Source organism: Pantherophis guttatus, chromosome 7 (assembly GCF_059756535.1).
Source record: "Pantherophis guttatus breed Tessera chromosome 7, ASM5975653v1, whole genome shotgun sequence".
In the NCBI taxonomy this organism is placed as follows: domain Eukaryota; kingdom Metazoa; phylum Chordata; class Lepidosauria; order Squamata; family Colubridae; genus Pantherophis; species Pantherophis guttatus.
Window position 1 is genome coordinate 24,124,495 of NC_142069.1, and position 144,179 is coordinate 24,268,673.

Sequence of the window (144,179 nt, forward strand, 5' to 3'; positions counted from 1 at the left end):
TGCTGCATCCATAGAAAGAAATTAAACTAGGAAATGAAAAGGTATTACATAAAAATATATTAATCGAGTTGAATTGGTATATGTTCTATAGAGTTGCAAAACAACAATCCTCAGATTTTTTTATATTTTATATTTTATTTTTTGCTATTTCTTATTCCCAAATCATGTTAGGAAATGATAAGTAGCATTGTCATGTAGCATTCTATCAAATTAAAATTATTCAATTTTCAAAATATTTCAATTCAGCTGTTGAAGAAATGTCTCATGTGTGATATCCATGTATCCATAAAAATGTACAAAAACTTTCCTAGTTTGTTTTAAATAAAAAAGAACATGCAGTCAATAACAAGCTATTTGAAATCTTTTGCATACTTTTAATTCACATCTCATATTTTCTTGTTGCTGATGTTTGCCTTCCCTTTCACCTTTCCGTAAAACATCTAATCTTGAATATAAGGAATGAGTTACATTTGAAACATGGCCTTTCAGTACCATAGACAGCACACTTGTTTCAATTTGAGAAAGAAAAAAAAAACTGTAAAAAAGGTGAACATTTCCAAGAAGGGTTTTCTGAAAAGCCAGAAACAGAAATAACACTCAAGTAGCTCCATTATATCTCATTACATTTACTGAATAAATCTCAAATCACTCAGGAAAAGTACATTGGAGAACCAGTATGCTGATAAGGTGGCCTCAGGAGATCCAAGCTCAATTCCATGCAGGTGATTTTGGAAAGTTTGCAAATGTGAGCCAACCCAGATTTTTCAACACAATATTGAATCTTCTGACATGGAAGAAGCAGCTCCATAGTGGTTCTGTAAGAAGGCAAAGCAAAAGATCAACTCCACCTTCAACTAGCGAAGCTCCCTGAGTGACTTGGGACCAGTTGGTCTCTCTCTTAGCCCAACCTACCTCATGAGGCTGATGTGAGAACAATGGAAGGAAAGAATACTAAGAATCCACATTGACCACCTAAAAAAGGTAGGAAATAATTATTACATATGTAAGCACAAGTATTTCAGCTTTTGACTTCTCCTTGCTATTTGTCTTATTCAAAAATGGCCAATTCCAAATATCCCCAGCTCAGTTTAAGAATTATGTCTTGTTTTTTTGAAGCTTGATTTGCTGTTGAATATTAAAATGTTAGGAAAAAACAGATTCTTCATGAGCACAACATCATATGTCATGGTAGTGATGTATCGATAAAGTAAAGAATCCAAGATAATGTTTTTGCACAGAAACTCAGAAAGAGTTGAATTGGCAGAGCAAGGTGACCATATGTTTGAATAAACCAGATTCAGGCAGAGAGAGAATGCAGAAGAATCTGGTGTGCCTGTAGAGAAATAAAATCAGGAGTTCAGCAGCTCCTTGCAACCAGTCGGGACCAGAATTTCTGTTGCAAAGTGAAACAGTTGTTAATTGAGTCACACCCAATTTTACAATCTTTTTACCATGGTTACATGAATTGCTCCAGTTGTTAACTGATGGTGCAACTGTTGTAAATACATGTCAGCTGCCAAGCACCCAGATTTTGATCCCGTGACTGTAGGGACGCAGCAACAGTTGTAAGTGTGAGGGCCAGTTGTAAGTTATCTTTTTCAGTGTTATTGCAACTTCAAACTGTCACTTAATGAATGAATGACAAAGACTGCCTGTACTTCCAACATTTTAAGTCTGTTATGCTGCAATGGAGCATTTGACTGTATTTCCGCTGTTTTAGGTTTGGGTTTTGTTTGTTTGTTTTGCAAAAACCCCTCCCCCCCTTTTTAAAAGTTGCTATTTCTAAGATAGATCATGGTTTTAAAATGTTTTACATGCTACTTGGGGGGGGAGGGGATGGAGGGAGAGACAATATACAGTATACTTTTGTTTTAAATGCATTGTTTGCTAGAAGTTGAAGATTTTTCATTACAGTCACTGACCAGTTTGCCAGTTTCCTTCTGGATTGGTTCAAGCTGCTAAGAGTGATCTATAAAGTCTTATCTAGGTTATCTGAGGGAATCACTTCTCTCTGGTTACATCTGCCCATCCCAACAGGCCTGGCTGAAGAGGCATCTATTAAGGAGTATCATTTGATGGAACCAGTGGTGGGTTCCTCCTGGTTCGGCCCGGTTCTCCCGAGCCGGTAGTGGTGACGATATGATGTCACCGAACCAGTTCTGCCCCCCACCGTCCCCTGCCCCCTCCCACCTCCATGCCCCCCCACCCCAGCGTTATTCTTACCTTTTATTTGGCCCCACCCCCAATCTATTGCTGCCTCCTGAGTCCCAGCTGATGGCTAGAGGGAAAAAAACTGTTTAAACTCTTGCCGTGGGGCTTCAAAGGGCCGCCCTACAGCTGATCAGTGTTAAAAGAAAACAAATGAGTAGACCAGTGCCTGCAAAAATACATGAATAGATCAGTGCCTGCAAAAATAAATGGGTAGACCAGTGCCTGCAAAAATACATGAGTAGATCAGTGCCTTCAAAAATACATGAATAGATCAGTGTCTGCAAAAATAAATGGGTAGATCGGTACAGCTCTGCAAGCAGTTAAAAGCCTGATAGACCTTTGCTAAATCCTAAATAATTGTCACATGACCATCAAGCCACGCCCACAAAATAAGCCACGCCCACAGAACCGGTAGTAAAAAATTTTAGAACCCACCCCTGGATGGAACCCAGAAGGCATTTTTTCCTGCCATATCACCCACCCAGAGGTTAGGTAGACCCTGATCCTGCTTGCCTTTCCAAAGGCTATGAAGACATGGCCTTTCATTGTGCCACTGAAGGTCTGGAGCCTGGCAGGTGGTTATATTGATTGACGCATGATTTGCACTTGCCTGCTTATTATGTTGTTTTGTTTATAGAGTTTGTTGGGTGTTTGTTTTAATCATGTGAGATGCTCAGAGTCACAAGTATGGGATTGGACAGCTATACAAATGGAACAAACAAATAAATATCAGTCACAATATATCATGAGGAACTTCTTTCTTCATGCCATGAGCCTCGATAGTGCAGTGGTTAGAGTGCAGTACTGCAGGCCACTTCTGCTGACTACTCGCTGCCTGAAATTTGGCACTTCAAATCCCACCAGGGTCAAGGTTGAATCAGCCTTCTGTCCTCCTGAGGTGGGTAAAATGAGGACCCAGATTGTTGGGGGCAATATGCTGACTCTGTAAAACTGCTTAGAGAGGGCTGTAAAGCACAATAAAGTGGTATATAAGTCTAAGTGCTATTGCTATTCTATCCACACTCTAAGTAAGGAGGAGGCCATTTTTTGGACTAGTGGACACATTTGGCATTTTGAAAGTAAGCAAAAATGGCTGCCATTGTTACGGTGAATTTGGCCAGTCACAAAATATCTATTCATCAGAAGACAAGCCATTTAGATTGCACCCCATCTCCTCTAATACTCTACTGCCTCTTCTTTCTTCCCTTACTGAAGTCTCATTCAATATAATTAATATGAAACACATATTTTTACATGGATGTGAAGTTTCTTTTCTGGAATTGTTCACTGAGGATAAGCCACATTTGGAATCACATCATGCTACTTTACACTGGACTATAGGATGTGTTGATATAACTAAAAGCTGGAAAATTATGGTTCTGCAAATGTTGCTGAGCTACAGCTTTAAGCAATTCTGGTCTTGTATGATGAAGTTTCTAGTATAAATACCTGTATTTTTTTTCAGTATTTTAGGCAGAGGTTAATACACAATATAAAACCAACTGAATTCTGGTTTTAAATGATATATTAGACAGTGTAGAATTCTGTCCCTTAAAACAAACCAACTGAAAATGCCAGGGACAGAGGTTTTGGCATGCAAAGAATAGACTTCAGCACTTCTCTTTCCCAAAGACTAAAACCAAGATCAGAAGCTTTTAGAAGAGAGAATGGCATTCTTCACTTGTAAATAACATTTCATATAACAGCTGAAGGCAAATTCAAAATGTCTGTCTCTCCAAGTGATTTTTTAAAAATGACACCTCCCCACATACAAATTACCCAGGGATATAACTTTTTATTGTAAGCCACTGTGACTCACATATATGAGATGAGCAGCGACATCAATCAATCAAATAAATAAATAAACATACATTTTCTGTGTGCTAAATTGTGTAAAAGAGTTAAACTGGCAATTAAAATTACAGCACCAACTGAAGAGGGTGTGCTGGGAACACAAATAGGCCTGTGGAAAGGTATGGCTTCCATCATTATAGTCTTCCAGTTCACATCCAACAGCATCTGTATTTATCAACCTGCTTCCCAGTCTCAAGTTGGTAAAAACCATGCAGGTAGAGTGGGAGAAAATCTCTTCCAAAACAGCTGGATGGATCACAATTTTTATTAATCCTGAGACCTACAATTCTAGCCACACTACTGAATGCTGAAATATTCTGAAATATTTTTGTGTTTGCTACTTTACTGTATTCTCCTTCCTGTTATATGAGTATCTGTATACAATTAATCCATATCCACTGAGCATTTTTAAAATACTGGACAGATGAATTAATATCACTTTTGAAAGTGTAAAGCAATGCCACTATTTAATTCACACATTTGGGTCTAGGGGAAACTGTATGCTTCAGCATTTCAGAAATTCAACCTGGTAATATGTTTATAGAGAGTAAAAATGCCTACAACACCTGTATGGAAATTGATCTCTAATCTTTCCTATTCACTTACAGGATGGCATAGAGCTCAAACTGCTCTCTATTTAAAGTAGTGGCAATTCTTATTTTATATTTTTGTTCAACAGATCAGGTTGAGTATTTGTTTTCGAAAGAATGGTGGCTGTGCCAAGAAGGGCACTGAAGAGGTGGGTTTGTTTTTTTTAATCTACATGCTTGATAGGACAAAGCAGGTGTACTGTGAAGGTTTCTCTGACCCTGTCTGCAGAAGCTGTAATCCCCACTTTACCACAGACAAGGCACCTGCCTGTGAGAAAAGAGATAATTCAAGTTCCAGGTGAGTTCAGCATTGCTGAGTAAAGACTGATAAATGAGCCACAGTACAACCCGATCAGTAGTTGTTTCAGCAGATCAATATTTAATCAGTGGAGTCAGCTCTTTTTGGGATTCCCCTTAATAAGTAGCAATTGAACTTCATATCTGAACTTTAGATAGCCTCAATAGATCTCAGGCACCTGTAATTTGGTTCCTAGCTGGGCTGCCTGGTTTTCCTTTAGATCAATAGGAACATTCCTGTTCATTTTGCTTTGGTTTCCCTGATTGGTGTGAAAGTGAGATATGATCATCACAGAAATGTGCAAAATAATCTTGTCATGGATGGTTCTCACTGTCCATTAGTATAATCAATTGTATCTGATGTCTTCTTATACACAGGTCAATTTCAAGGAGTAATAGTGTGGCAGCTATGGTCTGGTTACTGCCATTCAATGAATATTAGACAGCTGCCACATAGATTTATAGTCTTATCTTCATCCAGACTTGAGAGGTCTCTCAGATATCCAGGCCCTATGTCAACTTTGGCAATTTGAAGGTATGTGGACTTCAACTCCCAGATTTCCCCAGCCAGCCAGCAAGCTTAGCAAGCCAGCAAGCAAGCTGACTAGGGAATTTTTGAGAGTTGAAGTCCACATACCTTCAAGTTGTCAAGGTTCCCCTCTGTGACAAAGTGCTTTGTAGGCAATAACCACCGCTTCAAATTGTACTCTGAAGCCAACCAGAAAACAGTACACTTTGTATAACAGTGATAACACATGGGCAAAATGAAAGGTTCCTTTACTGCTTGTGCTGCAAGCACAAGTTATAGAAACAAAAGCTTATTTTGTTTCAAATATGTCCTGTAGGAGAAGGACTGGCAGAACCTAGGAATGGAGTTAAAAGAGGCACCGGTCTAGAATCCCTAAGTAGTCACAAACAAACTAAGTTCAATCTCTCTTGAATTTTGTTGACCTTTATCTAACCCCAAGTAGGTGCCAAGAATTAGTTGAGAAGATTTCTCTGCATAGACATGATTAGCAGTAAGTCGGTTTAATTAGACCTTCACATATGAACCTGATCTTTTGCACCTGATATTTCCTGTTCTATCACATATTATTTGGTTTCATATATGACAAAGAACTTTTACTCCATTTATATTTCAGGTTTTGGCAAACTATATAGAATAAATAATGTATTTTTAAGCTTTTCAACTAAGACAATAATTTAATTTAATTTATATCAATAGGAAATAAAATAACATTCTATTCTATAACTGAAGTAGCATTGGGTTCTCCATAGGTACAGATAGTATACTAAGAAGGTTGGCAGTTCAGTGGTTCGAATCCCTAGTGCCACGTAACAGAGTGAGCTCCCGTTATTTGTCCCAGCTTCTGCCAACCTAGCAGTTCGAAAGCACGTAAAAAATGCAAGTAGAAAAATGGAGACCACTTTGGTGGGAAGGTAACAGTGCTCCATGCACCTTCAGCGTTGAGTCAAGCTGGCCACATGACCACAGAGATGTCTTCAGACAATGCTGGCTCTTCAGTTTAGAAATGGAGATAAGCACCGTCCCCTAGAGTCGGGAATGACTAGCACATATGTGCTGGGGAACCTTTACCTTTACCTTTACCTTTAGGAGAAAGGGGGCTTACTTAGTTAAGCTTTTTGTAAAACACTTTTAAAGAACTCTCTGGTGAGTTACTATCATTTTAATATCATGAAGCTCTGGTATATAACAACTGTCATAATAATTAGAAACAAATCAGCTCATTTGACAGCAATCAGCTGTTCCTACATTGTGCAAATATCATTTCATTACATGCCTCTAAATGTCCACGTTAACTCTCAGCCATGAGATATTTCACAGCAAGGGCTTATAATAATGCAATAAAATATTGATTTAGTTTCTTTCACTCTGTCATGATCAACACATAATATTCATAATAATGGATAGTCTGCAGCATATTTCTTTGTACTGCTTACATTGTATTACTGATAGCTATGGAGATTGTAAATATGCTTAAAAACTTAAACTGCAGACTGTGCCCTGTAAAAGGGCTCAGTTTTCAATAGTAACTGACCAGTTGACCAGTCATTGCATTTTTGCATTTAAATCACTGCATGAATTTATCTGATGGATAGAATTGTCAGCTTTGATGTTACCTTGGTTGCTTATTTTCTAGTGTTAATGTCAGAGGTGGGTTTCAGCAGGTTCTGCCCACTTCTGGAGAACCGGTAGCGGAAACTTTGAGTACTTCAGAGAACCAGTAGTAAAAATTCTGATTGGTCCTGCCCCCATCTATTCTCTGCCTCCCAAGTCCCAGCTGATCAGGAGGAAATGGGAATTTTGCAGTAAACTTTCCCTGGAATGGGGTGGGAATGGAGATCTTACAGTATCCTTCCCCTGCCACGCCTTCCAAGCCATGCCATGCCATGCCATACCACGCCCACCAAGCCACGCCCACAGAACCGATAGTAAAAAAATTTGAAACCCACCACTGGTTAATGTCCTATTATTGCATCACGGGGGGGGGGGATTTGAACATTTGCAGCAGTTTTCAAAATATGTTCTAACATACAGGTTTTGGCCTTCAGCATTGCTTCCAATTTTGCGAGCATTTTTCTTTAGTTTCTTTCCTGAGTTTTATGTAAATATTTTTACTAGCAGGTATATTTAGGGTGCATATTTCCTTAATACAAACATTTTTGTACATTTCTTTAGATTAGAGAACCGTACTATAAAATTAGCGGATTTTTGGATTCCAAAGGGTAAAATGTTTTGAGTTTTTTCTTTCCTTAGAAGTACTTTGTTTAGTAGTAATATTAACTGAATACCAACTTTTATTACTGGGCAGTATATACCAAAATAAACACAGAAATAACAACAACTGTAATTTAATACAGCAATTGTATTAAATATGACATTTCCTCCCATTCCTTGCTGAAATCCCAGTAATGTCACTACTATTTTTACCTTGCAGAATGGAAGGCAGTTTTAAAAAAAATCACTGCCAAGCAGTAATCATAAGATTACTTATTCCTTTCTTAGGCTAACAGATTTACCCCTGCTGTCTAAGAAAAGCTACTCCAACCTGGAAATTTCTAAGTTGGACTTTTAGTGGACATCTTTTCATCTATTATCCTTTTATCATTATTTTATTGAATCTATGAATGCTATCCACTGGAGGCATATACATTTTATAAATAAATAAATATGTGATTCTACTTTAGGAGTTGAAAGGAACTAAAAATGAGGCTTCCCTCCAGAACGGTAGTTGCACAATTGTTTAACTTGGCTGTGTCCAGATTCCAGCAGAAGACGAAATGTTTAGATGTATTTTTCTCTATTTTGCAGCTCCACCACCAGTTGACAGGGTGGCTGAAATGGCTGAGGCTGTTCCACTGAAGAGACTGCCAGATCTCATGTCTTAAAAAGGTCAAGCATAGTCAGGGCTTCAGCTGACCTTTCACCCATGCAGAAGCTGATCATTTCAGGTTAGGTCTGAGGTCAGCAGTGTGCCTCTATGAGGAAACAGCACTGCAGGGAACACAAAGTTTGGCGGATGATAGGATTAGACGTATACCTCCAAGCAAGCTCTGGAAGATTATGAACTAAGCTTATACAGCTCTCTAAACTGTTCAGTCAACACTGGAAACATATTGTGAATATGTCATATCCAATGTATGGGTTGGATAGATTCATTTTTTTAAACTTGATGCTTGAAACTTTTACACCTAAGTCTCAGCTTCTCTTTTTCCTTAAATATAAAATTCCATTGCTATGAGTAAGCCAAATTCTTGCAAGGGTGGAACATTCTAGGACAGGGATGTCAAACTGGATTTCCTCGAGGGCCAGATCAGCATCGTAGTTCTCCTCTGTGGGCTGGCTGGGGGGGTGGGGAGATGGGATGGATGCTTCCTGCAGCACCCTGCCAGCCAAAACAGTGCCTCTGGCAGCCAAAATGGGACACAGGATGGCTGTGTGCGCCCCCCCGCCATGTCTTGTTTTGGCCAGCAAAGTACTGCAGGAGGCTGTTAAGGCTGAAAACGGGGCATGGGAGGGCATGCACAGCCCCCCTGTGCCATGTTTTGGCTGCCAGAGGCACTACGGGCCAGTCCTTTGCTTTCGCTAGGCCAGCCCTGCGGGCCAAATTTAAGCACACTGCAGGCCTAATTTGACACCCCTGTTCTAGGATATCGGAATAGTGATTGTACTCTTTGGAGCACTGCTGATATTTCTAGGCTTTTCTTCCTGATGGTTGATAGAATCCTTGATTGCTTCAGGGAATAGTGAAACATCCTTGCTCTCACCTTTACAGTTATGATGTCACCACTACCTATATATTAGGGATTCATTCTCTGAGTTATTTGAGGTCCTAAAGCCACTTAATCAATCCCTACATCAGTTCATGGCATCCTACATAGTTAATACCCATCTTACACTTTCATGTAAGATGGGTAGCTACACAAATATGATAAATAGATAAATCTGGAAGCTATTATTTACATTTCCTAGACAACTGAGATATATCAACCTTCACATAATATTTTTTGGCCTGGTGAGCAAATTTGTATTTTTTCAAAGCATACTGTATTTGAGAGTTGTCTGCTCACTAAACAGTTGCCCTGAAGGATATGACACCTCACAAAATATCAGTTTACCAAAAGAGCAAATTATGAGGGTATCTCCCAGCAGTTCTTCTTGCTCCCTCTGATGTTCTCTAGCTCTTCAATGTTCCTTTGTTGTAATTACAACAAGTGGACTGCCATAAAACTGTTGGATGCTGCCTGCTAGAGTTGTTTTTTTCTTAAAATGCCAGGCGCTCACATGATGTTCGAGGTCTAGAGACCCCCAAATAGAGGGAGTAGTAAATAATTTCAAGAAAGTGGTACCTCAAGACATCCTCTCGTAAAACTATTAAATCTAGGAGGAAAATAACTAAGAACATTCCATCTTGAATTTAAAATTATCTGATTAAACCACTAACGATATGAATAAACATAATCCACAAATCCAAACCACACAAGAAAAAAGTAGCCCTTTTTATTCAATAGAACACACATAATAATAAGGAACTAAAAAGTAAAACTTTTTTTCTGAAAAAGTAAAACTTCATGTTACACTGAATATTGTCTGTGTATGGATTCATATTTTTATGGCAAAAGCTCTTGACTTAGAAATGTCTTCAAAAACTTAAGAAGAAAAGCTTATATACCAGGCTGCCTCAGAGCGTACATTTGATTCTTTTTTCTCCAAAAAATTGTCAATCCCACTCCTCAAATCAAGTTATTACAAATCCCCACTGCCCTGATTCCTCTTTCTCTCAAAGCACGTGGTTTGTTCAAAGAGAAATCCCAGCAAGCAGGATACAGTTTGAAAAGGGAACAAACCAATTGAAGAAAGCACCATTCTTTGTAGGAGTCACTTTGCCTGCTGCAAAATTATTCCAATGAAAAGATTTTGAAGGTAAAGAGCAATTACGGTTGGCCTCTTTTGCTTAAATTAAAATAGGAGTGTAATGAAGAATCTGACTCCTTCCTCTAATTTTACAAGTTCAATGGTAATCTAACCGTGCCATTCATTTACAGAAACCATTAATTTTACTCTGTGGTTGAAAGTGGAAGGTTTTCTTTCTCTCAATCTTCTCCCCCCTCCCTTTTTTTGGGGGGTTCTTTGTCTGTGCACCTGTTTGTACCACTTTAGCATCCCATTTAAAAAACTTTGGGTAATCCTCTGGCACTGACCCTGGTGGGATAATACTTCTCTTTTTCAGCAGCATAATTACAAAGGACAACACAGAGAAAACACATCGTTCGGTTCTACTTTTTCTTTTTTTGCGCCGATACAACCGTTTTGCCAATCTTCAAGGTGAATTGGTTCCCCCAAACCTTCTGTTTATAGGCTAAATCCACAATGCAGACGACTTGTGTACGGAGTACTGCAAACAATACAGAATTGTTAGCTTTGGTTTGCTTTCTATCTCCTGCAGTTGTCAAAAATGTCTCGCATTACTACTTGTTTTCAGGCAAAACAATCTGGCTTGTTTTTGTGTGCTTCCACTGAATTCAATAGCAATTATGAGGCCATTGTAGTTAAGTGTGACACATGCATGTGATTTCACCATCATGTTTTATGTGACTACATTTACATGTATGTTCATTTGACCATGAAACTCAGTTCATTGTTGCTTGCCAGAATAAAGTTCCTCATGAAGGCATTTAACATGTGTCTATTTTTAATCTACTTACATTCTTAACCTGTATAGTGTCAAAGTGTCTTAAGTGTAGAGTAGTAACCAAATGTTAGCAACATTAACTAAATACTATTCAGAAATGTGGGTAGCAAAAGTGATTTTAATTTATTAGGAATATTGATAGTTGACTACAAGAAGTAAGCACTTAGAAAGATGTTACACAATTCTTTCATTAACTACAATTTTTTTATTTCAATGTTACCCATCAAAATTTGTTTAAAACAAGAAGGTCACTGGATTTATGTTATCAAATGCATTCACTTCTTAGACTTAATACTTAGAATTTAATCTTGTAGTTCCGTAGTAACATTACAGGAGTCACGGAATACGTTAAAAAGTCTTCCAAAGTTGATGAAAAAACTCCCATCTTCGAAAAGTAGTTTGAATCTCAGCATTATACCCTTACAGAAAGCGGCATGACAATAATCCCACTGCAAAAGAGTTCTGATTTTGGAAAAGCAAAAACAAACAAACAAACAAACAAACAGTGGGGGGGACATAGAAAGATAAAAAAAAATGAGAATTCTTGGTTTTTCTATAATGTATGTGATTTGTTCATAATGGAGACTAAGGGAAGGATTAGGTTTCTCCTATTTAATGTCCAGTGCTCCTGATCCACTCTGAGACACCAAGTGTTTATTCCTGAATGAATAAATATCAGAATGGCAATTGATAGGTAATCAGGGATTCATTAATTGTGGAAATTCCAGGGTTTAAAGTCAGAATCTTATGGAGGTAAAATAACTGCATTGTATTGTGCTATAAATGTACTATTTTTCTGGCAAAGATTTCATCATTCAAGAACTGCTAACTCACCATTTTTCAAGCCATCTAGCCATCTACTTTTAAGTAGCATTCAGTAACATTCACAGTAATAATAAGCCTATTAGTCATTGTTAATGAATGGAGCTGATCAAGCCAAGCTTCTCAGAGAAAGCACAAGTACATGGTACATAAGGCTAGCACACAACACATAACAAACAAACAAACAATAACAGAATTTAATATCCAAAAATATCTGTTTATTAGAATTGACTCCTAAATCATCTTTACTTTACATTTTCTTGCTATTCTAAATCTCACAGATTTTATTAAGGTTATATTACAGTTTTTGGATGACCTTTTGCCAGTTTTCAACATTAAGTTCTTCTATTATTAAAGGGCTAGAGAGAGTCACAAAAATTTCTCTCTACTAGTGTTTCTTGTTCAGTCACACTCTAACATGGCTAAATGGACAGTCTCAAGTAAATTTGAATCCTTGTTCATAGAGTCATTGGGGCAAAAGTACAAAAGGATGCTGTATATACAATGCATTTGAAGGATTTCCTTGTCCTATAAGAAACCATTGATTGGCTCAGGTGTTCATCAGTGGTTGGCCATCCTCCACATCCTCCTCTGCCTTCAAACATTTGGTTTTTTTAAAAAAATATTCTTCACATTTTTGGAGCACCCGTTTCTTTCAAAGAGGGACTCTAAGCAGTATAAAATACTATCAAAATATTAAACAGTGTATATAAAAGTTAAAACATTTAAAGGCGAAGAGAGGACTTTCAATGCGTGCTCCCTTAGGCTTCACACACAAAACAGTAGCGGGTTTCAATTTTGTTCACTACGGGTTTGCTTGTGGGGGTGCTCGCGCGCACGTGCGTGCAACACTTCTGTGCGTGCGCAGAGATGTCCAGGCGGGTGGGCAGAGCCTTCCGCCATGACCACTACCAGTTTGCCCAATCCAGGGCGAACCAGTAGCAATCCACCACTGACGCAAAACCCCATATTTTAACTCCTTTTTTGAAGGCCCAGATCCTGGGGGCCTGTCTCACTTCCAGAATATTCCACAGGGCAGGGGCAAGGGTATTTGGACAATGACAGGGACTTCTTTGGGAGATTACCCCATTAATGGAAAATTCTCTGCAGGAAGACTCATCAACCTGGTTTGGGGAATTATATTACAATGTTAGTATATCATGGTCATGGAGACTCTGAATGATGGGTGCAGAGACAACTGCAGGAGGGCTCACAATGTGGACAAATAATAAAATCCACATACCGTTGTGCTATGAGAGCCAATCCCTTTTGGAAGTTGTGTTGTGACATGGCATGGAGGTACAAAAAGGAGTGGAGATTGCAGTGTTCTGGCACAATGCTGCTTCTGTTGTTTTGATATGGATATTCTCAATAGTAAGGTAATCTAAGACATTTGAAGAGTACCAAACTCAAGAAAGCTGCCTTAAAAATCCATTCAAATGGCACAATCCTTTTCATCATTAACATGGTTTCACATGTTGTAGTGCTTGGTGGAAGGAGAATGACAATTATTTTGTTCCCGTGTTGATTTTTAGGTTGCGGAATGATTTATTTTAATTATTTTATTACATTTTGTGGAAAAGCAGGGCAGAAAAATTTCCCCAAATGTCTACCTACACACAAACATACATACAAATTCACATCATTTATAATATATTAATTCTTTTGATATCATACTCCATCCATCATAGCAGCACCATTTCCTGCTTCCACAATATTGGCAGAAACAATTTCTTTCAGGTTTACCCACTTCATACATATATAGTTCTGTTTATTATTGATATTGGTAAAGGTTTAAAGTATTTATTATGATGCTCTCTGGGTTGCTAGCTTTACTCTATGAATGAAAGCTAAATCAGTGCCGGTGGAACAAAAGCAGCATTTTGGGACATTTGAAGTAGCATTTTAAACAAGAAATGGACTGTTGCACAATTCAACCACTATGGTGCACGTATAGCATTTGCTGGTAAAATGAAAGGGAGCCCCTGGTGCTTTAAGGAAACAGTGACTGTATTATTCATGTGCTAAACTAAGCCAAACCTCTTCAGCTGTAGGACCTTTGCAACACCAACAAGTGTATTAAATGCACACACATCAAGCAACACACTCTCACAATCCCCACTAGCTTCTCTTTTTTATGAGTATTGACATTCTTGTGTAGTATTAGGAGAGCTAAATTAGCTTCCAGTTCTAAGATTTTCTTTTTTTAAAAAAAAATCTATAGCCAGTAATTATTGGCATTCAGGGGTACAAAGGAAGAAAACAAAGAACACAAATTCTACCACATTCATGTGGGATTGGGAGTTGAATTAGGATCTTCACACCCCATTGAATTATCAGCCCCCCATTAGAGCCTTATTAAAATGGTAATGATTATATGCCAGCTATAAGGAAGGCTGCCGCACCTGTCAAAAATACCCTGATTATCCGGTTCATTCAACTGTCTGGCTCTTGAATTTAGGTCTCAGGTTTACTCCAGTGTGAAGTCGTTCCTTTGCCCTGCCTTTCCTATGCAAGCTCTCACCCACTCTTGGATATATATTTTTTTAATGAAAAAAGATATAATATTCCCCGCAGCTCTGTGGAAGAGACAGGAAATCTTCCTTTATTTATTACATTTGTTGCCCATTTCATGTCATGTTATTTAGTATTTTAACAGAAGAAAATATGATTTGAATGAAGTCAGCAAGAACCCTGAAAGGCATTTTTAGCTTTAAAAACCACTCAAATCTGAAGATGCAAACTCACAGTAACTAGCTCTTAAAGAAGCTAATGATTTGGAGTGGGAAGATTTGGAAGCTGATGGAAGTGCAGCTATGACACTAACATCTCCAGAGGGTATGTTAGTACTGTACATATTTCTTCTAGTTGGTGAAATGCAGGGAACAGAATATTGATTTTTAAGGAAGATTAACATAAAGATTCTTGCTTGCAGAGAATAGTATGAGCATTCATTCATGCAAATTGTTATAAGCATGCTTTGCATATAACTAGACTTTGGCTGGATTTATGGCACACTGGTCAAAAGATGCCCACAATATTATCCTTGCTACTAGCAGGAAAGATAGTTGTGATATAATTTTTTTTTCTTTTTACTATCCTTTAATCCTTTTATTCAGCATGGATTTGGGATGACTGAATGGAGCTGAGTTTACTGGCCGGATGCCCTTCCTGATGCCTATGCAGAGTTTGTAACAGGATTAATTAGAATATTGCTATTATTGTATATTGTAGCAATATTATTGTATTCTAGGAAAGTCTTGACCCAAGCATGATGGGTGATGGAGTATCTATGTAATGACTGTATAGGGTAGCAACCATGGTATATGCAAAATTGCAAGATGGAATAAAAGAGGAATAGAAGGAAGGAAGGAAGGAAGGAAGGAAGGAAGGAAGGAAGGAAGGAAGGAAGGAGGAAGGAAGGAAGGAAGGAAGGATTGCTGAGCACATTGTAAGCCACCCTGAGTCTCCGGAGAAGGGCAGCATATAAATCAAATTAAAAAAAAAAAGGAAGGAAAGATAATTAAACAAGGATAAGGAGAAATATTAAAAATATCAAAATAGTTTTTTTCTGATCTTGTAGTTGATGAATACATGTAGGGAAATCAAGGTATAGACTTAATTATAAATGAAAAAGGTACAATATATGTTACAAAATATGAACTGGTGTAATTTAGATTGTAGTGGATACTGTATATATGAAAGCAGGAGTTTATATAATGCATATTATGCTGCAAAGTAATATTAGAAAAACTCAGAATTAATTTTACAAAAACTGCAACATTATGAATATGAGACAAAAAAATATACTATTAGGCCACATAAACTGATGGGTAGAAACAAGATAAGTGAAAAAATGAAATCATTTAGAATTAAAATAGAGATCATTTATGAGCCCAGATTGTGAGCACATTAATAAGTGGAATAAAAATGAAACGATCTGTCTTCCAAAATTCCAACGTATCTGGAAGACACCAGATTCAGTAGATATCTTAGTAGGCTATGCTTGAAGATGTTTCTGGAAAGTCCCCCCACAACCACCCTGACAATGCTCTTCCCAAAAAATGGAAAGTTGAAGGTCAGATGGAAATTGCCTAAGAGTACTTAACTGAGGATGGCTTTTTCAGGAGGGGTACACCATCATCTTCAAAGCAACTGATACAAATATCCCCCTCAAAAAAGTGTACAGTACCATTCATTTGATCCCAAGTGAATTACCAGTAGTCAACAAATAGTGGGATCTGTTCCAGAGTAGCTGAGCTCATGTTACAGAAAGCCCCATCCACTTATTCAAAGCCACACATTCAAAAGAAACCTACACACTTAGCAAGATGTTGTCCCCATCATCTCACTGATTTCTGATGATTAGATGTTTAATTCCAAGCATATAGGAGTAATGTTATCTCCCAAACTTCTACCAAATAAGTCACAGCGAGTTGAAAAAATGTGCAGCCTTAATCTCCAACCTCAAGCATCAATCACTGTAGTAAAGACAAACATATGGGCTTATGCCAGTATTTTTTTCATATTTATGCTCGATCTTCTGCAACTGATGCTCTATCTCTTCAGCCAATTTATCTCCTTGAATCACAGAGCTCCAGTGGATCAGCAAGTAGGCCAAATCTTTGGGGAAATCCTCATGGATTTAGGTGAATATACATGTCCCAGGATAATGTTGTAGGATCCAACCTGGGTCAGTCACCAGGACCAGAGGTTTTGTCTTCTGAGCTTTTGGACTTGTGCTGGATCCCATCTTCAAGGAACTTCTCTCTAGCAGAGTGTGTGCTGTTCTATGTGTGGTATTTATAGTGCCTGTTGTGAATGGCTTTTTAGATGTTGATTGGCTTTTAAGTCATTAGCTGTCATTTGCTTGTGCGGCCCAGCCCTTGGCTTCTAAGTACTTGATAGGCTAGCGGTAAATCAGCACTCCTGTTGACTGATGAGGGGCTTGTTCCCCAGGCTTCAATTACTTCACGGGCTGTTTTTGTGCCTGCTCATCCAACAATCTTAGTAGCTGCAAAGTTGAATGTGCGTCCTTATTCATTGCTGTGTGAGTTCAGATCTCTTTGTCTGACCACTTGCTTATGTTCTGGCAATCTGGTGGTTAGCTTCCTCCCCATCTGTCCTACATAGTCACAGGGGCAATTCATGCAGAGGAGGATATGAGCAGAGGATATGAGGACAAATTATGCATTGTAAAGATCACTTGGAAGTGGAAGATACTTCCAATGCAATCTACCGAATCCCCTGCATCAGTGGTGGGTTCCTCCCAGTTCGGCCCGGTTCTGCCGAGCCAGTAACGGTGACGATAGGATGTCACAGAATCAGTTCTGCACCCCCCCAACCCCCTGACACCACTCCCCACTCCCGCGTTATTCTTACCTTTTATTTGGCTCCACCCCCAATCTATTGCTGCCTCCTGAGTCCCAGCTGATGGCTAGAGGGAAAAAAACTGTTTAAATTCTTGCTGCAGGGCTTCAAAGGGCCGCCCTACAGCTGATCAGTGTTAAAAGAAAATAAATGAGAGTAAGCATGGAATGGGAGAAAGCCTAGGAGAGAATAGGAGCTAAGATATTTGTTGATATACATTCTTATTTTAAATTAGTAAAAGATATGGAGGAGAACGGATCGAAAAATAAATATGGGTAATACATTGTGAATTAATTTAAAGTTAAAAAACTGAATAAGAGATGTAGGAATGGAGAAAAACATAAAGCTGGACAATAACTAAAATAAAATGCTATGAACCAGCTAAACAAATGAAGTTAGGAGTGGAGGGAAGCATGATTCTGGAGAACAGTGAAAGCAAAGCTGTGATCCAGTCTTACAAATAAGGTAGAAGTGGAGGAAAGCATCATACTGGAGAACAGTTAAAGCAAAGCTGGGAACTAGTTAAAAGCCTGCTGGCGCAGCAGACTAATAGCCTGTTATTATCATTCAGCTGCCTGCAAGTACTGCTAGTTCGAATCTCCCCAGGCTCAAGGTTGACTCAGCCTTCCATCCTTTCTAAGGTAGGTAAATTGAGGACCCAGTTTGTGGGGGCAATAAGCTGACTTTGTATAAATATACAAAAGTATGAAGGCTATTGCTTAACGCATTGTAAGCCGCCCTGAGTCTCCGGAGAAGGGCGGCATATAAATCAAATTAAAATAAATAAATAAATAAATAAATAAATAAAAAGAGTTAGGAGTGGAGGAAAGCACGTGCTGGAAAACAGTTAAAGTAAAGCTGTGAACCAGCCAATAAATAGAGTTAGGAGTGGAGGAAAGCACGTGCTGGGTAACAGTTAAAGCAAAACTGTGAACTAGCCAAAAAATAAAAAGTTAGGAGCGGAGGAAAATATATCTGGAGATCAACTGAAATAAAGTTGTGAACCAGTTAAAAATAGAGGTTGGAGCAGAGGAAAGCATTGCTGGAAAGCAACTATTTGAGTTGTGAACCAGTTTCATAATAGATCTAGGAGGAGTGAAGGAGATAACGTTGGTGTGTAGTTAAAATTATATTGTGAACCAGCCTAAATAAGTAAGGTTAGAAGTGGAGAAAAGCATCGCTGGAAAGCAGCTGATTAAGATGTGAACCAGCCAAAAAATAAACTTAGGAGGAAGTGGAGGAGATAATACTGGAGAATAGTTAAACCAAACTGTGAACCAGTTAAACAAATAGAGATAGAAGTGGTAGAAAATACTGCTGGGAAATAGCTACTTAAATTATGAACCAGCTAAATTCAGACTTAATAGTATTAGAGAACAAGCCTGAAGTAAACAAAATAAAGTATTTTGGGAGTAACAAATTATAGATGGAAATGTTGATTGATTTTGAAATGACTTTAAGAGAGGAGGAAAATATTCTTTGTCAAGATCATGGATATTATCTGCCATTTAAGAGAAGTAGAATATAGATTTGATGTAATGGGTTTTAGGAATGAGGAATATATATGAAATATTGATTGTTAAAATGACAAAGATTTGGAATGGTGTCTATTTGGAATGGTGTCTGTTTAGAATTTTGGGTGATATAGTAGAATGATAAATGTTTAGAATAAGATTTTTTTTCTTTCTTTTTTTCTTAAGATGTAAATGGATAAAATTTGGAACAAAATTGGTTGAGGGAATGTGAGTAATTGTACCTATTTTATACTGGATCAAATCCTTGCTCTAAAAAGATGTATTTTATATTGTATGTCTAAAAAAAATTAAAAAAAGAAAAAGAAAAGAAAACAAATAGACCGGTGCCTGCAAAAATACATGAGTAGATCAGTGCCTGCAAAAATACATGAGTAGATCAGTGCCTGCAAAAATACATGAGTAGATCAGTGCCTGCAAAAATAAATGGGTAGACCAGTGCCTGCAAAAATAAATGGGTAGATCGGTACAGCCTGGTAGACCAGTACCTCTGCTAAATCCTAAATAATTGTCATATGACCATCAAGCCACGCCCACAGAACTGGTAGTAAAAAAATTTAGAACCCACCCCTGAACTGTACTCTGGCTCTGTGGCTGCTTGCCTCAACAAGCACCAGCAAACATTCCTTCACTCCTCAGCAAGTATTTATTTGACCAGCTGCCTTTTCCCCCAGTTTCCTGTTTTTCACCTTTTGCACCCAGTGCTTTGCTGTCTTTGTTGTCTCCCTTTCAGACTTAGTTTCTCTGGCAAATGTTACCCACATGTGGCTAAAGCTTCACTTCAGAAAGATTTGCAAACCCAATACAACTAACTAAAGTTACCTGAGCCTGCTCTCTCTCTCTCTCTCTCTCTCTCTCTCTCTCTCTCTCTCTCTGTGTGTGTGTGTGTGTGTGTGTGTGTGTGTGTGTGTGTGTGTGTGAGAGAGAGAGAGAGAGAGAGAGAGAGAGAGAGAGAGAGAGAGAGAGAGAGGCAGGCAGGCAGGCAGGCAGGCAGGCAGAGGCAGAGAGAGAGAAACAGACACACACAGAGAGAATCATAGAACATGTGGGTTCTAGTGGTAGTGAATTCTTCCTCGGGAGATGGAGTTGTTCCTTCACCTTCAAAGGAAGCTTTGGTGTGCTCCATCCTCAAGAAACCATCACTGAATCCCACCACACTGGACACCTTTGGTCTAGTATCTAACCTTCTCTTGGTTTCACAAGGTAAACCAGATAGGAAGCACAACCAGATGAGCTAATTCTACTTTATTGTAAATCTACAGTGACAGAATCTTGCAAGTCTGAAAGTATAACTCTCCCTACCCGCCCAGGTGAGGGCTACCCTGTCTCTGATCTGACCATTCCCTGAATGGGAATGGTACATGTTACACCTCTGCTCCATGAGTTGCATCAGTTGCCAGTTTGCTTCTTGGTTCATTTCACCATGCTGGTTCTGACCTTTAAATCTCTTCAAGGCACGGGGCCTGGTTATTTCAGGGCCCAACTCTTCCTAATTACATCTGCCTGTGCCATCAGATCTGGCAGAGGAAGTGTGCTGCAAGTGCCATCTAATAAGGGGTTAGGCTGCAAGTGCCAAAGGGGTTAGGCTGCAAGTGCCATCTAATAATGTGGCAGGACTCAGGAAATGGGCCTTGTCAGTCATGGCATCCATTCTGTAAAATGTCACTTACTCCTCCCAGTACATCTAGCCCAGTATTGTTGATTGGGTAGCTGTTGGTAGTATTTTGTGCAGGAAATTTTCTACAGGAATTATACCTACATACCTAGATGTGAGAAATGGGAAATATTGATAGGATTGATCATATTTGACTGATGGGTAGACTAATAAAATATAGGCATGAATGCTCAAATATTTTCTATTAAACGAATTGACTTCCAGGATTGCTAGATGGTTTGAAATATACTGAATAATATATTTCAGTGTTCATATTTTTGTAACACAGCTCTTTGTTCAAAGAATATACCAAAGTATATAGATACAAATATGCTTACAATTCTTATTTTAGAATAAAATATATGCAACAACATATGTCTTCTGACAAAAGAGGGAGGGAGGAAGATATAGTAGATTAAGAGTGGAGAAAGCACAACTCTAATCTTAGATTAGATGTGGAATCTAGCAAGATAAATTTGAGCCAGTAACTCTCTTTCAACCCTAGACTGTGAAATCCAAAATTTAAAAAAATGTATCTGCCAATCTGCAGTGATTAGTAAGTAGTGTTATATACTCTTCAATGAGCTTCATCCTGGGCCACTAATAATAACAATGGTCATGATGTAACTCTTCTTTTCTGCTTTCACACCAGCTCAGGCACCAGAGAAGGATTTTATATTATTTAATACACTTTCCTACCAGACTGCACAGTTAATAATAATCCTTCCTTTTGTGCTTGTTTTCATGTGGACTACTTTATGGCCTGCACTGGGTTTTATCAAGGAATTTCGTTTTACTCATAGAACCTGATGTATGTTATATTAAATCACAAGTTTTCATGATATCTTCTACCCATTTAACTTTTATTCAGAGAAAAACAAATTATTTCTGAGAAGATATATATAAAGATTTGGGCCTCAGATTTCCAAAGGACATAGAAATGTCTGCTTTTCAAATAACATGTGGGAACCTGAATCTGCTGCATCTCTTTTGACAGCCAGTGCAGCAATATTAGTGGAATTTACTACATTAAAGGAAATACACGAATGGTAAGAAGAAATATATACAGGGAAATAAATGTCCTGAGTTCTAATGATTGTTGACAGATCCACAAGGAACTGAAAGAATAGCTGATCCTGGCTGGTAAATTACTCATTTAACCAACGGCATATGGTTTTTGTCTTGAGATCAGGCAAGATGACACAAAGGAACAATGACTAAGGAGCCTCTGAATGTGCTTTGGGTGGCCAAGGAAGTTGGCATTTTAATAGATTTCCCTGCAATCTTGATGGAAAGGTAATCTAATTGCTTAAATCTAATTTGGGATCCCTTCCCAAATCTTTACCTTATCTTTTACTCATCCATCTTTCAGTTTTTCAGACAAATGGCATATACACACAGACATCAGTTAATTTGGTTCTTTTCAGTGACTGATATGTATTTAACTTGCTAAGGATGGTTTACAAACTGTATCAGGAATGTGGAAAAAGCCCCCCCCTCACTTCTTTGGAAGAATGTTAAGACCTGCCAATTAGCATCATCTAAGAGTATGATCCAACTCTGGGGATGGCTGGTGGCTTCAGAGCACTCTCGCCACCTTGTTAACCTTTTAGCCTTCCAAATTTTTTAACTCTGATTTTCAGTTTTAACTTGCAAATGTTAAGCTTGTTTTTAATTAAGGTCCAACAGGACCAGAGATCATCAGTACACTAAACAATTGAAAATCATCTCAGAAGAAGATAAAGGCAAGCCACTACTATATTGTGCCAAGCAAACTTCAGGATTCTGTCTGTGTCGAAATTAGGAGTCCAATCTCATTTCAAAACTTCCTTATCTTCAAACAAAAGATATGGCTGAAAGATACTTGAGCAAAACAACAAGAAAAAAAACCTATACAGGAACATACCCTGTTTCCTCCAAAATAAGACATCCCCTGATAATAAGCCCAATCAGGCTTTTGAGCACCTGGCAATAAGGCCAAGCGCTTATTTCAGGGTTCAAAAAAATATAAGGCAAGGTCTTATTTTTGGGGAAACACGATATATTTGAGCTTGCTAAGTCATGGTCCTTTGAGAAAAAGACAAGTTGAAATTTTCAAACAAACGAGACAAAAAAGACATGAAATTTAAAACCTATTCTAAACTATTTATATCATGAACTTCTTTGTCCTAAAATGTTATTGAAAATCAGTATATTCAATAGAAGACAATAGCTGCAGTAAACCATAAGGCTGAGCATCAAAGAATCAAGACCTTTGAACTATGGTGCTGGAGAAGACTCCTGCGAGTCCCTTGGACTGCAAAGCGATCAAACCAGTCAGTTCTAGAGGAGATCAACCCTGACTGCTCTTTAGAAGGCCAGATCCTGAAGATGAAACTCAAATACTTTGACCACCTAATGAGAAAGAAGGACTCTTTGGAGAAGAGCCTAATTCTGGGAAAGATTGAGGGCAAAATAAGAAGGGGATGGCAGAGAATGAGGTGGCTGGATGAAGTCACTGAAGCAGTCGGTGTGAGCTTAAATGGTCTCCGGGGGATGGTAGAGGACAGGAAGGCCTGGAGGAAAGTTGTCCATTGGGTTGCGATAGGTCAGACACAACTTCACAACTAACAACAACAACAAGCTGGACTAAGGTTTGAATATGCATGCTTTATTCATTGTGTATATATCCATGCAGGGCAGGGGTGGGTTTTAAATTTTTTTACTACCGGTTCTGTGGGCATGGCTTATTTTGTGGGCATGGCTTATTTTGTGGGCGTAGCTTGATGGTCATGTGACAATTATTTAGGATTTAGCAGAGGTACTGGTCTACCAGGCTGTACTGATCTACCCATTTATTTTTGCAGGCACTGATCTATTTATGTATTTTTGCAGGCACTGATCTACTCATGTATTTTTGCAGGCACCAGTCTACTCATTTGTTTTCTTTTAACACTGATCAGCTGTAGGGCGGCCCTTTGAAGCCCTGCGGCAAGAGTTTAAACAGTTTTTTTCCCTCTAGCCATCAGCTGGGACTCAGGAGGCAGCAATAGATTGAGGGTGGAGCCAAATAAAAGGTAAGAATAACACGGGGGGGGGTTGTCAGTGGGGGCAGAACCAGTTCGGTGACGTCATATCGTCACTTCTACCGGCTTGGTGGAACTGGGCCGAACCTGGAGGAACCCACCACTGGTACAGTTTTGGGGCTGCTTGTTGTTCTGCAAGGCACCCAAAAAGGCAGAGATGGGGAAGGGGGAGATAGCTGTGCAGGAGTGATTGAATGGCCCCTGATGTTAGGGCACGCTACCAAGTGCCCAAATTTTGATCATGTAACTAGCGCCATCATAATCTTGAATAGATGCTGAACAATTTTTTTTAAAAAAATTGATTTATATGCCGCTCTTCTCCGGAGACTCAGGGCGGCTTACAATGCGTTAAGCAATGCGTTAAGCAATAGCCTTCATACTTTTTTTATTGGATTTTTATTTTTAAATATACATCAATCTCAATATATGAACAGTGTGGCCTCTGGGTATAGTTCACTTTGATACAAACAGCAATAATAGTAATAATAGTAATAATAATAATAATAATAATAATAACAACAACAACAACAACAACAACAACATTAGTCTAATTTATTTAATCCTAGTATTGATATACATGATAGTTTTAGAGTAGTTATTCAATATTTCAGGGTTCCATTTTAATGCCAATTATATTATTAAGCATACCATCTTTCAACCTCTAATCTTTCCATCTAATTATTACTTATATTCTATTATATGAAAATTATATCTGCTAATATCTGCCCTATTTCTTATTTCTACTTCTATTCTAGCTTCTAGTCAGGCCACCATTATTAATTCTAGTGTTAATACACCTTTATATTAAAACATATTCCTTCATTATTTGGTTGTTCAAAGTCATAATATGCCATTCCAGTACCAGTCATCTTATTGTTTAAAAAATAGGTAATAATATCATCTTTCAGCCTCCAATCTTTCCATCTAACTATTGCTTTATATAAAGGTGTGTATTCTTATTTCTAAGAGGTAGAGATTGGGGAGGTAGAATAACTTTAGTTTCCTCAGTTTCATTCTGCTCAAGAGGCAACATGCACTTCATATATATCTGTAATTAAAGTTTAGAATTCAGAGGTCTGGTTAAAGATATTTGCCCCATAATATGTTTTTAAATTTAATTTTGAATGTGGTAGATATAATGTTTGGTACTATGAGATGGGATGGTGTGACTATGTGCCAGGAATCACTATTTTAAAAAGTTTATAACTTACTTTATAGCATATAATAGATCCACGACACTCCATTGATTATTGATTTATATTAACTGAAAAACTCTCCTTTTATCAAAAGAAGTCTTACCCTCAATTAATCAGGCAGTAATAATAAACATTTTAATATAAGTTTCATTTGTAACAAGGCAAGCAGAATCATAAAAGAAAGGATGCTTGCTGTCTCCTGTAACATATGTTACAAATATATTTTTAAATTCAGAAATACTTTTATTTATTACTGTCATACAATAGATTGATTTCCCTATGCTGACCTGCAGACAGCTACCTCCCATTATTACAGAGATTCTTATTTCAAAAGAAATGTTTGCAGATTGCATACTCATTTACAAATGTGGACACAATGAATAAAGCTTTGATTCTATACACATTGATTTGAGTATGAGTCTTGCTGAATTAGGTTTAGTCTACGTAATTTAGTCTTTAGTCCAAGAATATGCTGTTAGATATTTTGGGGAAGGGCAATCATTTTATCAATAGAGTACAATCCAGCACCTCAAATTCTAGCTGCATTCAGTGGGAGATAGTTAACTGCTGCTTCAACCAGTACAACTTAAAAAATTAAGTTGTGGGACATTTTATTTGAGTGTGTGGGTTCTACCACATAATGTTCCTCCACTCCCAACTTCTTTGTATTGCGTGCTTGTGCCTCTGTGTTTGAGAGAGAGTTGTAATCACTCCCTTACCCAATTTAATTTTCACTTCAGTCGTGATTTCCTGATTGTTCTGATTCTGGAGATGAGGCGTGTTGGGGGAGGGGGTTAATCTATGAAATGATTTGTATTTTATGGGCACTCATTCCCTGTGCCAACCTGATGGGCTGAATGTTTGGCAGCCAATATTGCCGGGCGAATGCGTGAGCTGATGATGAATGGCTGTGATGCCTTTGTAATTGCTCATGCTTCATTGTAGGCCAAACAATGCTAGAGGACACAAGTCTGGCTCAGAAGAGCAACGGATAAAACTGCTGGGCCGAATGGCGAGCTCCTGCCGACATGACCACTTGTTGACACTGAAAAGACTCAACAACAAGTGAGCAGAAACAGAAACTATTCTGTTCACTGAGGCTATTAGTGGCAATGTGTAGTACTGGAGCGGTCACTCCTGATGTGTTTTCTCCCTAATGAGCTCTGAATGCCCTATTAAACTGGGCTGCTATAGGCTCAGAGCCACTGGGACAGTGGGGGGCTTGAATGACTTGCCTGGTTCTCATTGGTTGGCCCGATGAAGGAAGCAACTGGCAACACTCAGGTTTAAACAGGACTGACAGTCCAGTTAACAGATCATTAATTAGAGTGGCCAAATGGATAGAGACTGAAGGCAGTGTCTACTGACAAGATAACAGTATTCAGCTCCAAGCAAGTTCAAGCTTGCGTCTTCTCCAGAGCTTGAGCGTCAGCCAATAGTCTGTGGCCTCTTTTGTGCATTCAAAAATACTATATTTGGACAGTGCCACTTTTCCTGGAATCAAGTCTGGAAATTTGGGGTGAGTGGGTTGTAACTGGTTGTTACACTGTGCTTAAAACAGAAATAGTTTGCTATCAGAAACCGCTTCTTCGACTATTTAAGTTCTGCATTTGAATTTTTCCAAGGGTGTTCGTGTATGCAGCTACACTGAAACTCTTATAGTATGTAGAGCTTGCTTTGATTGAATGATTAATCTTTTGAAGCACTGCACAAGTTGCATGGAAACCCAATTAACTTTATTGCCCAAATGTCAATTCTAAAAAGCATATAATCCTCTCCCATGTTAAGAATCACAATGTACAAATAATGAACATGTGAAACTGGAGAAGTCAGTGTTTTGCTCAATTTGTGTTTTTGTGTAGATGTATTGGAATCCAGATCATGAAGGGAGGAGAAATCTATAGATAGCATTTATTAAAAACCTAAGTGATAAATTGGAGAGTGCTGGAGGAACAAATTATGTTGAGGATCCATCAGCAGCAGGTGGCTTCAAATTAGTTGGCCTTTTCCATGGTGGTATCTCATTCTCTCTGCAAAGAGCCAAATCATACCTAAATTTTAAGACTTCAGGGCCCAAGTAAGGTTCCTTTTTTTTTAGTCCCTTGGCAAATTTCAGATATGTGGACTTCAACACTCCGAATTCTGGAAGTTGAAGTCCACATATATGAAAGTTGGCAAGGTTGTAAAACACTGATTTAAAATATCCCCAATGGACTTTATTAGGGAATGTTGAGAATGACTGAGTTGGAGGGAACCAATCAGAATACGTTGTGGTTATCTGGATGAGCATTTACTTGATAAAACCACTCCCATTTGCTTCAAATTGGAAATCAGTTTGGAAAATTCTATTGGCAAACCAATCAGCTGAATCTAAAAACAAAATCATTGTTTAATGTCAATGACATATGATAAAGAGTTCTATTTCTTCAGGTGGTTTCTTCACTAAAAATATTCATATTGTTTCTCATAAAATGTCTAACCTTCCTTTTAATAAAATCAGTAAAGCCTGATGAGGCCAATGAGTTCTATAATTAATTCAAGATTGCAATTTCTTTCATTTTATAGAAGGTATAAAGCAAAAGTTATGTGAATAGTAGTTTTTTACTTAGAGGAAATATTGATGCTCTAGCTTATTTAAAGTATTATGAGCCAGTACTTAGGTTATATAGTTTCACCATTACTCAACTGGAAAACAGAATTAATGCATAAACCATTATGTTTGGGTGGGTTTTTTTTAGCTGATGGATTATTTATGGGAACAATCATTTGAAACTGAATTGAATTTGCAGGAATCAAATACCCCTTTCTTCCTTTTGAGCAACTAAAATAAATAAATAAATAAATAAATAAATAAATAAATAAATAAATAAATAAATAAATAAATAAATAATTTTATTTCTATACCGCCCTTCTCCTGAAGGACTTAGGGCGGTGTACAGCCTATTAAAAGCACAAAGACAGACATCAATTAAAAATAATTAAAATTATTAAATAATTTCGGCTCAGATTTAAAACCCCAAAAATTTAAAACACCCAATTTAAAATAATTACATTGATAGCCCGGCCTGGCAGAACAGCAGGGTCTTGAGGGCACAGCGAAATACACGGCGGTCGGAGATCTTACGCATTTCCGGGGGCAATTCATTCCACAGGGCTGGGGCTCCCACAGAGAAGGCCCTCCCCCTGGGTGTCACCAGCCGACATAACTTGACCGATGGCACCCTGAGGAGACCCTCTCTGTGGGAGTGGACTGGCCGGTGGGAGGCTATTGGTGGCAGAAGTCGGTCTCAAAGGTACCCGGGTTCTATGCCACGGAGCACTTTAAAGGTGGTGACCAGCACCTTGAATCGCACCCGGAAGACCACTGGGAGCCAGTGCAGCTCGCGCAGGAGGGGTGTCACATGGGCACAATGAGTTGCGCCCATAACCACCTGCGCGGCCGCATTCTGGACTAGTTGGAGCCTCCGAGTGCTCTTCAAGGGGAGCCTCATGTAAAGAGCATTACAGTAGTCCAGCTGGGAGGTGACAAGCACATGAGTGACCGTGCGCAAGGCATCCTGGTCCAGAAAGGGCTGCAATTGGCGAATCAGGCAAACCTGATAGAAAGCCCCCCTGGCCACGGCCATCATATGCTCTTCTAAAGACAGCCGTGCATCCAGGAGGACACCCAGATTGTGAGCCCTCTCTGTGGGGGTCAGAGATTCACCCCCAATAATCAGTGATGGCACCAGCTGACTATATCAGGACACCGGAAGCCACAGCCACTCGGTCTTGGAAGGGTTGAGTCTGAGCCTATTTCTCCCCATCCAGACCCGCACGGCCTCCAGGCAGCGAGACATCACATCAAGGGCATCATTGGGGTGGTCTGGGGTGGAGATGTACAGCTGAGTGTCATCAGCGTACTGATGGACTCTTACCCCAAAACCATGGATGATCTCACCCAGCGGCTTCACATAAATGTTGAACAGAAGGGGCGAGAGGACCGACCCTTGCGGCACTCCCCATGCGAGGTGCCTCGAGGTCGACCTCTGCCCCCCTGCCAACACAAACTGCGAACGGTTGGAGAGGAAGGAGGAGAACCACCGCAGGACAGTGTCCCCTATTCCTAACCCCCTCAACCATTGCAGCATGATACCATGGTCGATGGTATCAAAAGCCGCTGAGAGATCTAATAGGACCAGGATAGAGGAGCAACCCCTGTCCCGAGCCCTCCAGAGATCATCCACCAACGCGACCAATGCAGTTTCAGTGCTGTACCCCTGCCTGAAGCCTGACTGGTACAGGTCCAGATAGATAGCTTCATCCAGGTGCCGGGGAAGCTGTCGTGCCACCACACTCTCAACAACCTTCACCACAAAACGAAGGTTGGAGACCAGACGGTAGTTAGCTAATTCAGCCGGGTCCAGGGAAGGCTTCTTGAGGAGGGGCCTCACCATGATAAGGAAGATAAAATACATTTAGCTAAAATACTCCCTATCTACCACTTTTAGTGACTTGTAAGACTATTGATCAGCAATATTTTCCAATATATATATCTGACATTTTAGGTCTTGTACAGAGAATCACAAACTGGTTTTCATTTTTAGCTATTTGCCTGATGCACATTCTCTTCACTTTTTTATATACATCATGCACACTAACACACATATGTACATAAGACACCGAAATATATCTATGAACTGACCTTTATATTATTGCTACTATAAATACATTCATATCCACTTTTTTAAATGCACCAATGAAAAAATTAAAATCGTCTGGTAAAAGTATAGTGCATCATAGGCTTAATATTTCCGAATCTAAGTCCAAAATATTCTATAAAAATATAACGTCTGTTTATATCAGTACTCTGAGGCAAGTCTTAAACTCCAAGTATAAACATCCCTTCTTGAAAGAGGAATTCAGAACAGTAGCATTTCTATGACATTTCTGAGAAACTGAAGTACATTTGATTTGATGTGTAACATTCCAGTGTCTGTGGGGTCTTTGATGGTTGTTTAACATATGGTCAAAGGGAAGCAGATGGACTGGGTCACAGCAGTAGGAAGCCAAGTAGAGTGTCTCCGTTGTTATCCAACCTAGTGGGCCAACTCTGACAGATTCTCCCCAGTGATCAGTCTATTATTGTCCCAGTGATCTGATAAGAATTTGATTCTTGGATTTACTTGCCCTCAGATAATTCTCACGTGCGACAGCTGATAAAAATGACCTGGAAGGTGGGTAACTTTATGTATCTCCTCAAACAAAACTATCAGAACATTTTTTTTAAAGTTTGCCTTTTTAATCTTATTTAGTAGAGCCTTAACATATTTTTAATACTTTTTATCCTATTCATTACTGTAAAAGAGGCAAATAATAAGTAAAATTCTGTACAGATACAGCATTTAAAAGTGCCAAAATGGAGAATGCACCACTCTTTACTTGCCATGCTGTGATATGGGGGGGGAGGGGAGAGCTGTTAATTGATTAATTAGCTTAATTTAATGTAATTGATTAATTAATTAAAAGGCAGAAAAGTATTGGTGCTACTCTAAGGTAGAGGAAGGATTTCATAACTTGATTGGAATCTACCACGAAGAAGGGCCGGTTAGGGAATAATTGAAGACTGGAAATTATTCAGTGAAGGATCACTAAAAAGCTCTCTTCAGTAAATCCCAAGTCTTTGCAAAGATAATATAGTGAGTTGGTTCTCCTTTAGATCTTTTCTAGATCAGTCAGAAAGAGAATTTAGCTCTTAAAAAACTCATGTCATTCTGTGACACAGCATCACTTACTACCTTATTTTTTTTTTTTTTAAATTTGATTTATATGCCACTCTTCTCCGGAGACTCAGGACGGTTTACAATGCGCTAAGCAATAGCCTTCATTCTTTTGTATATTTATACAAAGTCAGCTTATTGCCCCCACAACTGGGTCCTCAATTTACCTACCTTAGAAAGGATGGAAGGCTGAGTCAACCTTGAGCCTTGGCGAGATTCAAACCTGCAGTAATTCCAGGCAGCTGTTCTTAATAACAGGATGCTTTAGACCACTGTACTACCAAGGCTCTTATTAACCATGTAAAAAAGAGTATTGGTTCTCAGCACGCTTTCTGAGCTTGGGTCATCCACGGAATGCAGGGTGGTGAGGAGAAGAGTAAAAAAAAGATGGCAAGACTATATGATCAAAGCAGTGGTGAAATTTTACATTTTTTTTACTACCTGTTCTGTGGGCGTGGCTTGGTGGGCATGGTGTGGCTTGGTGGACATGACAGGGGAAGGATACCGCAAAATCCGCATTCCCTCCCCACTCCTGGGGGAAGGATATTGCAAAATCTCCATTCCCACCCCACTCTGAGGCCAGCCAGAGGTGGCATTTGCCTGTTCTCTGAACTACTCAAAATTTCCACTACCGATTCTCCAGAACCTGTCAGAACCTGCTGGATTTCACCCCTGGATCAAAGCCACACTCCTTTCATACCTGTAGCTTTACATGGTTATGGCTATAATCTAGGGATTAGCATACCCCAACACATTAACAGTTACGCTCACATATCCCACTTAATCCAGAACTTGGGAGAAAAGGCAAGTCTCATTTAAAGAAAAACAAAGTTGGAGTTCCTTGAATCTTCAGGAGGATACTCTTCTAGAAGAAAGTGGCCACAACAGAAATAGCATTTTTTTGGGGGGGGGGTCCCACAAGATGGCATTGCTTTAAAGATGTGGAATGGGACAACTTGATGTGGCCCATTCACTGCAGCTAACTCACCGTGGCCAACTCGGTGCAGCCAACTCGCCATGGGGCAACTCACTGTGGAACAATTCAACAATTCAATTTATGTATTTAAAATAATTTTAAAAATAAGTTTAATTTTTGTCATTCACATTTCATTTTGTCTCTCCTTTTGCATCCTTTCTTTAATGATTCTATTCCACCATTTCTTTGATATTAGTGTAACTCCTATCCTGAAGTGAGTAGGCCATGCCAAGTTGGCTGCAGCAAATTGGCCATGGAGAGTGGCCTGTGCCAGGTTGGCCATGCCAAGTTGTCCTAGACCCTTAAAGATGGGATATTCAGCACACCCATTTTATTGGGTTTTACTGAATGAGCAAAAACAATGTGAAAAAGCAGTCTCTTAAATAACCAGGCCCTATAGAGTTTCAAGATAACTACTAGTCCCTTGAATTATAGCAATAGCAATAACACTTAGACTTATATATTGCTTCACAGTACTTTACAGCCCTCTCTAAGAGGTTTACAGAGTCAACATATTGTGCCCAACAATCTGGTTTAGACCTTAGAAGGATGGAAGGCTGAGTCAACCTTGAGCTGGTCAGGACCAAGAAATTAAACTCCTGGCAATGCAACTAGAGTGAGTTAGTCTGCAATACTGTATTCTAACCATTGCACCACCACAGCTCTTCTGGTACCAAGAAGCTTGATGTTAACTAATGAACAGATTTCCAGAAAAATTGCAAACTACAGGAACCATTTGCACTTCAGTTTGAGATGAAGACTACATAGACCCATCCCCAACAGCCTGCGCCTGTCTTCCACAGTGAAGGGATACAGGTCAGGAAAACATCCAATCCTGCAGCCAAGAAGGCTCCATAGTCATTTGCACTACACAGGTGACCCTGAGGACACATAAACTCCAAGTGGCCTCAACAACTCTCTAAAAGAATGCAATTGACCAGCTGTCTGCAAGGAGTATAAATCCTTCCATTACTCACCAACCGGTCAGAGCTCAAGAAGCTTTTTGGATGAGAAGCAAAACATCTTCAAAGAAAAAAAACAGGAAAGTCCAGTTTCCTCCTGAAAAAGCACCTTGCCCAGCAGAGGTATTAGGTAAGTATACATACTAAAGCAGCCTCATTCTGGTGCAATTGCAGATTTTGAATGTTCTTCAAGGGCAACCCCATATAACACATTGTAATATTCCACATACAAACTGATTAAGGCATGAGTGAGTGTAAGAAGGGACTTCTGGTCCAGAAAGGAACTTTCATTAATTGTGGAGGTTTTAAAGAATTACCCTGTATAGTTGATTCTGGATAGCATATTGTGGATAGAGTTATAGTAGTGTAACTTTATCTTTTCGGCTCCCAGATTTTTCATTCATTTATAGTCTTACATAGCTGAAGAACACCACACTGACTAATAACAGCAATGAAAATTGCCCTATTCCAATTCAAACCTCTTTGTAAAGGACAATAAAAAGTCAAGAAGTTGTCTATTATTTGACTGGAAAAATATTAATAGTCCTGAAAAAAGAGACAATATTAATAAAAGTTTCTAAAGAATATTAGAGAATATTTTTGAATTTCCAAAATTATTCACGGATACTTATTAGTTACATCAACCTTTGCTGGTTTTATTATTTCAGTTAGTAATCCAATAACTTACCTTTCCTTGAGCAACAACATTCAAACTGAAAATGAAAATTGTGAATCCTTTTGTTTTGATATGTTCTATCGTGATATCATGCTATAGTTTTAATCTGAAGATAAAAGAAGAACCCTGATTGATGCTTATTGGAATGTATCAATTTCTGGATTAAGACTAGCTTCTTGTTTTGTTCTAGTATTATTCATATATAAATGAGTGGGACATGAACAAGGCTAATCCAGTATAAACAGCCTGTAACAGTGAAAAGATGCTATGTCCAAGAGAGCCATCTAAGTCTTTTAATTACTTCGGCAACCGATAGATCAGTGCTTGCCCCCTTGAATTCTTTTGTTAGAAGAGAGTTAAAATTCATGAGCGTCTATTTTCTGATTACTTACACCACTGCTACTATTTTCTGCGCCAAACTTGAAGGTCTGTCAGACCATCTGTTACATAATAGTCCACAATCTTTAAAATCTGGGAACAGAAAGAGCAAAGATGATTAAAAAAGAAAGACCAGCTAGCCATCTTATTTGTAAAGAAAGTAGGGCAGATAAATAATAAATTGCACTTGAAGTAGAGACCGGATTTAATTTCTGTGATCAACAATTATAAACATGTTGGGGGGAAAGTCACCTACAAAACAGGAAACAAAACAAGATTAATGGCCACCACAACACAGCAGTAGAAGTCTAAGCCTCCCTTCCTGAATTTCATGTCATATATACCAAAACATTATGGGTTATTGTTATGTTTTTCCTTCGTTTTTTTGAGGATTACTCCAGCCTAGGAATTTCTTATAATATTTACATCAATTTCCCTTCAAACTAATACTTAGAAGTACCAGATTTCAGCTTCAAGCATCTCTAAAATGTATCACAACTGGCTGTACTATCTAGAGATGATGAAAAACTAAATATATAAAGCTAATATAACTGAAGGACACCAGCCTGGGAAAAGTTTTTCTTAATCAGCATCCTTCAGATATGTGGATTTCAGCATCTAGAATTCTCAGCAATAGTTATGTTGATTGGGAATTTTGGCAGCTACAATTTATACATCCTGAAGTGGGGGAAAGTTGAAATATGTTTATTTGAATAAAACTATTTCAGTGGTTAAAAGCATAATAATATATTGCAAGCTTTCTCACTTTGTCCATTTAAAAAATATACTAAAAATAGTGCTGATGTTTTCTCCCATTGCGGTTATGAACCTAAGAATCTACCCTGAATTGAAACCTTCTTGTAGACTAGAAGTAACTTTCCATGGCTTCAGAATGCGGAACTCCTCATGAGGTACCCCTGAAATGCTATGAATTGTGTTTGAAAAACTGCATGGAAATTTTTTTTTCTGCCTCTAGACTACTTTTTAAGATAAAAGACCATGCATGTTATTTAAAAAAATATTTTATTTAATTATACAAGTAAAGGGCCATCTGATTCCTACTAACTCTAGATAACTTTTTCTGAGAAAAGTACAAAAAACACAGAGAAAAAATGATGACACAAATTCCACCATTAACAAATAAACAAAAACCCATCCAACTGAGGCTCAAATGTCATCCTACCCTCAAAGCTTGGGTGAATATCAAGTCTTTAATAGTTTCCTGAACATTCTCAGGGTAAGCCACCTGGATCTCTGGGGGCATTTGGTTCACAATTCCCTGGTCCCATTAGACAACACTGCTTAGTTTATGGAACCCAAAGCATGTGTAATTTGCCTGATCTCACCAGGGAACAGAAACAACAAGAGAGAGGTGATCCCTTAAATAACCATGAAGTGCTTTATAGGAAATAACCAGCATCTTGAAATGTCAGTTGGTAACCAGTGCATCCTGTAGAGTTATGGGATCATATAGGAATACTGAGGAATGCCAGTCACTGTCCAAATCATGCATTGTGCACTTGCTGTTGTTTCTGAAGGGTTTTTGTAGCTATTTGCATGTATCAGCTTTCCATAATCTAAAACTTTCAGTATTCCCACCCAGTATGGCGAATGAAATAGATTGAGGAAGTCTAACATTGGTAGTTCTGATATCACTGAATCAGATTCAATACCTGTTGATAATATGAAAAATGCTCACCATCTAGTCCTGTCTTGTAGCTTTTCCAAGTACACACCACTAACTTCTTCCCATCCATCCATCCATCCATCCATGATTGTATCTACCGTATATGCTCTTCCTTCTATAGTTTACTGTCCATTTTATCTATTCTTGAGTTCAAGAAAACAAATGTCTACCACCTTTACTTTTTCAATGTTAACTTTAAATTCACTAAGCCTGCAAGATATTACCTTTGTATTCCTAATTTTTAACATTAAGGTGGACTTTTTAGTTTTCATTTTTATTTTACAATAAGCTTAAAGTCTATTTTCAGCTAGAAAAGTACTATTGTTTGCATATTTCAAATTGTCAGTATTTTGACCTCCAATTTTAAGTCCAGCTGTCAACTCTTCTAGCCCCATGCCTACCATTCTTACAATATGTTTACTGTATTGGAATAATATACATCCTTGCCTCACTCCTTTCCTTACTATGAAGAACTCTGATTTTTCAAACTCAGTTTAAATAATAACTTATTGTTCATTGTAATTTCTTTCAGAGTAATATTCAGGTGTTCAGACACAACCATGAGGCTTAATATGTTCCTCGATATTCCAGCATGATCTGCATGGTCAAGAGCCATTCTGTATCCATGAAGCAAATTACAAGCATCTTTCTTGTATTCTTTCATTCTCTTTCTTGTTCATCTTCTGTAAGCTGTCCGATTATCTGCCTTTCCTGAAGCCAGTCTGTCTGCGTTTCCCACTCCATGTGTAGTTCTATCATTTATAAATAAGAGCTTTAATTTAAAAAGAAATATAGAATATCTTACTGAAGAAAGGACTTTTTAGCAATAGCAATAGCCCTTAGACTTATATATCGCTTCACAGTACTTTACAGCTATCTCTAAAACAGGTTCAGCATATTGCCACCCAATAATCTTGGGTCTTCATTTTACCAACCTCGGAAGGATGGAAGGCTGAGTCAATCTTGAGCCAGTCAGGATCGAACTCCTAGCAGTTGGCAGAATTTGCCTGCAATACTGCATTCTAACCACTGGGCCACTATGGCTCTTTTAGTTTCTGAAATCAGTCTGGGAAAAAGAGGCTTTTAGATACAAATTCCTTTCAAATACCCTTTGAAAAGAGCGCTCTCTATAAAGTAGACATCATGACCCTATTACTAAGTGTAATATTATAGTGATGAAGATGAATAAATTATTTATTTAAAATCATTCTGAATCATGACTGTTATTCTTGTAGACCAAAACAAACAATACCATTAGGATAAATAAATCAGTGATCTCAGATAATGGGTATAACTGGACAACAATAAAATATATATCTCAAATGGAAGGTGCTCTCCAAGTCCCACAGTGGCCACCACACTGCTGTGATGGATATTGGTTTGATATCTCAGAAGAACTGAATTACTAGTAACTATGACAAATAATAGGGATGTGGTGGCTCAGTGGCTAAGATGCTGAGCTTGTCAATCAAAAGGTCGGCAGTTCAGCGATTTGAAGCCCTAGTGCCATGTAATGGGGTGAGCTCCCGTTACTTGTCCCAGCTTCTGCCAACCTAGCTGTTAAGGATATTGTTGTGTTACCAACCAGCACAGTAAGTGCACAGAGAAACGGTACTGTGAGCAATAAATACAATACATACAAACTGGTTTAACAAAGCTTTTACTTTGTAGTGAAAAACAATTGCATAGTCTTTTAGTCAATCCAAGTCTTTAGCCATTCAAATCAGTCTGAAGTTACAGATATCTTCTTACCAGACAAACAGCAGTTGGTAATAAACAGCAATTCAATGCTGGTAACAAATCACAATGGTAGCATATCCATCCACGTCTTCACACACGACAGTAACAGTTCCAGCCAACAAGTCAAGCAGCAAGTCAGGCAATGATGAGAGCAGGTCCAACAATGACTATAGCTCAGCTTCCTTCTTATATACAGTTTACACTAGTAATTATCCACTTAAGATAAGTGAAGTCAGCAGTGCAATGACTCAACAGTACAGTTATGATAATTGCATTCAGCAGTCAGTCAGCAGTCATTAGTCATTACAATGACTCAGCAGTACAATTACTCAGCATTACATTTAAAGTTATAGAATACATTTAAGGTTATAGAACACATATATTGCCTGGACAACTTGTTAGACTTATACCATATCCTAACACTAGCAGTTCAAAAGCACGTAAAAAATGCAAATAGAAAAATAGGGTTCCGTCCATGCACCTTTGGCGTTTAGTCATACTGGCCACATGACCACGGAGATGTCTTCGGACAGTGCTGGCTCTTCGGCTTTGAAATGGAGATGAGCACCGCCCCCTAGAGTCAAGAACGACTAGCACATATGTGCGTGGGGAACCTTTACCTTTACCTTTAGGACAATCACTGGACAAATATCTTGAAATGCGTTTTTGGTGGCACTGCAATTTTTCCAGTTTAACGTTGTGATATATTAAATCCTGTAGCAGACATTTGAACTTTAGGTAAAGTATTTTGCTCTCTTAGTGAAAACCTTTGCATTTGTTATCCGGCATGAAAACTATCAAAACTGGCTTTCTTTAGAAATGTACAGTACAAGAGCATACTCCCTTGGTTGACATCCCAAAGGGGATGAAATGCATAAAAAGAAATGTGAACTTTGTTTTATCAGATCTTTTTGTGTTTTTCAGGTACATAATACTTAGCAATGTCCACAAAAATTACTTTGGTTTGCTTTTCCGTTTACACAAACAGAAAAGAAAAACTCCGTGCTATGGTCTCCATATGCCTTTTTGTTCAACATTTCATTCAGAGTGGAAAAAGATAAAGGGATATGTTAAGGGATATGTTGTTCTAAAGTACTTTTCTTCTGGTTTCTCTCTCTCGTCTTTTCAACCCATGTTTAGTTTTCATCAAAGAACAAACTCAACAACCAGTGAAAAAAGGAGGTAGAGAGAAAAGAGGATGTTGACTGAAGATACACATGCACAGTTGACTCAAATTGCTTGGTTCATTGTCATTTAAGGTGGTTAAGTGGTTTTTGTTTCTTTCATAGAACAATAAGTGTGTGTGGTGGTTGGGGACAAATATGGCATTATAGAAATTATAAAATTGACCCCTTCGTGTTATGAAAGAAGAGCAGTCACTAAAGAAAGCCTAAATACAATACAAGGCAATACAATTCTTTTCAGTTTATTAATCGATCACACACACTCTTGATTGTGGAAAAATTCATTTTAAAGGCTGAATAAAAATAAATAGAAAACACATTAACTTCACTGGCATGGATTATTGTCCCAGCATATGAGTAAATAGAATTGGTAGGGATGCCCTTTACACCTGGAGCCATTTCATTGGTGCTGAACTTCACTCTGCTGATTCACAGCATAAAAAGTAAAGGTAAAGGTTTCCCTTGCACATATGTGCTAGTCGTTCCCGACTCTAGGGGGCGGTGCTCATCTCCATTTCAAAGCCGAAGAGCCAGCACTGTCCGAAGACGACTCCGTGGTCATGTGGCCGGCATGACTAAATGCCAAAGGTGCACAGAATGCTGTTACCTTCCCACCAAAGGTGGTCCCTATTTTTCTATTTGCATTTTTTACGTGCTTTCAAACTGCTATGTTGGCAGAAGCTGGGACAAGTAACGGGAGCTCACCCTGTTATGCAACACTAGGGATTCGAACCACTGAACTGCTGATCTTTCTATCGACAAGCTCAGTGTCTTAGCCACTGACCCACCGCATCCCTCCATAGCATTCATTCACAGCATACATAGTATTTTAATGTTTAAAGTTCAGTGTTTAACATAGCTTAAAAATAAGAGAAAAATAGCACAGTAAAGAAGGGTTGCACCACTTAAGAAAACTCAACCTATTGAAGAACATCTTGATCAGCCCAATTTAGACACTGGGAGAAATTGAGGACTAGACAGCTTAGATTGTTTATTTTTTGTTACAGCCCAGGTTTGAAGACTGAAAAATAATAAGCACACTAAAATGTGTTCTAGCCTAATACAGGAAAAGAAATTAACTTGCACACTCTTCCCTCCCCACATGAGCCATCACTGGCAGTACCAGGGACAACTCCTCAGTGATCTGGTATAAATGAAATTGTCTTGAGCTGCAGCATTGTCTTTTGTGCTTTGTATCCAAGGGGAATGAGAGGTCAGAAGGAGAGAGGCATAAAGGAGAGGGCTAACCCATCCAGCAGAAGCAGCCAGTTTTCGTGAAGTCTGCCTCACAGACCATTGCTGGCAACCTGCCTTGAGGCAACAGACCATTGCCCTTTCCACCAATAATAGGTGGTTCTATAGATATGACAGATCTGCCTAGGAGAGGGTGGGGTTGTTTTTATTTTTGGAAAAGATCTCAGAAGAAAAAGCTGCAAAAGGTCACTTCAACAGTTTTACTTGTACATTGTACGTTTGACAACTTACATGAACACAAATCTTTGCTACTAGGAAGCCAACACAGACATACAGACATTTCATGCCATGTTTTATGGAGGAACTTTCTGACAGTGAGAACAATCAACCAATGGAACAGAAGTTGCCTTCAGAAGTTGTGGGAGCTTCATCACTTGAGACTTTCAAGAAAAGATTGGACTACCATTTGTCAGAAATGGTGTAGGGTCTCCTGCTTGAGCAGGGGGTTGGACTAGATGACCTATAAGGTCCCTTCCAACTCTGTTAATCTGTTAATTTTGCAGATGATGAAATGCCACCTTGAGTGAATGTGAAGCTTCTGAGAACCGATTGCTACTCTACGCTAAATATTGTTCTTTGTTTTCACCGGTTATCAGCTGAATAGGACTAAACTCCAACCCCATGCTTCTTATCCACTGAATGCAGAACTGTTTTTCATAATTTGCCAGCAGGACAAAATCTAGCTTGACTCAAATAGGAAGCCCAGCTTCTTATTTCTGTTATCACTGCTTTGGATCAGCACCTGAAGCCATTCTGGACCCCTCCTCAAGCAATGCGTGAACAGCATAGACCTGAGTGTCATACATTTTGATACAAATAGAACAATATTGATCACATTTATCACATTTAACAAGCTTATATAGTTCTTGTTAAGGATATTGTTGTTGTGTTACCAACCAGCAGAGTGTAGAGCACAGAGAAACGTTGCTGAGAGCAATGAATAAGAGATGTGCAAACTGGTTTAGCAAAAGCTTACTTTATAGGGAAAAAACAATCTCATAGTCTTTAAATCAATCCAAGTCTTTGCCAGTTAAATCAGTCCAGTGATACAAAAATCTTCTTACCACATAAACAGTAGTTGGTTAGAATAACAAACTCACTCTGGTTCATAAACCACAATGGTAGCAGATCCATCCAACGATGATAGCACAATGATAGCAACTCCACACACTATGGTAGCATATCATCAACTGAATACGTTACAATACCTTTCTTAAATATGTTTACAACTAGTGATTATCTAATTACAGCATGAATCAGCATTACAATGAATCAGCAGGAAAACTTTAAAGTCACACAATACATATTCATATTAAAGTCACAGAACACATATATTGCCTGGATAACTTGGTAGACTCAAACCATATCCTAACAGTTCTGATAATAATACACATTTTTATGTTAAATGATAGTCTTTCATTATTTAGTTATTCAAAATTTCAATGTTATTTTTATGCCAATCACCATATTCTGAATGTCATACCTTTTAATACAAATAAAGTATTGATCATATTTATTACAGTTAGCAAGCTTATATAATTCTATATAATAGTACACATATTTAAGTTACGTTATTGTGTTCCATTATTTATTCAAATTATAATCCTTCATTATTTAGTTATTCAATATTGTAATATGTTACTTTTAGGCAATCACCATATATTGCAAGTCCTACATTTTAATGCTGATAAAGTATTATCAGATACCATAGTATTAATCATATTTGTTTCATTTAACACTCATATAATTCCAATAATAATGCACATATTTATGTTAAATTATAGTCTTTCCTTTCAATGTATTACTTTTATGCCAATCAATTCTAATAATACAAGCATTTATGTTAAATAAATGGAGCCTTGGTGGTGCAGCAGACTAAAGTGCTGTTATGTAGCAGTTAGCTGCCAGCTGCCTGCAATTACTGTGAGTTCAAATCTCACCAGGCTCAAGGTTGACTCAGCCTTCCATCCTTCTGAGGTAGGTAAAATGAGAACCCAGATTGTGGGGGCAATAAGATGACTTTGTATAAAAAAGAACACCGTCAAAAGCCCTACTAAATACAAAAGTGTCATACTTTTGTATATACAAAAGTATGACGGCTATTGCTTAACGCATTGTAAGCCGCCCTGAATCTCCGGAGAAGGGCAGCATATAAATCGAACCAATAAATAAATAAATTATAATCTTCCATTATTTGCTTATTCAATTTATAATCCTTCCTTATTTGATTAATCAATATTTCAATATGTTATTTTCATGTCAATCACCATATTCTACATGTCATACATACAAATAAAATATTATAATCATATTTGTTATATTTGGCAAGCATGCACATATTCACGTTGGATGGAAGGAAGTTTTCATAGTGGAGAACAGTATGCATATTAAATGACTAACCTTGTGAAAATAGCCCTACCTTGGAAAGTTGACACAGGTCTTCCTGACATTAACACAGCTATGAAGGACACATTGTCATAAAGAACAGCTGGGCCTGAACATCTCTGTAATTAGATAAAATTATTTTAAAATCAGCTTCAGGTTAAGACATGTTTTCCACACATTTAGGAATCATGGAAAAACCTGAAAATAACCATTTGGCCTACAGAAGATTTTAAAGATTTAAAGAATGCCGCTTTCTCACGTGCATCTACAATACATATATCTTTCATTTTGGCAAGACAATGGGCAAATCACTTTCCAGAGTTGTTGGCAATCACTGCACTCTTAACACCATTTTGCGCTTTTTGCTTGTACCTTAAATTTCATGACTTTGACACAGGTGACAGGAGAGTTGAGGGAAAAAATGATTGGAAAATAAATGCAAAATACCCCAAGACTTTCAGGTCAAAGTAAAACATTTATGGAAAAAGAAGTCCATTGTTATACCAATTGTGAGTGGAGCCCTCAGAGCAATACGTAAAGGACTCCCTCAATATCTGGAAATATTTAATTTATTGGACCTAAATAGCCTAATTTTACAAACCCATCCTCCACTCTCTTGGAAACTGCTTATATTCTTAGATGCTACCTTAATAATTTTTAGATTGAATCCTGCAGTATTGCAAATATACCAAAACTGATTTTTTTTCCTTTAAAAATAAGAATATATAAACAGAACTCTCTTTTTCCAAAAGTGCAATGTTTTGAGATAGGCAATCAGTCTACAGAACCATGGAAGAAAGCAGTGATTTCATATATGATACCTGCTACTAGGAGTGGAACTTCTACAATTCTTTTCCTTGTTTCTCATAATGTCATTAATCAATGAAAAATATTTCATACAATAATATAATCAATCCAATATTTGAGGGAGTGCATGGACACTCTTCCCATGACTACACTACATGTAATATTTGTCGTACCTAGAATTAAAGGCAAAGAAATGGATGCGATGCTGCTATTTTCAGTTCTATTCTTAACATAACATTCACCAGCAGTTCTAATGTGACCTGACAGTTTATCTACGGATTACCTCTACCTTTGTTAAAGCTTTTCTTATAAAACAGCAGAGATTCATACTTACTGTTGCCAGCTATAATATATGAATTTAATATAATGATCCATCACTGTGTATAATATAAATAGATCAAATCCAAAGCAAGGGATGCATGAAATGGAAAGATAAATAGAAAGGCATCATGTTACTTGTTACAAAGACTAATTTTACACCCATAATTCACCATTCACCCTGATTTGGGGTGTCACAGCTTGGGCTACAATCTCATCACAGTGCTTCTTTGCCATCATAGCTTCATGTTAGCTTAGCTCAAACCAGAGAGCTGCAACCAAAGCAGAACTGAACAATAAAGGGAAAAGCAGGCACAATAAAGAGAAAACATTCATTTTGATATTCTCTCTCCTGTCTCTCCCTCTCCCTCTCTCTCTGTCTCCCTGAACAAATTAATTTGGGAGCAGAGTCTGAAGAAAAGCTTAGCAAGGACTCCTCAAATTTCAAGCGCCAAGGTGCCACTGCTCTATGCACCACATATAACTTGGGATTTATATTTTAAGCTGTTCAAAGCCAGCTGTTCTGAATATACTGCTAATTACTCTTGTGGACAGTTGGATAGGAATCTTTACCCTTATCTCACAAAATTACATTAATGAGCAGAGAAAGAAATTTGTCACATGGATTTAAAGAGCCAACTAGCCTCTTCAAAACATAAACTTCTTCAGCAAACCCAAGTACAGCCTCATTATTTTCCAGTCCCCTTTGTCATTTCCATTATCCTCCTTTATATCTTCCATCCTGTTTTTTTTAATTAGGACTTTTTCTTTGCTTTCGTCTAGCTTAAATATAAAATACAAGGATCTACACAATATCTCATTACTCAATGATGTAAGGAATAGATACCGGTAAGTATATTTCTCTTGTTAAAGGAGAATCTTGAAGGAGAATCTATATTCAAATAAATTAGCTATTTCTGCAATTTTCTCAAATATATCAGTAAGTTGAAGATATTCTCCTAGTTGGCAAATGAACTATTATCATATCCTGAAAGTTCTCTGATCCTGTAGGTTTCTCCACTGGAAAGCTATATAAATAAAGCAGGCTCCACATTACACACATGCATTGACGACGTTGATGTCTGTTCCTAACTAGGAGTGTGCCAAAGGGACAAAATAGTCATTATGATATGTCATAAGTTCTACACCACTCAAATGTATCTTATGGCAGTGGCCCTCAACCTTTGGGGCACCAGAGACCAATGCTGTGGAGAAAGGTTTTTTCACAGACAGGAGGGGTATGGTTTTGTGCGCTGCCTGCATCCCATGGATGGGGCTTCACTTGTTTGCATGGCCTGGTTTCTGGCACGCAACCTGGTGCCAGTCCAGGGACCGGGGGTTGGGGACCCCTGTCTTATGGCATCACATGTAAGAATATGAGGGGTAGAGGCACATGGTCACTTACTCCCCTTTTTCACTTAATGGATACAGTAGTAGCGATGGATAATGAGACCAATCACTGAAATTAAAAGAAGAAAATAGACCTGGTAAGTTTGTCCACATATAATTTTAATCATGTGAGAAGACGGCGACATCATGTCAGTGTCAAAATGGAGGGCTCTTTGGAATTATGAATCCTATTATCTGGGAAGAGTTTGAGCCAGTTGATCCTAAGGAAGTTGATCCTTGTGACTGTGACCTCAATCACTTGTGTTCTGGACCACTCTTGGTTTGTTAAGGCCATCTAGAAAATGGCACATGGCTGAGTCTAGTGGTCAAACCCTAGTCCCCTGTAGTGTGGGATGCCTCAGGGCTTGGTTCTCTCATCTCTCCTCTTTAATATCTGCATAAAACCATTGGATGAGGTCATCCAACTTCATGGGGTACACTGATGGTACTCAGCTATACATCTTTACCCTTTGCCAACAGATGATGATTTTGTGGTACTGTCCAAGGGTCTGGCGACTATAAGGGTCTGCATGGGGTTGAACCAACTTCATCTCAACCCCCAGGGTCTTGTCGTGTTTACACTGGATGGCATTGCAGTTCCCCATATTGAGCTGATGTGCAGTTTGGTGGTCTTCCTGGATGCATGGCTTCTGCTTTTTTTTTTTTTTTTAATTTGATTTATATGCCACCCTTCTCCGAAGACTCAGGGCGGCTTACAATGTGCTCAGGAATAGCCTTCATCCTTTTGTATATTTATACAAAGTCAGCTTATTGCCCCCACAACTGGGTCCTCAATTTACCTACCTTAGAAAGGATGGAAGGCTGAGTCAACCTTGAGCCTTGGCAAGATTCGAACCCTGCAGTAATTGCAGGCAGCTGGTCTTAATAACCAGCTTAATAACAGGGTGCCTTAAACCCCTGTACTACCAAGGCACTTGCTTGATGAACAAGTGGCTGCTCTGTCTAGGGGGCCTCTGCACAGATTCTTCTTGTGTGCCAATTGCACTCATTCCTGGACCAGGAAGTCTTGTTTCCTGTCACTCACACCTTAGTCACTTCCCATCTGAATTATTGCCATATGCTTTATGTGAAGCTGCCCTTAAAGACCAGTCAGTAGTTACAACTAGTCCATAATGCAACAGCATGCATAGTATTGAATGTTCATAGGTTTTCCTATGTTACACCTCTATTACACAAGGTGCACTGGCTCCCAGTTTCCTTCCAGGTGCAATTCAAGATGTTGATATTCACTTTAATATCCTACATGATACAGGACCTGGTTATTTGTGGGACCCTAAGCAGGGGTGGGCTGCTGGGGGTTCATAGGGGTTTGGGAGAACTTCTAGCTAAGATTCTGTGCAGTTCGGAGAACCCCCAAATCCCACTCCTGGCTGGCCTCACCCACCCCTCCCCTCCCAGGAGTCCCCAAGCAGCCCAGTTTGGATGCAGATAAGTGCAGGGTGTGCATGGAGGCTCGGGGTAGGCAAAAAATGGGCCTACTGGAAGTTTGGGAAGAAACAGGCCTGTTTCTGGCCTCCAGAGGGCCTCCGGAGACTGAGGAGGTTGTTTTCACCCAGGAGGCTCCAGGAAAGCCTCTGGTGCCCGGGGAGGGCAAAAACGCCCCCGCTGGCCATGGTGCAGGAAGCCAACTAGGCCACCCCCACCATTTTTGAAGCCCGCCCCTGACCCTAAGGATATTTGTCTGAAAGAGGACAAGAAGGAGAGGGGAAAGGGAAGAAGAAGAGGAAAGAGAAGAAGAAGGCACTGTAAATGTCATCTCCAAGTGGAAAAATGAGATATCCACTTAAGGAATAAGTACGTGAATAAAAGGGGTATAACCAAAAATAAAACATTCCAACCTTTATCAATTAATAATAAAATAAGCTGAATTGGGGAGATGCTGATAGGGGAAAGGGCACGAGAGGAAGGAAAAGGACTGGTTAATTTTTTTGAAAATCATGCAACTATTGAGCTTCACAGTGACTATATTCAAGCAGCTTGGCTCAATACTGACTTTCTTTCATAGTCAATCAGATAATAAGACCTCTTTTAGTATGACAGAATAGTGAAATTCATCACCATAATTTAATTGTAGGAGGTTATTAAAGAGCACTTTGACTGCCCTCCTGCTTCGGCGCTGCTTTTGTATATTAAACTCAGACTAATCAAATTGCAGATTCCAAAAGTACGGTATTAGTCATCCTCATCCCTTTTAATTTGTTTAATGGCCTCCCTGTGTATGTGTGTGTGCATGCGTGCATTTGTGTGTGTGTGTGTGTAATTCTGCAGTGTAGGCTCACACCATGTAAATAGAGAATGGAGTGGAGAGCCAGTTTGCTTAAGAGAATAAAATGTGCCTCCTTTCTAAGGTTACATTTAATGTCCGGGTAATTCATAAGATGTGTGTTCCAGCCAATGGCTTATTCGTGTTCAATAGCCTGCAGACACCGGAGGAGCAAAGGGAGGCAGTGGGGATAAAGCAAAAGAATAAAAAGTCTGACTTTAGACTTACTGCTTCAAAACCCTTTTGTATTTTGCCAGCCATCTCCTGCTTGAAGATGCAGTCTTTTGCCAAGAAGTCAACGGAAGGACAATTATATATATATATAAAATTAAAAGATAAAATAGCCCATAAACAATTATCTTTTTCTGTATTTTTCTCCCCTAAAAAAATAAAAAAATATACCAAGGAAATATATTATTTGATACTACATATATTGACGGCAGCCCGCATAATCTATGCGCAAAATTGGAAGAAGGAAAATCCACCATCAGAAGAAGATTTAATTAGGAAAATTTTAGAATGTGCAGAGATGGACAAACTAACAAAAGAACTCAAGGAGAAAGAGGAAACAGAATATTACAAAGTGTGGTGTAGATGGTATGAATGGTTGGAAAATAAGAAAAATGAGAAAGAGGAATAAAGGGGAGAGGGGAAAAAAGTGTTGAAGATCAAAGTATAGGGTAGACGAAATAAAGAAAGATGGAAATTAAGTGTTGAATAAGATTTAGTTAAAATATGTGAAAATAGATGTATATAGAAAGAAAGAATCACTTCGAAATAGCTGTAAGAAAAAGTGATTTGTATATAAATGTTGTGTGTCTGTGTCTTGTTTTAATGTGTTAAAAATAAAAAAACTTTTTTTTAAAAAAAGGATAAGGGAATACAAGTCCACTGAAACTGTGTGGAGCCTACATTTATTTCAAAGAGGTTTGTGTATGAATAGTGTGCTCCTAGAAATGTTCTGTAAGTCCAAACACAGAATAATCTTCCAAATTGAAAAACTGCTGGTGGTCTTCTACCGCTGCACCATGGAGAGTATTTTAACTTACTGTATCTGTGTATGGTTTGCCAATTGCCCAGTGGCAGATAGGACAGCACTCCAGAGGGTCAACGTCATTGCCCAGAGGATCATTGGTTGCCCTCTCCCCTCTTTGGAAGAGCTTTATAGCTCCCGCTGTCTTAAGAAAGCTCAAAACATTCTTAAAGATCCATCTCATCCTGGGCACCATTTTTTTGAACTATTACCATCTGGCAGACGGTACAGGATAATAAAAACAAGGACAAATAGGCTGAAAAACAGCTTCTATCCTAGGGCAATAACCATATTGAATTCTACGGTATAGTGCAATATCGGGTTTTCAATTTCAATTATATAGAATGTAAAGGATGTATGTTTGTGTTTTTATTTTTATAGTTATAATGTACACTGAAGACAGCATTTAATTTCGTTGTACCATGTGCAATGACACTAAACTAAACTAAACTAAACTAAACTAAACTAAACTAAACTAAACTAAACTAAACTAAGTTGGAAATAGTTCAAATGAAAGTGGTGGAATGGTGTAAGAGTATGAATATGACAAAGAGAGAGAATTGGAAGTGATTAGTTGTTTATTAAAACTTTTTTTCATCCAAATCAGAATACAGACTACCAAAGTTGGAAGTCTTCTAGTCCAACCCCTTGCTCAAGCAGAAGATGCTATACCATTCTGAACAAATCGCTTTCTAATCTCTTCTTAAAAACCTCCAATGATGGAGATCTCCCCCACTTCTGGAAGCAGGTCATTTTACTATTTAATTGTTCTTACTGTCAAGAAATTGCTCCCTAATTCTAGGTTGGATCTCTCTGTTGATTTTCCACCCATTTACCCACACTTCGTATCTTCTTCAAAGCATCTGTGGGCAAGAAAGAAGTAACATTTCTTGTCAAGAAATCAAAGCCACTGAGATCAAGAAGAGCAAGATTAGAAAAATTATTTGATAGGAACATCACAATACACAAGTCCTATAAAAAGAGTCATAGTAGATTTCAAGTATCTTTCCTTATTTATTTGTCATAGGAATGTTCAGATAAGTCTATATTAGACCACATGCATTCAATCATTTATATATATATATATATATATATATATATATATATATATATATATATATATATATATATATTTAAATTTGATTTATATGCAGCCCTTCTCCGGAGACTCAGGGCGGCTTACAATGCGTTAAGCAATAGCCTTCATACTTTTGTATATTTTTACAAAGTCAGCTTATTGCCCCCACAAACTGGGTCCTCATTTAACCTACCTTAGAAAGGATGGAAGGCTGAGTCAACCTTGAGCTTGGCAAGATTCGAACTTACTAATTGCAGACAGCTGGAGTTAAATTACAATGCATTAGTCTGCTGAGCTATCCAGGCTCAATTTTGTGAAAGTCCTGCATTATGCTGCATTTAAACACATATATAGAGAGGGAAAGTTGCATTTCTATTCATATGCAGCTTTCCTTCTGAGACATTTGCCCTGCCCACATTCTTCTGAGGGCTCAGCTGTCTCTTATCTGACTTGTATACAGCTCTTTCTTTTGTCTCCCAAGGACATTCTCACATACCATTACAGGAGAGGAGGGGAAGGGAAGAGATTCAGGTCCATGGAAAATGAGAACTATCAATCCTAAGAAAATTGAAAGCTTCCTTCCTGTACATTTTTTGCCAGCACCCTGGGAAAAGCACCCCATTGCCCCATTGCCCCATTGCTTACCATTTTGCTACTCAATCTTTGATAGGTAAAGACTCCTTATAATTGTGCAGACGTGAAGAAAATGCCTTGGGTAGAATCAACAGGAGCAGTTGAACCTAGACTCAAAGCATGACTTGGCATTTGAAGTGATCGGGAAGACTAATACTTTTCACACAAGACAATAACGTGAATACTAATAGTTAACATTTAATACCAGTAGGGCTGGTATTGAAACTTGTAAAAACTGCCAGAAATCAAACCATGGTCTGCTTACTATCAACGCTTTTGTTTTTGGAAATAAACTGATCCAAGATGCAATGTTTTATCTTTCTGAAACTGGTTTGGAGTAGGACAAAGAGATGACTGTCGCTTCCAAGTTTGCCATCTTGAGCTACCCTTGACAGCTGGTCCAAACTTCATCAAACACGATTAACGCAAAAGGCCCCCACAATTTCCTCTCCACAGAAGCAGAAAGGGTTGGTCTCTGTGGAGACCAATTCTTATCAGTCAGTTCTGTCATTCAGCCTCCCTCCACTTTTAAATCCTGCTGGATTTACTGCAGATGTATCAAGCATGCAAGAAAATAATGGTACAAGCAGAAAGGCTAGTCAGCTATCAACTCCAAGCCCCGGACAATACCAAGGGGAAATTATTCAGACAAAAGGTGCACTGGGGTGACAAATGAAGGGAACGCTTTGGGCCCCCTCAAAATGCAGAGGCCTTGACAAAGCTAACATCCAAATGTCAAACAATGAATCAGCATTATTTGATGATATCTTATTGCTCCATGCACTCTCTCACACACACATGATCCCCTTCCTTAACATTCACTGCTACTAGAAAGAAACAGAATGCTATTTGATGCAAATAATAATTCTTTCATCTACAAAACACAGAAAACAATTCACATAGTGACATTTACTTCATACTTGCACTCCAACTAAACTAGGTTAATACTTTGAAACAAAAACAAAACAACATGTTGATGCTGTTTGCAGTATTTTATACATTTTAATCCACTATGCACCAAATTATGGATCTTCTAGACATGCGCATCACTTTGTTAAGTTTTGCTTTGTTTCTTACCTTCTTGAATCACTGAATGAACTTCACTGTATTAATCTTAATAGAATAAAAAAAAGTAGAAATCATCCTTAATGTGAAATTCAGTGGGAAAATAACGTAAAGTAGAACCATAAATACTTAGTTGGCATCCAAAATAGATGCATTTACAGATATTCAAGAAAGGGAAACTGTAACCAAGGTGCAATTTGCACCTATGGGGGTATGAGCATTTCTGTACCAATGAAAACAGAACATTGGGATACTGAGTGCTTTTATTGCAAGTAGAAAATAAGAGCATCAAAATGTTTCTAACCTGGTTAAAAATTTCTGGAGTCAATTTTCAGATAAAGACATTAACATTGTTAAATCTGTATACCTAACTTAAATGTTAGCAACTCTTTTTCCTGGGATTTATGGACAGTGAATTAGCAAAGGCTCATGGTAGATTGAAGGACTGAAGGACTGAAAAATGTATATGGATTCTAGTTTCAGACTTACACTTTTCTCTTGTTTGTTTCATTTGCTAAGGGACCATGCACCTGAGCTACATAATTTCAGGGTATTTATAGGACCCTGGAATATATTTTCAATATATTCTTCTTTCATGTGAAACACAAGGAGCTGTCCAACAACATCAGCACTCCCTAATGACTTGGAGAGGAGCTGTCCAGGGACATCTAATCAGAAATATGTCTCTGAAGACTGTTGTATTAACACACTGGGAGTTAAGTAGTTGAACCTCCTACAGCATTAGTGCAATCTTCATCATGACTCTACTTACAACCATGATTCTTCTTCCAGAATAATGTAGATAAAGATAGATAGATGTTAAACAATGCCAATTTCATCTGGACCCAAATTCTGTTGATTTACAAATGTTGCTGTAAAAATACAGTGGTGGGTGGATGAATTGGAAAAATAAAAAAATAGGAAGGAAGAAAAGGAGGGAGGCAAGGAAGGAAGGCTGATTTTCAAGGAAATCTTGTGCAAAACATTGAACAATTTTTTAAAAAAAAACACAATTCTTCATGGTTAGTGTAAGATATAAAACTTCTATATCCCATAATCATATCAGTGTTCTGATTATACTTCCAGGAATTATCAGATTACTATATTAAGTCTTGCTGCATATAGACTAAGAATAGAATGGAATTCTTTATTGGCCAAGTGTGATTGGACACACAAGGAATTTGTCGTCGGTGCATAAACTCTCAGTGTACATAAAGCTATAAGTGATAAATCATGATCATAGTCATAAGATTTGTGTGTTTGTGTGTGCGTGTGTGCATGTGTGCATGTGTGTGTGAGAGAGAGAGATTTAGGAAGTTGAACTGGGAAGATCCAAATTCAAACTACCTTTTCCACAGAAGCTCACTGATTTTGGACCAGTCAATCAATCAATCAGTCTTTCACAGTCCAACCCATCTCATAGCACTGTGGTTGCAGGGGGAATCAAAGGAAGAAGCATTATTTACATCACCTTAAAATGATGTCAAATAAGGTGATTGATTGACAGGATGTCAAATCAATCAATCAATAAATAAAATTTGTTGTCATGGAAACAAAGTAAATGTGGGAGTGTTATGTACACCATGTAGAACTGCTGGAGAAATTTGGATTTAAATCTAAAGAGACTCTTCAGCTAATTTACAACAAGGACTATTAATAACAACTTATACAAAATTCAGTTGTAATAAATAAGCTCTCTGTTAGTAAATTTTGTTCATTGTAACTGTTTTTATATAATAGGCTTTTTGTAAATTATTGTATAAAAATATTGTTTTGTATTGTCTTTTGTGATTGCTGTTATGGACTGTTGTGGACTGCTTGCAGACTTTATATATAAGGAGTTTATAATTTACATGAGTAAAATATATTCACATGTGGAAGCAAACCACAATTAATCTTGTGAGAAATCTCAGTGGTTCTTAAAGTAAAAATAATTTCTCCAAGAAATTATGTGAAATGAGGGAAGTAGCCATCTGTTTTCCCAAAGACACAAACACACAAATTGTAGGCAAACTAAAGGCTAACTGTCCTAGTTTCCTTAGAAACTAAGGTTACTCAGTGTGGTAGAATAGTAAAATATTCAGGGCAGAATTTTTTTTGTTTTTTTGTTTTAAATACTTTTAAAATATAGCTATATAGCTATATAGCTAAGGATGTCAATTGATACAGCAAGATTGATAGAGGATAAATTTATTCATAGCTACCAGTCTTAGCAGTAATATATAATCTGCAAGATCAAGTACATATATTGGCATAATAGTGGAAAAAATTACTTATCTAACTTCAGGCTTCCAGTAGGAATCTGAATAGTTAGTAAATGAAACAAAACCAAATAGAGTGCCAATGGTACGATTCATAACGACTTGTCTTTCTTGTCCTCCAAATTTCTCCTCAGTACTGTTTGCTGGGTCTATAAATGAAGGAAGCAAAAATGAAGAATTTAGTTTCCATTTAGTTCCCAGTTAAGGTAGAGAAAAAATAGTGGTTCTCTCCCCTGCCCTCTGTTTCCTGCTTCTGTCAAACTATAAATCACTACTGGCTAGAAAACAGATGATATGATAATAGCAGCCCCTACACCGAATCCTGGAAAACATAAGCAGAGGAGTTTATAAACTAAAGTTTTAGAAATGGGCATTAAACTGAGAAGGACAAGTTGAAAATGATTTAGATTTTTAAAATTAAGCATAGCCAATGCAGTCTCTTAGAATTACGGAAGCAGAAGTGACAGAGATTGGAAACATGGCTTTTTGGTTTGTTTATAGAGCATTTCCAGATTATAAGGCCTAGTCTTGTATTCCAAAAGTTGAACTGAATGATATGGGTGTTATGAAGAAATTTCTTGCAATGGCTTTTGTGTGGTTTGTTTCATCAGCTATTTGCTCTTTTTTAGGTTATCCCAAACTAAATTTGCCTTTATACGACTGCAAGCCAGAAACTGGAGGAAAAAAATCTGCATGCGAGTTCACTCCAAACAGTTTCTCCATGTTAGACTGAAGCTAGTTGGTCTGGTTTGAATGAACATTTCCAAAATCCATTCTGAGCTCCCAACATCTGGCCTAATCACAAATGCATGGAAGGCCTTTTAAACTGGCTTTATTACAAGCAACTAAAATAAAAAGAAAGACAAAAATCCATGATAAAACGGATAGAAATGGTCACCCCAAATATTTGAAGGCCTCCGCAACAAGCTGCCTTGGGATTGTGTATGTATCAGATTATGGAAGATTTCTCTCTCTTTTTTTAGGATGGCAGCCTCCATTCAACAGCTTTAGGGACAATCCTTTAATCTGTGTCAAAATGCCAGTTATCCTTAGATGCCACCCAGATTTGAATAATTTAGAGAGACAAAAACTCCCCACAAAATAGGAACCATCCTTTGACTTGGGCTGCTTTTCACTGGAAAGCCCCTCCTTTCTATTACTGAAGCTCCTGCATCTCTCTATCAGCCTTGGCAAGTGCCAATCAAACCAAGGGTTGCAAAGTTTTTTGGGAGGAAATAAAAGGGGGGGGGAACATTTTATGACAATCACTGAAGGAAGACACATCCACTGTCAGTGTGTGGTCTAGGATAGGAGGCTGAAGAGAGGGAAGATCAGGAATAGAGAGGAAAAGCTCTATTTCCCCCTTTCACTTCTAATCTCTGACCCCCCCCCCAACATTTACCTTTTTATACATTTTAATCTCTCAGTCGCTCCAAATGATCCTAAACAAATTGTAGGTCAACTTGGATTAACTTCTTTATTCTCTGTAGTTAGGACAATTATTCCTACTTTTTAACATCTTCAGCAACAGCAGCTGAATGTCAGAAAAGATCCAGGAAATGCCTGTGGTATTCTGAGTAAAGATTAGAGCCAAAATACAAAGCAGAACTATATTTGGGGGTGAGGTGGGGGGGAAAGGCGGTGAGAGACTAGGACAAGAATGAAAGCTAACCAAGATTCTATAAAGACAATCCCTATCAACTTTGACCTTTGGACAAGTCTGTGTTCAAGAGGATGTTGAAAGTGGTGGGTACACAATAAGTGTCAAATTTGGTGGCAAACTCATCCAACTCCCTATAATGCTGCTTTCAGTTTCATTGTGCAGAGAAATAAACTTTCAGAGAAGAACATTCAGACTGAAGCAGTGTTCCTCAAACTTTGCAAATTTAAGATGTGTGGACTTCAACAGGCTTTATCATTCTGAGAAATGAAGGCCTCACATCTTAAAACAGCAGAGTTTGAGAGACATTGGACTAAAGCTCTGAAGGGGAATAAAATTTTCTAGAGCCACATTTTTCATTCACCTTTAAGGGGTTTTTAATAGCTCAATTCAGGATTTTTAGAGATATGCAGACCAGAATGGATTCCCCTGAAATGTTTAATTCGGTATAACTCATCACCAAATATTCTTTGCTTGTAAATAACTTAGGTCAGTGCTGCCTAAACTTTTTGCTTCTTTATCCAAAACCACTTATCAGAAAGTTCTTTTTACAATGCCCCTGTTGTGATTGAGTTCATGTGTTGTTGCATAAAAAAACCCAAAACAACTTTTACCCAATTTAGGGTAATTCATCCAGGTTTGAGAAGCAGTGACTTGGGTAAATGAATGAAAAGTTTCTAGTTGAAATTGCTATTGTCTTTCAAAGGTTTCTGTAGAATTTTCTCCCACAGGTTAAAATTGATGGGTAGGGATAAAATCCAGTATTAAATTCATCCTTACACTGCCGTAAACCAAGGCCAGGAAAATTTAGTCTCTCATTGTATATTGTATAAGGGGCAGTAAAATCCATTCCTCACTTACTTCTCTTCTGATGCCTTACTTCCAGTTGCATATTGGATTTACTCTGATATGTGGAGGCAGTAGCTTCCAACATTAGAACTATAGGATTCCTTGGCAGCTGCTAACTATAGTTAAGTAGCTCAGGATATAACATATGCTTCACAAACAATGTCTCTGCCCCCAAACCCTAGCAGAGACATCATGGGAGAGACAAATGATGCAGAGGTGGTTTCAGCAGGTTCTGATCAGTTCTGGAGAACCGGTAGCAGAAATTTTGAGTAGTTTGAGTAGAACCGGTAAATACTGGTCCTGCCCCCATCTATTCTCTGCCTCCCGAGTCCCAGTTGATCAGGAGGAAATGGGGATTTTGCAGTAACCTCCCCCAGGAATGGGGTGGGAATGAAGATTTTACAGTATCTTTCCCCTGCTATGCCCATCAAGCCATGCCCACAGAACCGGTAGTAAAAGAAAATTGAATCCCACCACTGAAGTGATGAAATGTGCATTACTAAGAAGAACTTTGTATCGTAATGTTATTGAGTGCATAGTATCACTTTTTTCATAATAATAGTTTATGAAACGATGTAATAGCTGGTTTCAGTTGATATGAAACAGCTTCCTCTTCTGGTTAAAATAGTTAAATGTGTATTCCAGTGTAGATTGCAAATTTTCTGTTGGAGGTAATCCAAAACCAATGATCAATATCATTCAGAAACTGTCTGAATTTTTCCATTCATATTTAATTACTCAGTCTGATGTGAGTTTCTCCCATGTAGAAAGCTCCAACAGAGAATTTTAACCAAAATTGTGTTTATTCAGATATCCCACTACCTCAATATAGGCTATTCAAATGTGCAGAGAACTGTCAGATGGATGGATGGATGGATGGATGGAAGGAAGGAAGGAAGGAAGGAAGGAAGGAAGGAAGGAAGGAAGGATCCATCTTAAAGCCCATGATTAATTTTAGAACAATGTTTCTCAGTCTCAATAGCTTCTAAGGTGGGTGGAGATCAACTCCCAGAATTCTTCAGCCAGGTGAGGTTGAGAAACATTCTTTTAGAATATAAAATTAGAGGAATAGATGTAGAGGCACTAGCAAAGTTCACACAAAACAATAAGGATGTGTTTTATTTAAAGTCTGATGTGATTTGTGAAATTGCTGCTAAGGCTTAGTGTTGTGTATAGTTTAGATTTTATGGCATGTTCAACAACCATTGCTAAAAATCTGGGCTGAGAGATCTTATGAACCAGTATAATTAAATTAGATTTACAGTAATCATTCTTTCAGGCTTTAATGCTTATGTGAATATGGAAGTCCATGCAAATCCTTGTGATTATTGATGAAATGAAATAGTCTGTTTTCTCTGTATGTGGGACTGAGACCTTGCATATCATGTTTTGGGGCATAAAAATCAGAGCTGTTTGACCTCTGGATGTATATACAGACAAACACAAGCAAGCTAGAGAAGTTCTTTTGAAATATACACTCCATCACAAAAATTGGCAACATTCATTAAAAAGAGCCAAGTTAAACATGTCATATTGACAACAACAACAAAAATTCCTAAAGTGAATTAGTTAATTACTTTATATAATCCTTAGAAGATTAATGTTCCATTCAGCACTTTAAACTAAATGCGTTATTGGGAACCCGAGAATCTGAAACAAAATAAACTGAAAAAGCCACTCTAGAACATTAGTAAAATCATAAATCAACATTTATTTTTAAGCAGTTGGCTCAAAATCCTGCAATTACTTTTTTTTCTAAAACAAATGTTTCTTTAAATAAAAGAACATCGGTACTTGTTGAGTCTGTCTGCTTTATGTTATTTAATGAAAGAAATTGGATTTTTTTTAAGCTACTGCTCTGCCTTGTGTTTCAGTAGAATATGGAGCAAAATCAAACTAAAAGCAACATGCAAAATTACATATAGATCCCCTTTATTCACAAGGTCATTACAGAATTCCTTATGTTTGGCTAACCTGGTGTCTTACAAAAATATGGGTTTGATTTGTTATAATTTAACCAAATATCTTTGAGATTATTACAATTATAAAATACCAGATTAGGAAGCCTGCTCATTGTGGCCAAATATAATTTTTCAGGTCATAAGATAATTCACATGTAATTTAGACCTATATATTGTATAGTTTATTACATGTTTAGGTCTTGCCTATTTTGTACCCATCATGTAGCATACGATACAAATCACTTTATGGAGTAGGCACATTTCTGAATGTCCTGTGACTGTGAGGGATCTTGGACTCACAGTGGACAATCATTTAACTATGAGCTAGCTGTGCTGCAGCTGTGAAAAAAGCCAACACAGTCCTAGGCTGCATAAACAGAGGGATAGAATCGAGATCACGTGAAGTGTTAATACCACTTTATAATGCCTTGGTAAGGCCACACTTGGAATACTGCATCCGGTTTTGGTCGCCACAGTGTAAAAAAGATGTTGAGACTCTAGAAAGAGTGCAGAGAAGAGCAACAAAGATGATTAGGAGACTGGAAGCTAAAACATATAAAGAACAGTTTCTGGAACTGGGTATGTCTAGTTTGATGAAAAGAAGAATAGGGGAGACATGATAACAGTGTTCCAATATCTCGGGGCTGCCACAAAGAAGAGGAAGTTAAGCTATTCTCCAAAGCACCTGAGGGTAGGGCAAGAAGCAATGGGTGGAAACTAATGAAGAAGAGAAGCAACTTAGAACTAAGGAGAAATTTCCTGACAGTTAGAACAATTAATCAGTGGAACAACTTGCCTCCAGAAGTTGTAAATGCTCCAACACTGGAAGTTTTTAAGAAGATAACCATTTGTCTGAAGTGGTGTAGGGTTTCCTGCCCAAGCAAGGGGTTGGACTAGAAGACCTCCAAGGTACCTCCCAACTCTGTTATTCTATTCTATTCCTCCAAGTGAGATGTGAGAACACAAAATCACATTATTTCAGCCTAGCTCTTAGTGGCTGAAACGGAAATTGGTTAGAAATTTCATCTATTTCTTCACTATAGACCATCACATGTGGCATTCTGCAAAGAAGAGAGTACAGGTGCACACAATGTCTGCACAGTAGTCCACTTAACTGAGTCAAGGTAGTGTCCTGATACCAGAAAAGAGACAACTGTTTTTACCAGAAAAGTCACCCCCATTAAATTTCCCTTGAAGATACATAGAAATAAATTCACTACACAGTCTGTCATCTCAATAAAACACTAAACCCAATTGGCTAACATATTTTGCCTTGCTAGTCTTCCAAGCTAAAGAGATGGGGAGAAGGTGTACTGAAATAGCAAGATTCTCAATTATATGCTGTTTGGCTGCTATGGCCAAACCAATGGAGATAGCTAGCGCTGTTGTGAAGTTTAGCCAATCCAGGATATCAAAACCAAATATTTTGTGGTAACATTTGTAACATTTTACAAATTTACATATTTATTTATTTATTTCCAAAAATTTATATGCCGCCCTTCTCCCTAAGGACTCAGGGCGGCAAACACAGGTTAAAACATACAATAATAAAAGGTAACGTAATTAAAACCCAGTTAAAACAACGACAATAAAATAATAAAACCCAAGGATCAGGGTCAACCCATTTGTTGAAACAGCCAAGTCTTTAAGTCCCGATGGAAGGAGCGGAGATCAGGCGCCATCCAAAGCTCAGTGGGTAACTCATTCCAGAGGACAGGAGCGCCTACAGAGAATGCTCTACCCCTGGATGTCGCCAGCCGACATTGTCTAGCCAACGGTACCCTGAGGAGGGCAGCCCTGTGTGAGCGGACAGGACGGTGGGAGGCGGGTAGGAGATGGTCCTGCAAATACCTCGGACCTAAGCCATGTAGGGCTTTAAAGGTAAGTACCAGCACCTTGAAGCAGATCCGGAGGACCACTGGTAGCCATATCTCCTATTTCATTATATATCAAGTATTTGCAGTATTTTACTTCCTAAACAACTATGCATGTATTTAATAAACCTATATTACATTCACAGATTCAATATACATTGATATATTGATATACATTAATATATACATTTCCAGACATTCATTATCCCTTGTTTTTGGCATTCTTCCTCTTATCTAACCAATTATAAAATTTATTCCAGACTTGATTCACTTTTGCTTTGATTCACTTTTGCTTTGAGTTCTAAAGTAAATTTGTATATAGATCAAGGAATAGATTACTTATTAACTTGATTTAGACGCAAATGTTAGAAACCACAGACGTTGAGCAATGTCCATTGTTTTACTTTTAAAACTAATAAAATATTTAAAAAAAAACATTTGTAACATTTTAATATGTGGGAATATTATATATCACTATTAATATGTATGAATATAGATTTATTTTGCAGGCAACAAAAGTGTGATTGTACAGTCAATCTTTCATTAGGTTTAAAAAGCATGTCTGATAGTTGCCCTCTACAATGGGTTGCCTCGCTCTTCATTTATAATCCAATTTCATCCAATGTCTAATTTGTACATCAAAACATGTAATCTATTCAACCTTGGCTACAGCTGATTATTTACTTTTATTTATTTTATATTCTGCCTCTGTTACTTTTACAAATCATTAAAGCTAGGAAATATATCTAAACACACATTCCTCCTCCAATTTTCCCCCACAACAATCCTGTGTGGTGGGTTGGGCCGAGAAAGAATGACTGGCTCAGAGTCATCGAGCTAGCTTTCATGGCTAAGGTGGGACTTGAACTCACAGTCTCCTGTTTTCCAGTCTCGTGCCTTAACCACTAGACCACACTGGCTCTATATATTATCTACTATACTATACTGTACTATGTATTATATCATTGAACAAGAAGCACTGGACCAGGGGTGGGCAACCCACAGCTCTGGAGCTGCATGTGGCTCTTTCATCCCTCTGCTGTGGCTCCCTGTCGCCGGTCGGTGCCACAATTTTGAGAGGAGCTTCCGGTTAGGGTGGGGAAGCACGGTGCACCAGGAGGAGACTCTATGGCAAGGGGCAGATTTTCCGGTCAGCTCCACAATTGATAGGGCTTTCAGTTAGGACAGGTAGAGGAAAAAGGACGTCGCACTAGGAGGAGACTCTATGGTGGGGAAACTGGTCGGCTCCAGACTTGAATGGGGGGCTTCCAGTTATGACCTTTGTGGCTCTTTGAGTGTTTAAGGTTGCCGATCCCTGCCCTAGAATGCTGGCAGTATAACACCTGGCAACTTTTCATGGAGTAGTTCAGGGATCAGCAACCTGCGGCTCTGGAGCCGCATATGGCTCTTTCACCCCTCTGCTGCAGCTCCCTGTCACTCAAAATATGCGTCACAACTGCCAACTGCCAATGCGCGTGCCGACACCCACCGGCACGCGATTTATTGAGCTTTTCAACCCCCAGTAGGCCAACCATGGATAAATCCAAGAAAGGAAAAGTTTCAGAAGAAAACAGAACATTTAATTCAACTACATATGCTAGTTTTGTGGCCGCTCAAGAAATAGTCAGGGTTTTCTGGTTTCCAGTGTTTTCTTTTCTGTGGGAAATGGGTCCAAATGGCTCTTTGAATGTTTAAGGTTGCAGACCCCTGGAGTAGTTTTTTTTTTCACAAGTCATAAGTTTATTTTGTCAAGAATATATAAGATAGCAGGTAAAAGTATAAACATAATTTGAATACATGAAAAGAGTAAGTAAAAAGGAATATTAGGACAGGGACGGTAGGCACACTGGTGCACTTATGCACGTCCCTTACAGACCTCTTAGGAATGGGGTGAGGTCAACAGTAGATAGTTTAAGGTTAAAGTTTTGGGGGTTTGGGGAAGAAACTACAGAGTCAGGTAGTGCATTCCAGGCATTGACCACTCTGTTTCTGAAGTCATATTTTCTGCAATCGAGTTTGGAACGGTTTACCTTGAGTTTGTATCTATTATTTGCTCGTGTATTGTGGTTGAAGCTGAAGTAGTCATTGACAGGAAGTACATTGTGGCAGATAATTTTATGTCCTATGCTTAGGTCGGACTGAAGTCGGCGTAGTTCTAAGTTGTCTAAGACCAAAATTTGAAGTCTGGTGGCATAAAGTATTTTATTGCGGTTAGAGAAATGGAGGACTCTTCTCATAAAATATCTCTGGACTCTCTCGGTTGTATTTATGTCCGATATGCAGTGCGGGTTCCAGACAGATGAGCTGTATTCAAGAATTGGTCTAGCAAATGTTTTGTATGCTCTAGTTAGTAGTACAACATTACCAGAGAAGAAGCTACGCAAGATTAGGTTAACAACTCTTAATGCCTTTTTGGCAATGTTGTTACAGTGGGCTCGGGCACTTAGATCATTAGTTGATAACAAAAGATGAAGATGAGGAAAAAAGTAAGAACAATTTTTCACAAGTAGCAACCAAACATACTCAGAACAATGAAAAATCCAGATGCAGAAAATTTCACTGCTATGAAGAAATGTCCTTGCTGCTAGGGCCTCTCTTCTTTGCAGCTAAAGGTTGGTGTGGCCTGTATAGATCAAACAGTACTCCTATTTGAAGTCCCTATATCTCAGGGTCAGGACCAACTGTGGACTTCCAATGCTAAAGCATGTTTTTTGTTGTCGTTAATATAAACACCTCCAATACTTCCTGAAAAAAACCTCCTTTGGAGCAGTCACTTCCTTAGGGATTTAATTCAAGGATGGAAAGCCAGAGATTCTTCTCATGTTGGAGAAGTGATCGCACAACGGAGGACAAAAGATACACTGACACCCCTCACGCAGTGGTGGGATTCAAATAATTTAACAACTGGTTCTCTGTCCTAATGACCGTCTGGGTGGGCTTGGCCATGATGGGCATGTCCAGGGGGTGTGACAGGCAGCACTCGGCCTCCTGCACCCCCCTGGAAGCAAAAATGGGCCACACCCACAGAACTGGTAGTAAAAAATTTTGAAACCCACCACTGCTCCTTGCACTTACCTGGGAGCCAAAATGGGGCGCGTGGGGACTCCCGGAAGGGGTGGGGCAGGAAGGGACGGAGCCAGCCAGCAATTTAACTACTGGTTCCCTCAAACCGGCTGAATCCCACCACTGCCCTTCAGCCACTTTCTAGCCTAGATAAATGCAATATCTGTTCTCTAGATCAACACTAATAAATTCATACCAGATGCTAGTTGGAGGGAGAGACATCAGTGTCATTCTTCTTTCCAGTTGCTGACATGTTGAAGGCACTGGAGAAATTGAGGGCAGTTCCAAGGGGTGGAGAGAGGTTCAAGGAAGTCAGAGGCAGAGAGGATGAATCCATTTCAAATTCAGGCTGACTCAGAATACTTTTTTATGTTTGACTTTCAGCATCGCTCAGACTAGTTTTGAACTAATCCAATTAGTTTCGTTTTAGTTTCGTTTACTTTATTGTCATTGCACATCGTACAACAAAATTAAATGTCATCTTCAGTGTACTATAAAAATAAAAGACAAACACACATCCTTCACATTATATACAATTGAATTGAAAACCCCTGATATTGCATTAATATTGCACTATACAGTAGAATTCAATATTTTTTTAAAAAATTTGATTTATATACCACCCTTCTCCGGAGACTCAGGGCGGCTTACAATGTGCTAAGCAATAGCCTTCATCCTTTTGTATATTTATACAAAGTCAGCTTATTGCCCCCACAAACTGGGTCCTCAATTTACCTACCTTAGAAAGGATGGAAGGCTGAGTCAACCTTGAGCCTGGCGAGATTCGAACCTGCAGTAATTGCAGGCAGCTTAATAACAGGGTGCTTTACTATAATATGGTTACTGCTCTGGGATAGAAGCTGTTTTTCAGCTTATTTGTTTTTATTATCCTGTACCGTCTGCCAGATGGTAACAGTTCCAAAAAAAAAAAATGGTGCCCAGGATGAGATGGATCTTTAAGAATGTTTTGGACTTTCTTACGGCACCAGGAGCTATAAAGCTCTTCCAAAGAGGGGAGAGGGCAACCAATGATCCTCTGGGCAATGATGTTAACCCTCTGGAGTACTGTCCTATTTGCCATTGTGCAATTGGCAAACCATACACAGGTGCAGTAAATTAAAATACTCTCTATGGTGCAGAGGTAGAAGGCCACCAGCAGTTTTACATTCAGTTGTTGTTTCCTGAGAAGTCTCTTAAAGTTTAGTAAGTCAGTTGTTAAATTCTCTTTTTTAAAAAGGCCCTGTTCCTAAAGCCAAGAGAATAAAACCAGAATACCCTGTGTTTACAAAACATCCCAGGAGCAGAAAGGCTAATTGTCAGGACCTTGAGATACCAGGGTTCACCATTTCAATCAAATATAAGGAAAGCAGAGCATTGTCTCTGTAACTTAACACCGTCTGTAACCTTTTCAGACTGTGCACTTAAAAAACAAATATATGCATTATTTTTTTTTAAAAAAAAAGCTTTTAAATTAGGTGTAATGAAAGACACAGGTGACTGTAAATCCTGAAGAAACATCTGTTGCAAAACCAAATGAAGTGGGGAGGGGAGAGAAATGGGAGAGGGAGTCAAAAAAGTAAAATAATATTTAATGTGCCATCAACAGACTTAGTCATGCGGTAAAGCATAAAGCTCTTTTTAATCATTCAAATAGAAATTTAATATCTTTGAATCTGCTAAGCAATGCAAGTTGTCCAAGCAACCAGAAACATAAAGCTCTAGGTATTTGTTCTGCTTTTATTGCTACTGAATGAAGCTTGAAATCACCAGCAGATGAAGGCTAGTCTTAGTTTTGTAGTTGATTGCTCATTATGTAGATGTGTTTTAAAAACAATCAAAGTTCACAAATGAATATAGCATCTCAAGGGAAAAGGGAACTCACCCTTGGTTCAAGAACTGTCTCATTTCCCTTAGGATCTAAAACATTCCGATCGCTTTCAGAATAGCAATTTTATCATATTTTGGGTAGACTATTTTATAGAATATATATAGAATAACAGAGTTGGAAGGGATCTTGGAGGTCATCTAGTCCAATCCCCTGCCCAGGCAGGAAACCCTACACCACTTCAGACAAATGGTTATCCAACATCTTCTTAAAAATTTCCAGTGTTGGAGCATTCACAACTTCTGCAGGCAAGTTGTTCCACTCGTTAATTGTTCTAACTGTCTGGAAATTTCTCCTTAGTTCTAAGTTGCTTCTCTCCTTGATTAGTTTCCACACATTCTTTATTTTGCATGGATGGATGTTGGAAATTGTAGATAGATCCAGTTAGACTTTGGAATTAGACAGGAGAACAACGGGTTAGTTGAAAGTTGGAATATCAAGCATAAAGAGAAAAGAATTTTGGATGTGGATAGGAAAATTACCTGGGGGAATGAAAAGAAAGCAAAAAATAAAATAAAATAAAACACTTCAAAGGAAACAAGGCTATGTCCATTAGACCTGTATGCAGAGACAGCCAGTTTGGCCTAGTGGTTAAGGTGCTGGCCTGGAAATCAGGCATGAAAACCGACTGGGTGACTTTGGGCTAGTGACTCTCTCTCAGTCCACCCACTTCACAGGAAAGTATTAGGTATCTTCACTGCCTTGAATTATAAAGTTATAAAGTAATAAAGTCGATAAAAATCAAATACATAAATAACACTTATGATAATATTTTAACCTTTTAAATTATTTTCAGTATCATCTAATACCAGTTACAAACAGTTATTTGCCATGTATTTTGGTCGGTACTATTAATATCTAATAGTTCGATGATGATGATGATTTGTATGAAAGCTGGTTTAGTGTAGTCTCCCTAGGACCCTTCTAGTCCCACTTTAGGCACAAAGACAACCCCCCCCTCCGGGAAGCTTTGAGCCAGCCTCTTCTCAGCCCTAGGAAGGAGGCAATAACAAGCCACTCATGCTAAATTGTCAAGATAATTCCAGGGACTTGTCCAGACAGGGATTTAAAAACCTAAATAAATAAAGTTATTTATCATTTCAACTGACAAGGGCTTGAAACAGTGTAAAATAATAATACATTTTCTCCAACTGTTGAATAATTAAAACCCCGATTAGCCTATTTTTGTGGAGGACAAAGCTTGGTGAAATAGGAACATTTTCTTTTCCTTGCAGGATTTTGTATTGTAGAAAATTCTGTACAAATGACTTTTCATTTGTCGTGTTCAGGGTTGGGCTGCTGGGGGTTCGCAGGGGTTTGGGAGAACCTTAGCTAAGATTTTGTGCAGTGCAGTTCGGAGAACCCCCAAATCCCACTCCTGGCTGGCCCCACCCACCCTGCCCCTCCCAGGAGTCCCCATGCAGCTCATTTTGGATGCAGGTAAGTGCAGGGCATGCGTGGAGGCTCAGGGATGGCAAAAAATGAGTCTACCAGAAGTTCGGGAAGGCCGGAAACGAGCCTGGGGAGGCTGTTTTCGCCCTCCTGGAGGTTCAAGGAAAGCCTCTGTAGGCCACGCCCACCATGGGCAACTGGGCAGAGAGCCCCTTGCTAAAATTTTTGAAGCCCACCCCTGGTCATGTTCAATTTCATTCAGAAAATTGCAGGTTTTCTCTTAGCAAATAGGTCAAGTTTCTCCTTCCTTTCTAGTCCCCCCACCCCATCCTGATTCCCTTCTCTTCCATGTGGGAAGAAAGACTGAGGGCAAGAGGGAAGCTACAACAGGCTGACAGAAATTTGAAAATGGGGCACGATCTCGTATTCCCTTGGTCACGATTTTACCCAGTCCAATTTCTGGCTGTTGGAATTCTAAAAGCTGTCTGGGTCTTGACATACTGGAACTATTTCTCATCAATTTGTCTGCAGTTGTTTGCTCTGAGGCAGAAGAATAAAAGTTTTGTTTTTTTTTAAGAGAAAGGCTATTTAAAAATTATTCCAGATAGTTGACATTGTGTCTATATTCCCTGTAACTGTGTTTCAGTGTACTGGATTTAGTTACCCCAAACCACTTTTTTTTTTTTTTGCATTATCCAACAAGGGAAACGGAGGAAGTTCTGTATTAGCTGCCTAGCATAACATTATATATATAGAAATGAGGTCAGTTAATACCAGGATTTGCCCTTTGCTTGCAAGCACTCAATTTTTCCTGTGATGTCAGGAAATGCAGGTAGAATCCAAGCTGCCTTTACCAGCAAATGGATTCATTTTAAGTGTTTGCAGATGACAAACGATGACCCATTCACCAGGAACAGGGATTTAGCCAGCCTGTTCATTGAAACAAAAATAGGCAGCTCCCTTATTCCAGCTCTCATTTTTGCAGCACCATCTATTACTACAAAGATTCACAGCTAGACTGGAGAACATTTTGATTGCATGAACAAAGCTAATGTTCTGGGGTTGTCATAAAACTCAAAAGAAAGAATGCATGTATCACATGCAAGGCATTAAAAAAAGTTATTCTTTTAATATGAATAGCTTACCATTGTACTATTTTCCTCTCGATCACCTATTTCGTGGCCTGAATTACTATCTGATGGCTTGCTTTCTTTTGGAAAGCAGGTGCAAGTTGAAACAGGAAGTCTGCCAGTGAAAATGATAAATTGCCTTTTGATGCTGAGGACTGATGATGAACATGAATGCAATGCGACAAGGAAGAAAATGATCCTTGCGTCATAAATTACTAGGAGAAAGAAATAATTTCAACCATGTAGAAGGGGAGAAAATCACAAGCAACACAAAAGCCTAGTTTCCCTCCAAATAAAAAAGTCCTTTATTATGTTGAAAACTTATAATTAACTTCTTTTCAGACTTTCTCTAGAAATTAATGTTTAAGATTTGCCTACATAGCTTGGGCTTTGTCCAAAATTTTCCTCTGAAGTTCTGAACATCCTGTTTTCATGTCAGCACTGTTGAATAATATAGGCAGAAGTGAAAAAGCAACTATGCTTTCCTACAGAAGGATTTCAATAAATACAACTTTGTATTATTTGTGCATCCTTTTGTATTGAAATATACTATAAAAATGTTACCTGGAATTATATGCTTATGAATGACTTTCTCTGTATTTCATGGGATGATCATTTTGCAATATTCTACTCTTGATCCTGTCTGCAGGATTTTGATAGGATAATTCTAAATATAAAATGTTGGTCAAAGTCATCAGCATTCCAGAATATATTAGTGCTTTCATATTGTTGTTCTATGGAGCTATCTCACATTTCCTCCCATCACAGAAAACAGAAGGTAAGCCTATTTCTTGAAGAACTCCTGCAAGAATGTGTGGGTTTAGCACAGGTTATTTAGATACCTTAAAGGTAAAGGTCCCCCCACACATGTGTGCTAGTCGTTTCCGGCTCTAGGGGGCAGTGCTCCTCTCTGTTTCTAAGCTGAAGAGCCAGCACTGTCCGAAGACGTCTCTGGAGTCATGTGGCCAGCATGACTAAAAGCCAAAGGCGCACGGAATGCTGTTACCTTCCCACTAAAGGTGGTCCCTATTTTTCTACTTGCATTTTTTACATGCTTTCGAACTGCTAGGTTGACAGAAGCTGGGACAAGTAACAGGAGCTCACCCTGTTACACGGCACTAGGGATTCGAACCGCTGTACTGCTGACCTTCTGATCGATAAGCTCAGCATCTTAGCCACTGAGCCAGCACGTCCCTAGATACCTTACTCCACATCTAAAATTTGTTTGCAATGGACTGAAACCAGAGCTCTGATGGCTGGGATAGTTTGTTGCTTTCTCTTGGTCAGGAGATCTGAAAACATAAAGCCTACATTTGGCTAGACTGTCTATCACAGAGTGTGTGTTATTGAAAACTCATGATTCATCACACCCTGTCCATTAATATAAGCTCTTGTAAGAAAGGTAAAACAAATATTTGACAAATTATTTGACAAAGTGACAAAATTAGTGGACCAGAGGAATGCTGTCGATATAATTTACTTGGACTTCAGTAAAGCATTTGATAAAGTAGACCATAACCTACTACTAGATAAAGTAGAAAAATGTGGGTTAGACAGCATCACCACCAGATGGATTTGTAACTGGCTGACCAATCGCACTCAACATGTAGTCCTCAATGGAACTGCATCTACATGGAGGGAAGTATGCAGTGGAGTACCCCAAGACTCTGTTTTAGGCCTGGTACTCTTCAACATATTCATCAATATCTTGGACGAGGGGATAGATGGGGAACTCATCAAATTTGCAGATGACACCAAGCTGGCAGGAATAGCCAACACTCCAGAAGATAGGTTCAAGATACAGAAGGATCTTGACAGACTTGAACATTGGGCGCTATCTAACAAAATGAAATTCAACAGTGAAAAAAGTAAGTTTCTACATTTAGGGAAGAAAAACAAAATGCACAGGTACTGTATATGTGGTACCTTGCTCAATAGTAGTAGTGTGAGAGGATCTTGGAGTCCTAGTGGACAACCATTTAGGTATGAGCCAGCAGTGTGCAGCAGCTGCCAAAAAAGTCAACACAGTTCTGGGCTGCATAAACAGAGGGATAGAATCAAGATCATGTGAAGTGTTAATACCACTTTATAATGCCTTGGTAAGGCCACACTTGGAATATTGCATTCAGTTTTGGTCACCACATGTAAATAGAATTGTGATATTACTTTATCTGTGAAATTACTAATATGATCCAATCAATTATTCTACCCTGGCCATTTAAAATGAAAAATAGGCAAGAAGAGCTTTGCACACAGAAGTTACATTTACTTTTCTCCTACTCTTGAAGTGGAACATGAGGTAGGAAGAGGAATTCTGTCCAGTTTAGAAATGCAGCTGTACATCCTATTACCTTGCAAGCCAATGGGAGTATGGTAAGAATCCATATTTAACCCAACCTGCCTCTTGCTAGCCGTCTTCTTTCCAAAGAAAACTATAATTGTCCTGTTAGCAGTAGTAGCAATCAGAGGTGGTATTCAGCTGGTTCGTACTGGTTCAGGCAAATCAGTAGCAGATATCGCAGGTGGGCCCGCCCCCGTCCATCCATTTAGGCATGTTTTCAAGGCTGGGCGCATGCGTGGAAGGTACGCGAGCAACCAAAGTGCATGCGCAGAAGGCCAGGTGCATGCATGGAAGGTGCACGCACGAAGCAAGTCTGCGCGCGCGGCGCAAACCAGCAGTAAGAATATTAGAAACCCACCGCTGGTAGCAATATAGACTGATAGCTTTGGACACAGGCTTCTTTCCCACATGCATCCAATTAACAATAGGAACTTTTGCTGCTCTGTATTCCAGCAAAGCTGTGGAGCTTCTGGGGATCAATGCACCCATAAACACTCCCTTGATACTCCTTGCTCACCCTATTTTATTTTTATATTATTTAATAATATTATTTATTAATATTATTTATTAATAATATTATTAATGTAGGAAGTTAGCACCCACCCCTTTCCTGGAAGAGTGAAATATTTTAGGAAATATGAAAAAGGCAGAATATTATATTTCCCTGGATGAGAAATATGAGAAGCATATTTTACAGACAAAGCAGCTCCCACCTTCCTGCCCCCCACCCTTTGTCAATGGGCCATTAAGGCCTGGGCCAGTCTATTTTACATAACAAAGATATGCCTCCTTCAGGCAGAGCCATAGTAGGAATTGCCAAAGATAGGATTAGCCCTCTACACAACAGCAGCAGAAACTCACCACATGTGACCTGGGAACCACATGTGACCATCAGCCAGCAAGGCCCCCACCCCCTGGGAGTCTGACAACCAATCAGGATACTCTTCTGGGGCCCCAAGAAATGCAAAGCCAGAGAGAGCATAAAAACCCGAGGATTTACTGTATCTGCCCTTTTCTGTTCAGGAACTCAAGCTATGTGATCCTGTCCACCATTAAACCATCTTTCCAAGCAGTCTCCATGTTTCCAGTGTCTGTTTTCCCCACTTGGAGCAGAACCCAGAAGGATGTTTCTTCCAACATTAATAAATAATATTATATATTATTTAAGAAATATAAGTAACCCGGAAGCTGGCCTGCTGCAGAGCAATGTGCCAGTCTTCCGATTTATTTTTTATTTTACAAGAATGCTTTTGTTCTGGGCCCCAGCAAGGTCCAATAGCCTCCCACAGGCCTTCATTATATGAATGTTCAAAATATCATCAGCAAAGAGAAACACAGTTTTGAGTAATAATTATTTTTCATACTGTACTTATTAACTTTCCAAGGATCTGTTTACATAAATAGAGGTTGCAGAAGGTCTTCCCTTTGCTACATAATAATTCTATTCTGATCTTGATCTTTCAATAGCAGCCAATGCTGAAATATCTTGCTTTAAAGAGTGGCCACTGGAACACGAATCATGGGGTAATTATTTATCTCCTTCTCATTTTCTATCTATTATGTTACCCATGGGGACAATACCTAGGAGATTCGTGACAAGCAATAGTGATTAAAAAAAAACACAACCAGTGTCTAGGTGATTTAACAAAAGCATTTAATGATGCACCAAGACCTACTTAATCCCCAAGAAAGAGTGCAAGTGGGGATATTTATTGCATAAGGAACCTTTGGTAAACTCTGTTTCAATTGCATGAATATGTTACCTAATAAGATAACAACGTCAGCTATCCTATGAAAATGGCTCATTGGAAGATTTTTAAAAGGACAGGAAAGTAATGTTGAAATATTTGACATTTTTCCCTAAGAACCTATCCCCTGAATGCAACTAAAATCATATTAGTTAGATCAGGAAAATGGAGAAGCTTATTTTCTTTTTTGCAATATCTCTCTCTGCCAAAAAAATTAAACTTTCAGCAGGCTAACTAGGAAAATCACTGATTTTCTAAAAATTAATAAAACCTTCGATTATTACCTTTAGTTTTAGCTGAATGGTTTTAGTTTGTACATAGAAAACATTAAAATGATATAATTACTTCATTAAATACGTGGAATGAAAAAAATGGTAATTTCTAATTGGCTCAACTTTTTACCTCTTTTAAATACAGTATCTGTCTGAATTTTTTTTTTTAAATCTTGTAGACAAAACAATATATTGGTTGTGTTTAATCGTTGAGTTGCGTTTGAGTTGAGTTTTACTCCGTCCAATTCCCAAATGATTTGGGGTACCTGGGGTACACCCACCTGCTGGACCAAACTGGACTAGGGATGAGCAGTACTTCATATAGCAAACCCATGAAGGACTTTAAAGGTGATAACCAGCATCTTAAATTGCACCCCAAAGCAACTGGCAACCAGTGCAGCTTGCAAAGCAATGGGTCATAGGTGTATAACCCAATGCCCCCATCACTGCCTGCCATGGAACATTCTGATCATGCAGAATTTGTGTAAAGCAATAACTGTCCTTACCCTGGGATAAGAATAAGATTCACAATGCCTCAATATAATTTAGGTTTAGCCTTTAGGTAGGTGTTCTTCAGTTCATATTCCCTACATAGGCCATGTTCGTGAGGCTGAATTACAGCAGCTATATTATTTTTTCAGAGAATCTTTATATTTACCACCTATAAAACAGAAACAGAAAGGCCTTCTTTCAGTGATGGAATAGCTATGTCTGTTGAATGTCAATTGTGAAAAGTTTATTTTTGTTTGTTTGTTTTTCTGACGAAAACTAACCAGAATTCTGACATTTCTTATTGATCATGTAGAGCAGTGATGGCTAACCTTTTCCGGACCGAGTGCCCAAAGCGCCCGAACCCCCAAAATACAATGCGTGCGGCCCCGCACATGCGCTCCACCTGCCCATACATGCACGCATGTCCCCCTGTATGCACCCCGTGCATGCACACATGCCCCTTGCACATGCTTGCCCCCTTACGCATGTGTGCCCACCCCTCATGTGCCATACCCCCATGCATGTGCATGGCCCCCCTCCATGTGCCCCGCCCCCGAGCATGCATGGCAGAGACCCGAAGACCAGCTGGCCGGCAGTAGGTACACGTGCATGCATAGAGGAGCTGAACTGGGGCAACGGCTCATGTGCCATCAGAGAGGGCGCTGTGCAGGGGTGAAGTCCAGCAGGTTCTGACAGGTTCTGGAGAACCGGTAGCGGAAATTTTGAGCAGTTCAGAGAACCAGAAGCGGAAATTTTGAATAGTTCAGAGAACTGGCAAATATCACCTCTGGCTGGTCCCAGAGGTGGGTGGGAATGGAGATTTTGCAATATCCTTCCTCTGGAGTGGGGTGGAAATGGAGATTTTGCAGTATCCTTTCCCTGCCATGCCCACCAAGCCACGCCCACAGAACCAGTAGTAAAAAAAATTGGATTTCACCACTGGCGCTGTGTGCTACCTCTGGCATGCATGCCATAGATTCGCCATCACAGATATAGAGTGTGAAGTTTTAACTGATCAGAGCGATTTTATCCATCCTAGCCCCTTGAACCACGGGGCTCCACATCAAATAAATAAATAAATAAATAAATAAATAAATAAATAAATAAATAAATAAATAAATAAATAAATAAATAAATAAATAAATAAATATCTAATCAATAATCTTGGTAACTTCTTTCCATTTTTGCATACAGAAGTTTAACTGCATGCAAGTAGTGTTGGTGACCACCTTTAAAGCACTCCATGGCTTAGGGCCGGGGTACTTACGAGACCGCCTTCTGCCACCAATAGCCTCCCACCGACCAGTACGCTCGCACAGAGTGGGCCTCCTCAGGGTGCCGTCCGCCAGACAATGTCGGCTGGCGACCCCCAGGGGGAGAGCCTTCCCTGTGGCGGCGCCCACCCTCTGGAACAACCTCCCCCCAGAGTTACGTACAATAACAGACCTCTGGATTTTTCGTCGGGCCCTGAAAACCTATTTATTTCAACTAGCTGGGCTGGCTTGAGTTAAATTTTAAATTGATTTTAAATTGGGTTGTTTTAATTTACGACCAAAATATTTAATTATTTTAATACTGTTTTTAAATTTTGTATGCTCTGTTTTTACCTTGGCTGTGCACCGCCCTGAGTCCTATTTGGAGAAGGGCGGTATAGAAATTTAATTAATAATAATAATAATAATAATAATAATAATAATAATAATAATAATAATAATAATTTTCTAAACAACCATTTCTTCTTCTTCGGCAGTACTCTATGGTGGTAGAAAATAAGAGAAGAATTAAGCATTTTAAGCATTTCCCTCTCATTTCTATTACTATATCCCTGGTGGCAACATGATGCCAGTCTTAACTGTAAGCTCAGCGCTTTTGGAGAAAAAGGTACTGACAACCATGAAGTCTATATGGCTTGCCTCGGGAGAGTAGCTGACAACCATGAAGTGTATCCAGCCAGTGTATTGTTACAGTGAAAATTTCATGAAGCATCATGGGGCTGTGAAAATTTTTGGCTGATTTGGTCAATAGCTGTGTAATAAAAGGAAGATGCTATTTGGGAGGGTGGGAGATGGAATAAAGGAAAACCTGGAAAAAAATAAATGGTCTCAAAACTGATCACCTTATGATGAGACATCCATACCATACATATTTCAATATTCAGCACTTCTAAAGTAAAAATTGTTTAATTGCCTTGAACATTTAATTAAAAATATTATTGATTTAGTTTGGTAGGTGTTTCAGTTGAAATCAGGGAAAAGAATAATCTTACTCTAGCAGAAAAGAATTCTAAAATGATATTATCTAAAAGTAATAGTGCATTACACGTCTACTGTCTCAGTAATGATTACGCAAATGGGGACATTATTAACCTTTTTATTGTGAGTAAGGGGGAGAACTAAAATAGAAAATGGAAGGGATTTGCTTGAAATCAAATCCAGTTCATGGTTAGGCAATTTTAATTTATAGCTCAGACAAGGTATTACATCATTCAGTTTCTCTAATGAAAATTAACATCAAAATCTTTATTACAGTCATAGACTAGCATATTATCTAATTAAGTTATTGGCTACTTTCTATCTTTCAGGATTCTTAAGCATAATAATTAAGTCTGGAATCTCTCCATATTCTCTTGCATGATACGTTAAACATCTACTTCTCTTATCAAAATATTCACTTTAAAATCTAGTGAAATGAAAACAGTCAAATGAGAATGTTAAGAACTACAGTTAAAGATTGTACAAATACCAGCTGATACAATAGTGACTCATAGACATTAAACTGTGATATACAGGCAAACAAGTACCAAACTCTGAAAGAACTAATAATGGGTAAACATTATTTACATGCTGGGGGAGGATTGATTCTAGGCAACCTCCCCCCCTGATGGGGGAAGTACAGCTCCTCAAATAAAGATTGTTGGAATTCTAATCTAGAATTGTACTGGATTTCTACTCTAGTCATGGTGATTGGGGGATCTGCAGAAACTGAAGCTTAACACATCTGATTGAGTTGAGTTGGCTATTATTACTACAAAAAGTAAAAATGGAGGAGGTGACAAACTTAATTGTGTTAGGAGCAGGGGTGGGCTGCTGTGGGTTTGCAGGGATTCAGGAGAACCTCTAGCTAAGATTCTGTACACTTCGGAGAACCCCCAAATCCCACTCCTGCCCACCCCTCCCCTCCCCTCCCAAAACGGGCCCCCACATGGCCCGTTTTGGATGCAGGTAAGTGCAGGGCATGCGAGGAGGCTTGGGGAGGGCGAAAAATGGGCCTACTGGAAGTACACGGGGGTGGTGGAAACGGCGCCCCGTTTCCGGAGCCCCGTTTCCGGTCTCCAGAAGGCCTCCAGAGCCTGGGGAGGCCGTTTTCGCCCTCCCGGAGGCTTGAAGAAAGCCTCCAGAGCTAGGGGAGAGCAAAAATGCCCCCCACACCATGGTGAAGGAGGCCAACCAGGCCATGCCCAGCATGGCCAGGCCCACCCAGCAACCGGGCATAGAACCCCTTACTAAAATTTTTGAAGCCCACCCCTGGTTAGGAGCTAATATTTAGTAAGCAGGTTTCAGACTGCATATGGACGACTGAATCAGACTGAGGTCTAGAGTCTAAGTCACAGCAATAAACTTCTATTCTCCAGTAGCATAATTTTAATTAAGTTTAAATTTAAGTTTAAGTTTAATGCAATTTATATGCCGCCCTATCTCCAATGGACTCAGGGCAGTTCACAAAAATAAAATGCACAATTGTACATTAAAACAATATGAAATTAAAAGTCCAAATTAAAACAGTTTAAAATCAATTTAAACTATTAACACCCCCCCCCATCAGCCCAGTCCTTAATTAACATTTTAATTAAGTTTCAAAGTCTTGGCATAGTTCAATAACTTCTCTTATTGTAGACAAGAAAAAGCCATACATACAGAAATGTTCTGCCTACCTTGGAAGCAAAACTCAAGACCTGTATGATATATTTGCCCAAGATATAAATTCTAAGCCTTTACTCCTTTTTTTTTTTTAATTGAGCCAATGGAAATTTGGCCATTCTGTTCTTGGTTTTAAGATAGGGGGCATCTGTTCAATGTTTACATAACAATTCTGTCTGAACTGAATAGTTGATTTCTGTCTTGTCAGTTTCAGCCCTTAGACTGAACCAGTGAAGCATGCAACACCAAGCTTCCATTTCTGAAGATATATTTATCCATTATCTTTTTTTTTCAGCCACAAGCAAAATTCACAGTATCCAAATGTAAGAATGTTCACAAATTCAGAGCATTTATTATCTTCATTTTCTTTTGATTAATAGATACTGATACCTTTACTCTGAGCTTTTTTTATTTCTTCTCTTGCAGAAACATTCTACAAAATATCCATTTAAATACAAAGGTATTCTAATGACTAAACAAGGACATTATTTTACCTGATGACCTGTTTTAACCATGATTTGTTGAGGAATTCACAAAGGTTGGATGGACACATTTCACTGAGCCATGAAATATAATTTTGAAATCATGGATACTAGACTTGCATAGTATAAATGAAAATGAAGAAAACATGTTATAGTTTAGCACTGTGAGAATTCAGCCTCAATTGACAAAAGCTTAAATATAAAATAATTATGCAGAATATGCTTTTCAAGACTGGGCAAATCTAAATTACTGAGGAAAATTTCTTAGGTTGAACACATTTGTTGGAATCAAATGTTCAGATTAAATATGCATGTATTCTTGGAAAGGGAGGGCTCACAGCAAGAAGAATCTAGGCAATTTAACTATAATTAATTCATCATTAAGGAACTGCCAGTCAATGAGTACTAATAACCTTTTCTTTGTAAGAGTTACAACTGTTCTTACCTAATGAAAAGTTAGAGCAGAGGATTCTGGCACTCCTGTCTTCCTTTCCATTTGGATCGGCTACATGCTACATGAAAGCCTTTGATAAAGAGAGAAATTGAGCAACAAGGGTTGGGGAAGGATGGAAAACTTCAACACATGAAATGAAAAGCAAACAATATGCATCTCAACATCCTAAAGAGATGTACCACTCTGCTGGGAAAAAAGCAAAACAAAAGAATCATCTGACACAACAGTTCAAAGCATATTGCACCTGTCAAGATGTCTGTCATCTTCTATAGAAATGTGCTAGTCCAAAATAGGGAGAGGGCGGAGAAAAGGGAAACACAACCAAAGTCACTCAAAAACAACAGACCACTTTGTCTTTTTCCTGCAGCCAATCCTTCCATTTGAAAGCCATTTGACTCTATGCTAAAGATTGCCTAGAAGAACCAGACAATAAGAAGGTCTCCTTCATTGTCAAGGACAGTTACACTTTGAAGATGACGCTCAAAAGGGGTTAAAATGGGTCAACAGGCAATTGTTGGCCCTATCCAAGGAAATGTGAACAGAACATTGTTAAAAGTCACACACACAGAATCAGTCTAAAAAGAGGCATCTTGAAGTAGTGTGGGAAGGGGAAAATCAACACACTATACGTACTGATTTAATCAGAAGGAATAAATTAAGCCACCACATCACTCCCCTACAGTCACATAGTTGGATAAGATGTTTTAGTCTAGATTTTATTGTCCCATTTAGTGGTACTTTTCCTCTTTGTATAAGAAACAGGCTGAAAACATTTGGAAAATTCAGTTCAAGATACTTACCTATTTTTCTCATTTAGATTTGCATGGTGAGTTACTAGATGTGAATGAATGAATGAATGAATGAATGAATGAATGAATGAACGAACGAACAAACAACAAACAAACAAACAAACAAAAAATACATGGATCTGGGTGCTTTTCTGATATTTCCAAAGGTCACACCACTTAGAGCTATATATTCTATATATAAAATTCTAGTTTGTTGCACAGAATGTAGGTTTTTTTGTAAACCATGTATTTCAAATTATCTACATAGTTTTTAAAACTTCATACTTTTAATAAAGCAATTAAAAGATTTTTTTCAAGTCTTGCAAATTATCTCAATAACTTTTTCTATTTTATCTGTATTCATTGATAAAAATAATAGTAGCAATATGTTTCATAGATAATATTAGATATGGTCTTTATTAGTTTCAATTTATTCCAGTGGATCATGCTGAAACAAGGGAACATGCAGGGCCTTAAATTAATTGTCATTACAAAAAATAATGCTCTACAGAAATTATCTTAACCTTATATAACTAAGAACAAACTTGCTATTTCAAGCTAAGTGCCTGCCTTTGTGCACCATTTTGTTTTGTAGAATGACCAAGCAAATGACTCTATGGTATTCAGAAGCAGAGGGTGGGGATATCCTACCACTTTTCCTCTCCAACTGGATTTTGGAAGCATGCTTCCCTCATGAATTTATCTAAACCCTTTTTAAAGCTATCCAGTTAGTAGCCATCACTATATCTTAAGTAATATAATCCATAGGTCCGTGATGGCGAACCTATGGCATGTGTGGGCACGCGAGCCATCGCCCCAGCTAAGCTCTGCCAACATACGCACACGTCTCCCGCAAGCCAACTGGTCTTCAGGTCTCTGCCATGCATGCGCAGGGGGCCGGAGGCGCATGCAGGGGCCGTGGGTGCATGTGCAGGGGGGCGGGGTGCATGCACAGCCCCACGCGCACATTGCATTTTGGGGATAAGGGCACCTGCATGCACATTCGCACACACACACGCATGCTTTGGGCACTTGGTCCGGAAAAGGTTAGCCATCACTGCCATAGGTTAATTAAGGGTGATATGAAGATTTTCTTTTTGTGTATGCTTCATTCTCTTTTCAAAGAGCTTCAATTACTGGTCCTAGTATCTTGAGAGGTAATTTTTTTTTAATGTTCTCCTTTTCCATGCCATCTAGAATTTTGTATACCTGCATTAGATCCTCCTTTTACTTGCCTAAATATTCTACCTCTTGCCATGGGGAAAGTGTTTACTCTTCTGCATTTTTTGCAGATGTATGAAACTCTTTTCCAAGTGTGGTGATCCAGAACCACACACAATACTCCAGATTCAATGTTCCATAAATGTGTACTAGACCATTACAGTATTAACATTTTTGTTTTCAGTTTCCTTTCTTATAATCCTTAGCATGGAATTTATGGTTGTCAAGCAGCAACACAATGAGAAAAGAACTTCATTCAGTATTATCTATTGTAAGATCAATAGATATTTTCTGGTTAGAGTTAGTTCAGACCTCATCAATGAGCATGTGCAGTTGGGTTGTTGTTGTTTTTTTACTACACTGTAATCACTTTATACATATTTAAATTCAATTGCATTTTGCCATGGAGTTAACTACTTACCCAATTTCCCCAAGCTTATCCAGTTTCTACTCTTGGAGCTCTTCAGAATAATTGTTTTTAACCATCTTGAATAATTGTGGATAATCTACAAATACTACTCCTCGCCCAGCGGTGAAATCCACTTACCTTCGCTATCAATTCAGGAATGGGAACATGCTACGTGCATGTGCGCCTCTTCTGAGCATATGCAGAGGGTCAAAAACGGGATGTAATGACGTACTGATGGGTGGGTGGAGCCTCCCACCGCCGGTGCTACCGGTTCGTGCGAGCTGGATAGATCCGGCCGGATTTCACCACTGCCCTCACCACTTATCCCAAATCAAGATCATTCAAGGGGTTTCTTTGGAATCAACATGCAGAGAGTCCACCCAAGCCCAATCTAATCTATGGTCATAGTAACCTTCTATAATTGGGTTGTTTCCTGATAGCTTGTTCAAATCAAGGAACTGCCAAATAAGCTAACAATAAACAGCCCAACCAAAGAAACACCGAAACCACTGAAACTGACAGGGCAAACACTAGAATATAAATTGAAAGCAAACCTTACTTCCTACTAGCACTGCTGATGTTACCTACTTTGGGTAATGAAACATCTGCAAGAAAACAACCAAGCTCAGAGAGCATCAAAGACCACTCAAGTCTCAGTGTTTCTGACCCTAAACCAGGGGTGAAATGCTCCTGGTTTGGACCGGATTGCCTGATCCGGTAGCGATGGCAGCGGGTGGTTCGGAGAACCAGTAGCAAAAATCCCTACGACCCCCCACCCCCACCCCCATGCCGAGCTGAGCCGCGTGATCATCAGAGACTTTTTTTTTTACTTTTAAAAGCATTTTTTCTACAAACTCTTCAGCCGAAAAAATGCTTTTAAAAGTTAAAAAAAAAGCCTCTGATGATCGCGTGGCTCAGCTGGGATCGTCAGAGGCTTTTAAAAGCATTTTTTTCTAGAAAAAATGCTTTTAAAAGCCTCTGACGATCCCAGCTAAGTTGCCTGATCTTCAGAGGCTTTTAAAAGCATTTTTAACAACCTCTTCGGCTGAAGAGGTTGTAGAAAAAATGCGTTTAAAAGTAAAAAAAAAAAAAGTTGGCCACGCCCACCCAGTCACATTACCCCACCACCACCAAGCCACGCGCACAGAACCAGTAGTAACAAATTTTACATTTCACCACTGCCCTAAGCTACTTTGTTTGCAACTGATAAGATAAAGTAAGTCATGAGAAAAATGTTAGAATTCTTTTTTTAAGGGATCTTTTCCCTCTATTCAAAAATCACTTCTCTAAATCTTTTATTTTTTACATATAGCATTTCTATGCATCTTTGGTTTATGACACCTTAAATGTCCAACGTACAACATATACACATTTTTATACACTACTGCATTTACTTTCTGGTTTCAAACGTGCATGTTTTATTATATCCCTTTAATTTCTAGTAGCTAGTCTGACTTTTTTTTTTTCTCTGTGATTTACATTGTTTTGAACAATTATCAGCATCTCATATACAATCCAGAGAGGATGCTATGGATCAACAATGGTTACAAATGCAAAATAAGCATAAGAAAAAGTGTCCAATATTTATGGCATTGGGTTAACATAATTAATTTCAAGGCCTAGCCCTAGACATTTAAAATTATAGATAGTGTCTTGCCCAGTGCTATATTATCTGCTCAATTCAGGAACTTCATGTTTGTTTTAGCTTGTGTGTGCTTTTGCTGATAACATGGAGAATGGCCTATTACCATTGCACATTAAAGGGCTTTTTTCTGGGGAAGGCATAAAACTGTATTCTTTCCCCTATCTTCATTTCAAAGCAGATCCATGTGGATTTTCTCAGAGTGAAATCATGGTTGGAAAAGTAACTAAACAATTAAATGCTAAGTGGCCTTGGCCAATAATACTGGACTTCTTGAATGAAATCCAGCCAAAAGATGTTAATGTGATGCTAAATTATGTTCCAAAACTCTGGAATCTGACTGTCTATGAGGAATTGTGATTGTTCCAGACAAGGAGGGGGAGGGGTGGCAAAAAGAATTATATTGAAAAATTGGAAGAGTGATATTATTCCAGACATTAATTGTATTTTGGAAATGTGTGGTTTCTTTCTTCTGGAAAAAATAAAAGAATGAAGCAGTATGCTATTCTTTGATGCAAATTTTATGATATTTTACAATAATACTCTGGTATTGTTAGGTAATCTCTATATTTTTTGGTACTAATTTTGTATATTAAGTAAGGGTATATTTTTTAAACCATTGTCATGTATATGTTTAAGGTACACATTAGATATTTAGCATTGTAATTTAGAACATTTTATGAAATGGGTCTTTTTTTTCTATTTTTTGGTTTGGTTTAGTTTTAATTTTTCTGTTGCTGTTTTTTTTCTTAATTGTTCTTGTATTGTATGATTCTTTTCTATTGTTTGTCTTTTGTATACCAGACTTCTGCTTATTTTTAATAATATCTAATATTCTAATATCCTTAGATATTAGATATTAATAATAGTCCTTAAAAGCATCAGCTTTTAAAAAGTTAGTCTTAGAAAGACGTTCCTACCCATGGCTTCCTCCAGTCAGATTCACAGAAACATATATTTGAAAACTTGAATGGAAACATAGAAAGAGCTGTCTACTGACAATAGGCCTTCCTTTTTGTAAACCAAAATCCCTTGGGGGCATTGGTGGGTTTCAATTTTTTTTACTACCGGTTCTGTGGGTGTGGCTTGGTGGGTGTGGCTTGGTGGGCATGGCTTGGTGGGCGTGGCAGGGGAAGAATACTCCATTCTCACCCCACTCCAGAGGAAGGATACTGTAAAATCTCCATTCCCACCCCAATCCAGTGGAAGGTTACCGCAAAATCCCCATTCCCACCCCAATCCAGGGGAAGGTTACCGCAAAATCCCCATTTCCTCCCAATCAGCTGGGACTTGGGAGGCAGAGAATAGATGGGGGCGGGGCCAGTCAGAATTTTTACTACCGGTTCTCTAAACTACTCAAAATTTCCGCTACCGGTTCTCCAGAACTGGTCAGAACCTGCTGAAACCCACCTCTGCTTGGGGGGAGGTATTTTTGCTACATTCCATGATTTTTTTATCCTCACCTCTGCCTGCAATTGCTATCAGAAATTCTTCTTTGCTTACATTTGAAGTTTCTGCAAGTTCTTTTTTAAAATTTGCCTAAAACTGTAATACTCCGGTTGTTTTATCTATGTATCCCTCAGATCCTACCCCTACCCCCACCCCGCAACTTATTTATGTATTTGTTTTTGTTGTTGTTGTCATCTTAATAGGGCAGGTAATTTTTCAGAGTCTTTGAAACATCCCTATCTTCTCCCTCTCAAAAGGAACAAAACTACCTCTATTGGGTGCATATGTTTATTACTTTTAAACTGATGCACCCAATAATTTATTACTTTTTATAGAGATTATAGAGCAAATTATTCTCAATTTCTCCCTCATCTGCCAATAAAGAACTCCACTGAGCCATTTCAATCAGGGATTTGTGTTATACTAAGCTAGGCCCAGCTCAGGTGGTCAGTGATTGGTTCACAACTATAGTAAACTATCAGTCATTCGCACTGATGTTGGTAGATTGGTCTGTTTGCATAAACAGATGCAGCACTATATTATGGTTTATTGCTGTCTCTTGTATTATGTATGCCAAAGTAAAATAATAAAAATGCTACTTTCTGAAAACATTGCAGGAATCCTGCTTCACAGCACTATGATAATTTATTGGATTTGAAATTGTAGGAAGGATCCGTCTAAGTTTTAAAAGTTTTTCTTCAAGTTAGCTTGTTGCTCTTATTAAAAGCAATATACAATATAAAATTATTGTAACTTTAAAAAAAAAAACCTTGGCTGATTAAATTTTCTTTCACAAGAAATCTCTACCAAAGTTTCTGAAAGCATAAACCTTAAATTTAAACCTTAAAACCACCCTGCGTTTTCTAATTAAAAATTAAAAATTGTGTTGTTCTTCATTTCATTCCTTGATCACGGTATGTAATTACTGTTTACTTTATGAAATAAAAGGCTTTAAAAGCCTTGTCCCTGTTTTTTTTTTCCTTCCTAAAAAAAGAAATCATATGGCAACATGGCACGCGAGACTTCAAATTACCATTATAAAGTCCAACTTCTTTGCAACAGTGGAAGCCATCACAGAACAAAAAAATACTACTAGATGGATATCAAAAGGAACATTTTTGGCCAAGATAGAGACTTTTGACATTATTTATTAGGTTCAAAAATGCTTAACAAAAGCCCAACAATAGTCCTGTGGAAACCACTACATCTGAGGCACTTTCTCTTGTTAGAGGCCAGCATTGATTTGAAGATGGCCAGCATAGGAGGAACAATTCCCTCACACCAGTCAATGTAAGTGAGCATTCAGACACAAACAAGCACAAGGCTGTGAACAAGCCATATGGAAAAATGGGGGGAAGGGGCAGGGGAGGGGTGAAGTAAACATTTATTAACTTCTTTGTGTAGGGATCAGTGGCAGGATAGGCCAGTAGTGAAGGAGACAGTCATGCCAAATTTCCACAAAAGACTGGAGGGCAGGGGGGAGAGAAAGATGGTGAAGCATGAAAACTGAAGCTCTTTGGTTTCTGGAATATTCCTAAATATAGCACTTCCTTTCAATGGGGATTGATTAGAAAGTATCAATAGCACATCTGGCTGCTATCAAATTTGGTTTTGATGGTTAGGGACCAGAAAGAAAGATATTGCTTTCATAATTGACAAATGCATTAAAAAAGCATAGATATAATTCTTTTAAGTTAGATATATTGATATTCATAAACACTGTTCTTATATACAGAAATAGACATAACTATTAAACAAGTGGATGCATGTAAGGTTTTTATGCATGCCATATTTTGCAACATGTATGTAAAAATATTATTTTAAGAAAATGATATAATCTTTGCATTGCAAAACAAAAGTTGCCAATTGACAACTATTAACATATACTTGACCTCAAATTCTTGGGTATAAGAAGATTTCTATTGCCTTAAAGAAAACTCACTTCTTAAAATAGAGGAGGAGAAACTTTAAAAAATCTCTATTCTCTAAAATAGATCTGAGTTTGAACAGCAGACACTCAATGGACATATCCTTATAAGGGCATAATTATTCTTTGGGTGTTAGTAAACATATATATCCCTAGTGCTGCATAACGGGGTGAGCTCCTGTTACTTGTCCCAGCTTCTGCCAACCTAGCAGTTCGAAAGCACGTAAAAAAATGCAAGTAGAAAAATAGGGACCACCTTTGGTAGGAAGGTAACAGTGTTCCGTGCACCTTCAGCGTTTAGTCATGCTGGCCACATGACCACAGAGACATCTTCGGACAGTGCTGGCTCTTCGGCTTTGAAATGGAGATGAGTACCGTGATCTGTCCCCGTCCACACACACACACAAACACAGCCAGCCGAGGGTTAAGGAAACACTTTGGCACACACCCAGGTCTTTATCTCCAACTTGGCAGCGATTTACACACCGTCTGCCAAGTGCATTTATTTCCACAAAACAGAAAGATAAGATACTTAGCATACAAAAGTCCAATCAGAATAATATTTCTCTCAGCAGTTTCCGGATGAGGCTTTAGTGACTATCCAAGGTTTACTTTTGCTCGTCACAAGGATCACTGGCCACCACCCTCTATTATATAGTCTCTGGGGTGTGGTCCAGTGACTCAGTTCTAATCCCTAGCACACCTCCTGAGCTGCTGCAATCGTTTATCACGCCTTCGGAGGCGTGCATCCAGGAATGATGTCTCTCCCTCGCTCTCATCCGAGCCACCTGTCTCCCTGCTAATCTCCTCTCCCTCGGCCGGCACCTGAGACAGTGCCAGAGGGGAGGGGCCTGGAGAGGGAGGCCTGGCTGACTCCTCTTCCTCATGCTCGGAGATTTCTTCCTCCGATGGGACAGGCTCAGAGGGCGGGGCCACAACATACCGCCCCCTAGAATCGGGAATGACTAGTACATATGTGCGAGGGGAACCTTTACCTTTACCTTTTTAAACATAAATTCAGACTTCCCCTGAAACTAGTTTCCAGAAATACCATGTTAGCTAATAATTTTGTGTAATGCAGACATAGTACATGAGATATGTAAATTGTACATCTAAGCAAATTTTGTTAGTAATAAATTGTACAGAAACCTCTTGACTAGTCTTCTAGGCAGATAGGCTTTCAAGTGAAATACAGTCTTTCCTCAAGAAAATAATTTATTTTAGTCATATTTGTTAAATCAGGAGATAAGATAATTGTTGGGATTAATTACACCTTAACCTGAGGATCTTCAAGTGAAATCTCCCACTTTAGTACCATAGTTCTGAAGCTCATCAATAACATACAACATTTTTATACCAGTTAGTTTATACTGGCTTAGAATTTATGACCATTTGTGGATTTGATCTATTAATTAATAAGTGACGACATGTTTGACTCTGTTCTTATTTCAGTTACCTTTTTCTTTGTGGTAAAAACTCACGGATAAAAGTTTTGAAATTCAATTTGGAAAAGCAAGTGTGCCTTTGCTTTTCCAAAATAAACTGAAAATTATGCCCCCCAAATTAAAAAAGAGCAAAATTAGCATAACAAAGCAACCTCAGATATCATATTTTAAAATAAAATTCTGTATAAAATCATAAAAGTATCAAGAGAATAGTTACAACTTTTATATAAGAAACCATTTTCTAGCATTTTTACCCGAAACTGTATTGAGAGTGTAGAAATACTACAAGAAGAACATGCAAAACCAAAGGTGGAACTGTAAGTAAATAAAAAGACAAAGAAAGTAAAGCACAAATATTAATATAAAGATACTTTTCCATTTCATTCTTCATTTCATTCATAAAATCTTTGCTATAATCTGTATCCTATTAATATTTCATATGGGAAAGCATAAAAGAGGTAACATTGAATGGTTTTGATTTGGAAAGGCATACAATTCTGACATTCAATAAAGTCCATAGCAAACACTGTCTTTTAATATAAAATTCTTTATTAAAAATTACATTTGATCGAAAAAGAAGTAATATTCTTCTGTTGAATCCACTCCTTATTGCCTTATGCCAAACATGCTCACAATGGGTCTATGAACACTTATGTAAGTCTTAAGTTGCAAAGTATACAAAAGGCTTTGAAAAGTATATCAATCAAAAGACAGCTGAAATGTGAACATTAGAGATTATGTTTTTTTTAAAATTAAACACTTATATTTTCATGTATGTTATTGACACCATCTCTCAAGAGCTACAAGTTTCAGAATAAACTTTAAAAATAAGCTATTTTTATTAAGTAGAATTAGGTTTTTTTTTTACAGTTGGCATTCAATACTGATATAAATACTAATTTAGAGAAAAGTCCAACTCATAAATATTTGTCAATTTTATTAAAACAACACTTCAAAGACATACAATTATTATAAATTTTAAAATGTGTTTGCAACCTTCTTTGGCAAAACATTCTCTGAGGAGAAAATTAGAATTTTAATTGACATTAAATGGTGTCATCTGGCTAAACATTTGTTACCCATTTGTAAAAAAAATCTTTTCAAAATAAGTCTCGAAGTGCTATTCATATAGTCAAATAATTGTGTAAAGAGTGAAGAAGAGCAGCTATGCTTGATTAATTAGGTTTGTAAGTATTGTTCAAGTACTAAACAATATTTCTAAAGATTTCAATAGTTCAAAGTTTGCCCTATGGCCATCTTGCCAATATATCTTCCAGCACAAACTGTTCACGAGCATTTTTCTTCCCAATATGTTGCCTTTGGTTGGTGCGACATTGTTTGAGTATGCTTCTATTTGGGTCAAAATGGTTTTCTTCGTGTCACAGCGGTGGTGCTGAGTACAACACTTTGACCATACATCTTCCATGTCATTTCAGTCAAAGGCACTTGGTGCTTCCTGGTGACCAATCTGGAATGGTCCCACATTCTAACCGAGGGTCATATTGGCAATCCAAGCATTTGAGAGAGAGAAAAAAATGACAGGTATTGTTTGAAATTAATAAATGGACCATTGTGAATATTAACATGAGGCTTTGAGTAAAGGTCACCTGTATGGCACATTCATCATATCTCAGGCCCAGGGTGAGGAAAAGCAACCTACAAATTCTGTCAAAAACAGCCATTGTCAAAGTAAGTGTTAAAAGCTGACAGCTGATAAGAACATAATACATGTCTCTGAGTAATGAATTTCTCTCTTTTCAAAATCCTCCAGCCGGCTTTCAGGCTGCAAGGAATTATTCCAAGGGGTGAACTTTTAGAAGCAGGGTGGTTTCATGCCTTTTACTGGTGGGATATCTTTTTAATTATGCCACCAATTATTACCTTAATTTAATAATCAGTACTAATTAGGCGAAGCAGTTGCTCCTTCTAGAAGAAGAAGAAGAAAAAAGGCTCCATCACCATCATGCTCAAAGACTTCAAAATTAAGCTACTATTTAAACCTATCTCTACTCCTTTACATGGAAGCAGAGAAAAAGGAGAATATTTAGTTGTCCAATTTAAATGGCTCCTGATCTCAAAGAATGTCTCTGGGAAGTGAACAGAATTAAAATAAAATAAAGCAATATTATAACAATTAAAAATACAGATAGCTGAGAAACAACATTGGTAACAACTGGCCTTTGATGTGAACGGTAGAACTGCTCCTGTTGAAAACATGGAAACTAAAAAAAAAAAAAAATACAGATGAATTATCTGCATAACACACATGCATTTGAATTTTCTATAGAACATTCTTTCCTAAAAAAGTACTTTTTTTTCTGAAAACTTCCCTAATATTTTGGAAGAGGAGAGTAAATTTATCCTATTCTAATGAGTAACAATATTTTCATGACATATTGATTTTTTTTAAAAAAAGTAGGTGATTTACACTGCTTAAAAATAAAGTATAAGTAGATAAAATTCTTATTTCATTCATTTTTACTTTTACCCATTTTTGGCTGCTTTCTTTTCATTGCCATTTTATTTTGTATTTTTTCTTCAGTGGTAATCCTTTTTCACAACTTAAACACACTAGGCTTTCATTTGAAATATATGAAATTGTATAAAAACTGAGCTAAAAACCAGTCCACTCTTCAAGAATTGTATAAGATCTCACAAGCTTCTGCAGCATCTCTAATGAAGATCAACTTAAAGGTTATAGAGTTATCAAAGATCTTATTAAAGTTACTAAACTAGGACTTAACTATACACAAAAATATTTTTGTGTCATTATGTATAATAAAACCTGGGACCCATTGCTCAGGTGGAATTGAAATTTTCACAATAGATCCTAGGTGTGTGTGTGTGTTAACATATTCTTTAAATTAGCAGATTTTAGGTAATTTGCACTTTAGAAAATTCAAACTAAACCTGCAAGGAAAATCCAAATAGGAAATTACATAGAAAAATTATAGTTAACATTTTTCTTTCTAAATAGCATAGTTACTAGACCACTCCAGCTGCACAAAGAACCTTCTTTTTGTAATTAGTGTGTTAGCCTTGTGAAATAGTCCAGACAAAAAAACACAACCAAGATTATTAGTTTTATTCTTGTTGTTGTTGTGCCATATCTTGTCATCGGATGTTGGTGATCATGTTGGCAATCCTATTTTTGTGAACATGAAAAAGTGCTGCTGAGTTTTGTCCAAACCAGTCCCTTAGGTTTTGAAGCCATGATGTTCTTCTTCTGCCTGGACCTTGTTTGCCTTCAATCTTTCTTTGAAGGATTAAGTGAAAGATGCCGTATTTTTCTGGTTGTCATATCACATGTCCAAAATATTCTAACTTTCACTTTTTAATGGTTTTGATGATTTCCCTTTGCTTTCCCAGGTGCCTTATGACCTCCTCATTTGTGATTTTGTTCACCCAGCTTATAAGTAAATTAGTTTTATTGCAAGGCTACATTAACAAAATATTGCAACTCTGAAAATCTTTTCCTTTACTTTTACTTTCCCAAAAATTAGGGAGGGGCTTTTCTGGCCTTTTTGCTACCCCTTATCTTTCAGACTCAAATCAGACCATTGTCTATGCTGCAGACCCTTAAGTGCCAGGGTCTGAAGCATAGATATACCAACATACCATTACAGGGTTGACGTCTCAGAAAAGTATTCTGTGAAACGTAATCAATCCAAAATTCTAAAACTGCCCAACATCCTTTTCCTTCCATCTTCTCAAATAATATTAGTGGCCTTGGAATTGGCACTGAATCTAGGTGGCAGAGGAGAAACTCAACTGCAAGAGTTCCTTAAAAAAAAAATTCAGTGCCCAGAACTCTTTTTTAAAGGAGGGGGAGAGGATGGGAAGGGAGGGGAGGAGAGGGGAGAGGAGCGGAGAGGAGCAGAGAGGAGCAGAGAGGAGAGGAGAGGAAAGGAAAGGAAAGAAGGAAAGGAAAGGAAAGGAAAGGAAAGGAAAGGAAAGGAAAGGAAAGGAAAGGAAAGGAAAGGAAAGGAAAGGAAAGGAAAGCTCTGAAGCTTCTCAAAGACAGAATGTTACTTTCAGCTCCCAATCGAACTATTTTGCACCACATCCTTTATTAATGTTATTCCTCCCCATAAAAAGTATTCTAACTTTCCTCTGCCAAATGTTTTTTCGCTGCATATCAGTTGAGTTTGGATTGAGCTTAAAAATTTCCAACCCACATAAACACTATTAAGTCATATTTAAATAAAGCTTCATTTGATTCTATTGAGCAATGTGCTTTACTATAAGGAAGTATGGCATTCAAAGAGAAAAAGAACCAACCACATCTTCCCATCTGTGTGGTAGTCAATCCTAAGGACCATATTACATTCCCAAAGTCAACAGCTGGATTCCTGTCCTATTATTGTTATCCCTCTTTCCAAGCACTATTGGAGACTTGGGGAAAACAAAATTAAAAAAAAAAAAGACAATAGCCTATTTTAGGCCTTAGAGTCTGAAACTAAAACAGTTCTTATCTTTTCCTGCCTAGGTGCCATTTGCAAAAGGGAAGAGAATAAATAAAGATCAATTTAAAATTTAATTTAACCTTCTCAATTTCTTATTCCTTATCAAACTGCTGGCATGTTTTTCACTAACAATGAGCTGAATGTCACTGGCATAGCACAACCTCCCTCCCAACCCAGATATACACCAACCGCACACCAAGTAATCTCTTTCATCTAAACACACTGATCCTTTTAATAAACAAGATAGGAAAAAGCAGTCTAAATTACGACCGGCTTCATAAAAGAAGCGGAGAAGTACTGAGGCTACAATCCGCTGCTTTTTATTTTTTGCAAACCATGTGACCCAAAGTCATTCTGAAGGATAAAAAGGCAAGGGCAGACACCAGATCCCTGCCATGATTTTTCCACAATTCCCAGCCTTAGTCCATCTGTTATTCAGAAGCCAAATGAATGGCATGTGTCAAGAGAGTCATCGCTGTGCAAACGGCTCAAAGAAATCAACCAGCCAACTTCCTTTTGCTTCCATGGCTTCAGCAATTGTTGCTGAGCTGGCCACCATATGGTGAATAATTAGTTTTTCCAACCCCACTACAGAAAAATGTTCATAACATTGCCGGGCCTATATGTGTTAATCAACAGCAAATGAATTCCTCTACATTAACAAAAGTTTAATTTTTTTTAAAAAAAATTGTCTGCGGCAGCTTTTATCTCAAGGATCACCTACCTATTAACAAAATGCATCAAAAAAAAATTAAAATAAAAAAACATTTTATTTTAAGAACAAGTACCTTTTATCTGATTAAAAAAAAATAGTAAAGTCATTCCCTTTTGTTTAAAATAGAAATGGGTTTTATTAAATTACTAGCAGCAAATGTATTCAAAGGGAATCACCATAGGAACATTTTCACAAACTAATAATTGTGGCCTTTGCAAGTTTGCATTGCTTTGATACAAACCAGGAAAACTCCTGTCTGATCATTCATCATTTTACCATACTAACCAAATAAATAACTTTGGGAAGTGCTCCCCAGGATCCAGTATTCACTGTTCAATAGTGATAGGAGTCATGTTCTTCTATTCTCCTTGATAAGTCACGCTTTGTGGCGAAGGTTGTCGAGAGTGTGGTGGCACGACAGCTACCCCAGTACCTGGAGGAAGCTGTCTATCTGGACCTGTACCAGTCGGGCTTCAGGCGGGGGTACAGCACAGAAACGGCATTGGTCGCGTTGTTTGATGATCTCTGGAGGGCTCAGGACAGGGGTTGCTCCTCTACCCTGGTCCTATTAGATCTCTCAGCGGCTTTTGATACCATTGACCATGGTATCATGCTGCAGCGGTTGAGGGGGTTAGGAATTGGAGGCACTGTGTTACACTGGTTCTTCTCCTACCTCTCCAACCGCTCGCAGTTTGTGTTGGCAGGGGGGCAGAGGTCGACCTCGAGGCACCTCGCTTGGGGGGTGCCGCAAGGGTCAGTCCTCTCGCCCCTTCTGTTCAACATTTATGTGAAACCGCTGGGTGAGATCATCTGTGGTTTTGGGGTGAGAGTCCATCAGTACGCTGATGACACCCAGGTGTACATCTCCACCCCAAACCACCTCAATGATGCCCTTGATGTGATGTCCTGGTGCCTGGAGGCCGTGCGGGTCTGGATGGGGAAAAATAGGCTCAAGCTCAACCCTTCGAAGATTGAGTGGCTGTGGCTTCTGGCGTCCCGGTATAGCCAGCTGGTGCCATCGCTGACTATTGGGGGTGAATCTTTGCCCCCCACAGAGAGGGCTCGCAATCTGGGTGTCCTCCTGGACTCACGGCTGTCTTTAGAAGAGCATATGACAGCCGTAGCCAGGGGGGCTTTTTATCACGTTCGCCTGATCCGCCAGTTGCGTCCCTTTCTGGACCAGGAAGCCTTGTGCACAGTCATTCACGCCCTCGTCACCTCCCATCTGGACTATTGTAATGCTCTCTACATGGGGCTCCTCTTGAAGAGCACTCGGAGGCTCCAACTGGTCCAGAATGCGGCCGTGCGGGTGGTTATGGGCGCACCTCGTTACGCCCATGTAACACCTCTCCTGCGCAAGCTGCATTGACTCCCAGTGGTCTTCCGGGTGCAATTCAAGGTATTGGTCACCACCTTTAAAGCGCTCCATTGCATAGGACCAGGATATTTACGGGACCGCCTTCTGCCACCAATAGCCTCCCACCGACCAGTCCGCTCCCACAGAGAGGGACTCCTCAGGGTACCGTCGGCCAAGTTATGTCAGCTGGTGATACCCAGGCGGAGAGCCTTCTCTGTTGGAGCTCCTGCCCTTTGGAATGAATTGCTCCCGGATATTCGTAACATCTCTGACCTCTGGGTCTTTCCTCAAGACCCTACTGTTCCGACAGGCGGGGCTGTCTAACTGAATGATTTTAAATTGGGTTTTAATATTGGGTTTTAAAATTTGGCCAAAACTATTTAATGATTTTAATTAATTTTAACTATGATTTTGTATATTTATGTTTTTAATCTTGGCTGTACACCACCCCGAGTCCTTCGGGAGAAGGGCGGTATATAAATAAAAGTATTATTATTATTATTATTATTATTATTATTATTATTATTATTATTATCATCATCATCATCATTATTATCATCATTATCATCATCATCATTATTATTATTATTACTACATAGCTTTATTCCAGAATGCTCTGGAAGAGGAAATGGAAGGTACCAGTGAGAGGAAATCTGTGGTGTAGCAGTGAATTTTATTCTCTATCATTATCTTCTCATGCTATTATCTCAGATGCACAACCAACTAATAATAATAATAATAATAATAATAATAACAACAACAACAACAACAACAATAATAATAATAATAGTAATAGTAATAATGGAATAACTTAGAGAAACTTCAATCGTAGAATCAGAGTTGCTCATTGGGCTCACATGCAAAGCTATAACCTGTACCATATAATCTTGTGTATATATACTTGTGAATGTCAGTTACATTGGGCTCAAAGGAGCTTAAAAGTAGCCCTCAACATACAACCACAACTGGGACCAGAATTTCTGTCAGAAGTCACTGTGATCGTAAATTGAGTCAGATCTGATTTTATGACATTTTATTGACAGTTGTTAAGCAAATCACCATGGTTGTATGTAAATTCAGCTTTCCCAATGGATGCTTTTGCTCGAATCAGCAAAAAAAAAAAAAGGGGGGGTCACAAATCATGAACAATTGACTGCAGGAGACTGCAATTGGTTGTAGTTGTGAACCAGTTGTTGGGCACCCAAATTGCGATCATATGACCACTGTAGGGCCCCAATTATAAGTGTCAGTTGTATGCTGTAAGTCATTAAACAAACTGTTGTAAGTCAAGGACTATCTATACAACCATATTTGCATATGTGCCTGTTCATGCAAAAACTATTTAACAATATATTCTAATCTAATCAGTGGGATAAGTGCGGTAAAATGTTAATTTTCAGGTACTGTCCATTTCAAAAGGATTATCAAAAACTCAGTGTGCAGCTGAATGACAGGTGCAATATAATTTTTGACTTGCATATGAATAGTGCTTGTAAAGTCATTAGACTCCAATCTTATATGATTTTTATTATATACCTTTTTGTAGTTTGAATACTATGAGTATCCTATACATGTTATTGAATACTATTACTACATAAGAAGTATTGAACACTATTAAAATTAATAACTAGCTAATTTTAATAGTGTTTTAAAATCTATTTTTCAGGGGAAAAGTGGGGAAAATTCTACCCTGCTGACATCAGTGTGAGAGAGACACACAACCTTAAGAACTTATTTTTTTCTAGTAAAACCTTTAAAACTGTTTGATTCATGGAAAATAAATAATTGAATGGGGAAAGAACTGGGTTGCAAGTGTTCTAAAAGTAGGTGAGGATGGTTTCTAATTTGCATGTAAAGGAGGAAATTGTAAGTGCTTTTCTCTTCAATATAAAGATGTAGGCGACTTCTGCATTGCCAGAGTATCGCATGAGGGACTTTAATAAACAACACGACACTATCTTTATTAAATGTTAAGTCAAGTAAAAGGAAATAGGTCTCTGGTGGTTGATAGCAGAAAACTGATGAAACTTTAATCTGGTCAGATCCTTTGCAATGTAAAGATGTCCACACTATTTTTAATACAATAAAGATACTGGAATATGAGCAGGGGAAAGTTCTTAAAATGAAAACACAAAAGAGTTATCTATTCCCAGATGGTTAATTATATGTCATCCATATCAATAGAAAGTGTACTCACTGGACTGAATGCAGAATGTGTAAGGAGTGGGATAGTCCGTTTTTAAGAGACAATGTGCCACACTCCATTTGTCACTTATTTTATTTTATACATCTGGGCAAATGTATCTTTATATTTATATATCTTTTAAAGCTTCATTGCTGTTCTTATACATCCAAACTCTACTTGTGATTTCATTTCAAAGATACAAACAACAAATCACTCCCATGTCATTCATTTTCATTAATGAATGAAAACCCAGTTCATTCACTGACATTATTTCCATTAAATTTTACCGCTTTTATTCAACAGCCTTGGCTGCTGAATAAAACCTTGATTTTTCCACCTCTAAATGGCATGGTTTTTTGGCCTACTGAGATCAACTCCATCAAGCTCCCTCAACTGATATCAAAAACAACAGAGACCCAAGTCTTTCCATTTCCATTTGCTTCAAAATAAATACACCAGTGATGGAAAGGTGCAAGTGTACATTTCAGAGTCAATTGTTGACCTTTCAAAGCCACTCGTCTCGATTTCTAGCAAAGGAGAGACTTTAAAAAATACGGTTTCATTGTTGAAGAATGATTGGCATGAAGAGGAGAGGATTGAACATGAGGGAATAAAGGATACTGTGCTCAGAGTCCCATGCATCAGTGCCAGCAGTGTGCAGTGGCAGCCAAAAAAGCCAATACAATCCTAAATTGCATTAACAGAGGGATGCAATCAAGGTCAAATGAGGTACTAATACCACTCTATAAAACCTTAGTAAGACCACACCTAGAATATTGCATCCAGTTTCGGTCACCACACTATAAAAAAGATTCTAGAAAAAGTGCAGAGAAGAGCAACCAGGATAATTAGGGGACTGGAGACTAAAACATATGAAGAACGGTTACAGGAACTGGGCATGGCTAGTCTAGTGAAGAGAAGGATCAGGAAAGACATGATAGTAGTGTTCCAATATTTGAGGGGCTGCCACAGAGCAGAGGGGGTCAAGCTATTTTCCAAGGTACCCAAAGGCCAGGCAAGGAAAATGGTTGGAAACTGATCAAGGGGAGATTCAACCTAGAAATAAGGAGAAATTTTCTGACAGAACAATCAATCAGTGGAACAGCTTGCCTTCGGAAGTTGTGGTAGCTTCATCACTGGAGGCTTTCAAGAAGAGACTGCACTGCCATTTGTCAGAAATGGTGTAAGGTCTCCTGCTTGGGCGGGGGGTTGGACTAGATGACCTACAAGGTCCTTTCCAACTCTGTTAATCTGTTAAAAATACAAGCATCCATCAGGCTTTTGGTCACAGACTTGAATATTCTTACTCAGTTGTGAGAGGGTAGATTGTGATATAATGCAATGTTTCTCAACTTTAGCAATTTTAAGATGTGTGGAATTCACATTTCCTAGCCAGCATGGAATCCACACATCTTAAAGTTGTCAGAGAAACACTGATGTAGGGGGATGTAAGGTAGCAAGTGTGATATTGTAGTACTATCCTGTTGCTGCTGTTGTGATACAAGTAACAAGCAATGGTTACTAAGCCACAATTATCCTTTTTTCTCATTTATAGTTTGCCAAGAAACAGTTGAAGGAGTTTTAGTATCTTCAGACCAGTGCTGCCAAAGTCTCATTAAAACCGTCTTCCAGTTACAATCAAAATGCACAGGATAGTATTATTTAAACTAAAATACAGTAAATGATAATGAACTGCTTTTATGCATTCTTCCTCTTTTAAATGAAGACCTGAAGGGTCATGTGAATGGATTGGAAAACAAAAAACAAAATCAAATTGGCCTTACATTATCTTCCCAAGGATCTGATAAATCCTGAATCCAGATGGATTAGTAACCTGGGATACATCTCAGTTGAAATACGTTTGTGGATTTTTTGCCCTTCAGTCCTTTTTTTTTCCCCCTATAACAAATTTCTTGAAAGAAATTCATGTTGCTGTTCTTATCTGGAAAATAAGTGCCCCAAAATGTCTTGTCAGACTTTCTCAATTAACAAATAACAGCACCAATTTATGTTGCCACTTAAAATGAAGAATATTTGTTAAAATATTATAAACATGATGCTATATTAATGAAAAGATAGAAGGCTAAGAAAAAAACTGTAAGCAAAACATTATAAACTATACACAAGTTGCTAAATTGTCGATCTTTAATGGAACAACATGCTGGATTTAGGTATCAAAGAATATTTGATTTAGTGGCAAATTTTATGGCATCAATAGAACTGTTTGAGACATTGTAAAGCTATCTCTCTTCTCCATCCCCACAAATGTGGAAACATTTGGGGGAAATGTAGATTTCAGGGAAGAAATTCAATCAGTTTCAATGACTATGAGGCTCATATAAATGTTCTCTTTTTATTTTAGTACAGCTGTAGAGAACAATAAAAGAAGAAAAAAGGCAAAAGAAGATCCAAAGATTGAATACAAGTGTTTTAATAATCCATGTGATTAATTCAGCATGCTGAGGAAGACCCTTTATTGAATCAAAACATTCATCTTTTTTTTTATCCACATGGATTAAGGAAATGCTGTTGCATTCACTCCCTAGTGTGCCCACTTCTTTGTGCTTCAATTTTATTCTTTAGAAACTTTCGTGGACAAAAGGGAAAGCATTTATAGGGGTACCACAGCATGGGGATTTTATAACTGTTCTCCCTCCACCTCTGTGTAGATATGATGCATCCAGAATGTTGCTCCTGAGATGTAAACCTGCTGCTTTCAATTTGTATCATTCCATCAGGACTGTGTTAGAATAAGGGAAAGGAATCAAGAGAAGTTGGTTGCTGTATATTCAGATTACTTGATGAAGGAATCACAGTCAAAAGTCCTGCTACATAAATGGCTGAGCAAATTCATCCTCGTTCTGTTTTGTAGGTAAAAGACTCCTCGTTTTTAGCAATTTGTAACTTTTCCTGTTATTATAAAAGGAGGTTCTTCCCACCCACCCTTTAAAAAAAAAAAACACGAATTGTTTCTGCCACAGGAAAGAAATAGTTATTTGCTCTTACTATCATTTGTTATCAATCTTACTTGAAGTTCATGGGCTATCTGTTTCGTGGAGCAATGTGTCTGAAGGATGAGCATTGCAATCCACCTCAAAGTACAATAAGGGCTTATTGGGATAGTTAAATAATAGGCAAAAATTCCACTTTTTAAAGAAGTGCTTTGGGTAAACCAGTCCCAAATCTTATAGAATATGATAGGGGGAATATTCTGACGCTTCTCCACAAAATAAAGCAGGGGTGTCAAACTAGATTTCATTGAAGGCCGCATCAAGGTTGTGTTTGACTTCGAGGAGCTGGGGTGGGTGTGGCTGGGGTGGGTGTGGCCAGTTCAGCGTCACTTGTGTCAGGGGCTCCTATGGTGACCTGAGTGCTCTGCCAGCGAAAATTTATTTTTATTTTTATTTATTTTATTTTATTTTATTTATATACTGCCCTACTCCCGAAGGACTCAGGGCGGTGAACAGCCACAAGATAAAAATACATCATACAAAAGTTAAAAACCATTTAAAAGTACATTAAATAATTTTGGCCCAAAAATGAATTTAAAAACACCCAATTTGTATAAAACTTAAAAGCAAATTAGAAGGGAGAGTCAAGCCAGACCAGCCTGCTGGAATAAAAATATTTTGAGGGCGCGGTGGAAAGTACGTAAATCTGGGATACTCCGTATCTCCGGGGGGGAGGGCATTCCAGATGGCAGGTGCCCCCACAGAGAAGGCTCTCCCCCTGGGGGCCGCCAGTCGACACTGTTTGGCCGACGGCACCCTGAGGAGCCCCTCTCTATGGGAGCATACTGGTCGGTGAGAGGCTACTGGTGGCAGAAGGCGGTCTCGTAAGTATCCTGGTCTTAAGCCATGGAGCGCTCTAAAGGTGGTGACAAAAACCTTGAAGCGCACCCGGAAGACCACCGGGAGCCAGTGCAGCTCACGCAGGAGGGGAGTCACATGGGAGTGCCACGTCGCTCCCATAACCACCCGCGCGGCTGCATTCTGGACCAGCTGGAGCCTCCAGGTGCTCCTCAAGGGGAGCCCTATGTAGAGAGCATTACAGAAGTCCAGGCGTGAGGTGACGAGGGCATGAGTGACCGTACGTAAAGAGTCCCGATCCAGAAAGGGATGCAACTGGCGAATCAGGCGGACCTGATAAAAAGTCCTCCCGGCCACAGCTGTCAAATGCTCTTCTAAAGACAGCTTTGAGTCCAGGAGAACACCCAAGTTGCAAGCCCTATCCGTGGGGGCCAACGACTCACCTCCAATAGTCAGTGATGGCACCAACTGACTATATCGGGATGTTGGAAACCACAGCCACTCGGTCTTGGATGGGTTGAGTCTGAGTCTGTTTCTCCCAATCCAGATCCGCACGGCCTCCAGGCACCGGGACATCACTTCAAGGGCATCATTGGGGTGATCCGGGGTGGAGATGTACAGCTGAGCATCATCAGCGTACTGGTGGTACTTCACCCCGAAACCATGGATGATCTCGCCCAGCGGCTTCACATAAATGTTGAACAGAAGGGGCGAGAGGATCGATCTTTGTGGCATCCCACATACAAGGGGCCTCGAGGTCAACCTCTGCTCCCCCTGTCAACACAGACTGCGACCGGTTGGAGAGAAAGGAGGAGAACCACCGCAACATGGTGCCTCCCACCCCCAACCCTTCCAGCCGGTGCAGCATGATACCGTGGTTGATGGGCTCCCGAGCTCCATTTTCAGCTGCGATGGCCTCCTGCAACCCTCTGGCAGAGAAACAGAGCTTGGGAGGACTGTGGGCAACCCGTGCGAGCTCCATTTTCACTGGCAGAGGCACCGCGGACTGGTCCTTCACTGTTTCCAGGGTGGCCCCATGGGCCAGATCTAAGCAGCCTGCAGGCCTTGAGTTTGACACCCCTGAAATAAAGGATCTGAAGGAAAGGAGAATTAAAAATTTGAAAAATGGAAGCAGACCCCATTGAGATATCAGCTGATAAAATATTAAACTATGCTCACCGTAAACCCCCCCTTTTTTTTAAATCACTTTTGTGGTGATTTAATGCTTATTAATGATTCAGCCAGTGGTGAAATCTAAAATTTGTTACTACCGGTTCTGTGAGCATGGCTTGGTGGGGGTGGGGCTAATGTGACTGAGTGGGCGTGGCCATTTTTTTTTTAACTTTTAAAACCATTTTTTCTACAACCTCTTCGGCGTAGAGGTTGTAAAAAAATGCTTTCAAAAGGCTCTGACGATCCCAGCTGAGCCGCACGATCAGCAGAGGCTTTTTTTTTACTTTTAAAAGCATTTTTTCAGCCGAAGAGGTTGTAGAAAAAATGCTTTTAAAAGTTAAAAAAAAGCCTCTGATGATTGTGCGGCTCAGCTGGGCATGGGTGGGGGGGCAGGGATTTTTGTTACCGGTTCTCCGAACCACCCACCTCCATCGCTACAGGATTGGGCGATCCGGTCCGAACCGGGAGCATTTCACCCCTGGATTCAGCCATTAAGCAATAGCATCATCTGATTAAATAGAGAAAACTAAAACAGTGAGATTCCAGACTGGTACAAATGTTGATGCCCAGTTTGTATGATCCATAACTAGTCCTGACCTAAAATATAGTTTCATCACAACCACAAACAAATACACACACACACACACACAAAGCAAAAAAGTAGCCCCATGTCCTTATTGTTCTTTGAATGATTAAATTATGCTTTTCTAGGGAAAGATGTGTAAACAGTTAGCATTTTTAAGACCAATACACTCTGAGTAGCAATGTTGAACGGCTTTACAATACATCTGTGCCACTGAAATCAACTGGAATTAATGATGTTAAGCTTGGCTAGATAAAATCTTCTGGCAAAGACCAGGAGTTTATTTGTATAACTAAAGTAACTCTATCAATGCAGCCATTCCCAGATCTACCAGACCTATTCACAATGATATTCATATGGTGTGTCATGCACAGGATGCTTTTTAAAAGTGTTCAGAGTACTCATCTCCAACAATCTAAGCCCCAGAGCTCACGGTAACAGCATTGCCAAAAAGGCATTAAGAGTTGTTAATCTAATTTTGTGAAGCTTCTTCTCCGGTAACACTGTACTGTAAACTAGGGCATTCAAAACCTTTGCCAGACCAATTCTTGAATACAGCTCGTCTGCCTGGAATCCACATGTATATCGGACATTAATACAATTGAACGGGTTCAGAGGTATTTCAAGAGAAGAGTCCTCCAGTCCTCTGCTCACAATGGAATACCTTAAGCCACCAGACTTGAAATTTTGGGCTTGGACCACCTTGAACTACGCCGCCTATGGTCTGACCTAAACATAGTACACAAAATTGTCTGCTACAATGTCCTACCTGTCAATGACTACTTCAGCTTCAACCGCAATAATACACGGGCAAACAATAGATACAAACTCAAGGTAAACTGCTCCAAACTCAATTGCAGAAAATATGACTTCTGGTATGTTGGGAATGATCTACCTGACTCCGTTGTTACATCCTCAAACCCCCTCATCTTCAACTTTAAACTGTCTACCATGGACCTCACACCATTCCTAAGAGGTCCGTAAAGGGGGCGTGCATAAGCGCACCAGCGTGCCTACCGTCCCTGTCCTACTGTCCCCCTTTATTTGTACTCATTTCCTGTGTTCATGTCCATGTTTATACTTATACCTGCTATCTCGTACATGTTTGACAAACTAAATAAATAAAATAAAATAAATAAATAAGAAACATTGAAGAACTGATCCAGAAAACTAAAACCACATTATTGGTCAAGTCCATTCAAATGAAACATGTGTTCCTTTATTGCAACAGTTGCCAGACTTGAGATGAGGCTATTTTGAAAAATGCATGAAAATATATTAACCTGCTTCCATTTTAAGCTCATGGGAAGAGGCCACTTTCTCTTCAGCAATTGTCAGAAGCACATTTGGAGGGAATGCGGTCACCAAGGGAGCCAAGTTAGTTTCTGCTCTCTTGTCCGTCTGCCAACAGGCAAAGTCCTTTTTATTCATGCAGGATTTGGGTATTTTAAGCTGATTTGATTGCTGAAGTAGGTTTTAACTCCACAGAGACTGTTTATTTCTTTTACATAGAAATTTATATAGTGTTTTTTTAATTAAATGTTTATGTTTCAATGGTTCTTGCCTATTTCTTTTGTCAACTGCCCTGAGTGCCATTTCTGAGAAGAAAGGCAAGATATAAATTAAATGATTAAATTTTACTTAAGTGAAAACCTTGAAAGCTGACTCGGACTCATTTCCCATGCACAAAGTGAGCATCGGGAGATGACAAAAGTAGCTAAACCCACAAGTGAATTGTGCATACTAAGGGTACAACAGAAGTCAAGTAATTAATGCTGAAGTAACCATGGAGGTAGGAACAAAGAATGAAGAAAGTTACATATGCATGTATCTAATAGATGCTTCTTTGTCAGGAAAAAAAAGAACTAAGCAGTGCTTTTTTTTTTTTTTTACACTACAGTAGTCAATTGCACTGCAACACACTGAAGCATTCATGAATATGACTCAAAAAGCATAATTAAGCCATCCGTGTTGGAAAAAACCTCAAAACAAGTATATGTTTTAACTGTAATAGTTGGTCACTCTTGATTTCAACAGTACCCTTAGCATTTTGCATAAATGAAAGAGAAAGCTTGCCACAAGGGGGCTATAACCTAAAATGTGATAATGCACTTGCTTTGAAGTAGTGGTTCTTAAATTTGGGGGGGGGGATGGAAATATCTTCGGGGTAATAGAACAATTTTTAAGTCTAGGATCCAGTTTGAGATTGCTGCTGGCAAGACATTTGTGTAAAACAACTGTGTTTTTTTGTATGGAGGTACCAACATTATACAAGACTAGAAAAAGGAATAATTGGGTCAAACAATTTAAAAACCATTGATCTGGGAGAAAGCCAGCTACTATATCTTCCTACAGATGTTGCCAAGCTTTGAAAGTTGGGATTATGTGAAGTTTCAAAGAAGTGCTTCCAACTGATGAAGTTTCAGTCAAGGCATTCCCTTCAGGAGAAGATACAGAATTGAAGCAGTGGATTCCTTTGAAGCTCTGGATTGGAGACACCCCACTTCAGGGGTGAAATCCAGCAGGTTCTGACAGGTTCTGGAGAACCAGTAGCAGAAATTTTGAGTAGTTTGGAGAACCGGCAAATACCACCTCTGGCAGGTCCCAGAGTGGGGTGGAAATGGAGATTTTGCAATATCCTTCCTCCAGGAGTGGGGAGGGAATGGGGATTTTGCAGTATCCTTCCACTGGAGTGGGGTGGGAATGGAGATTTTGCAGTATCCTTCCCCTGCCACACCCAAGCCACGCCCACCAAGCCACACCACTCCCACCAAGCCAAGCCCACAGAACCGGTAGTAAAAAATATTGGATTTCACCACTGCCCCGCTTCAAGGTGGACATTTAAAGAAGTCTCTGCATATGTTATGGGGCACCTTCCTCTTTCTACCAGAACAAATCAGTTGTCTGAAATCAAATCTTCTTCAACCCTTTGATTTGGGGCACTGAGATAGAAGCTACCCAGCTTTCTGAGTTGGATCACTCTGATCTATCTTGAGATATAACTGAATACAGCTGCCTCATGTGTGACTCTACATTACACAAGTGTATCAAAGAATATGTATTGACAGCTTGACAATGTACATGCATGTTTAAGTGCATAGATACTGTTTGTTCATCTTTGCTACTTTGATAGCAGCTTTTTTTCAGGCCTAGTTGCTTTGATAATTTACTGAAAATGCAGGAAATGAATCTGATATTTCGGTATGTATAGCATACTGTTTCTTGATTAAAAATATAGAAAGTGTTGGTCCTCAATGTAAAAAAAAGGTATGGAAATAGGCCATTTTGAAAATGTATGCATGTTATGCCATTCACATTGAATTATATTAATCAGATTTAATCTTCATGGAAACTATTGTTGCCCTGTAATTTATAAATCTACAAATAGAAATAGACACAGCACACAGAACATAGAATAATAGAGCCGGAAGGGACCAACTGATTGTCCAGTTTTTTAAAAGTCTCCAGTGATGGAGCACCCACAACTTCTGAAGGCAAGTTTTCCATTGGTTAATTGCTCTCACTGTTAAGAAATTTCTCCTTAGTTCTAAGGTTGTTTCTCTTCTTGATAAATTTCCATCCGCTGTCTCTTGTCACCACTTTTGGCACTTTGGAAAATAGTGTGACCCCTCATCTTTGTAAGAGTTCCTCAATTATTGTAACAGTGCTATCATGTCACCTCTAGTCATGATAGCACTGTTCCAATATTTGAGGAGCTCCTACAAAGACGAGGGGTTCGAACTATTTTCCAAAGCACTGAATAACTCAAAATAAGTTTCTAAAGCAGAGATGTCCAACCTCAGAAACATGGCTGGCTGTGGAATTCTGGGAGTTGATATCCACAAGTCTTAAAGTTGCCAAGGTTGGACACACCTGCTCTAAAGTAATCCCTCCTCAAGATATGTTGTTATATTCTTTTTGAAAACACAAGCTGTTGTATATAATTTTCTGCAAGCAAATCAAATATGTAAGAACCACACTTAAAAAAAGAAGAAGAGAGAATCCCAGTGTTGCTCTGATTGTGAACAACGAGGTTGTTCACTGAAAATATAATACACTTTACAAAGTGTTTTGAATTATTGAGGAAATCTCTTCATATATCTGGAGAATTAGAATGTTAAAAGATATTCTGAAGTACTTAGTTCACGCCTACACTTTTTAAGTATTATACAGGTGAGACTGAGAACATGAAGGAAAGAGGAATGGATAATTTTTTTAAAAAAAAGACAGAGGGAAAAACAAAATGGTGCCCCTAACATACGGTAATACGCTGAGATCCATCCGGTTGAGGCTGGGATTATGTTCCTATCAGGTCATATCCATTTTATCTTAAGAGAATGCCATACTTGGTCTTCATAAAGCTTGCTCATCCTGCTATAGATGAACTGGGAAGCAGGCATTATATTCCACACATTATTTTCTTCCCCTCACAAGAACAGTAAATATTGATCTTTTTGACTGACGGTGCACCTCATGCTACACAGAGAACTCAAGCATCTGCTCGTTACCACAAGCTACTCGCTTTTATCAGGAAACAAAGCCAAGTGGCATTATGTGCTATCAGTTTCACATTGCAAATATTGAAGAGAAATAAATTTCTTAGCATGAAAGATTTCTTCTTCAGATTTCTTTTTCAGAAGAAGTGTTTACTTTGGGCCTGTGCACACTCCTAGCACCTGTACTTTTCCGCTTGTGCTTGCCAAGATACTGTTGCAGCTTCTTTGACTTTTATAAATGTAGGTTCAAGTGGAGAGGCCGTCTGGCCATTTAAAAAAGGAGAGACGAAAACAATACAAGCATGTACTTGTGTACCTTCCTTCCCCAAACTACACATCTTAATTCACACGTGTGTTTACAACCTTCCCACCTTTAGTAAAGAAGATGTCTAGAACTGCAAGCATAAGAGAAACTCAGAAGTTTCCCTAAATCCCACAATAAATAGAAAGATAAAGCAGAAGTGATTCCTCTCACACTTCCCCACCCCCACTCCCACCCCTCAGGATCCCACTAGCTGCTCTTTAGCAGTCTATTTTAAGACAATGAAATTCCAGGGCCATCATGAAACATGGACGAAGCAGACATCACAAATGATAAAAGGAAGAATAGGCAAAGGTAAGATTGTCCTTAGCCTAGCACCAGGAGGTGGCAACCTGCTGCCAATAGCTCCAAGTTAAAGATGTTGTTGTCCTGGGATCTGTTTTCCACAGAGTGCTAAACAGTGGCTCCTGGCCACTGTCTGCAATCACACAACCCAAATTTCTAGCAAGTATACTCTGCTCAAAGCCAGTGAGGGATAATTACAGTGGAGGCTATCTTTTGATTGCTTCTAGCATGACCATTTTTCAGAGACAGGTTCACTTATCCAGCCTGGTTTATTTGAAAGAATGGGAGAAGACAAACAGCTGCCCTATACAATTCATTGAAGATGCCACTTTATCTGTGGAACTGTAAAAATTCAGGAGAGAGGGAGGGAGGGAGGGAGGGAGAGAGAGATAGATTGAATGGTCAAATTGCAATCACCTTTCCATGGGGAGTAGTGATGCTGATGTCAGAAGCATGTGACTACCTAAGATAAAAGTAAGCTTGTTGCAATATTTTCAGGATCAGACTCAATAAAGATAATAGAAGTTAAAGCTTTAAATATATTTCTTTTTAATTATGATAGGCATTCTATATTCACTGAATATTCGAGGTAGAAGCAGAGAGAATGGTGAGGGTGGCTCCTTATATATACAAGGGGTGGAGCTAGGAATGGGAGTGGTAAGTTATGAATACATTAAAGTCCAAAGAATAAGTTAACCTCTGATGTTCCATATATACATTATTTACACATTGGAGAATAAGGCATTTACATCTGACAAATCCCCCTCTAAATGCCGGTTCGTTACACAACACCAATTACATTCTGATTCAGGACAATATAATACATATAATTTAGAAGTTAAATATTTGTGTTGTTTAAAAGGTAAGGGTTTTGTTAATATGTCAGCTAATTGTTCAGAAGTATCGCAATGTATTGCTTTAATGAATCCGTCTTGAGACAGTTGTCTCACATGCTTAAACTTTATATCAATATGCCTGGACCTTTGTCCAATTGCATCGGATCTGGATATTTCAATGGCCGCTTTATTGTCTTCATGCATAATAAATGGTAAGGTGGGTTTCTTCCAAACATCAGTGATCAGATCATTGAACCATACAAGGTTATTTGCAGCTTTGGACAAACAAACATATTCCGCTTCTGTAGTAGAAGTGGCTACTAGTTCTTGTTTACCAGTATACCAGTAAACTGGACAATCATTCAATAGAAAAACATAACCAGAAGTACTCTTTCTGCATGTTGTATCACCAGCCCAATCTGCATCAGCATAACAAGTAATTTTTGGTTCTCTGTCATTATTGGGTTCCAACATTAAACAAAAATCTAATGTACCCTTCAGATATCTTAGAATTCTTTTGACAGCTTCCCAATGATACAAGGTTGGTTTACTAACATATCTTGACAATAGATTGAGAGGTAATGCAATATCTGGCCTAGTCCAATTAGATATATAAAGGAGTGAACCTATAACTGATCTGTAAAATGTGTTGTCTTTAAACTCAGGGGAAGATTCATCAGTGTTTCTAAGAAAATCAGTTTGCATAGGGGTGTCACAGGTTTTAGCATTATTTAAGTTACATTTGTTTAGGAGTTCGATGATTTTATCTTTCTGTGTAAGTTTGAATCCCCTTTTAGTTTTGTTAATTTGCACACCAAGGTATTTATTCACTTTACCCAGAGATTTCAGTGAGAAGTGTTCATTTAACTTATTTACAAAGATTTCCCTGCTCTCTTTATGCTTTCCAATGTATAAAATATCGTCCACGTAAATTAATACAAATTCAATATGATCATTACTCTTTTTTACAAAGAAACAGTTATCAGCAGTGGTGGCGTTGAAATCCATGGTCTTAAGTACTTTTACCAAGCAATCGTACCATCTTTTGCCGGATTGCTTTAATCCGTACAGACTCTTATTTAATAACCAAATTTCGTTCTTATTAGTGTATTGACTGTGTGGTGCTCTTACATATATTTCCTTATCTAATTTTGCATGTAAGTATGCGGTCTGTATGTCATATTGGAATACGTCCAGATTGAGTGCAGATGCTACTACAAGGGCTGTTTTGACACTCTCTGTTCTCACTGTGGGTGAATATGTATCAGTATAGTCTTCTGGATATTTTTGTGCATAGCCTTGTGCAACTAGTCTAGCCTTGTATAAGGTATTGCCTCCTTCTAAGTTCTTAATTTTATAAATCCACCTGGTACCTATAATTGTTTTATCCTTAGGTGCGATCGCAGGTGTGAATACATTTAATCCTTGTAAACTTTCCATCTCTTTTTCCATAGCTAGTTCCCATTTTTCTCTTTCTTCATGTGGAAGTTTCAATACTTCTTCATATGTATTAGGTGTTATTTGTTCTCCATTCATATGCATTATGTAATCTTTGTATTTATTTGGTATTTGGTTTCTATTGTTTCTAATAGTTCTTTCAGGCTTGCTATGGTTATCATGCAAATATCTAGCTTCCTTTTTTGTTAATGTGTCTGTCTTTATTTTATGCTGACTATTAGTCCAAGTTTTGGTTTTGTTCTTACTTTTGTTAATATTTTGATTTTCTGTTGTTCCTTCCTCACAAGATATCGTATCTTTACATTTATTAGGAAATATTTCATTAAGGTGCAATTTTGACCAATTGGCCTGTTCATGGAACACAGCTGTTCTGGATACTATAAATTTGTTATTACTATCAATAAATCTGTACCCTTTGGTTCCAGTTTCGTATCCCATGAATCTTAATCTCCTGGATACGTTTTCTCCCTTTCTCCTCAATTGTTTAGGTATGTGTACGTCTGCAGTGACTCCAAATATGTGCATGTGTGATAATTTGGGTTTTCTATTGTACATCACCTCATATGGTGTCTTATTCACAATACTGGACCAGGTTCTATTTTGAGTGTAATTCGAATAATGTAATGCCTCTGACCAAAATTGTTTGCCTAAACCAGCATCCTCTAATGTGCACCTAATCATGGTTTGTAGTGTGGAATTTTTCCTCTCTGCAACTCCATTTTGAAATGCAGAAAAAGGATTGGACGTGAAATGTAACATTCCTCTATCCTTTAACCATTGGGAGAATTCTTTAGACATGAACTCACATCCCCTATCTGTCATAATTTGCTTTATTCTGATATTATGTTGTGTTTCTATACGTTTGTAGAATTCCTTGAATTTCTGAAATGTTTCATCCTTGTGCTTTAATGTGTAAACAAAACCATATCGGCTGTAGTCATCCACTATTGTTAGGAAGTAACGTTTTCTATAGGTAATTGAGGGACTTAATGGACCAACTAAGTCCATATGTACCAAATCAAAAATATTGTTAGTTGATCTGTTAGATTTTTTTGGTCTGGGACTGGTTTTTAGTTTGGTGGACTTACATACTGAGCATTCCAAATAATTTTCACAATTTTTTATTTTGACACCTTCTGCGTGTTCAGTCATTTTTTGTACTACAGGAAAGCTTGCATGTCCTAACTTCCTGTGTAAGATGTGGGCACACTCATCATGAATTGGTTTACCTATTTTTGGTTTCTTTTCCTTGTATGTGTTTTTGTGATCATGAGCTATTCTACACTCATCATTGTCACTGTTACTGACATTTTCATCATCTGCTTCAATACAATCTTCCATATTTGAATCAATGTTATGTAAACATCTTTCTTTAGTTATCAGATAGGGTAGACCTCCTTTTATCATTACAGTACCTACATTTGTTTTGTTCTTTTCTATAGTTGCTTTCCCCTTTGAGAAAACTATATTGATATCAGATTCTCTGCTTAATTTTATGGCACTTAGTATGTTGTGAGGTATTTCTGGGATTAATAATACCCCCTCTATTTTCCCTAGACCAGGCAAGGTCACATTTCCTTTGCCTAGTACTTGAACCTTTTCTTGATTAGCTACCTTTATCACAAACTTATCTTCTATAAATGAAGATAATATACTTTTGTTGTTGGTGGTGTGATTTGTTGCACCAGAATCAATAAGCCAATTGTTATTCTCATCCTGCTGTGTTCTGTTGCTGTCTTGTTTATTTAGCCCATTCAGTGACCCAGATTTCCTCTCTTTTGAATTTTCTCTACCCCCTCTACCTTCTTTGTAATTTGGTGGGCTTCTATATTTGTGTCTATCTGTGGAAGATTGTCTGTAATTATATTTGCTCCTATATTCTGGTCTATGTCTCTCTCTTGAGACTTTGGGGCAGTCTCTTCTACTATGTTCCCTGGATCCACAATTGTAGCATCTAAAGGCCTCATTATGTTTATCTTGAAAGACTACTTTCCTAAAGGGTTTGTGGTCTGTTTGGTTACTGGATCGATTTTTTCTTGAATTGTCTTCTGCTATCAATTTGTTAGATAGACTTTCTATGGATAAATATCCCAAATTAATGGTATCTAAGTGTGACATAAAGCTATCCCATGATGGATCAAGTGAATTGATAATAACACTTTTCATTGTTTGGTCTGAAATCACTTCCCCCCTCAATTGTAGCTCAGCTCTTACTTTGTTTAGATTTATCAAATGCTCACTTATAGAAACCCCTGGTTTTACTCTAGAGGAAAAGAAATCCTTAGACATTCTTGTGGTTGTAGCTACGCTATCGCTGTGAAATAGATTAAACATGCATTGAATTATTTCTGATACAGTTAGGTTTGGTTTGATGCTATGATACATTGCAGGAGACACGCTAGATATTATTATGAAAAATGCTCTATGATGTAAACAATCTATTTTTAAAGTCCAAGGTCTTCTTGGAGGGCTAGTTATAAAGAATAGTAAATTTTCTTTCATGAAAATAACCTGAAGCTGTTGATACCACTCTTGTAAATTAATGCCATCAATTCTAAGTTTTGGGAAGTCACTGGGTAAGTTACCTACATTATTCTGTCCATTACTTACAACCTGGGGCAGTCCGTGATCTCTCAAGTGCAGGAAATTACAGAACGGCATTGGGATGCTTGCAATGAGTCTGCGCGGTTCTCTGGCCAGTTCAAGTCCTTCTGGGTCGTCTACGTAGTTTCGCACATGCGCGTTGTTCATTTCTTCTTTGGTGGCGTCGTGGAAGGTTCTCTCCCTTTCAGCTCTCTCGATCCGCTCCTCCTCAGATGAGTCGGTCTCTGGCTCGGTTTTTGGGGTTCTGGTGGTGGTGACGGTTCTTTTCTTCTTTTTGTGTGCGTTGGTATTCGATTTTGTCTGTGGTGTAGGGCGAAATCGGCATGGCTCTCTGGGCTCGGGCGTCGTCGCTTTCGAAGTCAGGATGGGAGCGTGCAGGTCTTGAGTCGCCGGTTTGATTTCTTGCTTCTTCGTAGATGTCTTGGTAATTTTCAGTCTTGGCCCAAAAGCAGCAAAAAGCGTTTTCATTGCTGATTTTACTTGAGATTTTGTTAAATCGTCTTCACTTTCTGATTTTGGATCATCTGAAGAGTTTGAGACTTCTTTCTCACTTTCTTCGTCTGATAGTGTTTTTCGCGCCAGAAATTTTGAACTGAGCGTTTTGATTGGTTCTGCTCCATTCTCTTTTGAAGTTCGTTGAAACCAAGATGGCTGCCATTCAAAATTTCGCGCGGGATCACATCTTTTCTTTTTAATAACTATTTTCTCAGTAGTCATCTCACTTACGATTTTTTGATCTTTGGGTTTTTCTTTAATGACGTTTTTCCTCTCTCGCTGCTCCGCTGTTCTTCAGCATCTCCTGGAGGTCCGCGATGAGACTTTCATCATTCTTTTGGCTTTTTAGTATCTTTAATATCTCTGACCTGAGTTCGTTATTTTCTATTTCGATTTCTTTCTGGTCATTATTTTCACTCATTAGTTCTTCTTCTTCAGTGGTGTATTCTTCGGATTCTCTCGAAATCGCATTGGTGGATTCGTTGATCATCTCTTGATCAGTTTCTATTTCTTTGCTGTAGGCCCTGGTGTTGGGCCTATCTTTCTTGGACATTTTTAATTACTTATTGAGTCAATTAACCATCCTCTGCTACCAGCTTGTTGCAATATTTTCAGGATCAGACTCAATAAAGATAATAGAAGTTAAAGCTTTAAGTATATTTCTTTTTAATTATGATAGGCATTCTATATTCACTGAATATTCGAGGTAGAAGCAGAGAGAATGGTGAGGGTGGCTCCTTATATATACAAGGGGTGGAGCTAGGAATGGGAGTGGTAAGTTATGAATACATTAAAGTCCAAAGAATAAGTTAACCTCTGATGTTCCATATATACATTATTTACACATTGGAGAATAAGGCATTTACATCTGACAAAACTGTTGGTTTGATTTAGTACAGCTCATAGTTTTCTTGATTTGTCTCTACACTTTTTTAGAATGTGGATGTAGGACCAATGGTAACACTCAGTGGTGGAATTCAAATTTTTTTACTACTGGTTCTGTGGGTGTGGCTTGGTGGGCATGGCAGGGGAGGGATACTACAAAATCTCCATTCCCTCCCCACTCCTGGGGAAAGGATATTGCAAATCTCCAGAAATGGTCAGAACCTGCTGAATAGCACCCCTGGTAACACTGCTGCCCCATAACTATTTTGCTACTTACATCTTTTCAAAGGAATATGCTACATATTTCTGGAAGTTCTTTTTCAAAATAATCTGTGGAAGCAACGAAGCCTACTCCACTGCCCCAATTAAGTAAAAAGCAGGTAGGCATATGGACAGAAGAAGGAGCAGTGGACAGGCAAGCCAGTGTAGGATGCTGGCATAGGGTGGAAGATGCAACAGGATTCTGGGGGCTTAAGGCATGTTACAGAGGCCTCCTCCTGACCTGAGAATCCTGTTAACTCACAAACTATACAAAAGACAGTCATTATAAATAGCATAAACTATATTTTTATATTGAGAGAATTTTCGTGCATATATTGCCTATGGAGAATTGACTCTGAAATAGTTATTCATTGTATATTTATTATTTTCCCCCATTATAATAGATAGAATAATATTGGGGATTATTAGGTCCAGATTTTATTTAAATTTACTATATTGTTGGCCTCATGGTTCCTTTTCCTTTCAATTTTTATCTTAGTTTCTGCTACCTTTCACCTAGTAATGCCACTTTATTCATTTTATCATTTACATCAACATTCCCCAGAAAATAATGCACGCAGAATTCTACTATTCCCCTGGAGAATATTTAGTTAAATGTTTCTCCCTCCCAAGTTTGCTATTCGCAGGTAGGGTGGAAAATTCATTTATAATCCTAAAAGATAGGTGAGCAAATACTTCCAAAATATTCCATAAATCCTTCTATTTGTATTACAGAACTAGTCCATTAAATGTAAGTTTAAGTTTTTAATTAAAAAAGTAAGCAAACACGAAAGATTGAATATTGTGGAAAATAGATACCAAGGAAATTCCATGATGAGACATACATTTTTGTGGACTACAGTACTACTTTTAAGTAAACATAAAACCATGCCTGGGCTCAGTAATAATAACATTTTTATAGCATTCTATTATATAATCAACATCGAATTTAAAGCACAACAGGCTTTATTTTGCAATTTCAGATGATCCCTGTATTCTTTTGTTTACGCGAGATTTAGGATAAATTGTCATAATAAATCAGTTACTTCATTATTTATTACAAAATGCTTTGCCTACAGCAGATTATTCAATATGTAAACACCACTCTGAAGCGCTCATTTCTTTCCTTCTCTAGCATTTCAGATTTCATTAGCCTATAAAACCAGGTTTATTTGTAATAAAGTTAAGCCCATCAAACCACTGACCATGGAAACCAGATTTTGAAATAATTCAGATTTGTGTTTCTGTTCTTTCTAATTAAGGGTAATATCGGGAAGGACAGACAGTGAGTAGCATTGTTCAAGCACCATGGATTTAAGCAAGAAAATCTGATTATCAGCTCATGTCAGAAGCCAAATGATAATGCAGTTTAGCATTTGTTTGGGCTTTCTCTTTAGCCCAAAGATAATTACTGTTCGTTAAGTCTTACGTAAGTGTATTTAGTATCTATAGTCCTCAATACTATGAATAGTAAAAAGAACAAAATGGGCAAAGACAAACGATGAGCTTTATTTTTTACATAGAGTAGTCGTCCCCCCCCCCGATAATTTTATTAACCAGAAAAAGTCAAAACTTCATGTCAAAGTATAATTTCAAAAAAGGCCAAGAAGTTAACATCAAGTTCAAAGGCAACATCTGCCAAAGTCTATTTCAGCAGTCTACAAAACTTTACGCAGAATCGTCTTGTTATATGGGCGTTAACAGCTAAAATTTTACAGGACTAGAATGTTAACTTCATCTCAAAAAAAAAAAAAATATTTCGGAGAGAAAATTCTTTATGATGCTGAACTTCCTATCTCCTTTGACTTTATTACTTCTAGTGCAAACAATAATAATAATAATAATAATAATAATAATAATAATAATAACAACAACAACCTTTATTGTCATGGTACATATATACAACAAAATTGATTTAGCCTCTACTGGTACAATCCATAACAAAATACAGAACATGAATAATATAGAAAATGGTCCTTATACAAGTAATTAGGGAGAAACGAGTCATATGTTTCCATGTATGCATGGAGTGATTATAGTTGTATTTAGGAGTCTGACAGCCCATGGATAAAAGCTGTTTTTAAACCTGTTTGTCTGGCTGGCTACTGTAATTTTAACTGTAATTTTAATACTGGTCGCTATAAATATATAACTATAAATCATTTCCTTCTTTAATGCCTTGATTCGTTAAGACTTTAAGTCTGCCAACTAGTGTTGTCTAGTAGAGCTAGATCATAATAAATCTTGCAATAATAAAATTGTATATTTTTAAGAGCCAGATGGGTTTTTAAAAGGCATCATGCATAATCCATGGCCATTGCAAGAATCTATAACTTTTCAGCACCTTGAAATGGCTGAGCTACAGTTTCAGCTGGCCTCATTTTTTGCTTAAATATCTACAAAGAGACAGAGCAACAAGCATGTCTATTCCACCATTGTGAAACTCTTGCTGTTAAGAAATTACTTCTATGTTTAGCCAAAATCTTCTCCTGTACAGTTTTTTACTAGTTCTTGCTGAAACTTAGCTCAGCCATTTCAGCAAGCAACTGAAAAGTACAAGGCAAAATAAAACACACACACACACACACACACACACACACACACACACACACAAAGATTTGGTGAAGGAGCAAATTTCAACCAGGTTTTCATGGAAAGTATTTGTATTACATTGGTGATTGGTTTGTATTGTCAAAAGTTTTATCTTTTAAATTCCAAAAAAGCCTAGACTAATCAAGAAAACCAAGACCTTATAATGCCTTGGTAAGGCCACACTTGGAATACTGCATCCAGTTTTGGTCACCACTATGTAAAAAATATGTTGAGACTCTAGAAGGAGTGCAGAGAAGAGCAACAAATATGGAGGCTAAAACATATAGAGAACGATTGCTGGACTGGGTATGTCTGATGAAAAGAAGGACTAGGTGTGACATGATAGCAGTGTTCCAATATCTCAGGGGGCTGCCACAAAGAAGAGGAAGTCAAGCTATTCTCCAAAACACCTGAGGGTAGGACAAGAAGCAATGGGTGGAAACTAATCAAGGAGAGAAGCAACTTAGAACTAAGGAGAATTTCCTGACAGTTAGAACAATTAATCAGTGGGACAACTTGCCTCCAGAAGTTGTGAATGCTCCAACAGTGGATTTTTTAAAGAAGAGATTGGATAACCATTTGTCTGAAGTGGTGTAGGGTTTCCTGCCTAAGCAGGGGGTTGGACTAGAAGACCTCCAAGGTCCCTTCCAGCTCTGTTATTCAAGACCCATACTAAATCAGACCAGCAATTAGAATTCTGTCTTAGCTAATCACATGTTGCTCATTGACAGCCTATAAAAAGAATAAAATTGTGTTACTATTTGTAATTATTAAATAATATTTATAACTTGAACTAGTCATTTTGGGATTAAATTCAAGTTATTTTTACCAAATAAAGTCAGTTCAGGAATTCAAACCTCTAACATAACCTGTATCCATCAAGCCACTCTTTTTCTCCAGTTTTTCACCTTAGCAACTTTGATTCAAAAGGTAGGGGAAATTAGCAACTAATTTTTTCAAGGGTACATTTATACTTTATCAAGTGAATGTGGCTGATAATGCATCTAGCTATCATCAAGACCAAGAAAAGTAGAGTCCTGCTTCTGATAATGTTACCTAGTTTGGGTAATGAAATGCCTGCAAGAAAACAAGCAAGCTCAAAGAGCACCAAGGATCCCTCATGTCAACTCTGAGCTACAAATATTCTCCTTTATTAGTTACTGCTCTTATCTTTATTCATTTAGCATATGCATGGAACATGCCACAATAAAGTTAGCAAGGATAAGAATTTCTGATGGGACTTGCAATAGTTCAAATAGTTCTGTTTTAAAGCACAAGTCAGAATATTGCTATAAGTAGGAAATAAAATTATTAACATTATTTGCTAAATCTTGTGTACATTTGTACATTTCAGCAATCTTCTAATAACAGAAGAGCTAGGATCTAACAGATGAAAGAGTTCGATACATTCATGTCTGAAGACGGACATTTTTGACACATTTGGAGTAAAATAAATTTTGTTAGTTATGCAATAAAAAGAACCTTAATCTCTAAAAAATATTTTATGCCCCCATAGTTTTTATCAAACGTTTTCTATAACTGTATGATTTATTGTTTGCACTTCTATCAACATCTTTAAAAAGCACAAATAAAGGGAATTCAATGCTACTTTCTCTCCATGTTTGAACACCTGCTCCTTTTCATCAGTAATTATGCTTACTGATGAGTAATACATCCAAAATACTATAATCTGTCTTGAAAAATATTTGTGCCAATGTCACATGAGAATTGCAAGATATCTGGCTTTTACTTTGGAAAAAGGGTATATAGTAAATTAACATAAATATTTCAAGCGATATATTGTAGTGTAGCAGAGTGCTACCTAGCTGAAGAACTTTGTCTTACCTTATACACAGTGGTGGGCTTCAAGTAATTTAACAACCAGTTCTCTGCCCTAATGATTTCTTCCAACAACCAGTTTGCCAAACTGCTCAGAAAGTTAACAACCAGTTCTCCCAAAGTGGTGCGAACTGGCTGAATCCCACCACTGCTTATACACATATTTTCACTCCCAAGATCTCCTAAAATGTGTCTTGTAACTACTTAATTATTGCGGGTTGTGGTTTCTAAGTTTCTTATCATCTGAAGATACAGATGATAAGAAACTCAGCAGACATATTAATCAGAATAAGATACCACGGAGAAAGAAATAGGGACCATAGATATTATAGCCAATAACACTGGTTTCAACATAATAATCCATTAAGCTTGATAATATTGTGTATCTGGTTGAGTTTTACAAATCAGTGTCAATTAGGATTAGCAGATATGTGCTATAACTATCTGGATAAACAGATGGGAACAAAGAGAATTTCCTGGGTCTCTTTGCTGCCATCTAGTGGGCAACTGGATTTTTGCAACCCGGGTCTAGTAACCCTAAGGTCTAGCTTCACATCTAAATGATGGTTTATAAACTAACTGTTATTATTGTCAATCCTTTTATATAGGAACATAGGAAACTGCTGTGTACTGCTTAATCATGTAATCCTATATTGTCTATTCCAGGGGTGGATTCTACTTACCTTTACTACCAGTTCGCATCGTGCCCACGCATGTGCAGATCGCTGCTGATGAAGTCCGGGTCAGTGGGCGGAGCCTCCTGCCGGTTTTACTACCGGTTCTATAGAACCGGTCCTAACCCACCACTGGTCTATTCTGAACACCATCTTCAAAGATCTTTACTTATGGCAGAGATTTCTTATCTGCTACCAGGTCCTTTAAACTAATGATACAACAGATTGAAATGGGATTTTCTGATTTGCAAAACTGCGTTGTTCCACTGTTATCATAAATGATATGATTGAAATCATTCTTAGCGATAATTATGGCTAAAGAAATCAGTATGGAATTTGCTAGGTTTTCAGAAACATTTAATATTTGCTTCATAATTTTTTTTAATGCATTTGTTTTCTGTAATTTTTGCATAGAGCTCCAAATTAATGAGTCATAAGTAGCTTTAAATTATTTATTTTGGTAACTCTGTATAATTGCCATACTCATATTATTTTTTCAATACTTTGGAATAGTTTCCAGAATAAAAATGTCTCCAAAGTAGGTAATAAAATAGTATTGCAGAATTGATCAACAATTTCTGCAGGTGAAATTAAAGGCCATGAAACTACAAGTGAGTGACATCTGCTGGTTGGTTATAGAGAGCTTGTAATTGGAATAAAAATACCATGTATAATATATTGAGGTAAATTGTTAGGCCACATTAGGCTAAGAAATAAATTAATAGTGGTTTCTTTCAATCAATTACATTTGACTGAGAATCAAATTTTATATGCACAAAGTAAAGAAAGGAATTTTCAATGAGACATATTTTAAATGTGTGATTTCTGGATTTTTTTTTCTCTCATAATTTTTTTTTTCTAACAGAAGCCTATTCTCCAATTTCAATCGGCCCAGAAACCTTCCTACCAATCCATCAGTGGAAGGACTGCAATCCAGTCAACATCTGACAAAGAAAAAACAGCACAATTCTGGGTGTAGCTGTGGGACAACCTAAAAAGTAGAATATGAATACAGCTTTGATAAAGGAGGTGGATAAGAATAAAAGAGAAGCTGAAATGAAAGAACTTGTAATAACAGCAGAAAAGGGGGACAAAAATATCAAGGAAGATCAAGAATTGGTTTAGCGCCAGGTGAAGATGAATTGCATGGGTTTTGGTTGAAACATCTGATGGTCTACACCAGGGGTATCAAACTTGATTTCATTGAGGGCCGCATCAGAGTCATATTTGACCTTAGAGGGAGCGGGGGGGGGGGCATGAGTGGGAGTGGCCAACATGACATCACTCATGTCAGGGGATGCCTGTGGGGGTCCAAGCTCTCTGCCAGTGAAAATGGGCTTCTGAGCTCCATTTTCGGCTCTGGCAGCCTCCTGCAACCCTCTGCCAGCGAAAATGGAGCTCAGGAAGGCCTCATGCGGGAGGGCCTGAGCTCCATTTTTGCTGGCAGAGACCCCACATGCCAATCATTTGCTGTTTCCAGGGTAGCCCTGCGGGCCAGATCTAAGCAGACTGTGGGCCGGATCTGGCCCCCAGGCCTTGAGTTTGACACGCCTGGTCTACACCTACTTGTTGCCAAGCAATTTAACAATGTTCACAAGGAGATGGAATTGAAGATTAGCATTTTACCAAAGATTGTTAATCTACCAAATGTTTTGGTAGATGTTAATGAAAAAGGGGCAGCACCAGGAAACTTCAGGCCTATTACCTGTTTACCAACAACTTTCATAATAACATTTTAAATCTCTCCTAAATACAAGTAAAAAAGATTGATTTATTTCCAGGAGTTACTTCTGATTTCAGATGGAAAACTGGGAAGGATAAATTTTTGAGCTATGTTTAAATACCCATTCTTTAAGGCAGGCAGTACAATCTTTGCATATTTATTTAGAAAGAAACCCATTGAGCTTCATGGACTTTGTTCCCATTGAGAAATATATATAGCAGCCTTTTTCAACTGGGTGCTCTTGATGGGTTAAATTTTAGTCTCCATGGATTGTTTCAATATATCTAGAACAGCTGTGGGGCAATTAATTTTCCCAGCCTGCTACATGGGTAACTGGGACTGTTGTGGAAGTCTGAATCAATAGGGCTTTGAAGGTATGTAGGCATGAATGCACACACATATGTAAATTAAAATTAAAATAGCAGTTGACTTCAAAATTAAAGCAATTCATGTGAGTCAGACAGCGATAGTGAAAGGACTGGATGTGGCCCAGGGGCCATAAAATGCCCTGGTCTGATCCAGAAGGTACCAAACTGGAGAATGGTGGTGCGTTTCACCATCATTTCACTCAGCAAGAATTGTTAAATATCCGGTTACTTTTGTTTGTTTGTTTGAGTGTTTCACCCTTGTATGCCACTTCAGCTAAGATGAAGCTAAACCTCCTGCAACAAAGCAATAATGCAATCATAAATTGATATAATATTATCATTATAAATTACAAAAAAAATCTCAAACCATTGTTATTAGCATTATATCCAGATCACACTGACATTCATCACTGGTTTATGCATCCCTCCCTTTCACAGCCCAAATAGTCTTCAAAATTTCTAAAGTATGAGAAGTAAACATACCAGTATTGCATCCAGAGGGAGGGGGTTCTCTAAGAAGCTGACTCCTGTTGAAAATGCTGCCTTCAAGTTTCCTCCTGTAATATTTCCTGGAGAACAGGGACTCTTGCGCTAGTTCACCTTGAGAAAGCAGGTTCTGTTGACATAAGCTTTGTCAGAGATAATTAGATTCAGCTTTCACTTTAACCCACACCTTGAATTGCAAATCTAAAGCAAATTGGCAACCCGTGCATCTCACACAGTTGTGGCCTCATATGCTACTTCAAACCTACTTAGCACACAGAAAAGAGCATTTTGTACCAGCTGCAGTTTCCAAACATTTTTCCAGGGCAGTTCCTTATAAAGTAGTTCCCTGTGAAATAACAAGGGTGTGAGTGACTGGTGCCAGCATTTCCTGGTCCAGAATTGGCCAGAACTGGCACACCAAACAAAGGTCTTTTTAGACACAGCTTTCACACATTGTACTAGTAGGAATAAGACAACCAGAAAGGCAACCAACTTGCAGACCAACTTTTTCTGGACGACCACATCCTATCAAGAAGTAAATTTGACCTTACTTGTCCCATACTTGGTTGATTTCTGGATCAGACGTCCCTCAAAGTCTCTAGTCACCGTTGCGTCTCTCACTTGATCTGGGGTAGAAATACCTTGATTCCCCCAAAATAAGACATCCCCCGATAATAAGCCCAATCGGGCTTTTGAGCGCATAGCAATAACGCCAAACGCTTATTTCAGGGTTCAAAAAAATATAAGACAGGGTCTTATTTTCGGGAAAACATGGTATGTAGCTGGATAACATTAGTACACTGACAACACTAAATCCAAATTATCACATACATACTTAACACAAGGCATCATGCTAATGTTAAATTGAACCTGGAGGCACATCCTGTTGGAATGTCCTACAGCCCCATCTTTTCCCCCCATGTGCATTAACAAAATGATGCCTCCAACTTTCAACCCTTGCAAATAACATAGTAGGGCCAATGAAATATCCAGTAGGGGGAAATTGGATCACCCTCCCTCTATATTTGGATCTGCCACAACTAGAGCAGCCAGTGCCATTTATATCCCATGTCCAGACATGAATCATATCTTTAAAAGGTTGGGAAATTTTGCTTCCCCTAGGAGTCTCTAGGAGTCTCTGAGCTATCAACAAATGTCCTGAAAAACAGATTAGAGTCTATAACTGTGATGATGAACCTATGACATGCATGCCCAAAGTGGCACACGGAGCCATATCGCCTGGCATGCATGGTATCCCCCGTTCCTCTTCTGGGTTTCTGGCAGGCATGCGAACACAATGATCAGCTGTCCTTTTTGCATGAAGCAGTGTCAGAAACTAGAAGAGCTGGTCTTCCATTTTCCTGCATGAGCATGCGCGCCAGCCAGCTGATCATCACATGCGCAAGCGTGCCAGAAGCCTTTTTGAAATGCGGCAGTGCTGGAAACTAGAAGAACTGGTCTTCCATTTTCCTGCGTGAGCATGCGCTCCGGCCAGTTGATCATCATGTGTGCACACGCCAGAAACCTGGAGGAGTAGCAGGCTGAAACCGGAAGTTCAGCAGCTGAAACCGGAAGTTCATTTTTGGGTGCACACATGCTTCCTGGGCAGCTCCTCTCCCGGGTTGCGGCCCAGACGCGTGCGCCCCTTTTTCGACACTTGGTGCCAAAAAGGTTCGCCATCACTGGTCTATGAGGTAGTTATCCAAAATAGCTGGGCAACCAATGCCCCCTCAAGGACATCAGCATCCTGCCCCACCACCAATTCCAGATCATTTGCAATGGAGTATCCCGTTTTGTAACAGGCACAACTGCTTTTAGACGTGTGATACTGTCACACAATAACCTTACACTTCAGTGGATTTATCTGTACCCATACTCATGCAAATCTAACAGAAGAATATATACTGTAGTCATGCATGATTTAACATAATTTCCTATATATTCTTTTATTACTGAGATCAGAATTTCCCCAAATATGTATGTTTAAATCACATGGATATTTATTGGGAGGTGGAGGAGTATTCCAGGAAAACTTGATTCATGTTTTCCTTCTTTATCTATTTTATAGTTCTGGAGATTGAGTTTTTTATACAGAAGTATTTTTTTTAAAAAAATGTTAATTTCAACATACTTTTATTCTACAACATAGCCAATAAATGACTCTCATACTTAGTAATATGAGAGACATTTTTATTTCAAAGCATCTGTAAGAGAAAGCAATTGCAGGATTAGACCAAATCCTAATTTCCAAATTTTAAAGTTAGTCTGACTGCATATGAGAGAGGAAAATCATTAGAATGAAAACAAAGTATTGTAATCAGCACAAAGATTAATTAAAAATTTGATGCTACCAAGGATTTTAGATATTCATTGCTAACCATTAACCCAATTCTCTAATGAATGTGGCATTAAGCATTCATTAACAATCATTTGTGTTTATACGGGTCTATGGCTCCACAATAGGGACTGATAAATGAGGGAATTTTGTATACTTATAAAGCAATTTAACTAGTTTTCCTGTAATTATATATTGTCATCCAATCAAGCAGGTTTGGGAAAAACATAAGGAACAAGGCAAAAAAACTAAAGGTACATGTCCAGGAAAAATAAAAAAAGAGCTTTGTGTTCAATTTAAATTCAGAGAAAAGCAGACACAAGTATGGTTTTAATGGCAAAAAGAGTACATGTATAGATTTTTTTTAAATGGAAGAGGGCTCCAGCTTGTGTGTTAATGAAGAACCAAGTTAATGAAGGAAAAAGACCAAACAACAATGGCCAAATTAAAAAAGAAACCTTTGAGTAAACAGTGGAGTACAAACAGGTGGCTTACTAGATTCTTAATGTTTTTGTTTCATACAGAAGGCTCGGCACAAGGGTCTAGGCTGTTTGAATCTACACAAATAAAGGAAATTGTGTAGCAAATTAAATATACAAAAAAGGAGAGCAGGAGAATGGAATGGCTGAAGCTTGTTTAACAATTATCAGAATGTATTCTTCCTAATGAATCTCTCTAGGGGATCATCAGTACTTGTGGATGTCTCTATATGCATTGTGTGCTTGTTGCTTTCAGCAAACATGGAGATATCTGAGCTTGTGGGACACATCTGTTTTTAAGAGTATATTTGGGGATTCAGAATCGTAATATTAAAAGGAGCAATATACATGGTCATTAACTGCACGCTCCCACTTTTGCTTTAATAAGGGTGAACATTCCAGATTTTTAAAAAGTCAGATTATGCTTGAAGAAAAGTGACAGTGAAAAATGTATGGAAATAGAGTAGCCAAACAAAAGAGAAAGGACATTTCTGCACTCACCTTTTGCTCTGAGTTTACTGAGTTTCACTGAGTTTATCAATTCTTAAGACAATTGTCCTTCAACATATGGTTTAGAACCATCATATAAGCTTTTCATCTTGCCTGTCATTCTTAGTCCATGGACTATGGTCAAATAGGGATGTCCACATGGTATGGTTGGAAAGGTCTAACAAGCGGCTACATTATACAGGTAATCCATGATTTAGGACCACAGTTGGGAACAGAATTTCCATTGCTAAGCAAGACAATTATTAAGCGAGTTGCACCCAATTTTATAATTTTTCACTGCTGCTAAGTGAATCACTACAGTTATTAAGTGAGTCAGGTAGTCGTTAAACTAATTTGGCTTCCCCCATTGACTTTGCTTGTCAAAGATGGAAGGTTGCAAATGGCAATTATAGAACTATGGGCTGGAAAGGACCTTGGAAGTCTTCTAGTCAGGGGTGGGTTCTAAATTTTTTTACTACCAGTTCTGTGGGCGTGGCTTATTTTGTGGGCATGGCTTGATGGTTATGTGACAATTATTTAGGATTTAGCAGAGGTACTGGTCTACCAGGCTTTTAACTGCTTGCAGAGCTGTACCGATCTACCCATTTATTTTTGCAGGCACTGATCTACTCATGTATTTTTGCAGGCACTGGTCTACCCATTTATTTTTGCAGGCACTGATCTACTCATGTATTTTTGCAGGCACTGGTCTACCCATGTATTTTTGCAGGCACTGATCTACTCATGTATTTTTGCAGGCACTGGTCTACCCATTTATTTTTGCAGGCATCGGTCTACTCATTTGTTTTCTTTTAACACTGATCAGATGTAGGTCAGCCCTTTGAAGCCCCGTGGCAAGAGTTTAAACAGTTTTTTCCCTCTAGCCATCAGCTGGGACTCAGGAGGCAGCAATAGCCTCCTGAGCTATTGCTCAGCACAGCACTTTGTACTGTGGTTATTGTGGATTTTATTGTTGTGAGCCATTTTTAACTTCTATCTGGTTTAATTAGGTATTTTAACTTTGTACTGTGGTTATTGTGGGTTTTATTGTTGTGAGCCGCCCTGAGTCCATTGGAGACGGGCGGCATATAAATAAAATAAAATAAATAAATAAATAAATAAAATAAATAGATTGGGGGTGGGGCCAAATAAAAGGTAATAATGCGGGGGGCGCGGGGGTAGAACCGGTTCGGTGATGTCATATCGTCACCGCTACCGGCTCGGCGGAACCGGGCCAAACTGGGAGGAACCCACCACTGCTTCTAGTCCAACCCCCTACCCAAGGCAATAGCCTTTATACCATCCCAGACAAATGGTTGTCCAATCTTTTCTTGAAAACCTCCAGCAATGGAACAACTCACAACTCCAGGAGCCAAACTCTTCCACTGATTAAACATTCTTACTGTCACGAAACTCCTCATTTCCAGGTTGGATTTCCCCCATGAGCTTCCACCCATTGCTTTTTGTCCTGCCCTCAGGTGCTATGGAGAATAAATTGACACCACCACCCCTCTTCTTTGTGACTGTCTTTCAACTAATGCAGAAATATGCTATCATGTCTCTCCTATTAGGCTAAACATACCTAGTTCCATTACTTGTTCATCATACAATTAAGCCTCAAGACTTTGTATCATCTTTGTTGCTCTTCTCCGAACTCTTTCTTAGCAGCTGCAGCACACTGCTGTCTCAAAGTTAAATGGTGGTCCCCCCAGGTCAGTTAGATCCTTCTCACAGGCATTAATGTTGAGCTGTCTATCCTGTACTTGTGCTTATTAGGAATAGGACTTTACTGAACTGCATCTTGTTGGATAGGGCCCAATGCTTAAGTCTGTCAAGATCCTTCAGAATATCTTCCTGAGTCCTTCTTGAGTCTATCTTCCAAAGTGTTAGCAATTCCCAACCACCACCTCTTCAGTCCTGTCATCAAGCTCATTTATGAAGATGTTGAGAAGTACTGGGCCCCAGACAGAACCTCCAGGTATCCCACTGCATGTTTCCCTCCATGCAGATGTAGTTCCATTGAGGACTACATACCGAATTTAGCCCAACTAAATTTAGTCCATCTGGGAGTGGTACTCTCTATCCCACATTGTTTTATTTTACCAAGAAATAGGCATGACCCCAGAATCCTGCAACCATTGCAAATACCTGCTGGTTGCCAAATGACCACAGTGGCACAGAGGTTAGAGTGCAGTACTGCAGGCTACTTCTGCTGCCTGCCAGCTGCCTGCAATTTGGCCATTCAAATCTCACCAGGCCCAAGGTTGACTCAGCCTTCCATCCTTCCAAGGTGGGTAAAATGAGGACCCAGATTGTTGGGGGCAATATGTTGACTCTGTAAAACCGCTTAGAGAGGGCTGTAAAGCACTGTAAAGCAGTATATAAGTCCAAGTGCTATTGCTATTTTAATCATGTGATCATGGGGATGCTGGGATGGACATAAGTACAAGGGCCAGTTGTAAGTCATTCTTTTTCAGTGCTGTTGTAACTTTGAATGGTTGCTAAACAAATGGTTGTATGTCAAAGTCTCCCTGCACAAGTGAAGTTCTGTCAATTGCACATAAAAACAGTGTTTAAATCACAGCACTGGAGTCATCATCTTGATTTTGTTTTTATTATATCCTATGGACATCACTAGTTAGTGAATGTCTAAGCAGCCACTGTTATCACAAATGAATTAGTATAACTTTAAAAGTCTTCTAGATTTGGTCTACATGCCTCTAGTTTTATACCATGCTACTATATCGCAATGACTTCAAAGAGATTTCCGAGAATAAGGAGGAACAATTGCATGGTTTTCACACTCTTGCACTGTAATTTTTCTTTCTTTTTTCTAATGCGATGCCTAGAACTATGGTTTTGAAAATATGATAGACTAAATCATGAATTACAATTGCAAAGACTTGGGTTCATTATCTACAAATTAATGTATTTTCAAAAGATACTTTCTATGTTTATTATACTACATTGTATAGACTTCTTCTAATACAAGATTTCAGTTAACTAAGCAACAATATCAAAATCAAGTCTCCAAGTCTTGTTTTGATTTGCTGTTTACAACAATAAATCTTTATTCCTATATCCCTGTTTTCTGTTTCCAATGTGTTTTTTCCCCCTCCGGCTCCTTCATATGCCAGAAAACCACCGTGGGAAGTTTAAAAGAAAGCAGCAACGCAACTAAAGAAAACCATGAATCCTGAACTAACGTATGCTAACTTTTCTTCCAGGAACAAAAGCTATAACTGGGTTTTCTCCTTACCAACTAACACTAAGCTCAAAGAACAAGCTTTTCAGCTACAAATGTTAGCAAGGAAATTCAATTGTGTTTAATTAAGTTCTTCCAGAGAGAAACTGCATACTGTTCCAGCAAAGGGGGTTATCGGAGGTCAGATCCATGCAATGACTTTATGACCTCCAAACTGCCAAATAAATGGTAGGAGCACCCCTGCTGGTAAGATTGGCTTCCCCATTTGTTTCTTGTTCTTTCTGCTTTAATTTAGTAGCAATCAGCACAATATGGCTGCTTTTCTTCTAACAATAGGATGGGCAGAAGTTAGATTTACAGCTCGGCAAGAGGGAAGTCAAGAAAACAAGAGAGGCTTCCCATGACATTATATCTACAATAGGGACATCACTTTGATATCCATAAAAAACTCACAAATCTACTTAAGATTCATTGTGGTCAAAACTGACAGATGGGCACTGTTTAGAATTTAGGAATTACCTTCTGGATTGCCTTACTTGCATAACTTGATTTTTGCAATTCAAAGGAAAAAGATAATATGGCATCGCCCAAAACAAATACTGTATGATGTAATATATTTTTACATCCCTTATAAAGGCCAAAGAACAGACAATACACAATTTCCTGAAAAAGAATCCCATAAGAACACAATGAGTTAAGGGAAATTATTCTGATAAGTGCCTATACTCAGACATATTTTAGATTTCTCTTCTCTGGATTAAAATTGTACAGAGGAATTCACATAACTTTACACAACTGCATATGAATTAGTTTAGAGCAAACACTTTTATCCAACTAAGAGAAAATTCAATAGAATAATCTCAAAATTAATCCTATGCTACAAACTTTTTTCAAAGGAAAAGTTTTGTTCTAACAACAAAAAATGTACATATCTACACAGGCCGGAAGCTTTTAGATCATAGTCTATATTTAATGACCTGAAAAGCAAAGAATGTTCTAAGGCAGCTAATAAATTACCAAGAAAATATACAGACATAGTTGCTTCATTATAGTTTTTTCTTTAATCTTAATTTAAGCTTTATTTATTACAACTTCCACAAAAGAATCTTGAGAATCCAGGATGAAAAAAAATTAGAAAATAGTAATTAAAAAGCAGAACATCCAAGGTCTAAAGTGACATAGGCCTTATGAAGAAACATTCCCCATCTGGATTTACCTCATGTTTCCATATACTGTTTCCATAAAACTGCAGCATTAACAAATGCTTCATGACTTCAGGAACATAATGGGACAACTAACTAACTTGCCACAGATAACTTGCCATGGTCAAGTCGTCACAGCTAATTCACCACAGCCAACTTGTCACAGGACAACTGGCTGAGGCACAACTCAAGAATTCAATTTAGTTATTTAAAATAGTTTAAAATTCTTCAGGAATGAGGAAGTATTATTCTTACTCACCCCCTGATCATTTGTGATTGGCAGTGGTCATTTATGGACACTTTCACTTTTAGCACTTTAGTACAGCATTTTTTGTTTATGTGTTTATACTTTTCTTGAGTGTAAGCTTTGGGGTTTGAAAAACAGCATAAAAATATCTTCAATAAAATAACATTACTGATTAACAAATGCTTCTTGACTTCAGGAACATAATGGGACAACTCGCTGTGGCTAACTTGCAATACTTTAAAGTTTGGGCAGTTAAGTTATAGAATGGTGTCATTTCTGACAATCTTAGAAATTTATGATAAGCTGCTATGGAAACCTATGACATAAACAGAGTCACCCAGAAGAAGTCTACGATGACCAAGGTTTCGAACTCAAATTTAGACATGATGTCTTTTACTTTTACTTTTTTAATGCAAATGACTCTTTTTTTGGTTGTTGTTTATTTGATAGCTTATTTCTTTTTACATATCATCCTTTAAAAACTCTAATATAATCAGAAGTCTCAAAAGCTATAAATCTTGAATAATGCTCAACTCCTGTGGGATTGGTGAATTAAACAGTGATTCCACCCATTTATTTTTTAATTATTCATACAACATTGATTATTCCCCATTCCCTTTAAGACGCTTCCCAGCCAGAGATCTGAATTTTATACTGTTTACCAGGGGTGAAATCCAGCAGGTTCTGACAGGTTCTGGAGAACCGGTAGTGGAAATTTTGAGTAGTTCAGAGAACCGGCAAATACCACCTCTGGTTGGTCCAGGGGTGGGAATGGGGATTTTACAGCATCCTTCCCCTGGAGTGAGGTGGGAATGGGGATTTTGCAGTATCCTTCCCCTAGATTGGGGTGGAAATGGGGATTTTGCAGTATCCTTCCCCCTGCCATGCCCACCAAGCCACGCCCACAGAATCAGTAGTAAAAAAATTTGAATTTCACCACTGCTCTTTACCAATTTTCAGAGTGAAAGTTAGATATCTCAAGCAAGATAGAAAAGTTTTGTATGATGGCTTGCTTCCTACATTACCTGTTAGTTGGTCTGTTGACACCAACCAAGGTGTCCAACTTTTACTAAAAGTCCGGGTCCCCTATTAACATTTAGTTTAGATTCTAGGATATACATAGGTTGTTTTATCATAACCATTCATTCTTCTCACTGTAGCTTCCCAGTTCAATTATTAACAATGATTAATTTGGAGAAAGCTCTTTCTGAGACCAAATATGTTCACCTTGATCTACAAGTTGACAATTTGCACTCCCTTCGTTATATGTGGAATATTATGTGAAAGTTCATTATATCTGAAAGTGATTCTTTCAAGGTACTTGCCCCCTCAAACAAAGTTAGATAGCTTGCCCTCGAAGGTAGAAGAGAGGTAGTCCAATAGCATTCCCACATTCCCTAAGTAGATGTATTCATAATCATGTTTATACTTATATTTGTTATCAAATACATGTTTGACGAAATAAATAAATAAAAAAAAATTAAAAAAATCAGAACAATCACCCATGCACTGTTACAGTTCCCCTATATCAGAACTGCAATTTGTATTATTCTACCCACTCGCTAGGTGCCAATAACTGAACCAAATTCAAATTCATAATAACGAAGTTCATAATAACGAAGAAAGTTCTAAGGAAGTCAGTCCATTGCAGTTGCTACCAGAAGTCAATGGACTTACATTTGCTGCAGCCTGGATTGGCCCGCTGTCAATTAGACACTAAAATAGCTGATTTATATCAGCTACTGACTTATTGCTTATCATTACTTTATTATTTTACTGTTAAACCTATATGAGTCTATGTGTTTTCAACTTAATCTATTTGTATTGTTCAGGTAATGTAATCTCTGCAAGCAAACCAACCAGCCCAGGGAACACCAAGGACTGCACAGTTCAACCCTGAGCTACATATATTCTCTTCTATTGGAACAATTTAAAGTGCTGGTTTTAAGCTTTAAATCCCTTTATGGTTTGGCATCTGGGTGCACTTCTCAGCCCAACCTACTAGAACAGTAATGGCTAACCTTTTTGCCGTCGCTTGCAAAAAATGGGGGGAGCACGGGGGGTTTGTGCATGTGCATGCCCACACCCATAATTCAATACGCCCTGCCCCCCCTCCCCAGAACATGCACATGCAACCCCCACACACTCCCCATGCTTTTGGCACACGATGGCACAGTGGGCCCGGTAGACCCATTTTTCGCCCTCCCCAGGCTCCAGAGGCTTTATTGCAGCCTGGGGAGGACAAAAACGGCCTTCCCTACCCCCCTGGAGGCCCTCCGGAGGCCAGAAACAGCTCATTTGCCTGACTTCCAGTGGGCCCGGAAGGCCCATAAATCAGCTGGCCGGTGCATGCATGCATGCCGGAGCTAAGCTAGGACATGTGCACACCAATATGGCTCTGCGTGCCACCTGTGGCACACATGCCATAAGTTCGCCATCACAGTACTAGAATATCAAGGGATAAACTCTTTGAGGGCCCATGCTTCCATTAAGTGAATCAAACCAAAGTTAGAAGGTAATGATTCTCAACGGAAGGGCCCATGGTCTTCCCATGGTTATCAAGATAGTCCTCTCCTTGATGGCCTTCAGAAAATTGTTAAAAACTTTTTCTGGAGAGCACTTACCCACTATGCCATCTTTTTCTAAACTACTGTTATGTTGTATGTGGTTGTAAATATTATTATTTAGTTGGATTTTGTTGCCATGGGTATTTTAATTTTATTTTTCTTTGCATATCATGTAAATTGCTGAAAGTTGCAAGACTGCAGAAGGGTAAACACTGAATAAATAAATGCAATTTTTTTTTACATTCTGTGTGTCTGCCATAATGCATCTAAAAGCCAAATTTCAGCCTTCTTTTTTTCACTTCCAACCAAATTAAATGATATGAAATAGCACATTGTTACTCACTACTTGAAAAAAAGCAGCATATTTTACTTTTTACTATAAGTTGTTCCCGACAATCCCTATGCTAAAATATGTTAGCTTGAGATTTAAATAAAAATGGTAATTTTTGGAGTACCATCCAAGATACTTGAGACAAACCAGTCTTTATTTTAATTATTACTAATAGTGGAGCTCAATGGTCTTCTTTATTCATGGAATATCTGTTCTGTTGTTGAAGGAAAAAGAATGATTCTTCTGACCCATGTAAACTCTATAACTATGCAAGTAATTCAGCACTTTCAGACATGAGCCATTAAGTCCTATACACTAGAATTAAAATAATTGCAATATACAACTAAATCTACATCATATACAGGTTTATCTCTACTGGTTGGTTTTTCAGAACTTAGAAAGTAGCATACCAGTACCCTGTTTTCCCCAAAATAAGACATTCCCTGATAATAAGCCCAATCAAGCTTTTGAGCGCAAGCACTAAAATAAGCCGTCCCCCGAAAATAAGCCGTCCCCAAAAATATTTAAATGCAGAGCTGGAAATCAGGTAAGATGGCAAGAGGAGCCCCATCTTGCTCTACGTGCCCCAAAATAATAAGACCTCCCCGAAAATAAGGCCAAGCGCTTATTTCAGGGTTCAAAAAAATATAAGGCAGGGTCTTATTTTCGGTGAAACACGGTATATTGGTTTTTTTGCCAGACTTTGTACTTGTCTATGTAAAGTTGAATTATTTCATTTTATTGCATAACACTTTCCTAAGTAGACAGATATGCTTCTTTACTGTCCAGACCCCAAGAAAAGGGAATTTGATTTGACACAGATTGCATACAAATGTCATCATACCCTTTTAATAAGTTGACTTGTTTTTTATAGGAAATTATATTTGGCTTTTTTAGCTTTTGATGTTTGATTATTTTTTTCCAGTTAAGTAAGGGCAAATCAAATTTACCACCTAAAATTTTAGTGAGGATGTAGTAGAATTTCCAAATTTTAGTAGAAAAGTGACAAATAATTATGGGGATTCTGCTCTGGATATTTCTGCCTATGACAGATTCAATACAAACTTCACAGTTCTTAGAGCACCATATTATTTAGGAAAACTAAGATCAAACAATTCTTCTAAAAGAAAATGAACAAATTTTTACTGGAAAGTTTTATATTTACAGCACATGGCAGAGAAAATAACATTTATACCTTTGGGATATAAAAAGATTGTAGAGACAGCAGGCTTAAGAAACACCATTATACTAGCATTTTTAATTAAAGATAAAGACACAACCAGCTATTTCTAATTCATGTATGCTTTTTTTTTCTTCCATAAATGTATGAGGATTTTTTTATTATTATTTTGAAAGGCAATATTTAATCAAGGAAATCTTTGACCTTTGCTTAACATGGAAAAAAACATCAAATAGACATTAGAACCTCAAAAAAAAAAAAAAGGCTATTTGTTCTACCGAAAATCCTTCTAATTCAAATTATACCTAAAATCCTGACCTGCATCTGGTGGCCGAGAAAAGATAATGTGTTCCAAATATTCCAAGTAGAATTATAGATTCTGGGAACATGGGATAGAGGAGAAGCAGGAAGGGTGGGTGGGTGGGGGGGAATCACCTTTAAAACAATGTCACTAAAATAGGCCAATTTATCTGGGTCACCAAGTACTGTGTATTTTCCCTGTAGCATTTCATAGTAGTTACTGTTGCCAAGGGAAGGTTGATCTTCTCATTATGTATGTTTGTCTTTCACATCAGAGCTGGCTGGCTTTCTTTCTGTACCCCAGAACTGTACGAAAAATAAAAACTAGGGAATGACACCCCCTCCTCCCCCCATCATGACACAAATACCTACAAAGCAGAGGGAGGGACCCGTGCAGGTCACCGGGTCAGTTCTCTAATCATTGATGCGCTTGCTCCAGCAGGGCCCTGTCTTTTGTAACTGGGTCAAAGCCAAGACCTCTGCTGAGTATCCTCAGAGAAGAATTAACAAGTGTGACAATTTGCCATCCCTCCCCCCCCCAAGGCCCCTGGTCCCGTCTGTTTGAATGCTGTAAATAGAGACATCTGGATGGAGGCCTTTCAATGCAGTAATTGAAAATGAACATGGATCAAGTTCTGGCCTCTTGTATTCATAAATCTGGAAGCTTAATTACATTAAAGAGGAATCTGCGGATGGCAAATTCTATCAGGTGCTCTGATCATGAATCTTTAAAATAAGGATTTGGCCAGCAATCTCTCTCTCTCCCTCCCACTGCAGCTAAGTGACATTTTCAGACATAATTGAAAGGCCTTCTCCTTCACTACTTCTATTTGCTGAGTGTTTCTGTTTGTATGTCTAAAGACATACAAATAAAACTTTCAGTTAGCTCTTTATTAATTCCCAAATTATTATTTCTAAAAGGCCATCACCCCAAGAGAAACATGGGGAGATGCATTTGTCCATCTATGCAGAAATTACATAGTACCTACTTGTCCTCTAATACTCCAGTTTTAGACATTTGAAGAACACTTCTGGCATCTATATCAGTGATGGCTAACCTTTTCTGGACCAAGTGCCCAAAGCACATGCCCAAACCCCCAAATGCAATGTGTGCATGGCCGCTGCGCATGTTCGCGGGCCCACTGCATGCGCACACCCCTATGCATGCCCACCTGCCCCCGCACATGCCACGCCCCCCTGCGCAGGCATGTACAGCCCTGTTCGGACATAAATACATTAGAGATGGTCCAGAGGTATTTTACAAGAAGAGTACTCAACTCCTCTGCTCGCAATAAAATTCTGGAACACTCTGCCTGATCCTGTTGTTAGTTTCTCTAATCCCCATACCTTTTACCTTAAACCAGTGGTTCTCAACCTTCCTAATGTCACGACCCTTTAATACAGTTCCTCATGTTGTGGTGACCCCCAACCATAAAATTGTTCCTAAGACCATTGAAAATATGTATTTTCCTATGGTCTTAGGTGACCCCTGTGAAAGGATCGTTCGACCCCCAAAGGGGTCCCGACCCACAGGTTGAGAACCACTGCCTTAAACTGTCTACTGTGGACCTTACATATTTTTTAAGAGGTCCCTAAGGGGGCGTGCATAAGCGCACTAGCGTGCCTACCGCCCCTGTCATACTGTCCCCATTTATATGTATTCATTTTAGGTGTTTATGGCTATGTTTTGCTTATTTATATCCATTGATTTGTGCCAATTTTCAGGTGTCCATGTCTATGTCTATACTGATACCTGTTTCCTTGTACTTGTTGACAAATAATTAATTAATTAAATAAATAAATAGTAAATTTGTATCACAGATTCCATAATTTAGTTATGTCAAAATTTGAAATAATGAAAGAAGTTAAAACTATGTAATTAGAAATAAACAAAAGTGACCCTCATATTTAATTATGTTGAACATTTTATTCCTATGGTATTTGGTATTTATTTAATGAAGTAGAATGCTGGTTTCCATTGCAGGTTTATTGTATGTTACCTGAACATTATCTGATGCAGTTCATAAAAATAAAAAGTTTATTTGCCAAAATATGCTTAGGCATTCATTTCTCTGTTTTCCATAGAAAACCCTCATATGGCCACCAGAAGCATTCAATCCTTCTTAAAAGCTTGAGGAAGTGATGCTGTCTAAAAGCTTTATGAAACTCCAGAAGAAAAGGAGCTGTTTGAAAGGATTTCATAGGATTTCAAAATCTAAGTACATAGGTTTTCCTCTGAATAATAAAAAAGACTTATTGCTACATAATGCAAATTTCAACCTTTTGCTACATGCTCATGGACCACATGCTCATGGACACTCAATTTCTCTTTGTGTGTTTCGATATAATTTTTGCAAAGCCATCTCATGGTTCCTTCAAACAAGTCTTGAGGAAGAAAATGGCAATTTCTCTTCAAAGACCTTCTGAGTAAAAGGCATGTTTCTTATTTAAAATACAAAAATTTGGCTATTGAGAACAAACCATTTCAGTTTAAACCACTTTGAAATTAGAGATTTATACAAACAAACGTGAAGATTAATCTACAAATTAACATGAGGAAACATCAGAACATCTGTGGCTGTTTCATTTATTAGAAGAATGAGGTTAGAATAGCTGGGATGGTAGATGCTTTGAAGGATATCCCACCCAATGTCAGCTGGATATCTTCACAAAATTTCTTGTAATATTTTTTTAGATATTTCCCCTTCGTTTTTCTTAAAGCAGAGGTAACAAAATGAAAGAGCACTTTTCCTGCTTCTGTATTGATATGCAATCTATCCATCATGAAGCAGCATGTTGAGAAACGTTGGGTTAAAATTATGTAGGACAACAGGCCAGAACAAAGATATGTTTGTGCCAGGGTTATATGCAAGTGGGGACGTGGACTAATTAGTAATGTCCTTGTCCAACTTAAAAATAAAAGCTTTTAGATTATAGTTTCTGGGATACCAGGACCATAGTTGGCATAATTAGTTGATAAATTTGGATAATTTCAGAAAGGATACCTCTTGTCACTAGTTTTGGTAGAGTTCCAAGTTGGTCAGGGCATATTAGCAAACCTTGTGTCCGAATTGTAGCTTACTAATAGTATCTCATATTAGCCAGTTGGTGAGCAAAGACAATAGAAGCAGTCTGGAATAGTAAGAGAAATGCCACAAAGCTAGCCATGCCAAAGAGAAATGTACTGGTACAAAAACGGTGGCTTTTGTAGCCTTGCCATCCCCTATTTCTCGATAATTATTCATGGCTGAAGGGCTTAATTGAGACTTATTTCTCTACAATCACTCATGGTTGAAGGAATCATTCAAAATTTAATGATTTTTTGACCCCAAAATGTGTACAGTATCAAACATATTAGTTGAAATTCCAAATGTGCTGGCAGAATCATTATAGAAGTATAACATCCCATTAATAGAGGAAACAATAAAGTTAAGAGTGGTAGTTGGTCACATGACTGAAACTGATAATGGAGGAGGTTAAAAAAAATAGCTGCAGACCGAGAACTGTGGAATATGCTTGTAGCCAATGTACTTGGCACAGGACATGATTAAAAAGGAAGTTAGTCTCTTCAAAGACAGAGACTAATAGGCAGAAGATCTAAATGTTTTTCAACCTTGGCCAATCTGAAGAGAGGTGGCCTCCAATTCCCAGAATGGCCAAGGTTGAGAAAGGTTGGTCCAGTGGGGTTTGAGGGTTACGGTACTGGATTAAAGAAGAGGAAATTCAATTTCTGTTCCACCCTCAGATACAGAAGTTCAGTGAGTGACTTTGTGCCAATCACTCTCTCTCTCTCTCTCAGTGTACCCTACCTGACAGGGTTATTGATGTATGGAAAAATAAAGTAAAGGAAGATATATATATTTATATGGTTGCTCCAGTTGCTGTAGGATGCCATGGAGATGACCTTGAAGAAGACATCCAGAACCCATTAGGTCAACAATAAGACAAAACAAGCATTAAGCCCAGGAAGACAGGAGAGAATTGGAAAAAGAGTCAGCCTGGTTCCCCCTTATTCCCTGGGGCAAAGGAAAAGTACAAGTAGACTTGTAAGATTATGTTACTATAATTAGTACTCGACTTAAAACCATTCATTTACTGATCATTCAAATTTACAATACGGAAAAAGTGACAAATGATTGCTCGTCACACTTACAACTGTCGCAATGTTCCCGTGGTCACACAATTAAAATTGAGGTGCTTGGTAACCATTTTTTTTTAAAAAAATACATTCTGGCTGTCAAAAGAGCCAGATAGTACAGTGGTTTAGTGCACCCTGTTATTAACACAACTGCCTGCAATTTCTGCTGGTTCGAATCTCTCCAAGGCTCAAAGTTGACTCAGCCTTCCATCCTTTCTAAGGTAGGTGAAATGAGGACCCAGTTTGTGGGGGCAATAAGCTGACTTTGTATAAAATATACAAAAGAATGAAGGCTATTGCTTAACGCATTGTAAGCCGCCCTGAGTCTCCGGAGAAGGGCGGCATATAAATCAAATTTAAAAAAAAAAAATCCACCATCCATCCTCAAGATAGGCACATCTAGTCTGTCAGTTTAGGGGAAGACTGTGCGCGACAGGACAATATACAAGTGATCCAGTAGTGAAATCCATTTTTTTTTACTACTGGTTCTGTGGGCGTGGCTTGGTGGGAGTGGTGTGGCTTGCTGGGCGTGGCAGGGGAAGGATACTGCAAAATCTTCATTCCCACCCCACTCCAGAGGAAGGATACTGCAAAATCCCCACTCCTGGGGGAAGGATATTGCAAAATCTCCATCCCCATGCCACTCTGGGGCCAGCCAGAGATGGTATTTGCTGGTTCTCCGAACTGCTCAAAATTTCCGCTACCGGAAATTTGTCAGAACCTGACAGATTTGTCAGAATCTGTCAGAACCTGCTGGATTTCACCCCTGAAGTGATTCCATCAATAACCCAATTCTGTGCCTTTGTTATTTATTTGTTTGTTTGTTTGTTTGTTTGTTTGTTTGTTTGTTTATTTATTGGTTCAATTTATATGCCGCCCTTCTCCGGAGACTCAGGGCGTCTTACAATGTGTTAAGCAATAGCCTTCATACTTTTGTATATACCTGCTTAGTAGGGCTTTCGGCCCCCCTTAAGCGGTGTTCTTTTTTATACAAAGTCAGCTTATTTCCCCCACAATCCGGGTCCTCATTTTACCTACCTCGGAAGGATGGAAGTCTGAGTCAACCTTGAGCCTGGTGAGATTTGAACATGCAGTAATTACAGGCAGCTGGCAGCTAAGTGGTACTTAACAGCACTTTAGTCCGCTGTACCACCAAGGCTCTTGGTGGTGCAGCATCATGTTGACCAGCATCAGAAAGATGCATAGCATGAAACAGGTTTCTGGTCATGTGTAGATCCATAGACAACATATATAAGGCATTTCCAGAAAAAGGGAATGAGATCATTTTCATAGATTCTTTACTAATACTTATCATTAGGTTTTCCAGTACCATTCCAACCCTAACCCCCAAACCTCAATTCTTTTTGCAAGCTCTTCACAAAGCAGAAAGCTTTCGCCTCTGTCCATGTCCTTATATTTCTGTGGAAACAAACTTGCTTCCTCTCCTGTGGAACCACATCATTTCGGAAAGCCGTCTTCCATTGAGAAGACAATTGTTTTCTATGGAGATGAGAAACAAATACCCATGACCTGGGTCACTTTGCCCCAGCAGGCTTTTGCTACAGCTTCCTCTGTGCAACTACAACAAAGACCAGGCAGCAGTCAACCCTGCCAAGAGACACTGAACCACCACGGAGAGGCCTGCTATTTACCCTTCCTATTAATCTGTCAGGGTCTTAGTCAAACACGTAGAACAATATGGTGTGCACATATCTTGATTAGCCATTGCTAAGTAACTGAAGGGAAACAAGAGGGAGCCGAAAACCATCCTGCATTCTACAACGCAGCATTTGGAGATATGAAATGTTTTGTTAACTTAGTTCATCCAATTAGAGTTGGGGAATGCCAGTGGCTTTCCTTCAACTAAGGCAGATATCCCAAATGGTCGGCTGCATTTTCATGGGTAGGAGATAAAATGGGCATCTTCCAAGCTGGCATGGAAGGCGTACAGCCATGCCTGTATCATCTCGACTTCACTATAATACAGTAAAGCCTCACCTTCTCTTGCTATTTGCTGTTACTTGGTTTACTCTGCAATAGCCTGTCCGCCAGAGATATGAGTTTTAAAGAATTTATTCAGCTGGTACCCTGAAAACATTGTTCCCATTGACTCTTGAGTCTCTTACATGGCCTTTTCTGGGTTTAATTTTTCTCCAAAGAGATGTTCAATCACTGAACAGCACCAGCTAACTGAACAGGCCTAGAGCGCATAATTTTCAAAATAGGACCCTGGAGCAGCCTTAATATTTTAACTTACATTTTAAGGGCAAAAGTAAGTCCATGTTTATTCAAACAGGACTGGTGTATTTACAGAACTATAAGTAAAATATATAAATCAGTCAAGCCAAACATGATCCTATGACACCACTGTAGCCCCAAGTTGACTTTTTGGTCAAATCCTGTAAACCCACCTCCTTGCCTGGAAATAGCCAAGGGTTGGTAAATGACATACTTGCCAAAACTTAAAATATAGAGTTAGTCCTCGACTTATGACCATGATTGGGACCAGAATTTCCATTGCATGTGAGTCATGGCCAGTTTTATGACTTTTTTTTTTTTGCTGTTAAGTGAATCATTAGAGTTGTCTAGTGAACCATATGGCCATTAAGCGAATCTGGTTTCCCCATTGGCTTTGCTTTGTCAAAACCCAATTAGGGAAAGTTGCAAATGGTGCAGTGGTGAAATTCAATTTTTTTTTACTACCGGTTCTGTGGGTGTGGCTTGGTGGGCGTGGCAGGGAAAGGATACTGCAAAATCTCCATTCCCACCCCACTCTGGGATCGGTATTTGTCAGTTCTCCAAACTACTCAAAATTTCCACTGCCGGTTCTCTGAACTACTCAAAATTTCCACTACCAGTTCTCCAGAACCTGTCAGAACCTGCTGGATTTCACCCCTGAAATTGTGACTGCATGACCTTGGGGCAGTTGTCAGCGTTCCAATTTATGATTTTCCCCAGCGCTGACATGAGTGAGAGAAAGAGAAGCCTTGCTTTAATGCTGAGATGAACTTTCACTTAGTTTCCTGCTCCTTGGTAGATAACGTTACTTAGGTGATAGTGGGAGGGGGGGAATTCCTGTGACTGGAAAGGGCTTGGGACGGAGAGATGGATCTGCACGATAGCCAATGAGACATTGGGGAATAAAGAGCGGAAAGGGAGGAGTTTGGAAAGAGATGCCAGTTCTGGCTGCACCAAGAGTTCAGGAATGACGTAGTTAATTCTTAAATAAAGAAAAGTTTCATCAAAGACTTTGCGTTTGAGAATGAAGTTTATTTGAGATAACACCGAATCCTGACATGTGACATTGTAAATACATGCCAGTTACCAAGTGCCTGGATTTTGATCACATGACCATGGGAATGCTGCAACGGTTGTAAGTCACTTTTTTCAATACCATTCTAACTTGCTAAGCAAATGGCTATAAGTTGAGGACTATCTATACTTCAACAGCTGCTAAGGACAATACAGGTCTCTTTATTTTTTATTATATAAACCATTGCCTTAAATCAGGAGTTGGGAACCATGGTCCCTTTATGACTTGTGGACTTCAACTCCAAGAATTCCTGAGCCAGCAATACAAGTTTCCACACTGAATTTGTTTCCATATTATTTCATATTTCAATGACCGCAGAATACAATACCAGGTTAAAAAAACAAATCTTTAATTTGTCATTGGAGGGATGAAAGCAAATCTGTTCTCAAGGAAAGTCACTTTGACTTTTTTAATGATAAAGATTTAAGTGTACTTTTCCTTGAATGTTTGTACATGAAGTTATACCAACCTGCAGTTTCTCACAATCTAATCTTCAGTTGTGGAACGAAATGATAATTATGGGAGATCCGGAATTTATTTTTCCTTTTCCCTCTTTGAAACAATAGGAAATTATTTATTTTATTGATTGATTTATTAAATTTTTATGCTATCCATCTCCCTTATATAGCAATTTGGGGCATCGTAGAGATTATAAAAAGATAAAAGGGAAAGTAATTAAAAGATTAGAACTATGCAAATTAAAAAATTAAAACTACTGTACACCAAAAACAGGATGAGACAGACAGGGATGAGGTCTTCTTATCCCATCAACCACCTCCAGCAGTGAGCATTCACTTCAGGGCTCCAAGCCAAGTGGAAAACCAAGTTTTAATACCCTTCCAGAAGGCCAAAAAGGTGGCAGAAGTTCTCACCTCCAGTGGTAGTGTTTCACAGGGATGGGGTCACAGTGGAAAAGGTTTTTCTCCTTGACCCAACCACCAGAATTCCTTAGCAGACAGGGGCCATAGGAGGTCCCTTTCGGTGGCATGAGGAAGGCTAGTCCTATTGGGAATGAGATAGCTCCTCAGATACCCTGCTTAACTAGCACTATGATTAGGCTGCATAAGAAACTAAACCCACCATTGCTCTTGGATTTTTCCAATATGATGCCCACAAGATAAGTTGGTCTATTATTCCTAGTACCATATCCCTAGCAGCACAAGGAAATAGAATTATTCTGTGTTTTTCTTCATTCAATTGATACACCTATTATGTGAACACTCAAAGCAGTTCACAAAATTCAAAAAACAGAATCCAAAAGCTAAAAACCTACATTAAAATGAATGCCAAAATTCATTGGTACAAGCCTAATTGGAAAAAGAAAAGAAAAGAAAAGAAAAGAAAAGAAAAGAAGCAAATACTTCTAATTGCTTAGACAATATCAGTGCCAAACTCAGTTTCTGGAAAAATAAATTCCATAGTACTATATGAAAGGCATTAAATAATCTGAGGGTTTAAAATGCTGAACATGGGGGAAAAGAAACTTATATATTCATCCAGTAATAATGAGTCTTTTGAGTATTTCATTCTTAAAAGTTGGGTTTCAGATTTCTTTGCATTCATCCATATTTGCATATTGAATGTATGTAGTTTAATTTCCTCAGCCAATTCATCATCTTCCAAGCAAGCAAATATGATCCTCTTCATGCTGGCCATATTCTAATTCTTCATGCAGATAGCTGAGAAAGATTTTGCAATTTCTTCATAGTTGAAGATGAACAGCTTTAAAAATGCCTAATTATATCATTATTTTATAAATTCATGTGTTCTATGAAACAGTATCGTATTTGTGGTTTACGTTCACAAAGGCTGCACGGTGCTTGGAGCTAGGACCCATTAAAAATGAAAAAAAGAAAGGTTTAGAAAATTTCACAGCGTGAAAGAATCCTATCTTTGTACAGTACTTCTGTGGAACAAAACCACTGCTGTAACTTTGAATTACCCTCTCTTTGTAATGCCGCTGTCCCATTCCTGAAGTTCATAAAGTGCTAAGTTAATGTGGAGAAAGTTCTGTTGTACTCAGCCAAGAGAGGCTGTGTACACCAAAATGATTGCTGTGCCCTTCCATTTATTTACTTACGTTTGTCTCGCTTCCCTCTTCCTTTGTCAACCACAGGTGCTCAGGAGCACATAATGATCCAAGTGCATCAGCAAAGAGGTTAGTGTGAAAAGATTTCTTTTTTTTCCCCCCTTTTTTTCCACTTGTCCTAAAACTACTCCCAAATTGTCACATGCATTACACCAATCACCATAAAAATCAAGGAACAAGTAGCCTTCTGTAAACTGGCCCAGCAGTTCCACCAAGACATTAGTTGAGACAGCTTTGAGACTCTTGTTTTGTCTGGTCCTTATTCACAAAACCTGTTTCTTTTCATTTCTTTCTCGCATGAGTTTTTGTGTACGGTGTGCATGAACGCATGCATTTCACCCTTTGAGTGCAATAAAAGAGCTTTAGGGCATTTTTTATTTACTGTAAAATGTACTGGGGGAAGGGGAGGATAAATTTATCGTAGAAGCCACACAGCAACGGCTTGCAAAAACACAGAGGCTACTGTAGTTATGGTTTCCAGAACCACCTGCAAACAAGAGCAGATATCGCGGGCAAAGTGTGCCCCTCGGCTTTTGTTGTCGTTGCTGTTGTTCTTGAGGGCATTTGTTTTTAAAAAAATCTTCTCTCTTTTATCAGCCCAAGACTGGCAATGAATTTATGTGACAGCTATGAAGGTAGGATGCCAACTGTGAATAAGGGCAAACCGCTTCACGGTTCCCCTGTTGGTGGAGTCACAGTTTGGTCTTACACGGCCATGAATACCAAGCCAAAAGTGATGAATTGGTGAGCAGGAGGGAGACGGTTGAGTTTGAAGGGCTGCAAATTTCCTGCATTTATAAAGGTTTGGGTTGGGAGAAAATGAGGCAGTTGGGAGGGAAAAAAAGAGTAATTTTCTGACTGCCTCTAGCGAGCTGTGTTTAAGCTTGAGAAAATCTGGTTGGAGTGTTAGGCTGAGAGTCAACTAGTGATGACTAACTTGTTTCCATGCACTCTTTAACTTTTGCTTGCGATGTTCCTAGTTGTAATTAGTAACATGATGAAAATAAAGATCATTTTTTTTCTCTTATATTTCTCTAGTAAACCAAGCCTGATATGTCATGGGCTAATGCAAATTGTTTTCTATGACTCTATTCCTTGAACCTATGAAACAATTCAAAAAGAGAAGCTATTTGAAGACCTTCCCAAATAATCTAGAGCCACCCCTGTTTTGAGATCTGTGCAATTTTCCATCACTATGTAATTTTTTTGGCAAACCATAGTAAATCTATCCAGTGGCAATACAACATTGTTTTGTGAGTGGCCATAAACTCACCTCACGTCACATAAACCAATGTTATATCAAATATTAAAATGTAAGTCATTTGTATTTGTCAGTTTGCCCATATTGAAATACAAGGAAGAAATGAAGAAATGGATGAAAAGAAAAAAGTATGAAGGGTAACAGTGGTAGAATCAAACCAACAATTGAAGAGCATCCAAGAGTGATCACTGGACTATAGAAGAAATTACCAAAGTTTCTTGGCTCTTTTATATCATTTACACAGGGAAAACAGACGTGTTCAGCAATTTATAGGAAATAAATTTTCACTGAAGAAATCAAAAGCAGCAGAGGAAACTCTTAACCTTGAAGACTAGTTTGGGCTAGGTATGGTAGTAGTTTGGTATGCTTTAGTCTTTAGTCTGCTTGCAGACCTTTGATATTAAAAAGTAGAAAGAAAAAGACATCAGCTCAAAGAACTGCAAATTGCAATTAATAACCAATAGCACTTTCCCCATGGAATCTATAATAATGTGATCTTAGAATTTATTTGAAAGGTAAAATTGATATTGCTCTAACGAACAAAAACATTCATGCAATTGTTCTGCTCCATCTGTATTACAGGTAGTCCTTGATTTACAACAATTGAGCCCAAAATTTATGTTGCTAAGAGAGACAGTTGTTAAGTGACTTTTGCCCCATTTTATGACCTTTCTTGCCACAGTTGCTAAGTGAATCATTGCAGTCGTTAAGTTAGTAACACAGTTGTAAAGTAAATCCGGCCTCCCCATTGACTTTGCTCATTAGAAGGTCGCAAAATGGGATCGCGTGACTCTGGGACACTGCAAATGTTATAAATATGAACCAGTTGCCAAGCATCCAAATTTTGATCACATGACCATGGGGATGCTGCAACAGTCACAATTGTGAAAGACAATCATAAGTCACTTTTTTCAGTGCCATTGTAACTTAGAGTGGTCACTAAGTGAATGGTTGTAAGTCAAGAACTACCTGTATTATGCAGTTACCTCCAATTGGATCAGGCTCTGAAGGGGCAAAAAGTTTAAGAGCCTTTTCCAACCGCTGAATTAGTGCTGTCTTCCAGCTGGCAATAAACTATAAGAGCATTAAATTTGCTATCCTCACTGCTAATTATTGTCCAATCTATTCTATTTATTTTTATTTTTATTTTATTTTTGAATTTGTATACCGCCCTTCTCCCTGAGGACTCAGGGCGGTGAACAGCCAAGTAAAAACATCAAATACAAATATTAAAATACAGTTAAAATATACATATATAAATTTGGCCCTTAAAAACAAAAATTAAAAACAATAAACAAAACACTTAAAAACACTTAAAAAATTAGGCCAGCCCGACTTGCTGGAAAAGGAAGGTTTTAAGGGCACGGCGGAAGGCACCGAGGTCTTGGATTCTCCTTATCTCTGGAGGCAATTGATTCCAGAGGATAGGTGCCCCCACAGAGAAGGCCCTCCCCCTGGGGGTCACCAGCCTGCACTGTTTGGCTGATGGCACCCCGAGGAGGCCCTCTCTGTGGGAGCGCACGGGTCGATGGGAGATCGTCGGTGGCAGCAGGCGGTCTCGAAGATAGCTAGGCCCTATGCCATGGAGCGCTTTAAAGGTGATAACCAACACCTTGAAGCGCACCCGGAAGACCACTGGGAGCCAGTGCAGCTCGCGCAGGAGCGGTGTTACATGGGAGCACCAGGCTGCTCCCGTCACTACCCGCGCTGCTGCATTCTGGACCAGTTGGAGCCCCCGGGTGCTCCTCAAGGGGAGCCCCATGTAGAGAGTGTTGCAGTAGTCAAGGCGAGAGGTGACGAGGGCATGAGTGACTGTGCACAGGGAATCCCGATCAAGAAAGGGCCACAACTGGCGGATCAGGCGAACCTGACAAAAGGTCCCCCTGGTTACAGCCGTCAGATGTTCCTCCAAGGACAGCTGCCTATCCAGGAGGACTCCCAGATTGCGAGCCCTCTCTGTGGGGGCCAACGACTCACCCCCAATAGTCAGTGATGGAGTCAACTGACTATATCGGGATGCCGGGAGCCACAGCCACTCAGTCTTGGAAGGGTTGAGCCTGAGCCTGTTCCTCCCCATCCAGATCCGCACAGCCTCCAGGCACTGGGACATCACTTCAAGGGCATCGTTGGGGTGGCCTGGGGTGGAGATGTACAGCTGGGTGTCATCAGCGTACTGGTGGTATCTCACCCCAAATCCACGGATGATCTCGCCCAGCGGCTTCACATAAATGTTGAACAGGAGGGACGAGAGGACCGACCCCTGAGGCACTCCACATATAAGAGGCCTTGAGGTCGACCTCTGCCCCCCTGCCAACACGAACTGCGACCGGTCGGAGAGAAAGGAGGAGAACCACC